Source organism: Anabrus simplex, chromosome 12, assembly GCF_040414725.1.
Source record: "Anabrus simplex isolate iqAnaSimp1 chromosome 12, ASM4041472v1, whole genome shotgun sequence".
Lineage (NCBI taxonomy): Eukaryota > Metazoa > Arthropoda > Insecta > Orthoptera > Tettigoniidae > Anabrus > Anabrus simplex.
The window spans coordinates 2,326,931-2,450,231 of NC_090276.1; the positions used below are offsets into that span (position 1 = coordinate 2,326,931).

At 41.3% G+C, this 123,301-nt stretch overlaps 1 long non-coding RNA gene across 2 annotated transcripts; it reads left to right on the forward strand.

The window, feature by feature from the left end:
- The first annotated feature begins 564 nt into the window (after nucleotides 1-564).
- Nucleotides 565-108,966, forward strand: LOC136884311 (uncharacterized). 2 transcript variants are annotated; one of them, XR_010861348.2, is made up of 3 exons: nucleotides 565-742; nucleotides 91,478-91,562; nucleotides 108,308-108,966. It is a non-coding gene; the product is annotated as an uncharacterized lncRNA (long non-coding RNA). The 2 variants fall into 2 exon arrangements; XR_010861345.2 differs by lacking the exon at nucleotides 565-742 and adding an exon at nucleotides 69,063-69,093.
- The last annotated feature ends 14,335 nt before the right edge of the window (nucleotides 108,967-123,301 follow it).

Here is a 123,301-nt window from a genome sequence, read left to right on the forward strand (position 1 = left end):
CCATCTATCTTATTTCCTTTGACACCAAAGAGACTATGCTAGTAACAGATTTCATCCTACTAAGGTCACTGGACGGGGTGGTTATGGGTAATATTCCTCTTTTCATGTCTCCTGATTGGCTAGATCTTGTACATTGACCGTTAATTTCTTGTCTTCTAACAGTCGTCACTTTGTGGCTTTGTGTGGTGAAACGAGTAAACTTTGTGTCATTCTAGCCGAGTGTTTAGCAGCCCTAGCTCGTCCTGTGTTTGATGGGTTCAGTGAACCCCTTTACTGAATGAATACGGTATTGGAGTTTTATTTTTTAAGGTCAAAACTCTAGTAGAATTTAGATCCCTTCCCCCACCTATGAATATGTCGGATGGAAAACACACCTGTTCACAAGCAAGAGGTGAGTTGAGGCAGGGGGAAGTAAGCGGCCGAAGCCCATTTTTCCGCTAAATTTAAAACTACCGCTACTGTAGCGAAGAGCCGATTCCCTCCGATCCTTCGCGACACACCTGGCCCGTGAGCAGAGCAACCGAAAGTAAAGTGGTAAGTTATTTTTATCTGTAGAGTGGATAGAACATTATTGGAATAAGTTGTAGTGTAGTGTAAGTGACTTTCATTTATAAAAGCAAATGGACATTGTTATTTAAGACTGACTTCCACTGAAGGATCGGTACAAAATAAAACAGTTAGGCCGGCCAAAACCCCATTGTCGCTAATGCAGAAGAAGATTAATATACGGGTACATCCAAAGGTAATGTACGGTACACTAAATGAGAGGAAAGCATGGATTGGGAGTTGCAGCATAAGGAAAATGCTGTAGCTTACTGATTTTTTTCTAAGGGAAAGACAGCAGTTTGACCAAAACCGGAATGTGTCCTAGCGTATGGGCCCTGTTGAATCACGCAGTGCTAGTATGATTCGCCTTTCTGCTCTTCTACATGGCTTTCATTTTTTCTCCGTATGCTCTCTTCTTTTCTTCTAGCTCCTTGGTCTCTTTGGAACTCCATTCTCTGGCTGTACTACCCATCTGTTTACGTTTATTACGGAACAGATTTCTGTATAATATTTCTGATATATCTATCTGGGCTTTCTCCAGGTTCTTTTTCACTTCTTGGATCCATGTTAGACTACAATTTTCTGCTGTATGTAATGATCTTATGTGGAAGTTTCGTTGTTGGGTGTCTGTGAACATGTCCATAAAATTTCAGTCTTCGTTTTCTAATATCTGCTGCCAGGTTGGGCAGTTTGTCTGTTGCTGCACGGGATTTCAGTCTTCAGTTTTGTCTGTACCAAGAATGTTCCTCGTGGTCTTTTTGTTAGAATGTTCTCTAGATCCCCTTTTCTACTGAGTACCAGCGTTTCACTCGTGTACCGTATGTATAAAACTTCAGGTTTGATCACAGTATTGTAATGCCTGATATTTGTGTTTGTGGGCACACATTTTGTTGTTGTAAAAGCCCATGTTCTTTAGTACTCTCTCTTTAGTTTGTGTAGGCGATCTGTACAGTACCGTACTTCCTTTTCCAACCCTGTTGGTTCTATAGTTTCAAAGTGTGGAATCCGTTTTATCTGTCCGTATTTTGTGTTTAGTTTCTGAATGTTGAATCTAGTACGAATCAAATTAGTTTTCTCGAATTATATTTGTAGCCCAACTTTTTCAGCACATTCCGTGAGAACTTCTTCTATCTGTTTGATTGCTGTGATTTCACAGTCCGCTAGTATTGCTAGGTCGTCTGCGAAGGACAAGCAAAAATATTAAAAATATAAAAGGATCTCATTGAACCCCTAGTCTCAAAAGCCACAGGCCGGGACTGTTTTTTTATTACGATACTTCTTGTAATTATTTTTTAACACAGTGTCGCCAACCGGTACGAATTATTTGACATTTCGTAGCGAAATTTATTTTTAAAGTAAAGAAAATATTTAGTGGAACAGAATAAAAAAGGGCACTTACAATATTTTCTATATCTCACTTCTAACGCCATTGTTTTCTGTGATTTTCTCCTCTGAATTGGACAGATGTTAGTTTTTGCTGGTTATATTTTCAACCCTGGGTGAACTTCCGTGCGTTGCTTTCAGTGTATCACTATGCAAATAAATAAAATTAACGAAGCTGGCGGCAGAAATTAGCAACTGCACTAAAGCAGTTGCTGAAATTTGAAAGACACTTCTAACGATATTCCCTTTAAAGATCGCCCTCTGTCATATCTTTACCGCACTCCAATGGCGATTGTGAGCGCGTGTTTATTAAAATCAATCTCATTGAAACACCGAAATAAGCTCATTACGTGGACAATTAATGCGTCTGATCTAGCGAGTCTGTGTTTATAGAATGATGGAGCCACGTGTGAGAAATTCGTTCCAAAATAAAAACCACACAACTAAGTTTTCTGTACAGTTCGAGCACAAAAGAACAAGAGAAAGTGGCAACGTCTCTTTGAAGTTTGGAACTCAAAGCTTCACTTCTGATGAATTGACAAATCGGTGAGTTTTTATTTTTTGTTATTTTGTAAATTAGTACCGGTAATTATTATGAATTATATCTGATTTTAGAATAAAAGATGTAGACAGAAATATCTGTAAATAGAGTGAAAGTTACCATATTAAAAGAGTGATAGTAATACGAAATGTAACGTACGGTCTTCAGGACGAAAATAGCTCGTGTACGGTTTTCGTATCTTCTGGGGTTTACAACATTTGCTCCATCTACATCTAATATATCGATAATTTATTTACGTCCATTTTTTAAATTTTTGTTTTAACTTACTTGGTGGTACGACTTCTCACGAACTACCGCCACTACCGCCTTTTCAGCACTCCCTGGGGCAGCGCGCCTAACTTCAGTGTTCTTACAATTACTCTTAGGGTATTTTACAGACAAGGCCGCAAATATTATTCTCATTTAAGGTCACCAGATCGATGACGAGAAAAAAACAATATTATTTTCAATAACTCAAGGGAACATGACCAAAAAGAATACTGATAGTGATGGTGGCGACAGGATCGTGTCTCATCTGCGGCCAGTCCCATTTGCGGTCACAGTAAAATTTGTTCCATTTGCCATCACTCCAATCACAGAAGAAAACAAAAATAATGTGAAGAAAGACTAGTCAGTGTCCCATTTGCAATCGCTGTAAAATTATCAGCAACCTGTCAGGGCTTTTCCAACGTCCATGCAGCAGAGGCGGGGGAGTTCTGCAGAGAGTGTGATAAGGATAGGCTCAGGGGTTCTCCCAACATATACAGTACCCTCTCTCATGAGGTAATATTAGTCTATAGTTTTCAACATGCTTATTCCAGCTGTAGGCGTTCATCGTTCATGTAGATTTTATCTTTCTTTGAGACAAATAGAGGTAAGATTTGTACTTTAAATGATGTAGTCACTGCCAAGTTGAAGAAGAGCTACAGTTGCTGCAAGAAAGGTCCCGCTGTCGAAGACACAGATTGGTACAGCAGAAATCTTTATTGTGAATGTGAATATAACATTCAATGTTTTTAATTCGCTCTGCTTTTGTCCTGCATTTTAAAGCACATTTGACCGCCTTTATACCAACAACCATCTGGTAATCCTAAATAAAACGCACACATGGGTCCTATTTAGTCTCTGTTTGTCTGTCGCCATATTAGAGCATCAGGCTCAAACGGTAAACGTTAAGTAATCTAATGCGTTCAAACATCAGAATCCTAGCACGCATTTGTCGCTGTCTCTTTGTAGCAGTGCTTCAAGAGGGAATTTCTTCACAGCAACTTGAAAGTTTGTAAGTCACTATAGTCTCACTGATATAAAGTGATCGCAGATGGGACGACACTGGCGACATCAGTATAGCACTAACCCTTACTAGGCACCTATCAAGAATAGAATGGAAATAAATTCTAGCTAAATCACCAGGCCTGCTCTCATCCTATTAATATTTGTAATTTGAAGAAATAATGTTATGATGTACATCTTTGTCACACAATATTCAAAAAGCAAGAATACAAAGTATTTGAAATTCGATTGAGTCAACAAAAAGTTTCTGACTGAATCCAGTGATAGGCTGTGCTTTCATTTAGGTACGTAAACATTCTTATCTGTTATTCGCGCCGAACCTACATGTCGTCAGGTTGCGCGGCTCCTCGGGATCTGAACCACGGAACCTAGCGCGCTGTCACGGAGGCTCACACACCTTCAGAAATTGACAACAAAGTGACATTTCATTGGCACTGGAATATTAATGTAGACTCGACTCCTTTTCTCTCAGGAAATTTGAACATTTAAAGACAGCCGGTACTGGTAGTAGACCCATCCTCTGTTAACAGTAATCAAAGGTCCGGCGTGCTGGCCTTTGGTCACAGGGATCCCGGTTCTATTCCCGGTAGGGTCGGCAATTTTAACCATCATTGGTTAATTTCGGTGGCACGGGGGCTTCATCACGACGCGCAGGTCGCCTACCTGCACCTGGCGAGCCGAACTTGTCCTCGGACATTACCGTACGCCATTTCACTTACTAATCAGAGGAAAGACGTTCGAAAATGCAGGTACCGGCAAAAGCAAAGCAACGGCGTGCCGCCTTGTCGGTGGAAGCAGATTGGGCCTCGACCCACACGTGGCCACCGCTCTACGCCTCGCTAGTGATGGGCATAACTCTCGTTTGAGACGTCACTATCTCGATGTCTCGAGGCACGCTTCAATTGGACCTCAGCCAGGACGAATATGGTAGAAACAGAAATGATTAGTAAACATTGAACACGAGCTGTAAGCGTGGCTCAGTTGGTTAAATAACATTGATGGGTATTATCCTGCGCTACGTTTTGTGGTGGTTCGAATCTTCTCTTCAAATATTTTTGTTTGTTTTTGTTTTGCAATCGGAGTTTCGGTTACCAAACACACGCCTTTTCGTGCAGAAACAACCAAATCGCTAACAGAAGTAATTGTAACATTACTGAATACCAGTATATAAAATAACCAATAGATAATAAAATCTTTTCCACTTCAACACATGCAATATGAACCAATCATAATGTAAACAAACCTGATTAACTCGTGGCTATGCCATCTACTCAGTTAGCTTTGTGTCTGTATTGCATTGAAAATAATAATAATAATAATAATAATAATAAATGTTATTTGTTTTGTACTTCTTCTTTATCCGTTTACCCTCCAGGGTCGGTTTCTCCCTCGGACTCAGCGAGGGATCCCACCTCTACCGCCTCAAAGGCAGTGTCCTGGAGCTTCAGACTCTGGGTCGGGGGATACAACTAGGGAGGAAGATAAGTACCTCGCCCAGGCGGCCTCACCTGCTAAACTGAGCAGGGGCCTTGCGGGGGATGGGAAGATTGGAGGGGTGAGACAAGGAAGAGGGAAGGAAGCGGCCGTGGCCTTAAGTTAGGTACCATCCCGGCATTTGTCTGGAGGAGAAGTGGGAAACCACGGAAAACCACTTCCAGGATGGCTGACGTGGGGATCAAACCCACCTCTACTCAGTTGACCTCCCGAGGCTGAGTGGACGCCGTTCCAGCCCTCGTACCACTTTTCAAATTTCGTGGTAGAGCCAGGAATCGAACCCGGGCCTCCGGGGGTGGCAGCTAATCACACTAACCACTACACCACAGAAGCGGACTATTTGTTTTATACGTCCGTCCTAAATGTTAGTTCTTGGCAGACGCCGGGGTGTGGGAATTACGTCCCGCAGGAGTTCTTTAACGCGCTGGAAGCCAACGACCTTTAAAACAGTACACTGACAGAACATATTGAACACACTGTGATAAAAGTGTACGTGTTTCGACAGAGGGTTATTGCATTACTCTGTGTTTCGTGTTGTACGTTTTGGTTATTGAATATTGCAGGATTTTTCTCTGTTGTGAAGGTATTTTCACAGAAATAAGGTTGTTTGCGGTTATAAAACCGAATAAATCATATTTTAATTATCGTTTCTACTCTATAACGAGCCACCGGAGACCACGGGTCCGTACCAATATGCACAGGTTTCCCTGAACAATTTCCGAAAGTTTGTCTATGGAGTTCTTGAATGACCCTTTTCATGGAAACGATCTAGAGTAAGTCGGGGAGAGATGGCGCACATTTTGTCATGATCGTGCAACAAGTCTTCGCCAACATTTCGATTAGCTTATTTTTATGCTAGTCATCATTCCTTATATCTCTTCTCACTGCCTTTTGAAGGAAATTGTCTGAATGTAAGTAGATTACAGAAAGATATCGTTTATTTGAAAGTGTGTCACCTGCGCCATCTCTCCCGTAGTGTCCGGGTGAGATGATGTTACGTACTTGATATGCTAAGGAGGGAAGAAATTAAGAAGTAAACTATGATTACAGGTTTAATAGATTTATTTACCTTATTTACATTCACTTGTCTATTATTTCTTGGTCATTAATAAATCAATTAATTATTTAAACTTCAAGATTTATCCCTCAGTCCTTTTAGGATATGTTTTTGCTTAATCTCTCTCGTCCACAATCATTACACAAGTTCTTATACACTGAACACAATTCATGCAGCCACTTGTTGCAGACAGTGCACTTAACCCAATCATCCTTCTTTTTTTGTCAAATAATACTTCTCCCAGCACTCCACACACTTGTTGCAATAATCGGATATTGCATTATTTTGCCCACCTTGAATCATTTTGGCTGCTTCATTGGAATGAGGTTTTTCTCCTTTCTTGCTCTGTCCCGTTGTGGCAGTGGTTGCAATTTATTCTTTTTGTTCACTGAAATTTCTCTTTTGTTGGAGATGTTACGCTTTAAAGTTTCATTAAAGGTAGTGATGGGCTAGCGACGGAATCGAGTAGAATCGAGTAATGTGCTCTTAGAATCGGTATTACTCGACTCCAGACTCGAGTCCAAGCATACTGGTGTCGCTATCTGTGGACATGCCTTAGAACTAAAATCTACTGTACTGGAGTGCACGGCATTCAGGGTCACCCACAGAATATTTTTGTGGTGTGGAGTGCAATATGTTTGCTGCTGATGATTGATGTTGTTCAGTCATCGGTCGTCAATAATTCGATTGTTATGATTATTATTATCATCATCATAGGCACTAAAGGTTGTGACTTACTAACAAACTGTCAGCTGTTTAGCTAGAACAGAATGACGTTCTGTCCGCTGATTTGCTGCGTGAACGTACGTCACATTCTGGACGCCTCATCTTAATACCCGACATTATATCTGCCGAAAGTAAGATGTACATATAAACTGCTGTGATTCACCTGTTCCCCCGGACGATTGTAGGCTTTGGCACGGTTAGCAATAGGCTATGGTTACAATAAATCTGTCATACTACCGATTATATTAGCACATCTACGCCCGTGTATATGCATAATGGCTACATGAGATATAATTTACCAGTAGCGAAGCAATACAATGTGTGCAGAAATACCGTCTATAGTCTACAAATAGCACATGTTACCGGGCGAGTTGGCCGTGCGCGTAGAGGGGCGCGGCTGTGAGCTTGCATCCGGGAGATAGTAGGTTCGAATCCCACTATCGGCAGCCCTGAAGATGGTTTTCCGTGGTTTCCCATTTTCACACCAGGCAAATGCTGGGGCTGTACCTTAATTAAGGCCACGGCCGCTTCCTTCCAACTCCTAAGCCTTTCCTATCCCATCGTCGCCATAAGACCTATCTGTGTCGGTGCAACGTAAACCCCTAGCAAAAAAAAAAATAGCACATGTTTAAAATACACTAATTACAACATACATACCGTGACAGGGATTTGAAATAATAATAATAATAATAATAATAATGTTATAACTTTTACGTCCAAGTACGTACATTTGTATCGTTTTCGGGGATGCCGAGGTACCGCATTTAGTCCCCCGGGAGATTTTTTACGTCCCAATAATTCTACCGACACTAGGTTGACGTATTTGAGCACCTTCAAATACTACCGGAATAAACCAGTATCGAACCGGCCAAGTTGGGCTATGAAGGCCAGATAAGCTATATTATCAATATTAGAATAGATGGCATATTCAGTGAAGTGTGTGCGAGACGCCGTAAACGGATATTTTCATATCTTATTATGCGTATTAAGTGGCATTATTATCGTTCTCAAGTAATTATCAAATTTAGGTTATTCCTTTTCCGCATTCATTCAGTTTTTTCATATCGTACCGCGCTGCCGCAATCCCATAAACCCTCAGCGACCGCTTGTACGCATGCTTCATCCATCTACGAGCCGGCGAGTGAGCGAACGTGTGACGTCATGCTATCATCTAAGGCTCTACTATCATCGAGCCTTCGCAAGCGAAGCGAGTCCGAGCCTGGACTCGAAAGAATCGAGTACCGCGATTCCAGGCATCACTCGCGCACATCACTAATTAAAGGCATGTACTACAAACTTCGATTAGGCTGTAGCTGCTTCCTCTTCTCCATAATTAGTATAATTGGACACAGAATTTTTAAAAAATGCATATAGGCTATATAATATATTTTATATTTTTTAACAAACTGATCGGAGGATGGAAACACATTTTATATCTAAATGGAAATTCAAAGAATAGCGCGCCATCTCTCCCGGAAATGTGTCGCGCCAACTCTCCCGACATTTGGGGAGATATGGACTCCTGCCCCAAGAACTGCGTTGGCCCAACATGCCGTATATCACACCAGCATAGTCGTTGACTAACCTAGTCACCCGCCTGTGCCAGTGCAAAATTAATTTAACTTGAACAACCCAGTCAGTGGGCTTTTATATCATGCCGTAGCAAAACTTTGAAGGCTGAGAAGATGTACTTGCCAGAAATATCCAGGATTTCAGGCGAAATTACTCGCACCACGTGACATCCAACAGATAGCTTTTCTTCTCACGAACACACTGTACACACGAAAAGCAGTGGACGAGCGATCTAGCGGGCGATTGCCGCACTGGCCTACCCTGCGCCATCTCACCCGGAATCACTACATTTGTTACCATGCTTATATAAAAGTATTGATAGTCCAGAAGATACTTAACCCGAGAACGAGTCCCTTTTCAGATACAGGCACACATATACCAGTATATTTATGCCATTACCGGTATATTTTTCTTTATGTTCAAATTATTACACTATTCGATGCGTCGTAAAATAAATAGTTTCAATTACCTTTAAAATACGTCACATTCTTCAATACTGTCTGTTTCACATACCCATTCCCCGAACTATAGGAAGGTTCACTGCGAGTGTATTATAAAGAAGTGGGCGTATCGTCATTCAGGCGAAGTATAGCCGGGGGGTAACACACCGCATGCGCATGATGTCCCGATTCAAACTTCGACATAAAAGTACGACTCATGGACTGCATCATTTGCTCGAAATGCATCGAGAGCTCTCGACACGTTTCCCAGCACTGCCTCGAGACAAAGAGCTCATGTGCCTGGCGTCAGATTACAACATCGAGATAGCATTATGAGGCACGTACTGCATCGAGAACTTTGCATCACGCGACCCATCACTAGCATTAACCATTCTCCTGCACTAAGGCGACATTTCCAAGTGTAGGCCCTCACCTTCTCTGTGCATCTCCTTATCTCCTGGCCCGAGAGACGGCCTTACCGCCTTCCCTTTCAGGGGAGGAATGAAAATAGTATACGGTACCTAATACACCATCAGGGTCGGAAAAGAAAAGAGTTGACCAAGGGATAGTGGAGCAGTACTCGACTCGTAGGGGTACCCACGTCCCGCAGAGGGTTCGAAAAGAAGGAATTCGTCAATAATAACTCCCTTCTTCTGCATTAAACTTCTCAGTGTTTTAATATATATGACAAATAGCTAATGATATGAGCTGTACAAGAACGCTAGCTGTTGGTAACTACGGTGATTTTGGTAGCAGTACTGTGATTGCCAAACGTTCCCACCTTATTTTATTACTAGCTGATGTACCCGTGCTTCGCTACGGTATTCTCAGAAAGACTGTCCTTGTGATTTTCCCAACTGAAGTCTATATAGGTCATTACGCTGCCGATCTAACACTCCAAAGTTCCAGAGCTGGAATGACCAGGAAGCAGAGAGCCGAGAACACTCCTCTGCCATTATTCTGTTAAACGTGCACACTGCTCATTCCAATCACTGCGTCAGAGTAAGGATAAAATAGCTGGAATACTATGATGAAACAGTGTGTTACATGCCTCTAGTATCAGAAAATGTATCAACCAGAGGAACGGCATGCTAAGTCGCCAGCTACTTCCCGCCAATATTCGCGCAGGCTGTTTGTTATACTCGGTAGGTAGCAGTAATCTCATCTATCGGAGATGAGTGGCAGCAGAAGACACAAAGCACATAGCAACAAACATGGTCAATGTAATATTGATGATCAATTTTATGGACTTTCTATATTTCACGCATTCACATTTAGTTTTCTTCCGACTCTAATATTAGGCCATCATAAAAATGACTGATAGCGTAGACTGTAGTTCCTGCGGACACGACCGATACCGAAATACCATTCTTTTATAATTCTGAGCAATGTACAGATAAAACTGTTATTTTTTATATATAAAGGAGATAGCCTACCTTGCTCAACAAGATTTTTCCACCCCAGTCAGTAATGTCTTTGTAGGGCGTATTTTCGCTGTCATAAGCAATTGATGGACTGATGGACGATGCTGTTCGCCAAAAATGAACTGTGTACAAGCGAAAATTTAAAATGTACTCATTTAATTTTATGGATCTGTTGAGAACGAAAAATGATTTCGCGAAGCAGTTTCATCTAGTTCGAAGTATAATTTCAAAAAAAGTACCTCAAATCTCAGACATTAACTCTTTTTCAGTTTCACATTATTTAATGGATTGCATTACAATTATTCATAATCTGTTTTGAGTTTATTGAGGAGTATAAAGACGAAATAATGATTAACGGAAGTAGGCCTAGTAATATTTTGATTTCTCTCACCATAGCCTACTCGTGTCTGCTCAACACTTAACGTCCCCATCCGACGGACGAATCACCAACAACAGCGTCATATGCCCTCGCTCCACATGAACACTGTGGAAAGGTTTGGAATTGAATCCACGCTTTTGATGTGAAATCTACTGATTAGAAATTGTATACCAACACCTCTCCTGGCGAACACTTTCTGCTCCAGTGGGACTTGACGCTCCCTTGCCTTCTCCATGTTGGCGTACATTTGCTCTCAGAGTCTACCTCACTCTGCGGCTCTCGACAAGCCTGTTGACGGGAAGGAAGCGGCTGTGCAGCCCCAACATTTCCCTGCTGTGAAAAAAAAAAAAAAAAAAAAAAAATGAAACTGCGAAAAACCATCTTCTATGCTGCCGACGGTCAGCACCCTAACCGCACGGCCAACTCGCTCGGTACAACAAAGTGCCATACATTGACTTCAAATTCATTTTCATGAATGTTTGTGAATGCAACATGTGCTACTTTCTTAGCAAGCCCTTCTGACCCTTTCTTGGAATTAATTCATTCTTAAAATAGAATTATTACAAGGCATTTGAAACGAATCCAGCCCCCAAATGTTCCATTTTACTGCTACAAGAAACACATGTCAACTAACAACGGGAGGACTTCATTCAAACGTTGGGAAATTGATCAGCGTCAAAAATAGACACGCGGTCTGCTGTTCTCTGTCTAACAGTGGCACTGATTTATTCTACCACAAATAAGATGCATGAAAAACTTGTGCAAATAACATTGTAAATGAAACTTTCTCAAAACGATTCACAGCACAAATGCTCTCTTGTACTTTCACTGATTTTTTGTTGGGAAAAAGAAATGGCGTAGCTATGGGTTATGATGCCGGGAGTGTCCGAGGACAAGTTCGGCTCGCTAGATGCAGTTCTTTTGATTTGACGCCCGTATGCGACCTGCGCGTCGTGATGAGGATGAAATTATTTAGTTTATTATTCATCCATGGAGCCGGACATATTTTTGTTGTGGAACGTAAACATTTTTACCCTTTCGTCATCTCTTAAAACTGCAGCAGTGTTTATAAAAATACTTCACTAGAAAAAGCTAAGATTTGTGAAGCTACGAGATGTAAGATGGTTAATTAGTTTAAGATAAATAAAAAATAAATTAGGCACTGACAAGCCTAGAAGCCGAGACGCCCGATATTAATGCGGAAACTGGCAACATAGGCCTATAACTTATACAGGCTGTCAAATGTAAACGACCATTTTTCATGTTAAGTAAGGGCAATGGCGCAAAGGCTTGGACACGTATATTTTTATCGTAAATCAACTTCCCAAAGCTTGAACGAAGACGGCGATTCTATAGCCGTGGCCTCCTTTTGTAAACAGAACTAGGAATATTACACTCTAAAACCTTAAATGTATTTACATAGGCATTTACCCACCAAGCCCGCCTGGTGACCATGATCGTTAAGGCGCTGAAGTCTAAACGGTCTGACACCGAGGTTAGCCGTTTTGAGTCCCGTTGGTCGAAAAGGGGAGGTGGTGGTATACAATTTCTAATCAATAGTTTGCGTGCCAAGAGCCTGGATTAAATTCCAAACCTCTTCGCAGTGCTCATATGGAGTGAGGGCATATGACGCTGTTGATGGTGATTCGTCCGTCGGATGGAGACGCTAAGCCTTGAGCAGACAGGAGTAGGCTATGTGCCGGCACCGGGTCTCACCCTCTCCCTACTATCATATATTACGTCATTCATTTCATCTCATTCATTCCTCTGATGAGGTTGACGTCAGGAAGGGCATCCGGTCATAAAAACCCGCCATGACAGATTCATCTCTCCGCATACCCGAGCCCCTAGGGAAACTGGATACGGGTTGGACAAAACAATTTACCCACCAAACGTGAAGATATTTAATTAGTTTGACGTCTAGTTGTGTATTTATTGATTCAAGTAATAACATTATTTACATGAATGGACTAATAATAAAAATGATGTACAGTAGTGGAATCTTCTCGGTCGTGGACCTGGAATATCCTCGAAGTTCATCTTCGTACACAAGCTACCATAAACATGGCTAAGATGGCGGCCGTCAGCTGGAAGCAGAAGCATTCTGTCTCACTGCACAGAGAAACCAGATCCTTCACTCATCTTACTTGTGGCGACATCTCTTCCGTTATGTTCTCTTCCTAATCTGTTAGTACGTTTTAGGAATACTGAACCTTACCTACTTAAATGGACCTGAAACCTGCATGTCTCCTCCCGAACTACTCACTTCAGGTTAGAAACCTCTTTATCAAACATTTCCCGTTTTTTCTCAAAACCGAACCAGACACAAGAAAACAAATGACATTTTCGAATTCAGCAACAGCTATAAAACACGGGCACCTTCAAATACGAGCCCGGCTGTTTTTCACGACGTAATCTTCGTTAAACTTATACTTGGCCTTAACGAGAGAAACAAGTGCAGCACAGAATCCAATGAAATCAAGATGTGTTAAGGATAACAGTGAAATGTTTATTTAACAGTAACGTCAAGTTCTTTGTAGCCATGTCTTTGTAGCCCGTCCGGTCTTTCAGTCTCCATGTGTCACTATCGGCGGTGACCTCACCTATAGGAGCGATAAGATTAGCACGTACGTTATCATTAGGCAACGGATTATTATGAAAATATTTTTATAATTGTTCTATATTTATATAAACTGTTATTTTTTTCATTATTCCAGAAATTAAATTCAAGCAGAAGTGTACTAAACTTCCTGTAAACTTTATCCCAAGCATGAGGCATGCAACTTGTATGGTACATGGTTTACACAGAGTATTTGAGCACGCACGTACCGTATCTTGTAAACCGAAGTGGACAGCTATATTTTGGATAGCAAAAGAACTGTTTATGAAAGCCCAAACAAAAACTTTGTTTACCGAGTGAGTTGGCCGTGCGGTTAGGGGTGCGCAGCTCTGGGCTTGCATTCGGGACATAGTGGGTTCGAACCCCACTGTTGGTAGCTCTGAAGATGGTTTGCCGCGGTTTCCCATTTTCACGCCAGGCAAATGCTGGGGCTCTTCTATAATTAAAGCCACGTTTCCTTCCCACTCCTAGCCCTTTCCTCTCCCATCGTCGCCTATCTGTGTCGGTGCGACGTAAAGCAGCTTGTACAAATAAAAAAAGAACTTTGTTCAAATTCAAAAATCTTTTATAATTTACTTGTTATAAAGTAGTTTGATTCTCACTTTATTTTTAAATTTGGTTTGGGCTACCAACCTAGGCGTTAGAAAGAGTGATGGAGAGTGACAGATCAGTTAAATAATGATGGCGCTTCATCAAGTGAAATTCTTCAGAACTTACATTAAAGAATGAAGTACAACCAGAAATTGTAAAAAGTGTGTTTCAAGTTTTCTGATTTCCTACTATGTGAAAAGTAGCCAAGGTTTGAAAGGGCACGAAGACATTCGTGAAATTGAAAATTGTGTCAGTGTCACTTCTTTGATGAAATACGAAGTACTGTTTTACTGCGTCGTAAAAAAGCGCTCTTCTCCCTGTAGGCCTATCGTGCGTTGTTCCAAGACAACCGACATCGCTTTGTGATGAAACTTGGAGGAAGTCTTCGTTATTCACTCCAACAGCGATATCTTAAGAGAATTGAAGAGTGATCCTTTATAATATATACACTTAAAATCTTGTAATATTGAAACATTTCTTCATAATGTTTATACATAGTTTTCGGTATTTGACTACATACGAACATTTTCAAGATTTTAATCCACTCCCTAGTTATCATGTTCGTAAATCTTGCCATTGTCTCATTCGCTTATTGGGTTATGATCAAAGAGATAAGAACTCCATTAGACAAGACGAAAGAGAAGAACGTATCAGGTAAATGAAGGGAACCAAACCAAACCAACCCAAGGAGCATCAGCCCCGAAGGAAAGATCCTACCAAGTGACCGCTGCTCAGCCCGAAGGCCTGCAGATTACGAGGTGTCGTGTAATGGTCACGACTAATCCTCTCGGCCATTATTCTTGGCCTTCTAGAGCGGGGCCGGTAACTCACCGTCAGATAGCTCCTGGAACCAGTCCTCAGATCTAGGTAAAAATCCCTCACCTGGCCTGGAATCGATGCCGGAGTCCCGGGTAAGTGCAGATGTTGTGAGATGGACAATAGGCAATGGTATGATATTAAACGGGGTTAAAAGTGAGGTTGTGAGTTTCACAAATAGGAAAAGTCCTCTCAGTTTTAATTACTGCGTTGATGGGGTGAAAGTTCCTTTTGGGGATCATTGTAAGTATCTAGGTGTTAATATAAGGAAAGATCTTCATTGGGGTAATCACATAAATGGGATTGTAAGTAAAGGGTACAGATCTCTGTACATGCTCATGAGGGTGTTTAGGGGTTGTAGTAAGGATGTAAAGGAGAGGACATACAAGTCTTGGGTAAGACCCCAACTAGAGGTTCCAGTCTATGGGACCCTCACCAGGATTGCTTGATTCATGAACTGGAAAAAAATCCAAAGAAAAGCAGCTCGATTTGTTCTGGGTGATTTCCGACAAAATAGTAGCGTTACAAAAATGTTGCAAAGTTTGGGCTGGGAAGACTTGGGAGAAAGGAGACGAGCTGCCCGACTAAGTGGTATGTTCCGAGCTGTCAGCGGAGAGATGGCGTGGAATGACATCAGTAGACGAATAAGTTTGAGTAGCGTCTTTAAAAATAGGAAAGATCACAATATGAAGTTAAAGTTGGAATTCAAGAGGACAAATTGGGGCAGATATTCATTTATAGTAAGGGGAGTTAGGGACTGGAATAACTTACCAAGGGAGATGTTCAATAAATTTCCAATTTCTTTGAAGTCATTTAAGAAACGCCTAGGAAAACAACAGAAAGGGAATCTGCCACCTAGGCGAGTGCCCCAAATGCAGAACAGCATTGATTGATTGCTGGCAGTCTACCCCTATACCGTGGGGTCGACAAAAAATAACATACTTTCTCTGTCTGGCTGGGAAGAGACGAAAAGGTCAGTCTAACAAGTAAGAGGATCCTGATTGTCATTTTAAAGAAAATCCTATAACAAATTATTATTTTAGTGGTTGCTCGTTGGTGCGCTTGGCAGACAGGAGCGTTACGAAGAACAGATTACGTAGTTACTGTAGTGAAATTAAATTATATTGGAGAGTGTTGCTGGAATGAAAGATGGCGGGGAAAACTGGAATTCGCGCAGAAAATCCTGTCCCCACTCCCCTTGTCCAGCATGGAGTGACCGGGATTTGAACCACTGACCCCAGCGGTGAGAGGACGGAGCGCTGCCGTCTGAACCACGGAGGCTCTTCTCGTATTGCAGTGTCTTGTTCTACCGCTTTTCCCACATCTGTGGGGTCGCACATGACGATGTGGCCCTGTTTTACGGCTGGATGCCCTTCTTGAGCCAACCCTATATGGAGGGATGTAACAAATACTTTAATATGATAATACCGGACAGCTTGCTGTTTTCAGCGAGAAAGCCGATAGTGCTGCTACCTACATGGCTTGGTGTGACCAACATTTCAAAACATGCTGCCATCTGTATGATTCTTGGCGCACTGTCGTGTTGCTTATAATGTAGGTGTTTGTCACTAAATAATCTTACATTGCAGTTATATTCCATGAAAAGTGTTATGCGCTGAACAAATTACCCAGCAAGATAATGGGCATGGGAAATGATAAGGACAGCAAGTATTAAAAAGAAGTAATGACCTTTCATCTGTGTTGAGGTTACATTCTACGCCCCTTATATTAAGAAATTTAATCAAATAGACTGCTGAAATGTTTTTTGCTAGTTGCTGTACGTCGCACTGAAACAGATAGGTCTTATGGCGACGATGGGACAGGAAAGGGCTAGGAGTGGGGAGGAAGCGGCCATGGCCTAAATTAAGGTACAGCCCCAGCATTTGCCTGGTGTAAAAATGAGAAACCACGGGAAACCATTTTCAGGGCTACCGACAGTGGGGTTCGAACCTATTATCTCCCGAATATTGGATACTGGCCGCACTTAAGCGACTGCAGCCATCGAGCTCTGTTACTGAAATGTTAGTGGGACGTAGAACCAATAATAATAACAAATATGCAACTCTAGTATGCTCAAGCTTGAGGGTCCATATTGTTAAAAAGTGCCATAAATTTCACAATCGAAAACTTGTGGGCCTGTAGCGTAATGGTTATCGCGGTAGTCTTGAAATTGAAAATTGAAGGCCATGAGTTTCGAATCCAGTCACCTTTTCTTTTACTGTAAGAACATAATAATAATTAATAATAATCTTAATAATAATAATAATAATAAAAATAATAATAATTTTCTTTACGTCCCACTAAGTATCTTTACGGTGTTTGGACACGCCGAGGTGCCGGAATATAATCCTTCAGGAATTCTTTTACATGCCAGTAAATCTACTGACACGAGGCTGACGTATTTGAGCACCTTCAAATACCACCGGACTGAGCCAGGATCGAACCTGCCAAATTGGACCAGAAGGCCATCGCATCAACCGTCTGAGCCACTCAGCCCGGCGTAAGAAAATTATTTCAGTGTATTTAATACGTGTATATGGTAATTCTTCATGCATAAATTTGTGAAAGAGACTTTTGGAAATTATGAACACTTAATCCCTGTCAGGAACATCGTAGTTCACTCACGTAACCCCAATATGTGTTATATATATTATGTATTTCTGTCTTCAGAGGTAAAACAGAAAATTCAAAGAACAGCAAAAGCGAGATGGCAGCGTGAGGTTGAGTTGCTCTGTAGATCGGCCGTACCAAAGAAGAAGAAGAAGAAGAAGAATACGAAGAAGAAGAAGAAGAAGAAGAAGAATACGAAGAAGAAGAAGAAGAAGAAGAAGAAGTCAACATAATGGACCAAACTACTGTTTCTTAATTACAGCTTCTTCTCTTTCCCAAAATCTTAATAAATCATGGATGTTGTTAGGTTATTTGGCTCTTTGGCTGAATGGTTAGCTCTTCGTGCCATCCCCCCCCCCCCCCTTTTAATTCTTCGGAGTTTTGGACCTCTTCCATTTTCCTTCTGATTAGTGTTAATAGAGGATGGCTGGCCAGTTGTACTTCCTTTTAAATTATCACCACCACGGAATGGTTAGCGTACTGGCCTTCGGTTCAGAGGGCCCTGGTACGATTCCCGGCTGAGTCGGAGATTTTAATCGCGTCTGTTAATTCCTGTAGATCAAGGGTTTGTGTTTGTATCCATACGCATCTTCAAGTATATACAACACATCCTACGAAAAACAACCACTAAAACACGCAATAGTGAGTACGGTATATATCTCTTCACATACGATTGCTTTTATGAAAGGCATTCGGCCGGAAAACTAGGCTAAGACCATACAAAATCCTGGGCTAGGTAATTGAGAACAGGCTAGAAAAAAGAGGAAAGTGTAGTTATTAAACATTTTCCCCAGAGGCTGGGTGGATCCTCAATCAGATTCTGCTTTATAATTTTTAAGACATAGCGAAAGGCACGGCTGACATAATGCTCATTTGGAGGTTTATGAAGGAGGAATTTCATAATTTAAAATTTCATTCTTAATTCTTATGATTATTCAATTATTTTAACAAAAATATTTCCAATGAGTGCAGTGCATTCCTCTCAGCTGTAGCACAGACAAGTATGCAGTTCACACCCACACGCTAGATGTCACCACCGTCGCTGTTCGCACTCCACTCAATGCTGTTGAGATAGAGCTGTCCGGTATTGGTGTACTAAAGTATTTGGATGTAATAACTATTGCGTGTTTCTGTGGTGACTGGTAGTACAGTGTCTTGGGACAAACACAAACACCCAGTCCCCGAGCCAGAACTAATCAGATGCGATTAAAACCTGGCCGGGAATCGAATCGGGAACCCTCTGAACCGAAGGTCTCAACGCTGACCATTCAGCCAATGAGTTGGACTCTTCTCGTACTGTAGTACTGAGTGATAATTATTTGAATGATTGTGGACGAGCGCATGAAAACATTTGATCTCAAATCAGCTGATGCGGCACAGCTTTTTTTCTCGGACATGAAACGAATGTGGAGCCAATGACCGAGATGATAATCATTATCATCTTACAATAATGTTTATATTAATGAGTATTTTAAACATTCTTCACCGAAATGGTAAACGAACGATGATGTTATGTAAGGTTCGACTTGATGGTTACTATGATGTTTACTCGTACAGGTACAGCCATGTTGCTGGACGTACACCACAGCTGATAGCCATGTTTTAAACAGCTGAACAGTCATTTCATACAGAAGTTTTGGTCAACTATAGATTCTTTCCAACACGGTCCTTGTAGGCCTACCAGTACAGGTCTCTTTGCTCATGCGCCTTTCCGACACAGTCAACATTGTGTTCGTCCGTGTACTGTGCTACAGCCAGCTCTTCTCATCGATCTGCCTATGTGCCTATGCTTGTTTCTTCCTCGCGATATCTTAAGTCACCTTAGGTTATTGAGGTTATGATGGAAAGTGACGACTTTTTACAATCCTCATCCACGGAAGATGAAGAAGGGCTGCTGTTTTTCGAAAGAAGAAAATAGGTACCGGTAATTAATATCTTATCTTTCTTCAGTTATGTATGCATTATGTTACGTTAGGCCTATATAAAGGTAGAAAATCTATCAGGCGAAACACAATATAACTGAAATACGATGTATTTTTCAGAAGAAAGTATCCCTCAATGTGATGAAAAGGAGTTTTTCGAGCATTTCCGCATTAGCCGCGGAGTTGCTCAGGATACTGCAAACTGGTTTCAAATAGTGAGCAATAGACTAGGGGTAACTTCAAGACAAGATTCGGACAGGTCTGGAACATAAAAAAGTTTTCTCATTATCTTATTTTATTTCATACTTTGTGCTTAAATACAGAGATAAAGTATAGGTTAAAGCGCTATATATAAAAACTTGCTTAAATATCTCAGCATCTATAAATTTCGCGCAAATACAGTCTAAATTACAAAACTATAAACTGTATAATTATAGACATATTGCGTTAGTTAACAGTAAACAAAATATTCTGTTATTACGGGGGGGCTAATATCAAGGAAACTTTATATACTTCTTTCTCCTCTCCTTCATAGTTCAGCTTTCTTTGGACTGTGTTGGTCTACTTCCATTGAGGAAGAATGTATTCATCTATGCCACTTCATAAAATGAACGAGAATCCATTCCAACACAACTCAGTCGTGTAACAATCCCGTACCGTCAGCGCATGCGAGAGCGATACATCCATGTACTGGCAACGAACTGCGTGTTGGAAAGAACCTTATGGAAATAATAAATCGGTAGTGCCAATCTAAGTTACCGCCACCATGGACATCACGATGTAGAGCGCTCTGAAGACGTGTCCCGTGACGGCGATGATGGCTGCTATGTGGGTGAGGCAGCCCGCGGTGTGTGTGTTGTAGAGGGTGGGGGCCGACATGCAGTTGGGATCCTGAAAGGAAACAATACAACACGGTCAAGTGGGGTCCTGTTGTTCACTCTGTTGAGGGTCTCGTAAGGTCAAGAGGCGACTAATAGGGGCCCCAGGAACTCTCAACTTGGGAGCATAGGTGAGTCCTCGCATTGCTTCCACTTAGGGCCTACTTGTGTCACGCTTCTCATGTTCATCTATCCTGTCCGACTTTTCTTGGTCAACTCTTGTTAATTTCCGACCCCGACGCTGTTAGGTTTCTGAGGGATAGGGAGTCTTTCATTTTCACGCCCTTCGTGCCCCTTGTCTTTCTTTGTCCGATACCTTCATTTTTCGAAGTGTCCTTTCCATTTTTTCCACGCTGATTAATGTTGCCCAGTTGTACTTCCTCTTAAAACAATAATCACTACCACCAGCTCGTAAGGTGAAGCCTTGGCGACCATCACCAGCCTCCTCGGTTTCGGAACGTCCCTTATCCTGCAACCCAGACAGTATTAATTTAATTTTCACGCCTTTAGTAGCCCTACTCTTTCTTTCGCTGATATCTTCGTAATTCCCTTTTGTGGTTACAATTAAGAAGGGATTGTTGTCCCGTTTTACTTCTTTAGTATCATCACACTGCACATTAAGGCCAGGCTCCCTTATTCTCGGCAAAATATTATAACAATAAAAACATATGATTTTTCGAGTCTTAGCAGAAGACTAGAAGATGTGAGCTTACATTCACGAGATTGTGGGTTCGAATCTCACTGTCGACAGCCCTGAAGGAGGTTTCTCCGTGGTTCCATATGCTGAGAGCTGTACTGTAATTAAATCTATCGCACCCGAGGATGTTCGCTTTTGTTCAGGATACCTCTCGGGAATAACCTTATCTGTACTTGTTAAATTCTTTGCAGCCTCTCGGACGTCCTCGCTGAATAGACTGCTTTTTGGTCAACAGTACGTGGGTATTCAAATTTTACTATTACTTATAAAAAAATTTAAACCGCTGCTATTTCAAAATGAGCAGACGCGAGCAAGGTTTGAAAGAAACATAAATTTGACGATGTGTCTTTCACAGCCGGTAACTGGGCTTTTGCCGTGTCACAAAACAAGGAGAAATTCATCACGTTTGCTTCGCGTCTTCAGAAGAAAATCTCGACTGTTCACGAGCAAGACTAATGAAGACTTGAATTTAAGATTGCTTTCGTAGCACTTTATTTTATTCTTTTATGTACTGAATTTTGTCTACCACATTCGTCCCTGATTCGTCTTATGACCTTGCTGTATCGTTGCCTACGAGATATACCAGGCCGAGACATAGGACCTCTTTATTTTATCGCTGAAAAGATGGCCCGAACGTGTTCACGGTTTGACCGCTAGATGTCAGGTTTCTATTCTGTTCTAGGCAAGGTCTGTCTAGGGAGGTCAAGGGTCAAGTCACGAATGCTTCTTATGGAGCCGCCATATTGGGTCTTTAAGCGAGCGTAACCAAAGGCAAGTGTATTCGAATTTAGAGGATTTCGGTACCGTACATTGAAATAAAAACAAAATACCAACTATTTTTCATAATGAATTTAATTGGACATACTGTCCATGTATATATAACTGTATAACACTTAAATTAAATGATATGAATACATTCACAGCTATTTGAATAGGAAGATAATTAACAGAGCCTGATTTTTTTTTTTGAACCAAGAATCAACAGAAAAGCTCGTCCCCTAGTCTCTTACTTCATTACAACTTTGTCTTACTGTGTTTTTTATTAATATCATCTGTCGAATACGTAATCTTATTGACAGAAACATAGAAATCTGCAGAGTACCTGTATCATATTATGATTACCGGTACATGAAATACTGAACTTGAAGTACTGTACTTAAAGTACTAAAAGACAGTTGTAATAAATTCCCTTCAGTGTTTTATTTATTAAGAAAGTAATTACCGCTACTGCGTTTCTAAAAGGTTACCCCAATAAGTTGACAAACGCTGAATGCCTCTTGAGTTGAGTGCATTAAATTATGTATGGTAACTGTTGTTATCCGTTCATGTGGTATTTCTTTGGGTTCTAAGGCAAAAATACTCTGCAAATATGCAACAAGAGTGGTGTTCTTAGCTACTCTTAACTAGTTTATTGATAACCCATCTAGCTATATAGTACAAAGTGGTGGTGGTACAACTAGGAAGTACAACTAGGCAAACATCCTCTATAAACACTAATCAGAAGAAAACAAATAGAAGGGGTCCAACACTTCGAAAAATGAAGGTATCGGCAAAAGAAAGATGAAGGCCACAAAGTGCGTGGAAATGAAAAACTTCCTTGGCCTCGAATGCGCTAATGCCGTCGCGGTCGGAAAAGAACAAGTGTTGACCAGGGGAGGTCGGATGGGCTAGAATAGGTGAGAGCCTGACACAAGTAAGTGAAAGCAATGTAAAGCCTCAGCTAAGGGCCTCGTAGTCATAACCCAAATTGATTTCCCCCTGTGGGTGGGGGCAATAGAATAACACCCACGGTATCCCCTGCCTGTCATAAGACGCGACTGAAAGGGGCGTCAGGAGCTCCTAACTAGGGAGTGTGGGTTGGCGACCACGGGGCTCTTAGCTGAGTCCTAACATTCGTGAAAATAATCATAGTTAAGAAAATTAAAGCCATTGGTAGACACGATTCCATAAGAAAAAGAAATGCAGTCACTATTAAGTTGAGTTAACCTAGGTTAGGCTATTTTAGGGATTACATTGGGATATTATGTTAGGCTACGGTACAATAAATTACAGTAGCTGGTTAGTGCGAGTGTTGTGATCTTTAAGTATTTGTCCACCCATATAATGTACTCCAGAGAGCATTTAAGATGAATGAAATATAGCTGTAAATAATAACTACAGTACTGTATAAGACTGCTATTAACAATTGTTGTTGTAATGATGGCAAGCTGGGCACAAATTGTTGGTTTGAAGTGATAGGCCAGCGAAATTAACCAATTACGGTTAAAATTCCTGACTTTGCCGGGAATCAAACCCGGAACCCCTGTGACCAAAGGCCAGCATGCTAACCATCTAGCCGTGGAGCTGGACACATGAAAAGGAAATTTTCATAAACATCAATAGGCCTACCACTATTACACATTTCCTGCTAATTTTCTTGCTTGTTTTGAAAGACAATTATCTTTCTTTGGGAGCCTTCCTATTATATATCAAAGACTTGGGTGGATTAGGGACGTTGAAAGTTGTTGGGATGGAATTCCACTTGAGTAGTTTCCGTCCATCTGCCCTCTTTAGTTCAAATTACGATTATTCAAAATTATGCTAGAAGAAAAATACATAACAACACCTATAAATATAAAACATCGCTCATATAAACATATTGTTAGTCAGGAATAATACGAATGTATAACTTCACTAACCGCGCACAAGACGGAATTATCTGTAGTTTGCCATTTGTCACGCCTACAGTTTTGTACCCGCTGAGCTCTCCTTTGCTTATCTCTCGGGAAGCGAAACACTCTAATTCCGTCAGTTGTCTTATTTTGACAATTTGGTGCGGTACAGTATCCCATTTTCCTTCAAAATACAAGTAATAATTCACATCATTACATCGGGCACGTCCACATAACAACGATATTTAAGACCCAATATGGCCGCCACCGCAAAGGATTGTGGTAGCGTGACCAGACCTCCCTAGACAGACCTTGGTTCTAGGCGGACTTCAACATTGTGATGTGCCGAGTAAGATGCTGTGTTGATCAAAGAGGTGTTGATCTTATGCAATTTATTGTGAATATTGAGAACCTTCAAATACCACCGGACTGAGCCAGGATCGACCTTCCAGGTTGGGGTGAGAAGACGATGCACTGTTGTGGACTAGTGTTGGCTACTGAATGTACACTCTGGTCCAAAAAAATATCCCCACCTGCATGTTTGAAGGAAAAACATATTTTAAGAGAGTATTGAGAAAGAATTTGAATGTTTTATTTCAGAATAGCAATATACAGGGTTTCTACAATATATGTGATATGCTTTAGTACTTTGTGTGACCACCTTTAGACTTTTTGAGGGCTTGTACTCTTTGTGGCATTGACTGAACAAGTTTTTCGCAAGTAGCAGGCTCAATTTCATGATACCACACTTTAACAATTTTTTCAATTAATTCTTTTCTGGTAGTGTAACAATGTTTCCTGAGTTTTGCAGATATAATAGCCCATAAATTCTCAATGGGGTTCATATCGGGTGAATTTGGGGCCCACCATAATCGCTGAATGCCGAGATCTGAGACACATTGCTGGACAACCCTGGATCGGTGACAACTGGCATTGTCGTCTTGGAAAATGAACGGTCCTAGGTTTGCACCACTAAAATGGTCCCTAGCAGTATTCAAAACTTCCTTCTTAATGATGTCACAGTATGCCGTTCCATTGACTGAAGCCGTGCAAACTTTAATTCTTCACACCCCTTTGGAAGTTATTGCTCCCCACAGCATAACACATTCACTAAATTTCTTAATTTCCACAACACATTCCTTCTTTAACTTCTCTCCGGGCTCCATCCACAGTTTTACACCACCATCATTACCGAACACATTAAATTTTTTTCGTCTGAAAAAATCACTCAACACCATTCCTCAGTTGTCCAATTTTCATACATCTCAACAAAAAAATTTCTGTCCTGGATATGCTTTTTTGTCAGAAGTGGCTTCTTTGCAGGCTTTTTTATGTTCATATCTGAGGGACGTCTTAACACTGTTTGGTGTGAAACGGAATGACCTAGATCATGTTGCAACTTGCACGAAAGCTGCCTGGAGCTCAATATTCGTCCTTGTTTCGCCATTTCTTTCAGTGCCCGGCATTCTTCTTGCGACCACATTAATGCCTCAAACTTGTCATCCCTGTCGCCTTTTGTTTCTTTAAAACATTACCCACTGTTTTATGGTCAATGAATAACCTCCTAGCAATTTCCCTGTTGGATATTCCTTGGGAACTGAATGCAAGAATCATGCCATGCTTCCTTGGAGATAGGTCTTTCTTCCTCCCCATAACCAAAAAAATCAAATAGCAATCTTAAAATCTCTCAAAATCCCGTAAGCTATGGGAAAACAATTCTATCTATTGAGAAACAGAACAATAGCTCTCTAAAAACTTACCAAATTGGTTTCTCTTTTTACAATTCAGCTTACTGAAGAACAACTGATAAAAAGTCAGACGGAAGTACAACTGGAGGTATATGGCGGGAATTTTTGTGAACTTCAGGCATGTGCGTGCAATCTTGTGACCAAATATTGTAATGTCTCCTAGGCGCCGTATTTGAATATGTCTGGGAAGCTGGTACCGAGAATATGGCCAATATCATGATAAATCTTATCATGTTGTTCTATCATTCACATTACTCCAATTAACCTATCAAAACTGAGCTTTTAATAACAAATACCACTTGAAGAGTGTCTTAACTTCATAGGAAATAAACTGATAGCACGAAAACGCTGGTACCAATGCAAGTCTGTTAGAAAATGAGGTTGAAATTGAAATATTGGGCCAGTATACGTAGTGGGGATATTTTTTTGGACCAGAGTGTATGATTCGAAGCAGTGTATCGATTCATTCAAGTGTCCGAGTGAATCGATTCACAGGAACGGCGAGCTCACGGCACACGATTCAGCTTACTCCCAGCGGACAGTGCTGAGTGGCGCACTCACTGGACATTGCCGGGGAGCCGAGCTTCCGCTGCAGCGAGACAGTGAATCAGTGAATCATGGCACATCGAAAGAATCGCGAACGAGCGCGGCTCAGTGAGACACATGATACACACGGCTCCTTATCGGCTCACTGGACACGCGGAGAGCCGAGCTTCCGCTGCAGCGACATATACAGTGAGCCATGGCACATCGAAAGAATCGTGAACGAGTGCGGCTCAGTGAGACACAAGATACACACGGCTCCTTATCGGCTCACTGCAGCGAGGCATACAGTGAGCCATGCTACACTGAAAGAATCGTATGCTATAATGGACTCTCGAGCTCAGCTCATTTGAAAATAATACCCATTTGCATTCACTGTCCTCTTCTTACAGGGAGGTTTAAATAATAGATGGATTTATTTGCAGTGTTAAAAAGGTAGTCACAACATAATTCTGAAGTAGCTAGTAAGTAGGTAGGCTATTAGGTTATACTATTTATTAGTTTAATGAATCTTAGTATTATAACTTAGTTGACATTTGACAGTTAAACTCGACTCTAGCCTGCCCTATGACTATGAGTCATGCTCATGACCACTCAAAAGTACCTGTTTTATATTGGGAAGAACGGCTCAGTATTCTCTCAGTTAATATGTCACAGCGTTGCACAAGACTTCAATCATATGTGGACAGACGCAATAACAGTATGTTGAATCAGAAAACCAGCGGGCTACTGTACATCTCGGGTAGCCTATACAAAATATGACTATTAAAAAAAATCCTCAGCTGATAGAAAAATACTTTTTTTAAAAAAATGACTGAGCGAGTTGTCATGCGGTTAATATCGCGTGGCTATGCGCTTGCATTCGGGGGATGGTGGGTTTGAATCCCACCGTCGGCAGCCGTTAAGATGGTTTTTCCGTAGTTTCCCCATTTTCACACCAGGAAATGCTGGGACTGTACCTTAATTCAGGTCATGGCTGCTACCTTCCTAATCCTAACCTTTCCCACCCTGCGTCGCCGGAAACCTTCGATGTATTAGAGTGACTAGCATTTTTTTTCTAAGAAAGTAGTTCATAGTACGAAGACCAGATGGCAGCTGCGAGCACTGAATGCTGTTGCTGCTGTCTTACAAGCACATACTACACAGATGCAGTAGGAGCGGTGACCAGTGAGCCGTGAATCGGATCACTGTATCGATTCAGTAACGTGAACGGAATCAAATGAATCGATTCAGTAAAATGAATCGAATGTCCCATCACTATTGTGGACCTCTGTGAACTTCCCATACTGCTAAAACGCAAGAAAATGTGACGTCCCATAGTTTTCCTTCGAAGTGCGGTTTATCGGATTCGGATAACGATGTGCATGTCACATCTTCAGAAAATAACTGTTATTCGTCGGCCACAAAGGGAAAAGGAGTACAAGTTTTGTTTCTGGGTCAAAGAAAGGGTAGTTGCTCTCTCAGTTAAATCTAAATATATATTGACGAGAAAAATAAATATCAGGTTAAAAAAACAATCTTTAAATTGAGAAGTAAGACGGGAAATGAAATCAGAAAACAGTTTTAATGCATTTGTACTTTCCAAAAAAAAAAAAAAAAAAAAAAGTAAGCCAAATTGGAAAGAATGGGAAAAATGGTCATTTAGCAGCCTGTCTCTCTGGCAAGAATTTGGTAAAAGTGGCTGAGGAGTATACACAAGGACTATCATCAGCCACCAGTGATAGTCATCTAACGCATCCAAAAGCGATTCTGGACAATAACCCCAAGGAAATTTCTGATCAGACTTCAAGAATTTCAGAACGAAACACCTGAACCGCAAAGTGCTGAAATTATGATAGCTTCCTGCAATTCAGGTAATCTAACCTTAGGTACTGTACCAGGAAATGATTGTGGGGCTAGAGCATGGGAAGGATCTCAGGTAGTGTTCGGTTGATTTTGGAGCAGGTACAGAGACGGATAGTATCGCAGGACGAATAAGAGATAATAAATACTTTTGATAAAGTTTATTAACAATATCCACAGAAATATCACCCTGCAATTGGAATTGCAAACTCAAATTTCTCAAATTTCTGTTACGTCTATTTGCTTGAGGATGTCCAAAATAATTATTACTCTTTCATAGATCATGTACAACCTACAGTTCATCTTATTTACATGCAAACACAAAAATATCACTTAGCACCTTGAATATTATCCAGTTCATCATTTATGGTGCTGACCTACAGTCTTTCTAATTTTTAGAGCATAAAATGAACACACGCTGTCATGAAAAATTAGATAAATAAAATATTTGATCACTTGCTGTATGAATCTACAGTTCGTTTGAATTGAAAAATGAAATTAATAGAGCATTGGTAAATCCTAAAGTTCACCTAGGTAAAATGAATTCAATTAATTAATGACTTTGAAAATAACTTTATAGTTTAAAAGCAAAGTATGAACTTCTTTTAAATGGTGATAAGTTACGAGTTGATATTCACATGAAGCACTTGTTAGAGAACTGTAATGAACTAAGGGCTGTGTAAAAAAGTCAGTCAGTTGTGATTACTCACTCAGAATACGTGAAGATCTGCTTACAAGTGTTGGAGTTGTGCTGTACGGCGACTTGGTGTCTAGAACATTCCGCAGAGTGCGGCCAAGGCTCGAACTCAGCACCGGCAGCATTCAGTGAAGATACCACTTCAGTCTCCCTCGTCGACGTCCCTCGATGGGTACTATAACTGAAGAAACCACGTAAATCCATCGTTGGAAGCGACGTTCGATGTAGCAGAATCTCGTAGCACTTTGCCAAGATTTCCGTTGTTCTTGGAGGTAATGTCGGAACACGGAAAGTTTAATTGGCACTATTGAGCTCACAAATATCACGGATATTAATACTACACACCGACATAAGTTGTAATGCACGGTTCTATTCTTATATTAATTTTACGGTGTTGAATTAGCATTCACAGTCCATGCTTCGGAAAACACAGTTTTTATATACCCAGTTCATGGAATTGAGATTTAATACAGTTCATAATTGTCACTAATTATGTCTGAGATTCGACTGTAAGGTAATGAACACAGTCCATAAGCACTTGAAAATGTGATTTATAACAGTCTCTACCACAGTCTCTGAAATAATATTATTCACAGATTAAGGCGATTTTATGGCTGGATTTACACCACACTAGTCTGTACTACCTAATATAAGATGTACAATATTAATGGTCACTGGGTTTCTCACAGTGGTGATCGAAAGATCGAGAAAGTGCACAAGAAAAATAGTCAGTTCTAGCCCTGTTATGGGACGAATGTCTAGGGAAATAATGTCTTATACAATTCACGGTTATACTATCGTAAGAAAAATATGTCTTAGATTGATTGAAATGGTCTCAAATTAGGGTTTCAGTTCACCACACGCAATGACTTAGATTATTATCACAGTTCAGAATTAAGTGAAATTGGTAAAGTTCGCGATGTCGAATACTGATCAGTAAAATATTGGACACTTCAATTCTTACTTCCAACTATAGCTTCACTCGGTTAATAAATTTACAAGTATCATATTACGACAATTCAGTCGGATACATGTCTAGAATATTTCCGTCGTCGCGGCGCGGCAGAAATTTTACGTACGACGTTGTTGTATTATTTTAACAGCGTTCGAGTGCGGCCACGACTACGTCCTCGCGAATCGCGACGGTCATACTGTCCTTACGGCACACTTACTTCACACTCTGTACACACTGTACACACTCTGCACACTCTGTACTCTCTGCACACTGCACTGGTTATGGCCTTGGCCCAGTGACCTATTTATACGGGTCTTGCGAGCAGCACTCGGAATCAGGTGATGAAGGGGCGAGAATTCCTTCCAAACTTTAAATTATTATATTTCGGGAAGCACTGAACGGATTGACTTCAAATTTGCAGGGTTTTTCTTCCAGAATATTAGCTACAATTCAGCGTTAGTCTCGTGTTGATCGGTCCAGGCGTTGAAAAGTTCATAAAAATAATCGAGAAAATTCCGAAGGGGAGGTAAGCTACAGGCAGCGGTGACGTCACTTGACCTCGCTCGACTTGCGTTCCCCTTCATGCAGCGCAGTAGGAACGAGAACCTTCTCTCACACAGCTGTGCATGCATCGGAACTTAATTGTATGCTCAAAAATAAAATTTATAACACGTATGTGCCAGGACCTATGCCTTCCTGGTACAGTACCGGTACTCATTTTGGCCTAGTGTGAGAAATATAGTAGGGCGTACGTTGTAGAAATTAAGTGATACAATAAATTGCTCTTGGTCTATTTTTTATCTCATATCTGTTTAGAGGCTTCTGAAATTACTAGTTTTAATGAATTGTTCTAGTTTTTCATATGTTTTTTCGTGTGGTAATCAGCGGGCGAGACAACTCAGTAAAGAAAACTCTACCGAGCGAGTTGGCCGTGCGGTTAGGAGCGCGCGTCTCTGAGCTTGCATCCGGGAGATAGTGGGTTCGAATCCCACTGTCGGCAGCCCTGAAGATGGTTTTCCGTGGTTTGATGTTTTCACACCACGCACATGCTGGGGTTGTACCTTAATTAACGGCACGTCCGCATCCTCCCAACTCCTAGACCTTTCCTATCCCATCGTCGCCATAAGACCTATCTGTGTCGGTGCGACGTAAAGTCACTAGAAAAAAAAGAAAAAAAGAAAATTCTAGTGGCGGTAGTCGGACGTATCTCAAGGCCGCGTTCATTGGGCTGTATTTCCCGGCCTTTAATATCTCGTAGGCAACGGCTGTGTGGAATAAGAAACAACTTTGCACTTCGTACTCGGAAGGCTAGCGCACAGTGAACAATCTATTGACGGGCAAGAGTACTACTTACTATAGACCACGGCTGATTAGACCGACGCAAGACCGACTCCAATCCTCAGACGGTAATATAGAAAAAACATGGCGGCCGAAGAAGCCGGACTGCTGGTATTGGCTAACACGAATATATCGCGTACATATTATACAAACGGCGGTAATTTAACATGAAACATGTAACATCATAGGGAAAATAACTTTTTCACGTATGAAAATGCTTCGCCAACAAGTACACACCACACATAATCAACTAGAATCACATATATTTTACTAGAAAAAGAGAGCAACCAGCTGATTATTTAGAAATTTCAATTAATCAAATAACGTTTTCTCTTAGATTTCACTTCACTGGATAGATGAAAACATATGATAAAACTTTTCAAATGATATTTATAACATTTTGAATGTTTAAAAATAAATTAAAGTGCGAAATTCCTCAAGTTATTCCGTCTGCTGAAAACTATGAAACATCATTTTATGCCTTCTTTTTAAAGTTTTAACGTTTCTGATATTCAGCGCCCAATGAAAGGGAAGTACACCCGAAATAATAATGTTATTGGTTTTACGTCCCGCTACCTACTATTTTACGGTTTTCGGTGACGTCGAAGAGCCGGAATTTAGTCCCGCAGGAGTTCTTTTATGTGCCAGTAAATCTACCGACACGAAGCTGACGTATTTGAACACCTTCAAATACCACCGAACTGAGCCAGGACCGAACCTGCCAACTTGGGGTCAGAAGGCCAGCGCCTTAACCGTCTGAGCCACTCAGCCCAAGTACACCCGAAATGGTTATGTTAACCCAACGAACGGCCCTGATAATGCGAACATAATATTGACATATGGCATAGCAACACTTCACACAATGATGGTAACCTTAGTAATGAAACGTTCAGACACTAAAGACATAATAGGTTTTCACCCATTAAAGAATATGAGTGCAAGAACTCTATTGACTCTAAACGCTGATGTCTGACCTACATGGACAAGCTTCGATTTGGCGTAGTCTGCTTGATAACAGATAACCACAGCATAAATCGGAAGGTGTTGGTAGTGTAAAACCCTGCATTACTTTGATACTTTATTATTTTTCTCTAGATCTACAGTAATAATACCCATTTGATCCTTTAAATGAGAAAAATAACATGTTCAGCCCATGCCAAGATTCACTCTTTCAAACTCTACATACTGTACAGAAAAAAGAAAAGAAAAATAAAACACGCAGAGAACAAAAATGAGCAAACAAAACAATATTAATAAAAAAAAATCAAACGTACTCCATGGACATGCCATGAAATTCCTCAGATACTCCGGAAACGTAACCCCCAAAGTGAGGGTCACCACGGTAGTCATCCTCGGCCCTTTCATGCCACGTCCAACGTCCTTGCTGAATATTCATGTTGTTTTCCCAGAATGTGTAGTTTAAATAAACATAATTAAAATACATAATAAAGTTGAAATAAAATCAGCAGTATTAAGAACGTCAAAGACCTTCATGCCTCTCTTAACTAGACACGCAAACCCTTGCACATTCCATTCCTCCTACCTTATTTTACTTGACCCACTCCAGGTTGCTGAGTCCAGACTTACGTTACATTCTGCCATTGCGTATTCATGCTCACGTATGCTCACGTTGCAATTTTATCCTTGTCAGCCATGCTTAATCAATTTAAATACCAAGCCATACTCCACCTGAAATTTGTCATCACGTCCACCAAACCAAAGTTTACAAACAAACACCAATTCTCAATTCCCCTCCCTCTCAGCACTTAAATTCTGCCATTACATATACCACCCTTTCTCCATCTCCACATTTCAGCAATAAATTACCGTCTCTACTGCAATTTAATACCAATACATCATCACTTAACACTCACATAATATAGCAATAAACGTCCACCATCCATTTGTCATCACGTCCACCAAACCAAAGTTTACAAACAAACACCAATTCTCTATTCACATCCCTCTCAACACTTAAACAAACACCACTTCTCAGTTCCCGTCCCTCTCAACACTTAAAATCTGCCATTGAAAAGTACCACCACTTCTCCATCTCCAAATTTCATATCACATTGAATACCAAACCACCTTCATTTACAACTTACTCATGAGTGCACCACCACTTCTCCATATCTTTCCAACACCACATTTCAACATATACCACCTCTACTTCCAACACCACATTTCAGCCCTAGCACACACTCGTCTACCATCAAATAAATCTCCATCTACAAATACCACACACTCATACATCATCACAACCTTCAAAATATCACTTCATCTTCACCTACAAATACCAAACACTCATTCCTCAACACTACATTCTTACATCTAACAATCTTTATTTTCACTACTCCCTATACTATTGTTCTTTTTTACTTCTAGTGACTACACCCTTCTCATTTCTACCTGAATCCCACATGTCTGTCAGTTTTCTATACTTTCCTGTTTCTCTGCCACCTCTTTTGGCCGCCGCTTCATCACCGTCTTCACTCTGTTGTGTTCTTTTGCTTCCACCTTCAGCTCCCATCATCTCCGTTAATCTTCTGCCCTTGCCTCTTTCCCAACTCCTATTGAGACATCCTCCGGTTGCCTCTGACGTCACCTTTTTACCCGTCACTTCCCTTACTTCACTGCTTTCACTCCTCTGCCTTTCTTCTTCACTGCTTATGGTCACCCTTTCACTTGTCGCCTCTTCCTGAACTTCTTCACTGTTAATGGTTACATTTTCACTTAGCGCCTCTCTCTGACCCTCTTCACACATTACACTGTTACTGTTATCTCTCCTCACTTCCCCACCTCTCGTTGCACTGCTCATTTTTTCTTCGTCTTTTTTAATCTTATACCACCTCTATTTCCAACACCACCTTTCATCTCTAGCACACACTCATCTACCATACTCAATTTACCATACACTCATACTCATCCTATTACCCATCATAATTACCTACCGAAAACTCCATCTTCCACCAAACCAAAATTTACAAATAGCCAAATTACATTACTACATCTTCATACTTTTCCAACACCACATTTCAACATCTACAAATACCACCCACTCATATACCATCACATTAAATACAACTTACTCATGAGTGCACCACCACTTCTCCATATCTTTCCAACACCACATTTCAACATATACCACCTCTACTTCCAACACCACATTTCAGCCCTAGCACACACTCGTCTACCATCAAATAAATCTCCATCTACAAATACCACACACTCATACATCATCACAACCTTCAAAATATCACTTCATCTTCACCTACAAATACCAAACACTCATTCCTCAACACTACATTCTTACATCTAACAATCTTTATTTTCACTACTCCCTATACTATTGTTCTTTTTTACTTCTAGTGACTACACCCTTCTCATTTCTACCTGAATCCCACATGTCTGTCAGTTTTCTATACTTTCCTGTTTCTCTGCCACCTCTTTTGGCCGCCGCTTCATCACCGTCTTCACTCTGTTGTGTTCTTTTGCTTCCACCTTCAGCTCCCATCATCTCCGTTAATCTTCTGCCCTTGCCTCTTTCCCAACTCCTATTGAGACATCCTCCGGTTGCCTCTGACGTCACCTTTTTACCCGTCACTTCCCTTACTTCACTGCTTTCACTCCTCTGCCTTTCTTCTTCACTGCTTATGGTCACCCTTTCACTTGTCGCCTCTTCCTGAACTTCTTCACTGTTAATGGTTACATTTTCACTTAGCGCCTCTCTCTGACCCTCTTCACACATTACACTGTTACTGTTATCTCTCCTCACTTCCCCACCTCTCGTTGCACTGCTCATTTTTTCTTCGTCTTTTTTAATCTTATACCACCTCTATTTCCAACACCACCTTTCATCTCTAGCACACACTCATCTACCATACTCAATTTACCATACACTCATACTCATCCTATTACCCATCATAATTACCTACCGAAAACTCCATCTTCCACCAAACCAAAATTTACAAATAGCCAAATTACATTACTACATCTTCATACTTTTCCAACACCACATTTCAACATCTACAAATACCACCCACTCATATACCATCACATTAAATACAACTTACTCATGAGTGCACCACCACTTCTCCATATCTTTCCAACACCACATTTCAACATATACCACCTCTACTTCCAACACCACATTTCAGCCCTAGCACACACTCGTCTACCATCAAATAAATCTCCATCTACAAATACCACACACTCATACATCATCACAACCTTCAAAATATCACTTCATCTTCACCTACAAATACCAAACACTCATTCCTCAACACTACATTCTTACATCTAACAATCTTTATTTTCACCACTCCCTATACTATTGTTCTTTTTACTTCTAGTAACTACACCCTTCTCATTTCTACCTGAATCCCACATGTCTGTCAGTTTTCTATACTTTCCTGTTTCTCTGCCACCTCTTTTGGCCTCCACTTCATCACCATCTTCACTCTGTTGTGTTCTTTTGCCTCCACCTTCAGCTCCCATCATCTCCGTTAATCTTCTGCCCTTGCCTCTTTCCCAACTCCTATTGAGACATCCTCCGGTTGCCTCTGACGTCACTTTTTTACCCGTCACTTCCCTTACTTCACTGCTTTCACTTCCCTGCCTTTCTTCTTCACTGCTTATGGTCACCCTTTCACTTGTCGCCTCTTCCTGGACTTCTTCACTGTTAATGGTTACATTTTCACTTGGCGTCTCTCTCTGACCCTCTTCATACATTACACTGTTACTGTTATCTCTCCTCACTTCCCCACCTCTCGTTGCACTGCTCATTTTTTCTTCGTCTTTTTTAATCTTCATTTCTAAGTCCAGCAGTCTATTCACAGACCAGTTCCTCTTCCAATTTCTGCCTGATACCACTAGCTCTTGTCCTTTAATAGTAGCTCTCAGTCCTTGATTTATCGCACGTATCTTGTGTTTTTTGAGTATTTTCTCATTCCTAATAGCCTCCCATCCCACGTCTCTCTTGATCCATATTTTTTCTCTCTGCATGTTACTCGCATTGCCTATCACAGCATCAGCCATCAACGTAGAAAACAGTTCTACTTTGATAGGCCTGTTGCCCCTAGTTCTTCCCACTCTCTGTACGTCATCTATGTCCACTTCGCTAAAGTTAAGTTTCAATTTCCCCTGTATTAAGTCGACTACTTTGTAAATTGTACGTACTTTGTCTTCTCTCACCTCCTCAGGCACCCCATAAATAAATAAGCACTTCTTCCTGCGATTCAATGTATTGGCATTCACTTCCGCTTTCAATTTCAACGTCTCTTCTTCCAGTCGTCCTATTCTTTCTCTTAATATTGCCACTTCCTCGTCGTTCTTTCTCACTTGTGATGTTATATCGTCCGTCATTTCTCGCAGCCATAACTTCATTTTTCCAAACTCCCTGGTTTGTTCTTGGATCATATTCTTAATTTGCTCAAAGGGGCACACTTCTACCACCGTCTCTTTTACCCATTTTTGAATTTTCTATGTCTTCCCATCCCTCATTTCCACTAGATGTCGGGCCTGGGTTCGGCTCTACACCTCCAATCAGTAGCAACATTATAACCACCGCCGCTGTTAACACTACTTCTCCTTTGATTACCAAATCCACTTTACACCCACCTGATTTTACTTCCTCTTTCTTGATTCTCCTCTGCCATCCTCCAATAGCCGCCCTGTATTGATCTATTCCAATCATTGTTGTCAAACTCCTCACAAGCTTCCTGCACTCAGCACTCACTCCTTACTCCCACTCCCGAGCTCTCTACTCATGCGTCCGCTCTCCTTCGTGGCTTAAGCTGAACTGAAAACCCTGCATTACAAACCCAGTTAATCCCTCCAAGTCACTATTTCTTCTGTGTAACAGTGTACAGATTGTTCCACCTGTCACACTTATAAGTTTTGTTATACTCCAAGACCCAGCCAAACATTTCCACAGGCAAGCACAGATTATTGTAAAATACACTTGCATCATAAATCACTCGACACTTTGAAGCACATAGACACTGACGGAATATCACAGTATCAGTTATATTCTATCTAAAATAATATTTTTTGAGGAACACGAATAGATTCACCGTTTGGAATTACAGAAAATACTTCCCTAACCATAGGCTTATTCTCAAAATGATGTATGCACGCTACAGTTTTGTCATCGATTTCAAAATAATCACGATGTATATTCCTAATCTGTGTCTCTCTTAATGTTTTATTCCGTAGAAAACTTAAGAGTAGTTGTATGAGAGGCATTGCCATAGTCAGACTTAAACCTTGTACCCAACACGATCAAAACAAACACATTCACACATTACTGCGTATAACAGATCCCAAGTGTCCACTGGCTCATATAAATACACTCGCACACTTACTCGTATATTCTACAAAGAAACTAACATTATCGTCTAATTTCATGAAATGACACCGACTACATACGATAACAACAAACGAAAACAAACCCACGTTTCCAACATATCCGGCTACTGGATTCGGCATCTTTGAACGATCGAGAGTAGCATTAATGTCTGAGCACGACCGACTGGCTCCCTCGCTGCGCTCCTAGCTAGAGCGGCGCATCAAGTCGGCCGTGGTCTGAGGATTGGAGTCGGTCTTGACCGACGATGAAGGTTAGTTTACACTACGAAACCATTATTGTTGTTCAGCAGCTATCTTGGAAATATTCGCGAAAAGGTATTCTCCCAAATAAATCACAAATAATAGTAACTAAGCCCAACAACATACAAGAAAAGTCCGCCCGTGTGTCTTGTACGGTGCGGATCGTTCTTTGGTTGCAGTCTGGTGTTTGCCTGCGGTGATAAGTAGTGTGTGAACGTTTGGCAAGTGTATGTCTGTTTAAGCTTTGGCGATGGATACTGATAGTGGAGGAGATGAGGCACCGGATCCCTCATCTAATGCCAATGTTGGTAGTGAAGAAACTGTGCCGATGCAAACCAATTTGATTAATCTCACTTCACATATGAATTCATTACAGCAGTCTTTACAAACTCAACAGTCTAATGACGCTCAGCCACCTCCTCCACCTTCTGAAGAGTAGGAGGTTTATCATCAAGCTCATTTTGGTCCATTTATTGTCTTTGTTGAATCAACTAAGTCGAAAAATATTGGTGGGCTACATCCCATGGCGCTTGGGCGTTTGTTTTACGATAATGATATTTTTGTGAAAGGTATAACGCCCAAAGGACGAAATAGATTATTGGTGGAATTTAGTTCCGCCATCCAAGCTAATTCCTTTCTACGTCATTCAATACTTGCAACTCACTCTTTGAAAGCATATATTCCCAGTTCCAATATATTTCGTGTTGGACTTATACGCGGTGTGGAATAGAATATTTCTGATTCTGACATTCTTAAATACCTCAAATCTGATGTTCGGGTCAAATCGGTCAAGCGGCTTAACCGTAAGGTTGTGGAGCCCAGTGGAGTGACGTTCGTTCCTACTGGAACAGTTAAGATTGTTTTTCGCTCTCAGACTCTTCCTCAATACGTCTCTTTGTTTCAAGTGCATTTAGAGGTTGACCCTTTCATATTCTCTCCGATTATATGTTCAAAATGTCAGCGATATGGACACACGATCAAAAACTGTCAGGCTAAGTCACCCCGATGTGGGCATTGTGCGTTACATCACCTTACGTCTGAGTGTCAGGAAAATATTCGCCGATGTGTTCACTGTCAGCAGGAACATTATACTGGCTCATCAAACTGCCCTACTCATCAACAGCAAACTGCTCTTAAAAAGCTTATGTGTACAGAAAATCTATCCTTTTCCGAGGCGTCTGCTAGAAAACCCTCGACCCAATTTGACATGTCCAATAATATCCATCATTTTCCACCTCTTCCTTCTACTAGTTCCTCTTCACCTGTGGAAACCGCCAGGAAACGTAAATTTATTCAGGTGGTTATGAAAGAGCCCCGTCCCATTCCAAAACTTGGTTTTGATAAGTCTGGGTATCTTAATCTCATCAGACCCACTCCAGTGTCTTCACATACCTCGGTCTTTCCATCCACTTAATCGTCATCCTCCCCGTCCCCAATTCCGTCTACGTCCCGTAATTCTCAGTGTTTGCCTTCAGCTTCTTCTCAATCATCTAGTTCCCCTGTGCTACGCCAAAAGGCGCATCTCCAAAGTGGTATTCATCAACTATTTCTACAACTTATTCAATTATTAGGGGACCAGCCACATGTTGCACATACACTTTATAAGCTTCGTGACTGTGTGCACACTATGTTCTCTTTAGATGCTACGTATCCTGCAGTGGAATGCTAGGAGTTTTCCTTCTAAACGGTATGAGTTACAATTTTTGATAAACGAAATTTCGCCTTTCATTATAGCCTTACATGAGACTTGGTTTTCCCCATCCACTGAGTTTTATTTAAATGGCTTTAATGTTGAGCGTTGTGATGGTATTGGTTATGGTGGTGTTGCTTTATTTATTCACCATAGTTTATCCTATCAACGTCTTCATATCTCGTATTGTCTACCCCATACGTTTGTTATCGGTATCTCATATAATCGCCTTTCCATTATTAACCTTTACTGCCCTCCAAATCTTTCTATTTCTCATATTCAATGGTGTCGATTCTTGCAGCAATTTTCTTCTCATAACGAGCTTCTCCTCTTAGGGGACTTCAATCTTCATCATTCTATGTGGGGAAGCAGTAGTGATACTTCCCTGGGTTCTTATTTCCTCACTGCTTCCCAATCGCACGACTTTGTCATCTTAAACGATGGTTCTCCCACGCGCCTCACTCCCCCCGGCTCTCCTCCCAGTGCTGTGGATTTATCATTATGTCGTCCTGCAATGGCTTCGGTTGTAACTTGGTATCGTCTTTCTGATACACATTCTAGCGACCATTTCCCTATTATTCTTACGTATGGTCTTGGTAGGTTTCCTAGTTCTTCTTCCACTCCTACATGTATCAGTAATGTTCGCTCCCTCCGTCACTTTGATAGAGTATCTTTTATTTCTTATGTTACCCATCGTATTGAGCTTATTTCGGATACTATTTTGTCCTTTTCTACTCTCTTTCAATTTATACAAGATTATCTCGATCTTTACCATCCCTATAAACCTATTTCTTCTCACTCTTCTCGTCCCTATTCCTTTTTACGATGGTGGGACTCAGAGTGCCATAATCTGGTTCTTAAACGACGTCGCTTATTCCGGATATATAGGAAAACACTAGCCCCCCATCATTATTTCCGTCTTAAACAACATATCGCTTACGCTAGACGAGTTTTTCTTTCTAAACGCCGTGCTGCCTGGCGATCTTTTATTTCCTCCCTAAACGCTCGTACTTCGTCTTCTCATTTATGGAGTGCAATTCGCTCACTTACCCGAGCTTCTCAATACATTCCACCCTCTGTCACCCCTCTACATATTCTATCCATCCTTCTTAACTCACTCCTGATTATGTTGTGCCTGACTTTACTATCCCCCTGTCTCCATGCTCTTCCCGTTTTTCTGTATTACTCCAACCTATACACCTTTCTGAACTTGAAGCCACCTTGTGTAACGCAAAGAGTTCGTCTCCAGGCCCTGATTATATATCATATGATATGCTCCGGATCCTCCCTCTATGTGCTAAACAAGCTTTATTAGCTCTTTATAATAATATTCTTCTCACTACTTCTGTTCTTACCTCTTGGAATGAATTTTTTTTTGGTGCATATCCCCAAACCTGGTCAACTTCACACTGACGCTAACAGCTTTCGAGGGATTGTCCTTGGTTCGTGTATCCGCAAGACGTTTTTAAAAATTCTCCTTCAACGAATCCTGTGGTCTCTTGAATATTATAATTTGGTTCCCAAATATCAGTTCGCCTACTTTAAAGGTCGTTGTGCTCAAGATGCTATTAACATTTTAATTATAGATATCTTATTAGCGCAAATTCGTAAGGATTGTATTATTGCTATTTTTTTGGACATACGAGGAGCTTTTGACTCCATACCACTTCATCTTCTCTGGACTAATCTCGCACAGAAAGGTTTTCCTGTTCATTTTCTCCACATCTTGCGTAATTTGTTTACGTATCGGAAACTTTCACTTAAATCCACTTATTCTTCTCTTCCTTGTCGTCTGTCATCTGTCGGTGTTCCTCAGGGGGACATTTTAAGTGGTCTGCTTTTCGCCCTGTACATGAGTACTCTTGAACAATTGGTTACACAAAAAGCTCGCATTCTCTTTTATGCTGATGATATAGTTCTTTATTATTCTCATAGTAATGTCGATGTGTGTCGTCATCATATATATCAGCTAATGGAGCAAGTCATTACATGGCTTACTTTTCATGGTCTTCAACTTTCCACCTCCAAATGCTGTGCAATGTTTTTTACCTCTAAGCGTAGGTTTAACTCTGAGCCACTTGTTTTCGATTCTCATGTCATTCCTTTTTGTTCCTCCCATAAATACCTTGGTGTCATGCTAGACCGCTCGTTATCTTGGAAACATCATATTACTCAGTTACGTAATTCTTCTGATACGCATATTAAAATTCTTCAAGCGGTTACTAGACGATCATGGGGTGCTGACCCTGGCACAGCTCAGTTGTTATATTCCGCTACTATTCGCTCTAGACTCGACTACTGTGCACATGTTATAGATACTGCGCCGGATTCTTTTCTTAGCCACTTAAATACTTTACAATTTAAAGCCCTGAGAACTTGTGTTGGAGCATTGTTGTCTACCCCTACTAATGCTCTCCTTGTCGAGACCGGCGAGCTCCCTCTTCCAATTCGCCGTAAAATGATAACATCTAAATATTTACTTAAAAGATTTGCCCTGGCTCAACACCCATTGCTTCCTAAATTGCAGTTATTAGATGAATACTCTCTTCTTTCACAGGCTCGCCGTCGTAAGATGCCTGCTTTGTTGTATGCATATCAATTTCTTCACTCCTACACAAATACTATCTTACGCACTGCTTCTTCTCCCTTTTATTCAGTAAATTTTGACTGTTTATTTTTTGTCCCTTCTATCATTATCTCCCCTACATCTTCTTTTTCCTCTTCTATTCCTGGTTCTTCGTTGACTGGCCCTCCTTTTAAAAAACTACGTGTTGCTCTAAGTGATTCTGGTGTCAGCATATATACAGACGGCTCAAAAAAACTCTTTTGGTGTTGGAGCAGCGTTCTATATTGTCAATACCAATGTTGCTGAACTCTATCGTTTACCCAGTGACTTTTCTATCTACACTGCGGAAATTTTTGCTATTCGTCAAGCTCTCATGTACATTAAGCATCATTCTATACCTAAAGCAGCTATTTATACGGATTCTCTCAGTGCCGTTCAATCGATCATGTCCTCTCATCTTTCTTTTAACTGGTATTTGTATCATGTTAAAAGTCTAATTTATTCCTTGCATCAGTCTGGGGTGGTTCTCACTTTTGTCTGGAATCCTAGTCATATAGGTATCTATGGGAATGAACAGGCGGATTTATTTGCTAAGCGAGCTGCTCGTGATGGAAAATCCCTACTTAAACTTGCAGTTCCTCTACCCGATTTTTACCCTGTTATTAAACATTCTGCTTACCGTCAGTAGCAAGAAGATTGGACTCGATCAGCTTCTTATAAAGGTCGCTATTATTACAATATTCAGCCTTGTATTCCTCCCTATCCTTGGTATTTGAAGGGTAACTATTCTCGCCGCCACATTACCGACATTATTCGTCTTCGCTTTAATCATGCCCTTACTCCTCTGTATAAACATCGTTTTAACCTCTCCCCCCACTCCTCCTGTCTATGTGGTACTCCGTATGCTGATGTAAATCATTTATTATTCCAATGCCCTGTGTATGATTCTTTTCGTCCGGCTTTTATTTCTCGTCTTATCAGTCTTCAGAAAGCTCTCCCCACCAATGTCTCCTGTTTGCTTACCGATATGTCTCCTGCTATAATACATGCTATCAATCAATATTTGGATGACTCTCATATTCATTTGTAAATTACTGTCTTTTTATTGTTTGCTCGGTTACATACTCCTGCTTCCACTGTTTTTTACTTCTATGCACTTCCTTTGTTATGTTACGCGCTATTTAAGATGTGTACATAGACATGATGCTCAACTTTGTTCTTGTGACCTTTGTAGTGAGACTCAATGCGTGTGATCTTCGTAGTGTGAATAATTGCGTGTGATTTCGCATATTAAGTGTAATATCACGATAATAAGTGTAGTGGCTGGGTGAAATAATAGAGCCCATAACCTCTCCAACAACAACAACAACTACTACTACTACACTACGAAACTCAGTTTCGCAACTAATTGTATGAAAAAGTTCATGAAAGTAATTGCATGGGTGGTTGCTCACGTGGAGAGACTAGCGCATTACTGTAGTTTCATGATGCATTTTACTACAGTATTATCTAATTATTACGGATGCTCACATCCTTGCAGCAACAACGGTCGTTGTAGAGATGTTGCTAGTGACTTTAAAGGCTGAGAAAAGGAACAGACGAATATGGAATAGGGAATGGATTAATAGAAGATCACCTTAATGAAAAACATGATAGTAGAAAATTGAATCTAAAAAGAAAATATCTATATCTTAATGTGATATTTTGTAAACGTTAACAAATCATGCGTAAAAAATTTAAATAACTTCTTTTGGAAACTATTTTTCGACAGGAGATATTTTATTTTTAAAATAACATCGTTAACATCCCATAAATACGACTGGACTGCGTGCAAGTCGAGATATTTCACTGTTGCATCACATCCCCGCTTCGTTTTGCAAATCAAGTAACGGATCAAAACATTTATAACCTCAAAATTACCAGTTTAGTTTCACGAAAAGTTGGAAGTAACTGAAAGTCGCCAGTGTCATAATTTAGTGTCACAACTGCAACTCACGCATGACCATTCAAATAAAAGCCAGTTAAGGAACTTGTTCATGAAACCTAGTGTCATCGTGTAAATTAGCCTTTACATTCAAACCGTCATTATTAGAGAGGTCTTCCAGATTTCCTTCTGAAGACACGGAGGAACGTTCTCTGCAAAACGTAAAGAATTTCTCCTTGTTTTGTGACACGACAAAAACCCAAAAGCTTGTCTGTAATAAGCTTCAAAACCTCCAAAAAAGTTACCCCTTTATCACGTTTTCGGCACCTACACTGCTTTATCGTCCCATAAAACCACTACAGAATTCACGAAACCTATAAGGGTTATAAGGGTCGTATTCAGGAATAAGACTTTGAGGCAAAGTCGACTTTGTACCCACCAAAGTCACCATTTTCCCGTTCATAGTTGAGACGTTGCAGAAAGTAGACTTTACTTTAAAGTCACTAATGACCCGTACTTTGACTTCACGAAGTCGACTGTAGAGAATAATACAATGGCGGACATTCCAAACATAATCCAGTTTGTGTAAGATCTTGAAAATGTCCAGGAGGTTATCCAAGCTGCACATACTCTCGTCGAATTATACTAGATGCGTAAAAGGTGGTAACTACTAAAGAGGAAGTACAACCAGGCAACTATCCTCTCCACAGAGAAAACATGGGAGGGATCCAACACTTCGAAAAATGAAGGTATTGGTCAAAGAAAGACACGGGCCACGAAGGCGTGAAAATGAAAGACTCCCTAGGCATCGAGTGCTCTAATACCGTCTGAGCCGGAATAGAAGAAGAGTTGACCAAGGGAGGTCGGATAGGGTAGATGGAAATGAGGAGCCTGCTCAAGTACTATAAGTGGAAGCAATGCCAGGACTCAGCACAGTGCCCCGTGGTCCCCACCCACGCTCCCAATTTTAGAGCACCTGGGGCCCCCTTTAGTCGCCTCTTACGACAGGCAAGGGATAACGTGGGTGTTATTCTACCGCCCCCACCCACGGGGAGACGAGCTGCGTAAAACCATATTGAGTTCTACAGGAATAGTGAATTCAAAATTAGGCACAGATTCGATAAACAAATTGTATTAGGTATTTTCGCGATGTTCCAAGATGTACTAATGACAGTAAGTCAAAGAGGACTACCTATTCCTCCAATGATACAACTGCTAATTGTTTTAAGATGATATGCCACGTGTAAGCGGCTTATTAATTTATTGTAAAGCTTGTGCACGTGACTGATTGAGGTTATGTTAAAGTAATAAGCGCAATGTTTTAGTTATAAGCCTAATTCTTTTGTTCTAGGCATTTTTCAGGTGGTTTCTGCTGACTTACGAATTGTAAGACAGTCATCAGAATAATTTGAATAGTATCTGTACCGATAGCCAGAAAAAGAGCTCAGTTTTTCAAGTGTTCACAATCTGAATTTTTTCTTTTCTTCGAGGCTGAGCAAAAACAGAAAAAACACGAATAATTACAATACGTTAGGCCTGCTGAGAAATAACTAAAAATGCTTGACGGAAGCCGCTCTTCCCTATTTTCTATAATTATTGCGTACATTATCATTGCCAACGTCAAATTCAGTCCATAAAGTCTCGATTTTGCAAAGTCTAGTTTAGCCAAAGTCGATTTTGGAGAAAGTAGCATCCACCTATGAAACAGACTTAGAGCAAAGTTAGATTTTAATATCAAAGTAAACTTTGTAAAGTACCGTATCCTCTCAAAGTCGTGTTCTTGAATACCAGCGTAAGTAAAGCTTGTCCCAGTGTAGGCCCCACCGGCAACTCACCATGAGTCCCTCGCGGTTGCGCACGCAGCAGCTTTCAGGTATGCGACAGGATCTCTGCTCGTCGTATTGCGCTTCATCTTCAACCTCCGGCTGAGCCACTGATCTGTGTTTCTTAGAATGGACACGGCCAACTTCCTCCTCCTCTTTATAGAGGTCTTTTGTGGTGGAAATCTGCAACAGTTCCTCCGTGCACCAGTCGGCGAAACTTCGTATGCCGCAACATCCCAGCTGCAACAACACTGTCCTATTTTCAGTCCGTCGAACACACAAGTGCTAGTAAAAAGCAAACACATTATTAAACAAGGAACAGACTACTGAACGAAGAATGACATGTTTCTTTTTTAAAAGAACATCGCCAGATTCTACTAAGTCACATTCAATATTTAGGTTTATTTCCGTCGAAACATCTATGAATTTGAAATTTGGAATTTATCTTAACGAAGTCCTGCCTAGAGGATGCACTGCACAGCGTTGCTCCTTCATTGGCTCCCAGTCCACTGCCTCTCCCTTGGCCATGTCAATGACATGTTCCACACCCTAGTGTTCCCTTAGCATTGTCATTGTAGTCGCTATCGTTATCATCACCACCACCATATTTCTCGTACTGTATTACATTTTTTAAATATGCAATGGTTCTTAATCAGTATTTAATGGTCTGCCTATTATATCGGTAATTTTATTTTTTAATTAGAGATTCTTTGTAAGATGTTATTTTCAATGATAAATGATAATCTGTAGGAAGATCGTCTCGAGTGGCGAGAGCGGTGCGAAAGTTCAGAGAACTTAGTACCGTACATATAAGAACATCGCAACTCACGTTCCAGACCTCTAAGTCAGAGGTTACCTCCTGTTCCATGTTTAATAATGTGGGTTGTGTGTTACATTTAACTGAGTCGACATTGGAAACTATCCCGTCCTTTGTAACAAATATTTTCTCAATCAAAATGAATGTAATTAGCCCATTTGAGGCATTTTAGTCCACAAAGACCTACCGTACCTACTTTAACATTTACAAAATAATATACATTTGTGAAATAACCCGGCCGTCCTCAACATGGACCAGTCACAATCCTCGATTTCAGGAAAATTTGTTTAGTTGGAGGTTGAATTTCAGTGTATTTTTCAGAAGATTGAATAGCTTACAAGATATCTGAAGATAGCATTTCAAAGAACTGCAAAACATTTTCCACATGAAAATTGACTTGAGAGTCTTTATTTGGTCTACAAAGTGAAGTGGAGCAATTAATTATTAGCGAGGAATTGAGCCGGTTAGTTCCCTAAAACTCAACATATCTATGTTAAAGAGAATTGAGAAGAAAAAAATGAAGAAACTGGTATCAATGTTAATATCGGGATTAAACCGATGAGAATATGTACTGTAAGAAAGGGAATTGTTATGACTGAAATAACACCAATGACACTAATGTAGGATTTCACTAGAGTTAAATAAAAATGAAAGTTTTTTGGAGATGGACATTGGAACAAACATCAACGAAGACTATGTGCTTCTGAATAGATTCTGAGAGAAGTTTCAAAAGTAATACAACTAAATATTCCTATTTTCAGCGTAAGTTCAACTTCAATTATTACTTCAACATTAAGAGTAATAATATTGTCTTCTTGGAGGACACTTTCAAATAGCATCACTGCCAGTCACTGGCTCGTCTTTCTCCTCTTGGAAGTTCAGTTGTCTAGAATTTGCCATTTCCCTGTAGAAGCTAAGAACTGGATTAAATTCCTGTTCACTTCCATAATGCTTTTTCTGTTGATTTACAGTAGAAATGTCTCTATAATCCCCTGTTTGTAGAATGATTTCCCTTCTTCGGATTTAGTTTTCAATGCAATAAAATACTCTGTCAAGGGGCCGATGACCTTAGATGTTAGGCCCCTTTAAATAACAAGCATCATCATCATCATCATTACTTTGTCTGGGATATAAAAGAATGTCGTGGTACCGGGAAACTACAAATAGTGTTTTCATGTGATATGGAGCGTCACGTAACTGATCTCGTTTGCAGTCGGCCTCACTACTTCCTGGCTCGGCAGTTATTGTGCTGTCTTCAGACTCTAATCTCTTGTTCACCATCCATTTTAGTTATACAAGCTACGAGTGTGTGCACAGTAGCGGGGGCAGTCTCTCTGGAGAAAACATTACATTTGTATTCCATTTTAGCTGGCTGAACAGCTAATGATTTACTTTATTTTCCTTAATTATTAGCGGAAATACGCAAAAATGTTCTTCACGCGGCTAGGCAAGTAGTCGCGACTTTGTCTGTGCTGTGAGGAGGGGCAGCCCAAAGTCATGAACACTGAGGTATGATCCTATGATGATTCTATCCTCTTTGGGTATGATTCACCCGCTTGCCGCTGAGCTACGCATTATGAAGAGCAAACCTTTCTTACAACAATAAGTTTCCTTCTATTACCAGCTTACTTTGGACATGTCAAGTTATGGAACAGAAAATGTTGGGGACATACTCGGTTTTGGAACAGAACTGAAAATTTAAGGTTCACTATCTAACGAATAAGAAGTGTTATTAAACTAAACATTATCACGTAATAAATAGAGAGCCTCAAAGATTATGAAACAAAATATCTATTTTTTAAATTTTTGCGAACATGTTGAGTTTTGGAATTAAGCGACTCAATCGTGAGAAGAAGCTGCGAAGTGCGAGGCTCACCGATATGTGGAACGTGTCCCACACCTTCTGATCCGAGGGGACGAGCCTGATTGCTCGGCTTAGCGACTCGGACAAGTGGACTTCGGCCTCGCTCTCGATGGTGTCTTGGTAGTTGAACTGGAGGAACGTATTGGTCAGCAGGATGGCCGAGATGAGAGCGCTCAGGCCCAGGTTCTGGAACAATCAAATCGCACGGCAGATCACGTCAAAAGTGAAAAGTGTTGTTGATGGTTTTTTCTGACACAAAAATACTCTTATGCACTATGAATTCCTACCTGAGGGTCAGTCGATGAACCCTTGGCATTATCTCGTAGCTTCAGAAAAAAATTCAGTTAAACAACTCCTGATGTCTCCACCACGACAAGACATCGGAACTAGCCCAGGCAGACACATGGAAGGACGACGAACTGCCTTCCACGAGTGCTACCTCCTACAGCATTAACGGGCTTCTTATTACCAATGCATTGGGCCGTGTTATATAAAAACATTAATAAACAAATGAACCAGGCCCATCGCGTGCTTCAAATTAAAAGGACAAAATACATTGAGAAACACATGTAGGGCACATAAGTTAAATGTTCACGCATGTTCAGGAATTGTTGAAAAATAACCAGACTTCTGTGTTTACATTAAATTGACATACTTGAATTAGGAGCGGAGCATCTTGGGCGGTGGTTCGGCTGGTACGCTAGATTTCCCTCGCAATTATGGCCTCCACAGTGAAACTCTATTGGGGTTTTTGGTTCCAGTCTGTAGCTAGCTTCAGATAGTTCATGTCATTCTTATTAGATCGCGCTGGAGATCATTTACAGCGTGTACACAGGTTCTGTAAATGACATGCAAGTAGGCATGAAATGAGAGATTTTAATAATGCGAGTCCAAGACCGACTCCAATCCTCAGACCTTAATGCTACTCTCGATCGTTCAAAGATGGCGAATCGAGTAGCCGGAATTGTTGGAAATATGGGTTTGTTTTGGTTTGTTGTTATCGTATGTAGTCGGTGTAATTTTATGAAAGTACCAGGCAAATGCTGGGGCTGTACCTTAATTAAGGCCACGGCCGCTTCCTTCCAACTCCTAGGCCTTGCCTATCCCATCGTCGCCATAAGACCTATCTGTGTCGGTACGTCGTAAAGCCCCTAGCAAAAAAAAATTATATATATATGAAAGTTGACGATAAATGTTAGTTTCTTTGTAGAATATAAGTGTGCGAGTGTATTTATATGAGTCAGTGGATACATAGGATCTGTAATTGTACGCAGTAATGTGAGAATGTGTTTGTTTTGATCGTGTTTTTACCCATTAAAGAACGTGAGTGCAAAAGGTGGACCAGTTTTTAGTCTTATACAACTATTCTTAAGTTTCCTACGGAATAGAACATTAGAAGAGAAATTGATTAGGAATATACATCGTGATTATTTTGAAGTTCATGGTAAAACCGTAGCATTAATGTCAAATGTTGTTAGTAAGGGTAGTTTTTGTGAGTACAGTATTACATTTTACAAGGGCTGTTTACCGCGGTCGTAGCGCGCTGGCAACAGAGGAAAGGTGATGTTCATTTGTTTTGCGAAACTTCAATTTAGTAGTAAGGCCGTGCGGAGTATAGGTGTCTATTTCATCTTGACATTGATAAAATAATTCTCTCTTCATTGTTTTCGCACTGAAATTACAATTAGACTTATAATAGAATTACGCGATAACGCTACTTTTGGTGTATAATTATTGATATTTTGAGTTAGTGAGTGGCATTTCATGACGTTCGACTTATGATGTTTTTTTTAGGTGACTCGGAATGAACATGAATAATCTTCCCCTCAAACTCTCATGTCCGCCGGTTACGGTCTGATGTAATTGATCCATCCATACCTTACATCACTGCTGTGGTTACACTTCCGTCACACACAGTTAAACGCTCCAGAGGCAATACTTAACCAGATACTAACTAGTAGCACGACGTAGCTCCTCTTGTAGGCGCCGCAGATGCCGCTGACGCCAGCACAAATCAGGTGCAGGCCGTTTAGCACGAGCACGACGACGCTGACCACACTCGCGTTGTTCCCGATAGCGGCCAACATGGCGGTGTAGTGCATCATCAGCCATAGCGACAGCAGTAGCAGCACCACGCCCCCTATCTGCACCACAAAACATTGCCCTAGATTATCGTCATATTTGTGACCTATCTTAAACATAACCATATCTTAATGTGGAACTTATGCGTGACTATGAATTCAGTCGTTATATAATAATTAATGCTGTTACCGGTCACAATTTGTATTAATGTGTATTCCAGAGTTTATACTCTATCGTAAGGTGGTGAAATATTGTTGCTGTATGTGATACACAATTTGAGTATTAGAAGGGAAGTAACTTAAATTTCTTAACTTTTAAACAGAACGAAAAGAAAGTTTGTAAAATCTGTATTTTGTGACAGATCTCTATCTCTATCTAAGAAGGACATGTATACATTTTATTAGTTAAGTCTCAAAACTCACGGGCTAAAATTAGTAACAAATAGTATCACATCTCACGACTACAAACCGGTAGCTAAAGTAAACATTCTCATGAGTCTTAAATTCACGACTCCGGACAGCAGGTGGTTGCGATGACCGGAGGAGGGATGAGGTGCGCGGTGACTCGCGCTTCCCTTTTTAGTCGCCTCTTACGGCAGGCAGGGGATACCGTGGATGTTATTCTGCCACCCCAATGCACAGAGGAAAAATGAGGATCTTTCTTTCAAACTCCACCTAAGTCACATCGCAGTCTAAGTCTAGTTATAATAAGATTTGAGACATTTCATTTTTTTCCCAAAGTTCACCTAATTCCAAAACCAAATTAAGTCAAATCAGTATTCTAGAATTCAATTCGTGGTTTAATATTGATTCCTGCGCAATATGGAATGATATTTGAATTTGAGTTTTGGAGGAAGAAGCAAGTTTAAAAATGATAGAATCCTTCAAAAAGTTACCGTAAATCTCAACAGTGAAACACCTTGAAAGGAGTGTTTCTGCTGCCTCAGTAGAGTGTTGTGGTCTAAAAGTAAAAGGGGACGGAAAGAAACAGAACAAGTGATAAACGTAGATGGGTAAGGATTAAGAAGCAAATAGCCAGGAACAGTAAAGAAGCTCGGCGTCCTCCAAGACTGAATTACCATCATGATAATGGTTTAAATACTGATGGCATCAAATACTTTTTCAATAAAATATACAGCAATAAATCGAAGAATGAACACGGCAATTTGTTATTGAGGTTCATCAGATTGAAGAAGAAAAAGCAACAACGATCCAGGGTGCGGAATCCGAGGGATCGAGCAGTCGTAGAGTAGATACATTATTCAGAAAGGAAATGGATTGGAAGTTCCCGTCTGTCTTTCTGTCAGTAACAAGCATCACACTGGACAGACTGAAGGGTTTGAGGAAATTCCTGCAGATGGGTCAAGGTGTCCTACGTGAAAGAAAGAGAGGTTGCTATCACACGAAGCAATGTAAACCACATTAAAACGATTAAAACTATTGAGTCACATTATTCAAGAGGGAGGGAGAACTGCACATCTTATTTACCTTCTAATTTAAATGTGGGGGGAAATGTATCGTACGAGGAAAATTTCATACACGAAATATTATCGCATATTCGCCAGTAAGTTTAATATTGGATTTGGTTCTCTCTAATCTGATGTAAGTTAATTTTGTGTAACGAAGAAGACGGAAATTAAAGAAAAACCAATGACGGAAATGAAAAGCAGCTCATAGGCTGCAGAGTTTGCGTGGAAAGAAGTTTTACTAAATACTTAAACCGGATGACCCGTCAACTCAGTTCTGGACATGCAGCAGAATAAACCCTTACCTACATTTAATGTGGGTGAAGTGTACTATGCCCGCCAGATATGGCTGTACCGGGCGAGCTGGGCGTGCGGTTAGGAGCGCGCAGCTGTGAGCTCGGATCCGGGAGATAGTGGGTTCCAACCCCACTGTCGGCAACCCTGAAGATGGTTTTCCGTGGTTTCCCATTTTCACACCAGGCAAATGCTGGGGGCTGTACCTTAATTAAGGTCACGGCCGCTTCCTTCCCATTCCTAGGCCATTCCTATCCCATCGTCGCCATAAGACCTATCTGTGTCGGTGCGACGTAAAGCAAAATAGCAAAAAAAAAAAAAAAAAAGATATGGCCGAATAACCTGGCAATTATGATTCAGGATGGGACGCTCGAGAAGAACAACATTCATTTTTACACTTGGACTGAACAGGATCTCCCAAAAGAATCGAATGAAGCGGTATCTTGCTTGGCTAACTTCTTGAAGTTATGATAAGAGAAAAGTCAGCCCGGACAATACACTACTTTGGGATTATTTGCTGATTCGTGTACCGGACAAAATAAAAATAAGGCAATATTGTCATTCTAATTACGGTACCTTACATTCAAGGAAGCCCTTTGTTTGGTGTGATTGAGTTTGTATTTCTCATAAGAGGACATTTCGTACTTACCTGCGGATTGAGTCTTCGGGCACAAGATAGGAACTACGAAAATATGGTAAGTCCAGCAGATTATTACAAGATTCTGAACAAACTGGGACAGCTGAAGAAATACAGAGAGGATTGGGTCTGCAAGGATTTCAAGATAATTTTCAAGAATGTGTTTAAATCATTACTTCCAATAAAATTTCACAGGTTCGTGTTTTGCAGTTCTGTAAGTAATATAAATCCATCAGCCATATGAATACCTATTCAAGGCTGAACTCATACTCGGCCGTATTGACAAGGAACTTAAAACGAGTACCAACCTTCAGAATTGCTTTTTCTATCCCCAGTGTCAACTGTATTAGTTATGAGAAGAGGCAAAACGTAAGAAGATTATTGAAATGTATTGTCCTTAGCGACAGTGAGCGAACTTTCTATGACGAAGCACTCACAACTGTCCGTTCAGAGAGTCAAGAGGAACCGATAGCCTATTTGACGGAGATGAAGAGGAACCATTCCTTCAAGAAGGTTATATTTTCACTAGATTTGAGAATGATGATCATAATCGATACTATACTGCTAATAATAAGAGTTGGTGTGTGACATTTCTTACAGGGAGGTCCGTTTACTGCCTGCCGAGGCGGGATAAAGGGAGTGGCTGTGTGGTTGCCATGGAAATGAGGGTGGGGCGACTGCGGTTGCCATGGAGATAAAACTTCAGGGCAGCTCGTCTTGCTGTCTTGCTGGGAGTTGCCAAACCTGTCACTGTCACTGATAAGAACCTGATTGTATAAGAGTGATCGCAAATGGGACGACACCGCCTGGCCAGGTAGTCTATAGTCCTCTCCGTGTAAGGACGTACCCTAAGGGTGCAACCTTACCCTTTCTCCCCTGTAATATTAAGATATTGATTTATGGTTACTTTTCTTGCTGTTGGGTCTTTTTCAGTGTCGGTAACCATACAGTTTAGGGACCCTACTTGCCGATACGACGTCTTACATTTACCGTTAATCTGGCACGTTGGCAACGTTCAATCACTGCTCTAGCGTGAAGTGCGTGTTGCCACCGCATCGCCGTTAAAGTCACTAGTGATACATTTGCGAGAATATTTAAAGCATATTTTCTTTTTCTGTGGGATTGTAAATCTATTTGGCTAATACCAGGTAAGTAGGATTGTGGCATGTTCGGATAATGCATTTAATAACATAGTTTGTGTGAAATGATGAAAGTGCTCAAATACGTCAGTCTCATGTCTAGATCTACCGGTACATGAAATAACTCTTGCGGGACGAAATTATTTGCGGGACATTATTATTTTCAAATCCGCAGTGAACTTGAAAGCTGACCTAAATTCCGTTCACGGAGCTTGGCACATTAGTATTCCTATATGTTTCCTGATAAGCTTGAAGATATAACCAGCCTGCAGGCTGAAAATATGCCCAATAATCTCTCTCCTTACTGGTTACCGGTATTGAAGAGAGAAGGAAATATTCGCGCAAAAGAAAGGGAAGTCATTGGATGTCTGGAACTTTCGAAAATCACACTGCAAAGACTTATTAAATAAATTGCATCGTTTAACACGCCCCTCTTTTTAAGAATATGGTTATAGTACGCCTACTGTATATCAAAATAAAGACAGATAATTTAAGTGAGAAAGTGTGTTTATTTCCTTAATTCCTCATTGAGGAGATATTCATAATTATCTTGATTTATTTCATCTTATCTTTTATCATTTACTAGGGTAGGGAAACATTCATTATCGGTGTTTACATTGAGGTTAGTTTGTTATGGTTATGTCTGATGATTTTAATATGTAACCAGGCAGGTTGGCAGCAGTGATCAGCCATTACAAAAAAGAGAAAAGAAGAGCATTGGGCGGCGATATTTACTTTCTGGGGTATTTCCTTACGTGGCAATTACTATACAACAGATCACAGCGGTCAGAATGAAGGAGGGAACAAGTGAGCCGGAAGCGAGGGGTAAGAGCATGTAGAAAGGAATGCTGGAATGTGGCAACATCGTGAAATGGCACGTGCAGTGCTCCTCCCTCCAACCTTACCTGTCAGACGCCAACTTTAGTTAAGTCTAATATAGTAGACTTGTTCCACGTTTGCTCAGCAGGGCATTAAGTAAAAGTGTAAAACAGCTAACGAACTGATAATAACAAGGTGGGAAACAATAAAATAAAGCTTTTATACAGTAGTAAACAACAATTAGTATCAATGTGTAAGAACACAGAATGATTATTTTCCCTGTCGGAATGTATCGTAGCGTGCGTGATGTCCATTGTATTGCATCTCTCCGCACTTCCTTTTATTGAATGTGTAATAACTTAAGGGGTTTTTGGAGATAAATGCATCCTTCGGGTGCCATTTAGGCCCTAACCCAAAATCAGACATTCCTATAACTGTTTCCTATTCTTATGTATCCGCATACCTACTGTATAAGCTAAAATAAAGTACAGTTCAAATATAATAAAAGCAGAATACGTTTTTCATTCTTCCTGTAAAACTATTAAAAATAACTTTGCAAGAAAGCTCCACAAATAATGGTTGGTGAGTGAAAGAGACCGAAGTATATTTAGTATTATTATTATTAACATATGTTGCTGTTGTTTTCCCTTTCACATACATTTACAATAATGACGCGTGGCCTCCGGAGAGGCCTACAGGTGATTTGCACGTGTGTGGGGATGAGGCTCTACCTAAGATGAAGTCTAAGACGGCTCAAAAACCCACTCCCCGAACCATAGGAATTAACTAATGAAAGTTAAAATCTCTTATCCAACCGGAAATCGAACCTTGGACCCATTGGACCAAAGGCCAGCATACCAACCATTTATGCATACAGCCGGACGACATAAAATTAAAGTAGGTATATTGCCCGCTGCTAGTTAAAGTAAACTGTTAGTTAGTAGTACTGAGGCTTGGTTCCATTATGCCACTGCCTTGGTGATGTTCAGGGCGTACTGTAGTTCTGATGACGTCACGCTTTGGGTGGGACTTGAAAGCGATACGCATACGCTTCGCTTGAATAACACACTCGTTTAAATTACCTAAGAAACGGCTAACACCTTATAAAACCAAAAACTATTAATAAATGTTTCTTAATTCTGACATACAATGCATATTCTTCCCCGTAACATTCTATTTCTCCGTTCGTTTCCGTGAGTACAGGCTAACACTTTGAGACATATTCTTGCGATTTCTATCCATTTTCCAGTCAACTGGAACATTCACATGATACACACTGATGGAAAACATGCAACCAATTACCAATAAAATATACTACAAATGTAAAATATTTCTGTATCCCCAATTCAGCACCTACAAGACAGTTTACGAGTAAACTAATCTCCAACAATAACAAAACATTTACTGTCACTGTCATGAAATTCTGTTATTGTTAAAAAATTAGATTTTTAAACAACAAATAATACCTATAAACTTATTTTCATATTCAGTTCTCATGGATAGAATACCCCTGTTCCAGTGCCAATGATATGAAGTTTGATAGGAAAAATCTCAGCAGTCTTATTTCACAATGCATTTCTAAAATGCATAAATTGGGCTTGAATTTTCAAATACACCGAATTTAAATAAACCTTAAGTCTAATTACATAAAAATATACCTAACGTTACCCATATTTTTGACATAATAAGTTTTAATTCACCATCTGGGCGCGATAATCTTATTTCCCTCAGGATTGAGTCTTGAGGAAAGTGGTTGATACACACAACTGTGTGGTGAACTACCTCACGTGCTGTACTCCCCTTCCCGCGCTTGCTACAGTACGGCCTGTACATCACGAACATTATGCCGCCAGAAGGTGGCATTTACTTGAATAAGAAATTTTATTTAGAGATTTTAAAAAAACAAGACTGTCACGTTCCAAAAACACAATAAGACTACGTTCCACAAATGTTTTGTACACACCGCCCGTCGCTACTACCGATTGAATGATTTAGTGAGGTCTTCGAACCGGTGCGCGGGATCTGCTTCGCGCAGTTTCCGATGTGTCTGGAAAGATGGCCAAACTTTATTATTTAAAGGAAGTTAAAGTCGTAACAAGGTTTCTGTAGGTGAACCTGCGGAACGATCATTACCGAAATTGCTTTATCAAAAAACATTTCGAGAAGGAGGAGTCGGACGGCCCCGCGCGGTCCTCTCCTCCGGCGAGGCTCCCTCGAGGAGCGAGACTCCTGCCGAGCCCCCTGTTGCCAGCTCAGGCGAATCCCGTACGTGCTCTGTAAGAGCGGCGGCTCCGTCCGTCGCCGACAGCGGGAGTGTCATGGCCCGCCTGGCCGCGTCTCCTTCGATGCAGACGTTCGGCATTGGGTACCTACCTCTCTCGCTCAGTGGGGCGGGGATAACAGGAGGGGACCCGTCGCGGCTTCGGCCCGACGGGCAGGTTTTAAATGAACGGGTCAATGAAGAACGCAGCAAATTGCGCGTCGACATGTGAACTGCAGGATACATGAACATTTCGAACGCACATTACCGGACCACGGCCCAGTATAGTGCAGCAGTGTCACTCCAGTACCGTATCAGAAGTTGTCAGTGTATCATCCTCTCCTCGCCGTATCATCACACGCCTAAACAGACATCAGCTTTCCCCTTCCTCTCACATGATCCGCCTAGATTCATCCTGGCCAGCCAATCATGAGTACATCCTCATGTCCCTCATGGCTCGAATCTCTTCTTGGCCCCAAGACAATAACACCATAAACGGACTCGGGTGTTTCACATGAGTCATCGGAAGTTTCAGACTACATCAACAAGTTCACCTCATCAAACTCTACCATGAGACACAAAGCTAGCAAATAACACACCAATATAAATGCAAGTTTTTCTAGTTTAGAAAATACTGTATGCACTACTAATAATCGTATGGCCTCATCTACCGTGTGCAGACATTTCAATTTGACGCCATCTGGCTGTCTGCTCGTCAATTTCGACGTTCTGTTTTACTGTAGGCCCACTAGATGGCAGACCGAGTAAACCGAAACTCTCTGAATGAGTTTTGTCGGGTAAACACCAAATGTATCACCAGAGATCTTTTACATGCCGACATCGTACGACATGGAGTGTCGAATGGACTTTTTCCGCCCTTCAAAAATCCGACTACATCTGCCGGGTTTGAACCCTCTATCTTGGGATCCGGAGACCGACACTCAACCACTGATCCACAGAGGCAGCTACGTATTCACTACTATCAGTGTGGGATAGGCTCTTTCATGATTAAAATGAAGTAAACACACTGTTCCTTTTCAATGCAGTTCTAGTCTTGTTTTTACAGATATTGAACTTAATTTTTCTTTAAATTCCTGGAAGTTCTTGAAAGAAACAGTACTGACATGAGCTTTATAGGTCTCTAAAGTTTGAGCACGAGCCTTGGCAGATGGGCAGATGTGGTATCAGATAAGTACTCTGGGCAGTTTGGAAACTGAGAAGGAACAGCTCCTAAAACGTTTAGAGCAAATTAGAATGTATTCACCTAGATATTAATACACTCGTCTATTAATTCATGGCACCACTTACTTCACAGGACCATGTCATGTCTTAGATATATCTGGTTGATTTTAATATAAAATGAATAGCACACAAGGAGACGGAGAAAATCATTGATGAATGTAATTTACAATAATTATACAGAACCTAACATAATTGCAATAAACACAATAACATTGCTGTCTAGCCTGAACTAAAAATATTAACCCACACTAAGAGGTGTATTCCTACATGCGATATAATAAACTAGCAAGATATCCGTGCTTCGCTACGGTATTATACTGAAATTTATAATTGAATGCTTATTGTTTTACATATATCCGCCGAAATTTGCGATCTGACTCGTTTTCTAATAGATTACGGCAAGTTTCCTCCCATTTTTCAATCTTTCTTTCCAGCAATCGATTTCGTACTTCCCGGGCTAGGTCCAGGCATTCCACCCGGTCAGTTGGGTCCCTAAATCTTTGCCATCCTTTCCTATAAGCATTTTTAATATGGATCAAATTCTTCAGGAGATCCGGCGTGGTGTCGTCTTGGGTGCCTTGGCGGTACTGAATCCGCGGCCATACTGCATTCTTAGTCATTACCCGTCCAGGACCCGTTTCCAGCGCGGTCCGCACATTTGACGAAGGTCCAGAACATTATTATTATTATTATTATTATTATTATTATTATTATTATTATTATTATTATTATTATTATTATTATTATTATTATTAGATGTTCTGGACCCCACAGCAAGATGCAAGATCGCTACTTGGCGGTAAATTACATCTGCTGCCATTGTCATTGTTGACAATGTGACCAGCACCATTGTCGCGCGTAGGCAAGTGTGCGGGATTTCTGGCGATACGAATGACATACTTCCGTGCATTATTGACCTTATTATAGAGGTGAACAATTTGACGGTCAATCTCATTCCTACCGTTTATTTCAAATGTGTTTACATTTTTATTTATATGCCAGGAAAATCTTTGTAAGAACGTTCTCTGAAGGAAAAGATGGCTGTTGAAAACGAACACAGGAAATATTAAAAATGATCGGTTTATGATCAGAATAAGTACATCGAAAATATACAGCCTGTTTCCAGTCATTCGCTAGGGTCAGGAATGGAATGAATAAATCCCCATCCAGCGGCGACAATAGGAATCGTGCCGGCTGCCGAAGCACTCCTCTGGGGCAATGATCGATGAATGACAAATGAAATGAAATATTGGACAGTGTTGCTGGAATGAATGATGGCAGGGAAAACTGGACCATCCGGAGAAAAACCTGTCCCGCCTTCGTTTTGTCCAGCACGAATATCACATGGAGTGACCGGGATTTGAACCACGGAACCCAGCTGTGAGAGGCCGGCGCGCTGCCGCCTGAGCAACGGAAGATCCTTATAAGTACATTATGAACAGTAAAATAAATTGGTCTCACCTCTTTTTACACCCCACCGCCGTTAAGTTTATTTATCCCCCCCCCCCAAAAAAAAACAATAAAAGAAGGCGTGTTTCTTTATGTTTAAAGGAGATTCCAAACACCAATCTTCACGTCTATTACCTTCAGTTTTGAGATATAAGTATCCCCATAAAAATAATTCACTTTTTTTCACTTCCTTTCACCCCCCTCCCCCAAGTGAATTTTCCAGCGAAAAATACTTGTTTCTTTAATAGTAAAGGATCTTCTAAATACCAATTATCACGACTCTAACTTCTTCAGTTTTTGATTTATGTGTCCTCATGAAAGGAATTCAACTCTTTCACTCCCGCCCCCCAAGATGGTTCCCCCCCACAAAACGCGTATTTCTTTGTTTTTAAAGGAGATCAAAATACCAGGTGGTGGTGATTGGTGGTGATTATTGTTTTAAGAGGAAGTACAACTAGGCAACCATCCTCTATATAACACTAATCAGAGGGGAAAATGGAAGGGATCCGAGTGGTGGTGATTATTGTTTTAAGAGGAAGTACAACTATTGTAGGCAACCATCCTCTATATAACACTAATCAGAGGGAAAAATTGAAGGGATCCGACACTTCGAAAAATGAAGATATCGTCCAGAGGAAGACAAGGGCCACGAAGGGCGTGAAAATGAAAGACTCCCTAGCCCTCGCAAACCTAATAGCGCCGGGGTCGGAAAAGAACAAGAGTTGACCAAGGGAGGTCGGAAAGGATAGATGAAAGTGAGGAGCCTGGCACAAGTAAGTGGAAGCAATGCCAGAACTCAGCTGAGGGCCCCGTGGTCGCCAACCCACGCTCCAAAGTTCAGAGCCCCTGAGGCCCCTTTTAGTCGCCTCTTACGACAGGCAGGGGATACCGTGGGTGTTATTCTACCGCCCCCACCCACAGGGGGATATCAAAATACCAAGTTTCACGTCTGTAACAACTTCAGTTTTTATTAGATGTATGTATTCTCATACAATTAAGTCAATTAATTTTTCAATTCTTTCACACACACACACACACCCCTCATTGGATATTCCGAGAATATGTGTTTCTTTACTTTTAAAGCAGATTCCAAATATCAAATTTCACGTCTGTAACATCTTCATTTTTGAGATATCAGTAGCCCAATTAAAAGAATTCAACACAATTTTCAGTCACTTTTACCCCCTTCCACCCAAGTGGTATTTCTGAAAACTAAAAATACGCGTTTCTTTATTTTTAATAGAGCTAAAAATACCATTTTTCACTTGTGTAACATGTTAAGTTTTTGAGATATACTGTAGAAATTCTCATTTTAAAATTTCACCCCTTTTTAGTTCCCCTTAAGTGGAGTTTCCAAAAACAAATCACCTATGTTTCTTTATATTTACAGGAGATTCCCAATACCCACTTTTTACGTCTGTAACATTTTACATTTCGCAGATATTCTGTAGATATAGCCTTTCAAAGAATTCACCTCAATTTGTCACGCCTGTTTAACCGCCATTAATTGGATTTTCCAAAAGCAAAAAAATACGTGTTTCTCTATTTTTAAAGGAGATCCAATATACAAATTTTCAGTTCTGTAATATCTTCAGTTTCTGAGATATATGTATCCTCATTAAAGGCATTCAACCCATTATTCAACCCTTTTACACCCCTCCTATTGAGATTTTCCGAAAACGAAAAATACGTGTTTCTTTATTTTTAAAGGAGATTCCAAATACCAATTTTTACATCTATGAATATGAATTTTAAAATTTTTGAGATGTAGATACACTCATTTCAAAAATTCGCCCCTTTTCATCCCCCCCCCCCCTTAAATTGGATTTTCCAAAAACAAAAAATACGTGTTTTCTTTATTTTTAAAGGAGATCCCAAACACCAATTTTCAGGTCTGTAATATCTTCAGGTTCTGAAATATAAGTAGCCACATTAGAGGCATTCAACCCCTTTTCCACCCTTTTACACCCTTCCTATTGGGATTTTCCGAAAACAAAAATTATGTGTTTCTTTATTTTTAAAGGAGATTCTAAATAGTAATTTTTACATCTATAAACTTTAAAAGTTTTGAGGTATAGATACACTCATTTTAAAAGTTCACCCCCATTTCACCCCCCCCCCACATTATTTGGATTTTCCAAAAACAAAAAATACGTGTTTCTTTACTTTTAAAGGAGATCCCAAACACCAATTTTCAGGTCTGCAATATCTTCAGTTTCTGAGATATAAGTATTCTCTTTAAAGGCATTCAACCCCTTTTTCACCCTTTTCACCCCTCCTATTGGGATTTTCTGAAAACAAAAAAATACGTGTTTCCTTATTTTTAAAGAAGATTCTAAATACACATTTTCACATCTGTAAACTTTTAAGGTTTTGAGATATAGACACACTCATTTTAAAATTTCACTCCCCTTTTCACCCCCTTAGCTACGGAATATCCAAAAATCCTCTCTTAGCGAGCACCTACATCTTAATATGAATATATCCCCAAAATTTCATTTCTTAATGTCCAGTAGTTTTGGCTCGGCGATGATGAATCAGTCAGTCAGTCAGTCAGTCAGTCAGTCAGTCAGTCAGGACAAGTTATTTTATATAGATACAGTAGATATAACTGCCTCACTTGCAGTTAAGGATCCAGCACAGAAGGAATACTTGAAAGCCAATACCGTACATGCCTTCATAATTTAGGCCCTATAATTTTTCCCAGAATATCACTATACCCTCAATAGTAGTCCTATAAAGTAAGGTGAATACTCAGCACATCCCAAACTAAATGTAATAACTGGTAAATTCAATACAGCAAATGCTTAAATCAGTAAGATATAAATCACCCCGAAAACATCTACTATTTCATTTATAAATAGCAAAGATGTAAGAGACCTATCCACAAACCTTTCACAAGCATTGGATGAGGTAAAGGTGCAGTCAATAATTTCCCATTTCTCTCATCATACATGCTGATCGTCCATTCAACCTCATGAGTTTTGAAATGGAGCTCGCACACCTACAACACAGTGTGATGTTTGGGACATCACTGAATGTTTTTAATTATTGAACTACATATTTAATTGATAAGATGTATATATTTAATCACTGATAGGTCATTTTAAATTAATATGTATATATATAGGGCTTTTATCATCCATTTCAATCATCATTTCATTTCTTTGTATCGCGGCTATAACGTATTCTGAACGAACAAATTATTGGGTAAAGTATTTCAACATCACGCATATTTATAACTTGCAGTAAATTTTCCAATAGCCGTTGTGAGGTGACCAGAGTCAGCAGGCTAATTTCAGCCCAGTTCCAGGAAAAGTACGTCATCGAGGTTACGAGAGATATTACCCTCTCCACCTCATGAAAAGACAGTTGATACATTATTAACACCCACTTTTCAAACTCAGCTTCGAGACGCTTTATTTCAACGGGAAAGTTCAGCCTATGTGAATGAACGTAATGAAGCAACGTGATGGATGCACAGCTATACAAGGGAGAAGGGATGAGACCTCGAATCTTACTGGACCATGTGATATGGCTGATGGAAGGAGACTTTTGAACCAATATATACCACCGACATGGGCTGGAGAGGACATTAAGATTCACATTCTCACATTCAGATTCTCATTCAGACTCACATTCAGATTCGTATTCGGAGATTCGGACATTCTGATTCTGATTCTCACGCTTGGAAGATACTCTTACTACGATTCTACGTCTACACATCGGAGAAGATTTTAACTTAGTTTACTTCGCATCTGAGTATATTCTACTCAAAAGTTACTCTCATTGGGACTTGTTATCTCAATGACGAGAGGTAGTCAACGGGAGACCGGTTCTGACTGGTATAGGGGAGGAGAGCTTTTATTATGAATTTAGCTACGCTACTGTTCCGTAATTCGGAAGAATACGAATGTATTCTCTCCATGAACATAACCCATGGTGGTTTTGCACTTAAAATTAGGACTCATTACGACTTTATGTAAGGAGTACAATAGGAAGTGTTAAAGACAGGAAATGTGGATGTAGGACTGGAATCCACAACAGATGAGGCAGCTTGTACGAGAAATCCACCCATCTTCAGCTTCAAGACAACAGAGTCTACATTTGGTGAGCTTATGGCATAAGTTACTGCAAGTCTTCGCGCAACAGTTCATTTTCTTAAAGTTAATTTCATTCACTTTTTCTTTTGCTTCCGTAAGTTCAGATTTCGTTAATACGCCGTTACGTCACGTTTTCATCTTAATAAATAGCTGTTTTAATTTGTATTTTATGAAATGATTATTAATGATCCTTAAATTCCAAGTTAGTGTACTTAATGATTTGTGTTCCGTTCACCCCACCCCTGGGAGTTTTTTGAGTCTCATTACGTATTTTTATTTATTATTATTATTATTATTATTATTATTATTATTATTATTATTATTATTATTATTATTATTATTAATTATCTACTTTTGTTTTCAAGCCATAAGCTTGAAGACTGGCGCCCTTGGGATACTGTTTCTGGAGAAACCATGACATATCATTTATTTATTTTAATATTAAAGTGACCCGCCACGTTATAAATTTGTCATACATCTGTGGGCAAAGTGGGTACGTCACAACAGGGCTCCATTTCAAGGACAATTCCAGAACTTAAGTCATTGAATAATTGAAATCAGATATAATATACTAATAACTAAGGCTTACCTTTGCATTTTTGGAAGGAACGAAATCATCTCGGCGAATAGCTGTTAACCACTTAGCTCTCTCCGAGTCGTCAGTTGGAAACGAGAAAACACTCACTTTAGGGCCAGTGCGATAATTGCCCTTACAATTTGGAACACTGCATTACTGAGGCATCGTTATTCATAATTTGAAAAACAGTGATCGCAATTCACAACACCACACCATTAAAAATAATCTCAGTTCTAACCTCACGTGGTGGCCATGCCGGCACTGTAAACAATTAATATTAACAATTTATAAGTACTAACACCTTTTACTGAATTTACACTAATATGAATATTAATCGAGTGTGAACACACACGACTCGATTAAGGTTAATATAATCGATGAAAAACACACATACAACAAGCTAGCTGAGTTACTGGCATCGGCCCATCAGCTACTCTCATCCGGCCAGGCAGACAAAGACGTTGGAAATAGAGTACGTTTCAATACGGAACCTAAAAATGAAATTTTTGACACTAAATAAACTGACTGCTACTGACCTTATCTCCATGCTGTACAGCTTGGGAGAAGACTTCCTGTATTACACCACGCCTTGTGCCTTCATTTCTCGTTGTTTATTCACTATTTTATATATTAGACTATATGTACCGGTATATGTGACAACCATTTCAGTATGTACTCTTTGGAACTATCTACATGTAATAAACTAAAATAAAATAAAATTAATGCCACGTACTACTTTCCTTCGAGTCCGACTCGTTGACTGAACGGTCAGTGTACTGGCCTTCGGTTCAGAGGGTCCCGGGTTCGATTCCCGGCCGGTAACCTTAATTGGTTAATTCCAATGGCACGGGGGCTGGGTGTATGTGTTGTCTTCATCATCTTTTCATCCTCATCACGACGAGCAGGTCGCGTACGGACGTCAAATAGATAGACCTGCCCCTGGCGAGCCGAACCCGTCCTGGGATATCCCGGCACTAAAAGCCATACGCCATTTCATTTTTACTTCGAGCTTGCACGCAGTCGAGTGAGTGCGACGGTTGCTTCTCCAATCAACTACGTTTACGTCCACGTACAAAGGCAGCGTTCTCCGCCTGTTTGTTTACATCAGGATTAAACTCTCGTGAACAAACATATAGTACACCTATCTCCCCGGTCCCCGCTGATATCTGATATACAACAGCAAGCCGCACGAGAGTCTGGCCCGGAATTTCGGTCTCCGAAGCCTTGTTCTCAGAAATGCGTGCGACGTTTTTTCTCATTGTTTTCGAGGTTTGTAAATGGAACAATGTGTCAGATGCTTACATTATAATGTGCTTTAGATTTCGATCGTTCGCATTTGAGGTTTGGGCTTCGCTGATAGCCTTGGTAGTCCTCAGTATACGTCACTGGTACAGAATGTATTGCGGGGTAGGGTAAGCCTTCGCCTGTAGTTATTGGACTGATCATTTAGTGATCACTCCAAGTTGGCTGAACTTAGAGACCTATCACTGTCTCATGATTCACCGGCAGATAATTCCGGAGAGGATAAAACAGAAAAGAAGCAAATCGGATTTGCCAAAGCTGATTTTAGTAAACTAGTTTAATATATAGATAAGAAATAACAATATTTACAGTACCAGCTGAGATAATACCAACTTACCAGCACCAAACAGTTGACCGCCACGTAGTAATGTTTGAAGGAGCAACAACTCTTAATGCGTTCCACTCTTGTCCTCTGGCCAGTTTCCACGTTAGTCTTGTCCTTGTTGTCTTTTGACGACGAAAAACCAGCCAGCCGTACCTCTGTTGCCTTTTCCAACGATCGCGATGGCTTCGGAGTAGGACGTTTGGGGCTGTCACGTGCTTTCTTTCGAGAGTCTATGGATGTAGCTAGCCTCTCTTCGGAGACAGGGTGAAGACTATTCGCCAGGACAAAGGCCTTCTGGATCTGGGAATTGGTCAGATAGGTTTCGCCTGAATCTGCAGAGAAGAGAAGAGGGAGCGATCAACGTTGGCTTCCATACCTGATCTAATGTCTTTCACTGTTTGTCTGGTGGGCATTTTTGCGGTCTAGGGGCGAGTGGACTACTTGTCTAAGCGCAAAGGTGGTGGTGGTGATTATTGTTTTAAGAGGAAGTACAACTAGGCAACCATTCTCTATATAACACAAATCAGAGAGAGAATATGGAAGGGATCCGACACTTCGAAGAATGAAGGTACCAACCAAAGATAGACAAGTGCCACGAGCGGCGAGAAAATGAAGGACTCCCTAGGCCTCGGAAACCTAATAGCGTCGGGTCTTACCACCACCATCTGCTAAACAGTTTTCTGTCATTAGCCAGGCCGTGCGCAGAAGCTGTACTATAACCGTGCTTCCAGGATCGGACAATTAGCAACCGCTCGATGTGAGCACTGCACGTGGAACAGCCGCGTATACACTTGAGCATTCGCCCCGAATGAGCATGCGTTTACTCAGATGAGTACAGGGCGAACCGACTGGATCCGCATGCCTCAGCCCGATCCGAATGTTGTCGGTACCTCAAAGTGAGCGTAGCCCGGACAGTATGAGCCGACTGCTTCCTGCAGCCAGAAATCGCAGTGTCACAGCTAGGCGTTCCTCAGCAGATATGGTGTGTCCTCTCTCTCAATCGTAGCCCTGATACTATGCAATATCCATTCAAAATCCTCGGATGACATTCTCGTAAATTTTTTAAAATTGTCATCTGTTTCATGTCCGATCATTTTCAACAGTTGAGCATTGCATCTCTCTTCATACAGTTTTCTTTGGCACCACCGCTTTCTTCTTTTTGTTTTCAAGAAATGCAAGAAATACATATAACAATAACTGGCGACGATCAATTTTCGATTTGATTCACCATTGTAGCCTTAGGTCAAGCAAAACACTATACTACACCTAAACACAGACGGTATTCTCGGTCCGCACGAGGTCCGAACACAGTGGAAACTTGCTCAACAGATTGGCATGCGGGTCGTGCTTGTGCGCTCCCGCATCGGCAACGCATGCTCATTCGGGGCGAATGTTCAAGTGTATACACGGCTTAAGAAAAGACAACCGTGCTCCGGCATGACTCGGAAGTGACGCGGGGATATCAACGAGTATAGAATAACATAGTGTCGGCAATATGGTGCCTGGTTTGAAGCCAGCGGACACGCGCGACCGCCATATTGTTTGTATCAAAACACCGGAGGCTAAATAAATACAGGGTATTTTATAGCAACGGCCCCATTTCCGTCAGATAACAGATAGGAAGATGTGATTGTTTCTAAATGTGAAGAGACTCTGGGAGAGTTGCCCACAATACGCACGTTATTTTCTTAGGCGTCAATATTGTTTCTTGTTGCTGGCTTGCCTGTTGTTTGTACATTCGTTCAAGATCCAGTACACATTGCCTCAGCGCGTGTTTTTAGTGAAAAGTTATTGGATTACCAAGTGCATTGTAGCCACGCAAATTTGAACTGCTGGCAGCCATGACACGCAAAACAAACGGCAGGTGTAATGGCATAGTGGCTGTACTTATATAAACGTACACAATAAAATAAATTCGTTATTCTTTATGTTCCATGCAATAAAACCGCCCTTAATTGTGATAAAAACCTTTTTAAAATACACGAAATAAAAGTACCGTTGAAGTTATGTGATGACATTGTTAACCAATGTAATTAATTCGTTTGTGATTATGTGGCAATGGACTGTGTTGGTTGAAAGGTGGCTCCAGTTTCCTGTTAAACAATAATATTTAATGAAATAATGTTAAATGGTCAAAGTGATTTCGTATCTAATTAATAATTAAACTAGAAGTGCAGTTATAAGGTGTATTGTAGTGATCCAATATTAAATCCTACTCTCTCCGTTGTAGTCCCAGAAAAGAGGAGTGGTGTTGAGTATTGTTTTCAGAGAAAGTACGAGTAGGCAACCATCCTCTATACAGCACTAGTCAGAAAAAAATAATGAAAGGGATCGGACACTTCGAAAGATGAAGGAATCGGCCAAGGATAGACAACGGGCCAGGCAGAGTGTGAAATTGAAAGCACCCCTATGCCTCAAATGCTCTAATACCATGGGGGCCGGATCACAACCATACTTCACCAAGGGAGGTCGGATAGGATAGATGAAGGCGAGGAGTTTGGCACAAGTAAATGGAAGCGATGCCAGGACTCACTTAAGGACCCCGTGGTCGCCAACCCACGCTCCCAAGTTGAGAGCCCCTGGGGACCCTTTTAGTCACCTTGTACGACAGGCAGGGGATACCGTGGGTGTTATTCTACCGCCGCCACCCACAGGAGGACTCAGATAAGGACCCCGTGGTCGCTAATCTACGCTCTCAAGTTTTAAGAGGCCTTGGGCCCCTTTTAGTAGCCTCTTACTACAGGCAGGGTATACCGTCTGTGTTATCCTATCGCTACCACCCACAGGGGGAGTTCAAAAGAAACCTTGAGGAAAAATAATATGTCATGACCTATTGGATATGACATTGGGTTTAGGCCTATACTATAATAAGATAATAATCCCCAAATACTGTAATTATAGATAGATAGATAGATAGATAGATAGATGGATAGATAGATAATGCTTTTATTAGTGGCGAAGTTAGGGCTCAAGGCCCTCTCTTACACATAACCACTAGACGAGTATACATAACTTATAATTTCAAATACAAATAAAACAAATAATACTAATAGCAATAATAATAATAATAATAATAATAATGAAAGAATCCTTAATTTTAAAATACACAAAATAACGTACAGTTAAATTATGTAACTGCAGTAATCCATTCATTCATCTCATTCATTCCTTCATTCGCTCAACAATTATCCAGCAAGTCAGCGGGATCTACCCAGCAAATGCTCGCGGCAAGCCACTTTAAACTTGCGATGAGAAGGATTTTCTCTAATGTTCGCAGATAGCGAATTCCATGACCTAGACGCAGAGATTATGAAGGAGCCGTTGTACACAGCAGTGCGGTTTACAGGTATGGCAAGATAGGAGCCAGATCTTGTATTGTGTTCATGATAGGACGAGAGGGAAAAAAAAAAAAAAAAATTGAAGACAGATAGTCGTGAGTATTAGTGCAAAGTACTTTGTGCAGAAGTAATAGCATGTGAAGTTCACGGCGCTGGTGCACTCGAAGCCACGACAGCTCCTTATAATAAGGTGATATATGAGCATCATATCGCAGATTAAAGATATATCTTATGCAGCTGTTCAGACTGCGGTCCAGTTTCTTGTTACTGTCGCAGGTTATTCCAGTCAACACAGTCTCACAGTAGTCAAATATAGGTAGTATAGGAGAGCGAATTATTTGTACTTTAAGTCGAACAGAGAATACATTAGCGAACCGTTTCAGGAAATATAAGCATTTATGTACTTTATTACATGTGCTTATCACCTGTTGAGTTAAGTTTAGAGTCTGGTATCGATAATAATAACTTGAGTCTTATTTGGATTCATTAATAAACTGTTTTTATTTGCATAGTCACTAAGATGTTGGTCAGAATTTATTTTAGTAATTGCAGGATCAATATCACTCGGCTTTGAATGATAGTAAATCTGTACATCATCCGCGTACACTTGCAATTTGCAGAATTTAAGAGCTTTTGGTATATCATTAATTTGGATGATAAATAGCAGTGGTCCGAGAACCGACCCCTGAGGGACACCGAGGGTCTTCCTTTGCCATCCTGAACTCAAATTTCCAACTGTTACACATTGCCGGCGATTTCCAAGGTAAGATGAAAAGAAACGAAGTGATACACTATTACAATTTAGCTCTCGAAGTTTCTGCAGTAGTAACTGAGGATTAACAGTGTCGAAGGCACTACTGAGATCTAATGATGTCAGTACAGTCACGCCCCGTTGGTCCACTGCACGTCTGATATCATCTGTCACTCGTAGTAAAGCTGTCGCAGTGCTGTGTCCTTTCCTGAAGCCGGCTTGAAAGGGATTAAGGAGGGAATACTTGGTAAGGTATTCAGTAACTTGTGTATGAACTAGACGTTCAAGCACTTTGGATAAGGTTGGTAGAATGGATACTGGACGATAATCTGAAGGAGAATCTAACTTGAAGCTCTTCGGGATGGGTCTAATTAGTGCATCTTTCCAAACATCTGGGAAAACTCCGTTTGTCAGGCAGTAGTTAAATATATGAGTTAGTATTGGCAGAACAGCTCCTAAGACATCCTTAATAAGCGATATAGGAATTTCATCATTACCTGTGGCATTAGATGTATATCACACGTTTAACTTCATTCGAGCTGACATTTCTAAAATAGAATTGCTCATACACAGACTGCTCTTGTAACAAGGGTAGTGAATTGTCTGGGAAGGAGGTAGAGGCTATTCTTGGCAGTGCGAAATGATCATTTAAAACCTCTAGCGATATGCTTGGTACATGTTGCTCTACGGCTTTACCTATTCCTAACGTGCGTAATTTATTGCATTTTTGTCTCGGGCTGTTATTGTTCATCAGTTCCTGAAAGTATTTATATTTAGCATTCCTAATTAACTGCTTGGTTCTGTTTCTCAGAATCTTGTATCGCTGGAAATCATCTGTGTCATACGTCTGTCTATATTGTCTGTACAGTTTATCACGACTGGCCATAGCAGATCTTATCTCGGCGTTAGCCACGCGGAAGAATGGCGGGTGATTCTTACCTGTTTCTTTGGTGCGTGCTTGTCAAATATTTCCAGTACCAGTGAATTAAATTTGTTTACTTTAGAGTTAATATTCTGAAAATTACGTATACTATCCCAAGGCAAGTTGTATGCATCGTAGCGTAGTTTATTCTGGTCCATATGCCGTAAGTCCCGTATTGAAATGTAGCGTGGTTTGTACGTAGGTATTCGTGTAGAATAACACACGTACAATAGGTCTTGTGAAGAGATGCCAGGAAATGAAATGTAACGTTAATGGCTTTCTGATGGAGACTGGTGGAGTAAAATACTGCGCATGACATGGGTATCTTCTTACAGAAAAACGCATAGCCTATTATTACAAATTAATACTGTTCATCATCTTTCCAACCAAACGGCTGCCAGATTTTCTACGGTTATTTAATCAAAAGTCCTATGATTACTAATTGTAACAGTGTTTTCAAAACGTCTGAACTGATACGTTTAAATAAGACTTTACTTTTGCATCAAAAATAACCACATCTATTCGTGCACTGCTAATGCTAAGCTAAAGTAACATGCGGCTAGGCCAGTATCGAAGTGTCAAGTTCTCTTGCCTGCAACTGTCATGGCGGCCGTAGTTCACTGAGCTTCAGCCCGAGGCGCTGTAACGAATATGTTTAGCAGTCTACTTTCATGTCGTTTGCTTCGATCTCCTACGAAATCATTACGTCGTTTGTTTCAAGGGGGCGGGGTACCGGTATTGGTATTGGTAATGATATTCGATTTATCAAAGAGGGACCAAGGTAAAGAAACTTCGTCCATACACGCAGATAAGAATTCACGAGTTGCTGGAACTGGATAAGGAAGAGTGAGTCCGTTACTGCACTTAGTTCTTGGGTTTTACTGTACGGCTGCTGGGAGTTCTGAACATCAAAAGGTTTACAGGTGACTCCCGGTTCCATCCGACTAATTCCCTGAACTAACCTATTCCATTTTTACCCTTCATCATCATGCCTGTATAAACGACAGTAAAAGATAAGAATTGCGCAACTGTGAGCTCGCATGCGGGAGATGTTGGTTCGAACCCCACTGTCGGCAGCCCTGAAGATGGTTTTCCGTGGTTTCCCATTTTCACACCAGGCAATTGAGATCATTTGATGTTTATATAACTTTCCCTTCTCCAAAAACATACCAGTAGGGCCTATTCATTTGTGAGAAACACTTTCAACAGTTTCATTTCATTCTATTACCAATTAACCCATAAGATCATTAAAATATTTAGTAACAGTTTCACCAAGCTCGATAGCTGCAGTCGCTTAAGTGCGGCCAGTATTCGGAAGATAGTGGGTTCGAGCCCCACTGTCGGCAGCTCTGAAGATGGTTTTCCGTGGTTTTCCATTTTCACACCAGGCAAATGCTAGGGCTGTACCTTAAATAAGGCCACGGCGGCTTCCTTCCAATTTCCTAACCCTTTCCTGTTCCATCGTCGCCATAAGACCTATCTGTGTCGGTGCGACGTAAAGCAGCTTGCAAATAAATAAATAAATAAATAAATAAATAAATAACAGTTTCGTGTGGCTAGCTTGGTGCAGCGCCCGAGAACAGATCCTCCGGTTAGGGTGGGCGTTGTCTGCCGTGTATAGGAAACTGCGTGGAGTGTGTTGTGAGTTGCAGGGATGTTAAGTGGTGGTGGTGGTGGTGATTATTGAGGTATCGGCCAAAGGAAGACAAGAGCCACGAACGGCGTGAAAATGAAAGACTCCCTAGGCCTCGATACCTAATAGCGTCAGGGTCGGAAAAGAACAAGAGTTGACCAAGAGAGGTCGGATAGGATAGATGAAAGTGAGGAGCCTGGCACAAGTAAGTGGAAGCAATGCCAGGACTCAGCTGAGGGGCCCGTGGTCGCAAACCCACGCTCCAAAGTTCAGAGCCCCTGAGGCCTCTTTTAGTCGCCCCTTTTAGGCAGGGGATACCGTGGTTGTTATTCTACCGCCCCCACCCACAGGGGGCATCTGATAAGAAAATCCACACAAAATTTCGTGTGATGTAAATCCCTTCAAAGCTTGTGACTAAGCAAAATAAAAGAACGGTTTGTAGAAATATATGTAAGTGAATTACTTGGACATGTCTTCATGTGTAAACAAGGGTGGTGGTAACTTACGGTTCTGCTCGGTGGTCCCCTGCCTGTCGAACGTGACGACTAAAAGAGTCGTTAGCTTGTGGCAGCCTCCTCTCTTTCAGCTTACCTACCCAACCTCCCTATCTTATCGCCCACTAACTACTTTTCGGTTCGCCGAGATGTCGGGATTTTGTCCCACAGAGGTACAGTATGCGACTGGTGGTGGTAGCCACTAATCAGAAGAATGTAGGTGTCGGCAAACAAAGGGAAGGACTCGCTAGACCTAGCAGACTCAGCTAGAGGACCCGTGGTCGCCACCTACAGAGTCTTCCAATGTTGGTTGTGGACTGATGGTACCTGATAACTCCTTTGCACCAGGACTCGTTATATCTTCCGAGTAAGGCATCGCTGCGAAATTAACGTTTTGATCGTTGCCAGGCTATGCTTCATTTGTGAGTAACGATGGTGACGACTTGCCTCTGTTGTGCACAACGATCTCCCTTCCACTAGCGTCTCAAACTGCCCTTGAGTGACCTACCGTTAATGCTAATAAATTGGGGATGCACTCTTTGTGCAGACAAGTAGATAGAGTACCTATATTTCACACAACTGCACAACTCCGTATTGCACTGTCCCACTGTGCTTCGCCGTATTATCGCAAACGGGTGGCCGCACAAATCCAGGACGAACGAACTGGACGTGTCCGGTAGGAAGCACATTTTGTTCCTCCATGTTTAGAAATTCAAAAGATTCAATGGTTTAAAAAAATAATTTTCACAAGGAACACATTTGTTGGTAGCCTACTGGATGGAGGCAGGTGGTTATTGCCGGGAGTGTTCGCGGTGATGGTGGTGGTGATTATTGTTTTAAGAGGAAGTACTACTAGGTAACCATCTTCATATAACACTAATCAGAAATAAAACATGGAAGGGTTCCGACAGTTCGAAAAATGAAGCTATCGGCTAAAGAAAGACAAGGGCCACGAAATAAATGACTTCTTAGGGCTCGGATGCTCTAATATCGCCGGGGTTGGAAAAGAAAAAGAGTTGACCAAGGGAGGTCGGATAGGGTATATGAAAGTGAGGAGCCTGACACAAGTCAGTGGAAACAATTCCAGGACTCAGTTGAGAGCCCCTGGGGACCCTGTTAGTAGCCTCTTACGACAGGCAGGGGATAACGTGGACTTTATTCTACCGCCCCCACGCATAGGAGATTTAATAGAGGATGGTTGTCCAGTTGTACTTCCTTTTAACACAATTATCACCACATCATTAGTATTGTAGGTATGGTCAAGAGCAATTATTTACTTTCAATAATAACTCATTTTTGTTATACCTTTCTTGTTAATGTATCAAAAAAGAACGAAGGATCACTTTTATTGCAGAATCCCAGAAAATAATAAATCTAATCTCACTGTTGACCCTAAGAAGCTACTTTTCTTGGTTCCTAAAGATCACGCCAGTCATCGTTAAGTCTTACAGGTGTCTTGAATGGCAGCCATCTTACGTCCAACAGGGTCCTACACTACTCCCCTTCCAGTAACTAAGTTACTAAAAGATTTCAAGATACTTGGAAGGAAAATGGATAATACGTCCTGACCGAGTAACGCTTTTTTTTTTCTTGATCCAGAGGAAGTTCCTTGATGTCGGTTGTGTCTGATCGTCACTTGAGATTCTTGATGATTGAGATATGATTGGGAGATCTTCGTGACTGGACGATAACACATGAGTCCAACCACACCTTTCAAGAAGAAGAAGAAGAATTGGGAGATCTTCCACTGGAACATCAGGCATATTTCATGCAGGTGGTGGTGGTGGTGGTGATTATTGTTTTAAGAGGCAACCATTCTCTATATAACACTAATCAGAGAGAAAAAAATGGAAGGGGTCCGACACTTCGCAAAATGAAGGTATTGGCCAAAGGAACATAAGAGCCACGAAGGGCGTGAAAATGAAAGACTCCCTAGCCCTCGCAAACCTAATAGCGTCGGGGTCGGAAAAGAACAAGAGGTGACCAAGGAAGGTCGGATAGGATAGATGAAAGTGAGGAGTCTGGCGCAAGTAAGTGGAAGCAATGCCAGGACTCAGCTGAGGGCCCCGTGGCCGCCAACCCACGCTCCAAAGTTCAGAACCCCTGGAGCTCCTTTTAGTCACCTTTTTCGACAGGCATGGGATACCGTGGGTGTTATTCTACCGCCCCCACCCACTGGGGGATTTCATGCAGGTTTCAGTCTATCGATGCAGATTTTTATCTATCTGCTCTTGATTGCAAGGGTAAACTATTTCCATCGATAGACTGAAACCTGCATGCACTCTGCCTGGTGTTCCAGTGGAAGGTCTCCCAGCCATATCTCATATCTCAATCATCATTAAGAACGTCAAGTGATGATCAGACACAATCGACATCAAAGAACTTCCTCTGGATCAAGAAAAAAGGGTTACTCATTCAGGACGTGTTAACCGTTTTCCTTCCAATTATCTTGAAATCTTTTCGTAACATAGTTACTGGAAGGGTCCTGCAGAGTTTATTAGAGCATGCTTCTCTAGCTGTACTTTCTCTTAAAACAATGATCACCACCACAATTTGCACTTTCTCTTAAAATAATAATTACCATATCATTAGTGTATCATTAGAGCATGGTTTTACTTCATCTGAAAACAAGCACCAATCTCCATGGCCAACTTCTTGCAGGGCATCTAAACCTCCCTCTGTCATCCAGGTTGATAAAACCCTGCAGGGATTCTCAGCGATGTGATAGGACAGTTTGTTGTTGTCACATGTGATGTCAAACATCCAGAAGCTGAAGCAACTGCCCTTAAGAGATCGTTAGAAAGGGACCAGAGAATGTGAGGAGAAATAACGAGGCTGTAAAGAAAGAAAGAAGTTGGGAGATTTGATGTTCCAGCATTGTGGTCTTAGGATTAGTCTCCCTAACAACTGAAGCTAACGAGATACTATTGTTGTTGACCACACAAAGAACCCACATTAAATAATGTCGATGCATGTTATGGTGTACGACATGATAGTAGTCTGAATGTTAAACGTTTGGTATAAAGTATTGAAATATTAAAACGAGCTGGTATCTGCACATTGTTTTCTGTAATCTTCCACACATTTAGCAGATGCTGGAATAATACGGGTGTGTTAGCTCAAGCATTCCGAAGATCTTATATGCAGCACGGAGTAAACAAAGTCGTGGTGAAGGGGAAGACAAATGACTGCATAATGCACTTATACCGATGCTGCAAAAAGACCACGAACATTTACAAAACTTTTGTGAGCATCTTATTGGAAGTGTTCTCTACAACCAGGTAGGCTGTGCTGTAACGACCACCTTTTCATAGAACTTTTGCAATAGTAGTAAATTCTCTCAGTGTTCAGTTCTTATATTCCAATATGTAGTATTATTATGATGTGTTTATCTGTCCCGGATGGTGTTCTGAACCTCCTCGCCGCTCATAAATTTGCTTGATATGTTTTGTATAATGGTCGTAGTTGTTGAAGACATTTTTGAGGCCATGTACAATATTTTTCTACCATCCATTAAAGGAGGTCCGTACCCAGGACGTTTTTGGAGGGAGGTGGGAGACAGACCGAAGACATTTTTGAGGCCATGTACAATATTTGTCTACCATCTATTAAAGGACTTTTTTAGAGGGAGGTGGGAGACAGACCCGAAATGCTTGTGGGGTATTAGCGCTGTAGTATCTTTCATGCAAATAGAGAATTGAAATAATATGGTGCAAATTAACAGATAAATATTACCTATAAAGTTAACTGAAGGCACCGGCCATAAGGCTCTGAAAAAAGTGATTATTTGGGACCTGGTTACTTATGCATGGCGGTGTATGTACAGGAGTGTGCTCCTCAAGTAAGTTTTGAGGAATCTCAACTCCCGTGGTCACTGGAAAGACGGTCAGGATAGAGAGCTGTGATGAAGAGCATGGGCACGGTCCTCCTTGTATAAGTCGACACATCATCTGACATAATAATTTTAATATTGTTTGCTATACGTCCCACTAACTACTTTTACCGTTTTCGGAGACTCCGAGGTGCTGGAATTTTGCCCCGCAGGAGTTCTTTTACGTGCCAGTAAAGCTATCGACACGAGGCTGACGTATTTGAGCACCTTCAAATACCACTGGACTGAGCCAGGATTGAACCTGCCAAGTTGGGGTCAGCTGAGCCACTCAGCCCGGCCATCAAAGAAGCGAGAGGACGACATGATTACCCGGTGGTGTAGAGCCGAGATGGTGTAAACCTGTAGTAATGTTGTTCTTGACTCGTGGCATACTTATTTCTCTTCCAAGTTCGGAATAGTTGTACGTCAAATCTTGAAAAAATCTGTTGACACACAGTGCATTATTATTGATATCTGAGTTAGAACAAGCCGGCCCGAGTGGCTCAGACGGTTAAGGCGCTGGCTTTCTACGCCCAAGCTGGCAGGTTCGACCCTGGTTCAGTCTGGTGGTATTTGAGTCAGCCCCGTGTCGGTTGATTTACCGCCACGAAGAATAATTCCCGCGGGACAAAATTCGGGCACCTCGGCGTCTCTGTAAACCATAAAAGTAGTTAGTGGGATGTCTTATTATTTAGGATAAGGACTAAGTTATACTGTTTAAGAGGTTGACAGGCACTGTTATGATAGTGTTAGGTTTTGTTTCACGATATAAACACTGCTGCGTAGGTTTACTGTGGCAAATTCTTTAAACACTCGTATTGTTTAACACTCCAAGGCAATTGTGTCAATCTGATCACACGAAGTCTCACCGGTGTAGAAAATGTATGTCCTTGAGAGCGAAGGCTTCTCAGTCATCTTAGAAAATGATGCCAGCAACTTGAAAAGATTCCATGTGTCTCCGCTACTTAATCTTAAATCTCAACCCCATGTTTGGACATTTAATAGAAATCAGTGATATTTTCTAGTCTTGAAGATCAGTTAAGGAAAAACAAAAAGTCGTATATGCTTCTCTTAATGAGTCCAACTCACCTTCTTTAGCTTTCTTAATCCTGTTTACAAGACAGCTTCTTCTCCTGCACACTTAATGAAATGATCATTGGGATGGGAAGGCTCGAGAGTCAGCGCATTCGGGAGACGGTGGGTTCGAATTCCAGCCTTGAAGATGATTTTCCATGGTCTCTTATTTTCACACCAGGCTGTACGTTAATGAAGACCACGGCCGCTTCCTTTCCCGAAAACCAGCAGCAGGAAGGCAACGTACCGGCCATCATTCTCTCCAATACAGTTGCTGGGATTTTGAGCAAAGTTGACGCATGGCTGAAACACGTTTAAAACGGACTCTGTTTGCGTTCCACCTGAGATAAGAAATACTATAATATAAATTTAAATGTCCAACCTACATGATTTAACGTGAAAAGAAACGAGGAAAATAGGCCCTAGTGCACATGACATTGTGGTCGACAGTAAGTGGAATGTTCCTAGCTGTCAGATGAGAGATGGCATTAGTAAGCGAATAAGGCTGAGTGGTACGGTATGAAAGATCACAATGTGACGATAAAGTTGGAAGAGGAGTTAGGAATTGGAACAATTTAGCCCGGGAGATTTTCGAGAAATTGCAAACATTTCAAATTATTTAAGAAAAGACTAGGTAATCTGCCTCCTGAGCAAATGCCCTATGTGCAGAACTTTGATGACTAATTGATTGATTGATTGATTGATTGATTGATTGATTGATTGATTGATTGATTGATCGATCTTTAGCAGTGCTCTCGGCGCTATCTTGACTACCCACTCTGTCAGTGAATTCCCCGGCTAAAATTCGATATAAAATCAGCACATGGATCTAAGTTTTCCACAAAATTGTTCTTTATAAAACACTAATTGGAGTGCTTGTAATGACTTCATCCGAATTTCCGATACTGAGAACATCCCTTCACTAAATTGATAACACCAAGTTTATAATTTCAGAACACTTGAAACTACGTTGTATTAAAATTTGGTTACGACCAGGGGGCAAAGTTTAATTGTACATGTTTTTAAAAAAGGAAGTTCATTCGTAGAAGGTAAAACACGAACAGCTTCCGTTGTTTCTGATCCTGTCAAAATATTCTATACCACTTGTAAACATACAAAGAAAGGAGATACAGTTTAAGTTGATTGGCTCACTCGTTCAGTATTTATAGAGGTGTAGCAACATACGCCTCGCAAACCTAATGACGACAGGGTCGGAAGAGAGCAGAGGTTGGCCAAGCGAGGTCGGACAGGAAAGATGAACGTGCGGAGTGGAATTAATACCAAACTCAGCTAGGGATCCGTAGTTCCCACCCCATGCTCCCAAGTAGCGACCCTTCTATAGTACGCGAACTTTTTCTTGAGCCCTAGTTCCCATTCAGCACTATGGAGTTCAGGGCTCAAGAAAAGGTTCGCGTACTATATTCGCCTCTTACAATGGGCAGGGGATACCGTGGATACATTGTAGAGCCCATCACCACCAATCACATGGCAATAGGTCAATGTTCAATTACTGTACCAATATCGTGCTTCATGTAGGCCTCTCACCTAATATACTGTAAGTTATATATCACGCATGTTTTCGAAAGGCTATTTGCACGTAAATAATTAAATCTTAACAAAAATACGAAAACCTTTCAAGCAACTCTTGCTTCTTTCCGGATATTTCCCCGCCCGTTTTCTTCAATTCCGCTTTCAAATCCGCAACAGTTACTGCACCTAGGCCTACGGATTATTTCCCATCTCTTTCAAAACATCAGCGGAATGGAATAATTTCACTTTCATACATTTAAGTAACACTTTCGATTATCACACATTTAGAAGTACTCCATATAAGCAAGACCGACTCGAATGTCTCATATACAGTAAAACAATCGAGAAGCGGAAAGCGCATACCGTCTATTAGTATTACGCTGCCTAGCAGACAAATTTTGCATGATGCACCCCTATACCGCAGAGGTCGGAAAAGAACAAGAGTTGAAAGCAGTGGCGTAAGGTGCGATGAAGACGTGGGCTACACTAGACTTAGGTTACCCCTTTTCAATAGTTGGTTTAGTGAACGTCAAGCCTTACGCGTTTTGAGCCAACGCAGTAGCCTGCTGTGTTTTCAAGGCTGTTTCACGAGTCTCTGCCTTGGCCTCTGCCACTGTCAATAACTGATCGGCGGAAATGGTAGCTTAGGGTTTAGCAAATTAAACTCCGGGTAGAAGCTTGCCTTTGGTCCGATGGTCGCGATTCAATTCTGGGAATCAACCTCCTGGTACTCTTAATTCCCCTGGCTTGGGAACTGGGTGTTTATGAGGCCCTCGTCACTCATTTCATCCTCATACCACAGACTATGCACCATTATAGTATTATTATTATCAAATTCACATGTAGCATTTTACAGTGTTACAATCTGTTGTACCTGTCGTTCACTGTCCGAACCATGATCACGCAGGTTCGTGTGTGATGTTAGTGCATCATATATCAATCTATGAGGGGAAACTGTGCTTAGTTAGCGGCTTCCTGGTAGTGTTTGTTACACTGTGGCATATATTAAGTGTGTGTTGATGTCTGCTGAATTTGTGATCTATTTATATTGGTTTTTAACATAAGTCTATGTGTCTTGATGCCGTAGGCGTTATTCATCTTGTTTTGTCTCCAATCCATAGATAACACCACTAAGAGAGACACTCGATATATTTATTTACTGTATTTGCATTTGCCCTAAGTGCCACCCATTTTGTTTTATTTGCCATCAGTGCCATGGAAACCATGACAAAGACGGGCACTCTGCATGCTCTCACCAGCGTTGCCTAGGAATTGGAGTATGCACTTGTTGGCGCCATTACAATGGATGTGAACATCTTCGGTCACAATGGGATAATTACCCATTAGGTTGGGCAGCTTATTGCCTATGTGGAAAGTAACGGGATACTACCGCATTATATTTCCCAGGAAACATATGGTATAGCTCGTTGTGTAAATGATTCAAGAATTAAAACTTCACCTCAATCGGATCTACGAGAGGGGATAACAATGGGACAAACGAAAGATAAATTGAAGGAAGATGAGAAAGGAAGGTCAAAGCAGGTTAGGAAGAATGGAGAGAAGATAAGGATTGGAACATGGAATGTTCTAACACTGCTACAAGGTGGCAAACTGAAAAATGCGAAACAGGAGATGAAGAAAAATCGACTGGACGCCTTAGGAATGTGTGAAGTAAGATGGAGAAGCTGTGGTGAGGTAGAAAGTGGAGACTACAGGCTGTTTTATTCAGGAAATGAAGCTGGTGGTAGTAATGGCGTGGCAATTATGATAGGAAATCGGCTGAAAAAAAAATATTAAAGGTGGACTATATAGATGATAGATTGATGATGATTAGATGAAAGGGTGACAAGAAGGATGTAGTTCTAATACAAGTTTACATGCCAACAAGCCAACACAAGGATGAGGAAGTAGAAGACTACTATGAAAAGATTGAAGAACTTATGGTAAAGGAGAAGAGAAGTGCCTGCATTGTTGTAATGGGGGATTGTAATGCAGTGGTTGGTGAAGGAAGAAAAGAAGAAGTAGTTGGAAAATTTGGACTGGGTACCAGGAACAACAGGGGTGAAATGTTGGTTAATTTCTGCAAAGAAAACTCACTTGTGATTGGGAACACCTTGTTCGAACATCACAAGAGACGGCGTTACACGTGGACATCCAGGTTGAATGGTGAAAGGTATCAAATTGATTATATCATGATACAGAACAGGTACGGAAACTGTCTAAAGAATGCAAAAACATATCCCGGAGCAGATATAGATTCAGACCACAACTTGGTGGTGGGAGATCTGCAAGTGCGGTTGAAAAAAGTGAGAAAGGGTAAACCAAGAGAATATTTTGACCTAGAAATTCTAAAGGAAAGTGGTAAAGATAAGGAGCTGGAAGACATATTTATGTCAAAATGGGATAGAGGTTCTATTGATAAAAGTGCAAATGAGACATGGAAGAGGATGAGAGAAAACCTCACAGATTCTGCAGAAGAAGTAGTTGGGAAAAGGACATCTGCAAGAATAAGGAAAGAATGGGTCACAAATACAATGCTGAGCAAGATGGAGGAAAGAAGGAAATGGAAGAATGTAGGATCTGAGGAAGGGAAACGAATGTACAGAAAACTGAACAACGAATTACAGATCAAGCAAGGAAGACATGGATGAAAGAGAGATGTGAGGAAGTAGAAAAACTAGAAAAGGAAGGGAAATATGAAATGATGTATAAGTTAGCTTCAGAACTGTTATTTGAAGGGAGAAAAAGCAGGACCAGTATGGAAGTAGAAAGAAATGGTGGCACATTGGTGTATAAACCTGAAGAAGTAAGGGAAAGGTGGAAAGAGTATGTTGAGTGCCTGTATGAGCATGATCAAAGAACAAATGATACAGAAATAGAAGATGAGACAAGAGTAATAGAAGATGAAAAAGGATACAGCATTCTGGAAGGCGAGGTAGGAAAAGCTCTGAAAGAAATGAAGAATCGCAAAGCAAGTGGAATTGGTGGATTACCGGTAGAGCTTTTTAAGAGTCTTGGAAATAAAGGAGTGAAAGAGCTAACATTTCTCTGTAATAATATCAAAGCGGCGAATGGCCAGATGATTTTCTTTCAGTAGTAATGGTACCGATTGAAAAGAAAAAGAAGTCAAAGGAATGTGAAGATTTTAGAACCACCAGTCTGATCACACATGCAGCCAAAGTATTACTGAGAGTACTGAACAGAAGACTTCATGGAAGGCTAGACAACTGTATCTCTGAGGAACAATATGGCTTTATGAGAGGTAAAGGAACAAGGGATGAAATTGGACTATTAAGAACATTAGGAGAGAGATACATTGAAAGAGGAAGAGAAATATATACTGTGTTCATTGACCTTGAAAAAGCTTTTGACAGAGTACAGTGGAAGAAGTTAATGGACATTCTAAGCAGGAACGGAGTCGACTGGAAGGAGAGAAGGCTGATCAAGAATCTGTATCTACAGCAGAAGATAAGAGGTCAGATAGGGAATGAGATGACAGAGGAAGCTACAATTAGAAGGGGAGTAAGACAAGGCTGCTGTCTCTCGCCCATACTTTTTAACATCTATTTGGAAGAGATTATCCAGAAATGCATGAATGGAAAAAGAGGAGTGAAAGTTGGTGGTAGGAAAATAGAATGTATGAGATTTGCTGATGACATGGTCATAATGGCAGAGAGTGAACGAACTATGATATCGATGCTAACAGATCTAAATGCTGTCTGTGAAGAATTTGGAATGAGAATTAATAAGAAAAAGACAAAATGTATGGTGATAAGCAGAAGAAAAGTGAAGACAACTATAAAGTTAGGGCAGGAAATAATAGAACAGATGGATGCTTTCAAACACTTGGGAAGTGTAATAACAGACGACATGAGGTGCAGTCGAGAGGTGAAAACACGTATTGCGATTGCGAAGGAAGCATTTAATAAGAAGAGCAGACTTTTTTGTGGAGGCATGGATAGAGACTTGAGGAAGCGATTCGTGAAGTGCTTTGTATGGAGCGTGGCACTGTATGGAGCTGAGAGTTGGACATTGAGGAAAGAAAACGAAAGAAGCATTTGAGATGTGGATTTGGAGGAAAATGGAAAATATACAATGGACAGAAAAGGTAAAGAATGAAGAAGTTTTGAGAAGAGTTGGGGAAGAGAGAAATATATTAAAAGTAATCAAGAGGAGAAAGCACAATTGGATTGGTCATTGGATAAGGAGAGATTGCTTGCTTATATATAGATGCTATAGAAGGAACGGTAAATGGAAAAAGACAAAGAGGACGGAGAAGATATCAGATGCTGGACAGTATCAGGATAGAATACAAGTATGAGGAAACAAAGAGGGTGGAAAGAGACAGGATTGCGTGGAGAGCTGCCATGTGAAGACCTGCCGTATGGCAGAACACTGATGATGATGATGATGATGCTGATGTAAGATTGCATTTCATTTTAGCAGATCAGCCTACAAGAAGAAAATTATATTACTCGTATAACGGCAGACATTCCAGTGTCTTCCTACAACAGTGTAGAAGTATAGAGGACTGAAATACCAGCACTCGGTTTAGTAAGTAAGAAGCATGAGGTGAGGAAGTTTATACAATAAGGAACGCATGATTGCTCTCTCCCTGGTTAGCAATGCCCCCTCACCCGGTCTCCGCTCCCATCGAACATACTGCAACAAGCCGCGCCAGGTGGGTCGAGGGGAGAGGGCTGCAAGATTAGTCTCCGATGCTTTGCACTCAAAAATACGAGCGATGTTTCTTCTCATTGCTTTCAAGGCGTGTAAATGTAACAACGTGTCAGATGCTTACTTTATAATGTGCTTTAGATTTCCATTGTTCACATTTGAGGTTTGGGCTTCACCGAAAGCCTTGGTAGACCTCAGTATACGTCTCTGATTGAAAGTGAAGATCCAAGTGGGTGCCAAGTTGAGAGGCAGGGGATATACCTAGAGTTAACATTACTACAGTGCTGTTATTTCTTTCTTTCAGGTAAAGCTCTCATTGGCTAAGGAATGGAAACTCCAGAGAGTATAAAACACTTGATAAAAGAATACAGAATGTGGATGAAGAGATCGCTTCATAATTTTGAAGTTATGCCAGCTCCAAATGTTTTTCTTTGGAACTGTCGAATACCAGGTAGGGAGGGTACACCATGGTCGGGTACCCGATACAGGCTGGAAATGAGATTTCCTGTTTCATATCCAAAAATCCCTCCAAGATGTCTGTTTTATCCAGCTATTTTCCATCCGAATGTCTATCCCTCAGGAAGAATATCTGTTGAAGGAGGCTGGAGTCCCAACATGAGTATACGAGAACTGTTGGTCTACATTCAGGAGATGCTCCATCATCCGATCAGTAGAGACGTCGTGAACCGCGAGGCCTACAGGCTCTACACTGACTGCCATGAGGAATACTCGCAACTTATAAGGAAGCAGGCGGAAGCACTCGCGAAGCAGCAAAACAAAATGGAAACATATGTGAAAGAGCAGGGTGTCAATTGTTGTCAGTTACGACAATTTGGAGTGCTGTACTAACTGACTGCAATAAAACAGAGGTGTGTTCTCAACAAACTGATTTCTCTTCTCATCTATATAAATAGCGCGGTTCGAGTTTCGTTGCCGGGAAAAAATCACCATCAGAATGTTGGTAGGAGAGGCTGTAGTATAACATTTCTAACCACTAAATTGGATGCCAGAAGCCTGGATTCAGTTTAGACCTTTTTACAGTGTTGGTACGGAGTGAAGGCACGTGGCGCTGTTGAAGGTGATTCTCCGTCGGATGGAGACGGTAATACCTGAGCAGACCGCTTAGTGTTATACGACAGGAGTAGGTTATGTGTCGTCTCCGGGTTTCACTATCTCTCTACCTTATCATCATCATCTCATCTCAGATCGCCTATCGGTGTCAAATAAAAAGGGCAGAACATGTCCTCGGACATTCCCAGAATTAAAATGGCATACGGTGAAGACAGAAATAGTCTATATAAATAAATTAAATTATTCCGTTGGGATATAAGTTCGCGCCCTTGAGATAGGCAGAAGATTGTTTATTGTTTGTCATTCGGAGTGCCATTGCTGTGATGCTCTCAAGAAGGTGAAGTGCAAAGTGGCGGAAAACGAACATTTCCGTCATATTTTTCTGTTCGACTTTGACGGAGGTGCAAAAGCAGCTCATACGGTCTAAGTATGGGAGAGTACGACACGAAAATGGTTTGACTTTGATCTTAAAGACATTCCTCATTCAGCAAGACCATGGGCATTTGATGAAGAAAAACATAACGACCCGCGTCAGTCAACCTCAGAATTCGGAAATGTAATCAACTGTAACCAGTCAATCGCTGTGCCTGTCCAGGGATGGGGGAGTGGCTACAGCGTGTAACCATTTGTGCTTGAACATTCTTGTCCACGATTGTTACGGGTGACGGCAAATGGTGCCTTTCTGTGATCATTAAAAAGAAAAGAAAGGTACGCCAACGTCGAAAAGTTGGTGCCGATCCATAAACAAGGTCATGTTAAAGAAAAGCATCTGGTGGGACAATAAGGGAATCGTGTTCTGGGAGTATACCTGTCACTGCTGGCTTTTATTCTGACGATGAGACGCCTTGCATCCGCAATCCATGTAAACAGACCAGTGTGACATCAAGTATTGGTATTGCACGATAATGCACGCCCGCATGTCGCTAACGTGACAAAAGCTTGGTTGGCAGGTTCTTCCACAACCCCATATTCTCCCGATCTTTTCCCCTCCGATTTTTACCTTTTCCTTTCTTTATCTATCCATCTATATTGTACCAGGAATGCTGGTCCAAGACAGAGTTCCCGATATTTAAAGTCGAAATACGCGCCGTGCGCTAACACCCAGCCGGCTACAAGCACGTCAGCTGCGAGCAACGTGGAGCATGTGACGTCACGTCCTGCGTATCTCTGTCAAGGCTAAATTACGTCAGCCGAGAGAACATTCTAAATGCTCTATAATTAATAACTTTTGTTTGGATCAGAGTACAATTAAATGAACAACGTTATCGTGTTAACCAATTTTTTACCATCATAGTCCTCAAGTTTGAAGGAAGTCCAACTAACCAAAAATATGGCTTCCGATTGAGATAGCTAAAAATAAAATTCAGGAAACTTAATCGTCAATAATTACCAGTGTTTCGCCCAGAGTGCGGCAGAGTCCAATTAAGATTAAGGGAGATATTTAACGTAATGTAATCGTCTCAGTTCTCCAGAATCCTGCATAAAAGGAAGGCATATTTGAATGTCAAGTCGGTCAACTATGTACCACAGTCGAGGCCGGACGGTCTATTGATGGTTCTACACAGCCGTTGTGTGAGTTGGGAGTTCGGTTCTCGTCAAGTGTTTAAAAATCTGCGTGATAAGAAACTTAAACCTACGAGGATTCGTTTCGGACTTAGAAATTTCAACACCATTCGCGTATGATAGAGAAATTCCGCTGTGAATTAAGACAGTTCAATTTACGTCCATTTGAAGTGACTATTTATGTGACCAGCTCAAGTGTAATGAGAAATTAATTTTTTTTCTCTCTCGTGATGTAGCGGATCAAACACCCTATATAGATAATTAACAACAATTGCACGCTGGACGCCAGGCTTCGAAATTAAATGTAATTTGAAACCGAATTTAGATATAAAAAGTACTAAACATAATTTAATGAGACTATTTCGGTCGTAAGGTTAAGAGATACTAACCATTAAATACCATGTGGAAAAACATAGGGAACCTACCAAAAAGTCAATTATTTAACGACGTAAAAAGAAAAAAGATTTATTTAAAAAAGGTGAAATTACGCAAAAAAGTTTTTACCAAAATTAAAAATTACTGACTGAGATCACAATTCATTACTACACGCGCGGACTTGCTAAAAGTACAGTTATTTTGAAAAATAATGCTAAAAGTACAGTTATTTTGAAAAATAATGCCAAAAGTACATTTATTTTGAAAAATACTGTCAAAAGTACAGTTATTTTGAAAAATAATGCTAAAAGTACAGTTATTTTGAAAAAAATGCTAAATGCACTGTTATTTTGAATAATAATGCTAAAAGTACAGTTATTTTGAAAAATACTGCTAAAGTAGGATAATTTTGAAAAATAATGCTAAAAGTAGTTATTTTGAAAAATACTGTTAAGAGTACAGTTATTTTGAAAAATAATGCTAAAAGTACAGTTATTTTGAAAAATAATGCCATAAGTACAGTTATTTTGGAAATAATGCTAAAAGTAGGATAATTATGAAAAATAATGCTAAAAGTAGTATAATTTTGAAAAATACTGCTAAAAGTACAATTATTTTGAAAAATAATGCCAAAAGTACAGTTATTTTGAAAAATACTGCTAAAAGTACACTTATTTTGAAAAATAATGCCAAAAGTACAGTTATTTTGAAAAATAATGCTAAAAGTACAGTTATTTTGAAAAATACTGCTAAAAGTACAGTTATTTTGAAAAATAATGCTAAAAGTACGGTTATTTTGAAAAATAATGCCTTAAGTACAGTTATTTTGAAAAATAATGCTAAAAGTAGGATAATTTTGAAAAAATGCTAAAAGTAACTTACAGTTATTTTGAAAAATACTGTTAAAAGTACAGTCATTTTGAAAATAATGCTAAAAGTACAGTTATTTTGAAAAATAATGCCATAAGCACAGTTATTTTGGAAAATAATGCTAAGAGTAGGATAATTTTGAAACATAATGCTAAAAGTACAGTTATTTTGAAAAATACTATTAAAAGTACAGTTAATTGAAAATTATGCTAAAAGTACAGTTATTTTGAAAAATAATGCTAAACGTACAGTTATTTTGAAAAATAATGCCATAAGTACAGTTATTTTGGAAAATAATGCTAAAAGTAGGATAATTATGAAAAATAATGCTAAACGTAGGAAAATTTTGAAAAATACTGCTAAAAGTACAATTATTTTGAAAAATAATGCCATAAGTACAGTTATTTTGAAAAATAATGCTAAAAGTACAGTTATTTTGAAAAATACTGCTAAAAGTACAGTTATTTTGAAAAATAATGCTAAAAGTACAGTTATTTTGAAAAATAATGCTAAAAGTACAGTTATTTTGAAAAATAATGCTAAAAGTAGGATAATTTTGAAAAATACTGCCAAAAGTACAGTTATTTTGAAACATAATGCCAAAAGTACAGTTATTTTGAAAAATAATGCCAAAGGTACAGTTATTTTGAAAAAATAATGCTAAAAGTAGGATAATTTTGAAAAATACTGCTAAAAGTACAGTTATTTTGATAAAAATGCTAAAAGTACAGTTATTTTGAAAAATAATGCTAAAAGTACTGTTATTTTGAAAAATAATGCTAAAAGTAGGATAATTTTGAAAAATAAAGCTAAAAGTACAGTTATTTTGAAAAATAATGCTTAAAGTACAGTTATTTTGAAAAATAATGCTAAAAGTAGGATAATTTTGAAAAATACTGCTAAAAGTACAGTCATTTTGAAAAATACTGCTAAAGTACAGTTATTTTGAAAAATACTGCTAAAAGTACAGTTATTTTTAAAAATAATGCTAAAAGTACAGTTATTTTGAAAAATAATGCTAAAAGTGCAGTTATTTTGAAAAATAATGCCAAAGGTACAGTTATTTTGAAAAATAATGCTAAAAGTAGGATAATTTTGAAAAATACTGCTAAAAGTACAGTTATTTTGATAAAAATGCTAAAAGTACAGTTATTTTGAAAAATAATGCTAAAAGTACAGTTATTTTGAATAATACTGCTAAAAGTACAGTTATTTTGAAAAATAATGCTAAAAGTACAGTTATTTTGAAGGAGTGAGATGCCTCTGTAATTGCTGACATCTGTTCTGTCCTATTTCTTGTGTAGTGGGTGTGTTAAGGCTAATTTCCAATCATCGGGACTCTTACAAGTGTTCCAGATTTCTTGCATTAACTAGCATAGGTTCTTGATCATTTGGGGGCTCACATGCTTCCAGATTTCACTCTTTAATTACTGTATTTTTAATGCTTTAGTTGTGTTAGATTCATCATTATTTTCTGTCAGTAACCAGCTTCTCTGAACCTCAACAAAAAAGATGTGAACTGAGGGCCTGTGGTCATCCACACCACGTTGATTACTAATATGTCATGCTACAAGCTCCACCGTGCACCCAAATATTGGCAAATAGGTCCTCTAGTTTTTCAAATACAATTTCACTGCCATACTTAGATAGTTCTGCAGATATGAAATCCTTTCCTGAAGCTTTATTGTTCTTGAACTCTTTTCTAAGTTGACATGGAGGTAACATGTAGTTCATCGTTTAATTCTCATCTGAAGCCTCTGTTAACTTTTCTATGCTGAGCCTTTTAGACAGTATTCACCATAGTGGAGTAAGGCTGGCAACGGGTGCTTTCCGTACTAGCCCCATTCCCAGCCTACTCGCTGAAGCAGGAGTTCCACCTTTACAGATAAGGAGGCAGCAGTTACTCCTCACGTACGCTGCCAAAATTCATGAAATGCCACTACATCCAAGCTATCAATGCATCTATCGTACCCAATACCACCAGCGGTACCAAGACCAGGCAAATGCCACACGGCCGGTTCGGTTTCGGTTTGATAGCTTGTGTCATGATTGGAATATTGATATCGGTGGTTGTCTTGAACGAACTCTTAGCGAGGTACCTCCGTGGTTGGTTCCGCGACCGGATATACGTCTAGATCTGCTCCGTGGACCCAAGGTGAACACGGATTCCTCCGTTTATCGGAGGTCTTTCCAGGACTTCATTCACCAATATCCAGCTGCGAGACTTATCTTCACGGATGGTTCTAAAATTGGAGATGATGTTGGTTGCTCTTTCGTCATTGATGATATGAGCATGAAGATCCCGCTCCCTAAAGTATGTAGAGTGTATACTGCAGAGCTTTACGCCATCTTGGAGGCTATGCAGTTTGCACTGCATGACGAAAGAAGCCACTTTCTTATGTGTACCGATTCGTTAAGTTCTCTGCAGTCTATTGAAACCTGTTTCCCGCAACACCCACTGGTGCAGCAGATATATGATCTTCTAGCCAGGTTATGGGATGCTGGCACCAGAATCACTTTCGCGTGGCTTCCAAGCCACGTTGGGATTGCAGGAAACGAACTTGCGGATGAAGCTGCAAAGGAAGCTGTACTTTTACCTCCAAGACCAGTCAATGTACCTGTTAAGGACATTTGTTCTCAGCTATGTCGAACCGTCTTGGCGTCCTGCGAATCGGAGTGGCTAGATATCTGAACTCCCAACAAGCTGAGAGCAATTAAGAAGACAACTACCGTGTGGCGGTCCTCTTTCCGACCTTCATGGAGAGGGGCCATAGTACTGTGCAGGCTGAGGATAGGTCATTTACGATCCACGCACTCTTATCTCCTAAAGAGGGAAGACCCCCCAGTGTGTTTTTGTGGTGTCGACTTCACCGTGGCCCACATCCTCACAGAGTGCGCCGATCTCTCCGGCCTAAGACGGAGCCTCGGCCTGCAGGAAACACTCGAACGCATACTAGCTGATGACGCGACTACTGCTGATCTTGTCATCCGCTTTATGTGCGACAGTGGACTTATCAAGGGTATATAAATTACAAGTGTAGTGTTACTCGGTTAACGTACGTACCCTTTTGATACGTTAGTAATCATTTCGGCCTAATTCTATAATTGTTTTTTTGTTTTATTTTGTACTGTGTTTCCAAATTCCTTTGTTGAATAAATAATTTTGTTTTATATTTTAAATTTCTTTTCCACTAATTTGTTCAGAGAGGATGATTACCTCGTTGTACTTCCTCTTAAAACATCTTAAAACAAAAATCACCACCATCAGTGACCAGGCTGATGTTGAAATTCAACAGATACAACTCATTTTGAAGTAATTACCACCCCACGGGTGAAAATTGGGAATTTGAATAAACTTCTTGATCAAGTCAGAATGTACTCACTGAAACAGTTGTCATTCTGGATGGAATTATACCTCTTTTTTAAGAGGTTATGGGATTACTGTAAATGTTCCAAAACGTAGCCTGTGGGCTATCTCACATATGATGCATTAACTAGCAAAACATGTTATTAAGCATGGACTGTGACTGAACAAAACTAATAATGGTTGATTTTCCACAGTCCCAGCAAACAAGCGCCACTCCTTGAAACACCCTTGGTTTCAAATCTGTGATGAATGCAACACCGTAGAAGACGAAAGGAGGCGGTAAGTCTTATACATGGATATTATCATGTTCATGTTTACAGTATTGTTGTAGCCAGATGGAAGTGCTAACTATTGTATTTGTTTTCGTTCATGTGACGTAGATCCACCATATCCATCATGCTTACTTCATCAAACAATTTTCACTGGTCTTAGACATCTTATGAATTCTACTGTGAATGAAGGGAATTTATTTTTTAATTTATGTATTGTGGTTCATGGTATGGGTTACTGTAGTCATGTCCTAGTTCGTGAACCATGGGCAATGGCTGAGTGGCCTAGTAAGTGGTCCTGAGAGTCGGGATAAGAGTTGCTATGGAATGAGAGTGGGCATCTCGGACATATTCCGAGTCGTGGCCCTCCTTGTGCTCAGGCGGCTAGGCCTATACAATCCACCAGTGGTCCATAACCCGTTAAAGGAAAAACCCTCATTTGGACTGTGAAAGTAGGGTACCATCCTGCTTCATGAATTTCCCGAGCTCAGAACATTTTAAACAAGCCTTGGACCAATGGAAGTAACGGAGTCCCACTCCCATTTGACTGGCGAGGGACTCCTTGGAAACAACTTGGCGAACGAAATGGAATTCCATGGGGAGCTATCAATATTAATGGGGTTATGGAGGAAAGAAAGTAGAACTGGCTGAGTCAGCAAAGGGGATACATCTGGATGTGCTAGGAGTAGGGCCTAAGTGATATTCGGGTAAGGGGAGATAACGAGGAAAAGATAGGAGATTATAAAGTGTACTTGACGGGTGCTAAAACAGGAAGGGCAGAGTGTGGGGTAGGGCTCCTTATCAGGAATACTATTGCACGCAACACAGTTTCTGTTAGGCATGTAACTGAGCGAATGATGTGGGTAGATTTGGCAGTTGGAGGAATTAGGACAAGAATTGTGTCCATGTATTCACCATGTGAGGGTACAGATGAGGATGAAATTGACAAGTTTCATGAAGCATTGAGTGACATCATAGTCAGGGTCAACAGCACAGATAGGATAGTGCTAATGGGTGATTTCAATGCGAGAGCTGGAAATAGAACTGAAAGATACAAAAGGGTGATTGGTAAATGTGGGGAAGATATGGAAGCTAACAGGAATGGGAAGCATTTGCTGGACTTCTGTGCTAGTATGGGTTTAGCAGTTACAAATACATTCTTCAACCATAACGCTATTCACCGCTACACCTGGGAGGGTAGGGGTACCAGATCCATAATAGACTATATCTTAACAGACTTCAAATTCAGGAAATCTGTTAGGAATGTATGGGTTTTCCAGGGATTTTTTGATGATATAGACCACTATCTGATCTGTAGTGAACTAAGTATCTCTAGGCCTAGGATAGAGAAAGTGAAATCTGTGTGCAAACAAATAAGAATAGAAAATCTCCAGGATGAGGAAATTGGACAGAAGTACATGGATATGATTAGTGAGAAGTTTCGAACAGTAGACAATAAGCAGGTTGAGGATATAGAAAGAGAATGTGTGGCATACAGGGATGCTGTAGTAGAAACAGCAAGAGAATGTCTAGGAATAACTGTGTGTAAAAATGGGCAAAAGCAAAGATATTGGTGGAATGATGAAGTGAGAGCAGCTTGTAAACGTAAAAAGAAGTCTTATCAGATGTGACTCCAAACAAGGGCTAAGACATAGATGAAAGAAACAGAGCAAAACAAATAGTTGCTGAATCCAAAAAGAAGTTGTGGGAAGATTTTGGTAATAACCTGGAAAGGCTAGGTCAAGCAGCAGGGAAACCTTCTTGGACAGTAATAAAGAATCTTATGAAGGGAAGGAAAAATGAAATAAACAGTGTTTTGGGTAATTCAGGTGAACTCATAATAGATCCCAGGGAATGACTGGACAGATGGAGGTAATATTTTGAAAATCTTCTCAACATAAAAGGAAATCTTCCTGGTGATTTCGTGATCAACCGAGCTCATGGGGAGGAGGAAAATGATGTTGGTGAAATTACAATTAAGGAAGTGGAAAAGATGGTAAATAAACTCCATTGTCATAAAGCAGCAGGAATAGATGAAATTGGACCTGAAATGGTGAAGTATAGTAGGAAGGCAGGGATGAAATGGCTTCATAGAATAATACTGGCATGGAGTGTTGGTAAGGTACCTTCAGATTGGACAAAAGCGGTAATTGCACCTGTCTATCAAGGGAACGGGAAGAATTGCAACAACTATCGAGGTATCTCATGGATTAGTATACCAGGCAAAGTATTCACTGGCATCTTGGAAGGGAGGGTACGATGAATGATTGAGAGGAAGTTGGATGAAAACCAGTGTGGTTTCAGACCACAGAGGGGCTGTCAGGATCAGATTTTCAGTATGCGTCAGGTAATTGAAAAATGCTATAAGAAATTGTGAATGACAATTTCACAATTGTGTTTATGTTTCATAGATCTAGAGAAAGCATATGACAGGGTACAAATTCAGTGTTATTAGGTGTGCGAGAGCCTTTCCTGTAAACAGGGCCATAGACAGACCGGTTTCGTGGGTCATTTTTCCAGGGCCCAGTCTCCTTTGGGGCCCAGGACAGAGGCCCAGGCCGTTGTAGACAAAAAATATCTAAATTAATGAAAAAGCGAAAAGTAAATTAAATAAGCCACCAAAAAGTCTGGTCGTACTTGCTGAATGCCTGCAATTTATTAACGGTTATCTTTATATTCTTGTATTTGTAAGTAATATAATAGAAAAGGGGTGAGCTACTAAATGCGGAGGAACCTGAAGAAAAGCTTATTTTCCATGAGCCTTCACACAGGAACCCTGATTCTCAACAACCTATGAGAGAAGAAATAATGGACATCATCGGTGGTCTCAAGAACAACAAGGCTTCAGGTGAAGATGGCATAATTGCCGAGATGTGGAAACATGCAGATGACCAGTCTTTGTAGAGCATCCATCAAATCATAAAGGACATATGGACAACAGAATCCCTACCCGAAGGATGGACATCTGCAGTGATTCTTCCCCTCCACAAGAAGGGAAGTAAGACAGACCTCAACAATTATAGAGGTATTTCCTTGTTACAAATTACCTACAAGATACTCTCTATAACCCTGCTCAATAGAGTCACCACACAGCTAGACTCACAGTTAGGTGAATACCATGCTGGTTTCCGTAAGACTAGCTCTTATCCAGAACAGATACACAATCTTAAGACAGTTCTCAATTACAAAAACCGAGGTGGACATCCCTGGGTGGTGGTCCTAGTAGATTTTCAGAAAGCTTATGACTCTGTGGACAGAAACACCCTTTTCTCTATCCTATGGGAACTTGGTCTGGATAGGAAAACCCTACAATTAGTTCTAGCCACTCTGAGGAACACAACGTCCAAGGTCAGATTCAGAGGTGAACTATCCGAAAGCTTTCCAATCAGAACCGGAGTAAGACAGAGTGATGGTCTCTCCTTCAATCTCTTCAACTGTGTCCTGGAAAAGATCATTAGGGAATGGAAAACGATGCTACCACCAGGAGCTGGACTGAAGCTTGGGTACAAGAGGGACAACCTCATTGTCCCGTGCCTAGCCTTTGCCGATGACCTCATTCTACTGGCAAACAATATAGAGGAGGCTACCTACAACTTACAGAGTCTTTATAGTGTAGCGGTTAAGACTGGTCTGAAGATCAGCATCTAGAAGAGTGAATTTAAGACCAATATCAAGGAGACCATATGAAAAGTACCTACAGTTAAGTACTTGGGAGAATGGATCTCTGTGGAATCAGAGCGAGAACCTAGCCATAGATGCCAGATGTACCAAGTTTGAAAGGGCTTATCACTCATGTCATAGTATCTATTCATCTAAGTGCCTTTCCAAGAACCTCAAACTCAGACACTACAACTTGGTCGTCAAACCATCTGTTCTGTATGCTTCTAAGTGCCTTGTAATGGCCAGGAAGGGGCCCACTCAGAAAGCTGGAGTTAAAAGAGAGGAAGATCCTGAGGAGGATATTAGGACCAATCAGAGAGGAAGGAGGCATTTTCAGAAACCGCCATAATGATAAACTGTATGAACACCAGGAGGACATCGTCACGTCTATAAGGAAAAGGCGCCTGATCTTTTATAGACACTTCGCCCCTCTGGATTCCAAAAGACTCGCCAACAGGATATTCACATTAACAGGAAGAGGCAAGGCTTCTAAGAACAAAGGGATCACGTCAGTTAAGTCGGATATGGAACAACTAGGTATCCCACTGGGACTAACTCATGACCAAATACCATTCCGTCAAGCCATCCGACACGGTGTTTTCCCAATGTCCCTTACAAGTAAGAAGATTACAGGAACTAAGCGGACAGAAGAGAGAAAGCTGGCTCATATTCAGCAAATGCAGGAGTATTGGAAGAAGAAGAAAGCAACAACTTTACCGAAGAGTAGATACGAGCCTTGTGGTCCTCGGTAGGCCTAAACGACAAAGAAGAAAGAAGAAGAAAAGGGGTGTTACATTGCTGTGAAGAACGCATGCTATTGTTGTCTACAGGGGACGAGCGTGTGGTTGTTGGGACTGCCTGCCTAACTTCCCCTCCTCCTTGCCGTTCCTTTATTGTTGTAACCTTGTTACTTGCTAATATTGTCATTCACATTACCACTATAGTTCATTTATCTGTTTGATTTTCAATCCTAATTTTCTAGTTGAGTGATCGTGTTTGTGTAGTAATTACTGGTACACCATAGTAAGTTTACTTCTTAAAGTTTTTTTTAAACTGTTTTGTTTTCTGTTTTGATTTGATTAGTGGTAATTGTGTAACATCAGTCACCATGAACAACTACTATAAACACCCACGGTATCCCCTGCCTGTTGTAAGAAGCGACTAAAAGGGGCCCCAAGGGCTCTGGGTTGTTGACCAAGAGCCCCTCAGCTGAGTCCTGGCATTGCTTCCACTTACTTGTGCCAGGCTCCTCACTTTCATCTATCGTATCCGACCTCCCTTGGTCAACTTTTCTGACCACGATGCTATTAGGTTTCCGAGGGCTAGGGAGTCCTTCGTTTTCATGCCCTTCATAGCCTTTGTCTTTCTTTGGCCGATTCCTCCGCTTTTCGAAGTGTCCGATCCCTTCCATTTTTCTCTCTGATTAGTGCTACATAGAGGATGGTTGCCTAGTCATACGTCTTCTCTTGGACTGCTCCATCGTCATCTACTGGCATATATTTCAACATTGGATCACCAAATTTTAATATCAACACTGACATTAAAAGAACACATGAAAAACTTTCTATGACTTTTCCAGTGGATTCTAAGGGCCAAACAACGTCTGCCTCCATTTTTAAAAGGAAACTGGCAAATGAGGCATGTGTTCAAACAGGCTGGTTAGTATGGAGTAAGGCAAAGGCGGCTTTGTTCTGTCTGCCGTGTAAGATTTTCAGTTCAGGTTTGACTAAGCTCTCAGCTTTTGCCTCACCAGATGGATGATCTACTGCACGAAACTGGAGGAAACTACATGCTAGGGTTCCTGAACATGAAAAAAATGTATCTCACAAGTCATGTTATTTACAGTGGAAAACACCAAGGGTTTTTGTTGCTAATGGGTGGTAACATAATGTGTGATACACTGTTGGTTTTCATTGCCTAGAAGATAAATCTTTGAGCAACCTTTTGTATAAAACTATCAAACATAAAAAAGAAGTATGGAGCGGCAATATTTGACGCCATCTTGATGTAATGTTGTTTCTTGCTAAAAGAGGGTTAGCTTATCGAGATGATAGTGACAGAATTGAGGATTGTACAAACAGCAGTTTTCTTGGCATTCTTGAATTGTTAGCAAAATATGAACCTCTCCTTAGCGAACGTTTGCAAAATGTGGAGCATTCTCAAGAGACTGGGAACAAGCTTCAAGTACATTACCTGTCACCAGAAATTCTAAACGAATTTATTGATATTTGTGAGTCCATTGTTAAAAATCATATGCTAAAAGAACGTGAAGAGGCTAAATATTTTGTGCTGATATTTGACGCAATTCCAGATTCAGCTCCCAGATATTCACCGTTCCTGCAAAGAAGGTGACAAAACAAAATATGGCGATTAATTCGAACCGGCCAAACAGTACGAAATCCATGAGCGTCTGTTGGCTTTTTTGGACTGTTCAAAAAAAATGGAGAAGCCATCAATGATATGATAAAGACGACACTGTCTGATTTCAATACACCTCTTTCTGATTGTAGGGGGCAAGGATACAATAATGGGAGTAACATGAAAGGTGCATATAAGGGTGTGCAGGGGAGAATGCTGGAGGACGACAACCTCGCCATATACTCTGCAAAAAAAATTGACATGCTCTATTGGTGAAAAATATCTAATTCCCTCCATGGGAATTTAGAATTTTCCATATACTCTGCATGCGTGTGCCATTCATTCAACCTTTGTGGAGAACAGGCTGCAGTGAGTTGCTGTGAAGCAGATACGTTTTTTTGGAGTAGTGCAAAATCTGTACATCTTATTCAGTTCTAGTCCTCAAAAATGGCAAATTCTTCAGAGGGAAAAGTGGATGCTCCTGACGTTCAACCTCACAAACTCGCTGGTCTGCATGAGTCAAAAGTGCACATCTCCCTGGTCTGGTCAATGCTTTAGATAAGGTTTTGCTCCTTAATTTGCCAGCAGAGTGTTGAAGGGACGATGAAGGACTTAAAACGTACATGAAATTGTTTGACTGTGTAGTTTTAGCATCCATCTGGTTTTAAACCTTAAATATGGTCGATTTAGTAAACAGAATAATTGAACCTCATGGAGCAACCATGATGTAGACAGTGGAAACGTAAAACACCTGGTGAGTGAACTTCAACCTCTGTGGAATGAAGGCTGAGGAAAATGATAGAGTGGCTGGAAACATTGCCTGTCCAGATCAGTTAAGAGAACAATCAAGCCAACATATGACTACTGTAGTCAGGTTTATAGACTTTTTTTTTGTCAGCCCAATACTGTTTCATCCTTTCTGAATGTAATTTTCTTTCTGCTTTTGGAATCACTCTTCCTATTCTCTGCTCGATTTTCGTCTGTAGTCTAGTTTGTTATCTTTCAATATCTTGAATGTATTTGTTTTCTATTGTACTATGTAACTCTCTCATGTCTTCTTTAAGTTCTGTGATCCATCTAATATTACTATTATTCTTACTCTTCCATAATTTTTCTATTCTACTGATTCTATTTTCTGGTGGCCGTATTATTTGCCCTAAGAATGATATTTGTTTCAATTTCATTGTGCTAGTCTCATATTGTATTTATTTATTAACTGTTTCATTGGAAGCTAGTCTCCAAACTCCATTTACTTGATAATTTTTATTTAAACAGGTTCTCACTATTCTTCTTTCTAACTTGAGTACTCCATCTATTGCAACTGTGTTTGTTGTTTTGAATAATGTTTCACTTGCATTTGTAATTTGTGGCTGGGTGACTGTTTTGTAGTGTTTCAATTTGGTTGCTCTTAAGAGACACTTTTTATTACATGTATTCTTGGTAACATGCTGTGCTATAACCAGTTTGTCTATTCTATTTTGCCATGCTGGTTTCTCGTTCAGGTTAAATGTGATTATTTCACCTAAATATTTAAATTTTTCTATAAAATTTATTTCTTGGTCTCCCAGCTTAATTTTGTTTGCAAGCAGAAGTTGAGTTAGCATAATTTCTGTTTGTTTTTTTCAAATGAAATTTTCAAACCAATATTTTGAGCTAGTTCCTGGAAAGATTTTATTTGTTGATTTGTTTTCAGAATAACATTGGCCAGAGGAGCTAGATCATCAGCAAATCCTAGACAGTTTGAGCAACCTTTTGTATAAAACTATCAAACATAAAAAAGAAGTATGGAGCGGCAATATCTGACGCTATCTTGATGTAATGTTGTTTCTTGCTAAATTTTTATATTTTTCAAGTTGTTCTTGTACCGATCCCTCATAACTTACTCTAGTGCACAGTTAAAAAGAAGAGGTGACAGTCCATCACCCTGTCTTAAACCAGTTGTTACCAAGAATGGTTCAGAAAGTTCTCCTCTGAACTTAATTTTAGAAATTGTATTAGTTAGAATAAGTTCAATCAATTTGATTAGCTTAGGGTGAAGTCCGAAATGTCTTCAATTTTTTAATAATGATGGTCTGTGGATGGAGTTGTAAGCTTTCTTGAAATCTATAAATGTTATTGGAAAGAGCTTGTTTCATTTTCTGTAATATGCCATGACTAGCTTCAAAGTTATTATTTGTTCAGAGCAACTTCTCCAAGGTCTGAAGCCTCCCTGGTATTCACCTAACTCTTCATCAAGTTGTTCGTCGATCTGATTACATAGTATCTTAGAGAAAATCTTATACGTGCTGTGAAGGATGGAAATACCTCTATGGTTGTCTGGATTACTTCTTTCAACTTTCTTATGAACTGGATTAATTATAACTGTTGTCCATTGTTCTGGGAATTTTTCTGATATCCAATCATATGGAGGGATGTCTGAATCGCACTGCCAGCGTTATTTCCACATCTCTGCAAAAACCTGGTCTTCTCTACATGCTTTGTAATTCTTCATTTCCTTAAGCACTGTTTCAACTTCTTTTGCTGTAGGTGTGTTTATATTTTCTGATTTCGTTTTTATTGGGGTATGTGTATCAATTAATAAGAGCTTTTCAGGTTCATTACTGTTAAGTGCTTCCGCCATGATTTATGTGTTTTCCTTATTGTTATGTGCTATTTTTCCATCTTTATTTTTCAACAATAATGTGCATGAGTTACATTTTTGCAATTGTTTATACCAAAGGCTTTGTAATAATCTCTAGAAGTTGTTTTGTATTAATTTTCCTCAATAGGGTTTATTAAATCTTTTTGATATTTTCTCTTTATTCTTCTAATAGTTTGGATGAATTCTTTTCTGATATTCTTGAGGTTAATGGCATTTTCTTCTGTTTTGTGGATCTGAAATTTCAACCAAGCTTGATGTCTTTATTCATGCGTTCTACCACTATCAGAGGTCCACCTGCATGTCTTTTCCTTCGATTTAATGGATTTAGATCTTCTGCATTCTGTTTAAGAATTGGTATTAGGTCATCTAAATTGTCTGTTAGTCTTGTAGTTCCTGTTCTTTGCCGATACTGGGCATTCTGGATTAAGTGATGAGGGTCGTATGTCCTTTTCTCTCCAACGCTATTTTGTCTTTTTCTTCATAATGGAGTGAATTTAATCTTGATTTTAATTAAGTAATGATCTAAACCAGTGTCCGTTCCTCTTAGAACTCTGACATTGTGGATTTCCTTGTGAAAGAATTTGTTCATACATATGTGGTCTAGCTGTTATTCCCCTTTTGTCCACTCAGAATGTTTCCAAGTTTTAAGTTTGTGTGGTTTTCTTTTAAAATATGTAGATTTGGAGATTAGTCCATGGGTTCTGCAAATTTCTATGAGTCTTTAGCCATTTCTGTTAGTATATTCATAAGGATCCCACTTTCCTATTACATCCTGATACTTCTTTTCCTTACCCAGTTGAGCGTTTAAGTCCCCTATAAGGATCTTGATGTTATTCATATTTATTTTATTCATTGTCTGATCAAGGAGATCCCAGAAATAATCGACTCCTTGCAGAGTTTTTGCTGGGATCCATCCATCCCCACCTTCCACAATCCAATTTCTTTTAATTGGTAGGGGCATGAGCATTTATGATGGTGTAAAGTTTGTTTGTGGTTTGTAAATTTAGAAAATGCAATTCTCGATTTTAACATTTTTTAAAATTTAACGTGATTCAGTCAATCAGTCACTACTGATCTGCATTTAGGGCATTCGCCCAGGTGGCAGATTCCCTATCTGTTGTTTTCCTAGCCTTTTCTTAAATGATTGCAAAGAAATTGGAAATTTATTGAACAACTCCTTTTGGTAAATTATTGCAGTCCCTACCAATTCTTCCTATAAACGAATATTTACCCCAATTTTTTCTCTTGAATTCCAACTTTATCTTCATATTGTGATCTTTCCTGCTTTTAAAGACACCACTCAAACTTATTCATCTACTGATGTCATGATGATGATGCTTGTTGTTTAAAGGGGCCTAACATCTAAGGTCATTGGCCCCTTTACTGATGTTATTCCTCGCCATCTCTCCACTGACAGCTCGGAACATACCACTTATGATAAAGATGTTGATTCCCATAGGCAACCTGAAATATTCATTCCGATGAGTAAATTTATATACCAATATAGTTGGTCCGTTATTGGACATTATAAATTTTCCAGCTAACTAATTCCTGGTTGCCAGCGTTTTGCCCCAGTATGCTAAGTTGAGCTAATCAGTTGGTAAATAGCACACCCACCAAGATGCATACCGTGGAGTTTTTTTTACGGGGGGGGGGGGGCCGAAGCCCACTCCCCCCACATGACCATCGACTCAATCTACATGGCCTCCGACATGCTATTAGTTCTAAGAAGAAAAGATAGCAGGGAGGAGGGGAAGTGTGATACTATAGGAGTATCTGCCTGTCCCCATGCTCAGCATGCTACCAGGCCAGATGTGGTGGTGGGTATCAATAGTGGTGTAATCGGGTAGTAAGGGTCAGGGCAAAACCACATAGGCAGAAATAGAAAGGTGCCTACATGTAAAACCTGACATTTTGTAGATAGCACATGCAAGGATGTGGTTCTGGAGAGGTCCAGGTAATTGTGTGAGTTGGGAATAGGTATCATGCACAGTCATAAGCCTATTCCTCACCATTCCAGTTATTCAGGGGATCAGTCCTTCTGGGCACTGCTGTGACTAGCGCGGGCCATGACGGATGCCGAGCCATGCGGCAATAGCAACTAGTGCCTGCCGCACCGCCCGACCCCCTTGAGGTCCCTCGTACCCAGTGTCCAATCCTGGAGATTGAGGCCAAGCCCACCGAGGCGGGGACCTGCTGGATGGTTGTGGGACATGGCGCCGGGCTTCCTTCCTCTCTGCCCGCGCCATGGCCCGGTATACAGGGCAACTGCGATGGGAGGCCGGGTGGCCCCCCGCACCTCCCTAAGTGTAGCGCAGGCCGTGTAATGGTGATCACCACCACAACGGTTGCACCTTACTTGGAGCCCACAGCTGACCTGACGGTGGCCCCACCTCAAACAGCGGAAACACTGCAAGAGCTGTTGAGCAGGACGTTCTGTTCTCACCTGACTGCCGCTACCTGCTGAGGTCCTCTCCTGATTGGTTCCTCGGTCGACTGCTGTCCTGGGTTGCAGCTGGGCCGTCCTCTCCTGATGGGCCGGCGTCGCCTTCTGCTTCCTGGTCGTCTTCTTTTTCCCGGGGGTTTCTTCTCGGCAGGAGAAGAGGCCTCGTCCTGGTGTCCCTCCTCCCGGCCTGGTGACCCCGGGGTAGCTGGTGGCTCCGCTGCGTCGCCGTCTTCTTCCTTCTTCTGGCTGGCGGCGGCGGCGTCGGTCGGTGCTAGCACTCGACTGCGTTCCCTGTCCTGTGGGGCGCACATCGAGGTCTGCAGCTCGACAGACATGCAGGCAGGCTGTGCCTGGGCAGCAGCATCAGAACACCCAGGGGTGTCCTTCTCCACTGCTGTGCTGCTTTCCACCATCACGAGCACTTTCCTGGTTTGTAACCGGGTAACAGGCCCTTCCTGGTAGGCCTGCGTCTGCTTCCACTTCATCTTGGTTGGGGGTCGACGATCCTGGTTGGCGGTCTTGTTGGTCTGCGTATACTTCGTACAGTACAGCTTTCCAACTGGGGTCGCACTGTCGCGGCGCTCCCGAGCACCGCCGTCGTCCTCGTTCCTCGATTCCGTCTGTGTGGCTGTCTCCTGGCTGCCGATGCCGGTAGTGCAGTTCCTCTTGCCTGGTATTCGGGTGACCTGAAAGTAAGCAGAGAAGCTCCTCTCGTAGCGGCTGATCTGGCCTGGGTCCGTGGGACGTTTAATTATCGCCCAGTTCTCGATGTTCTCGACGGCGTCGGGGGAGAGCTCCTTCCATGTGGCCCCCTCGAGCCTCGTGAGGAGCTCGATGATGAGGTAGGCCTCCCTGTAGGTGTCCTCCCCAGGTCGGTACTGTACCAGCAGCGCAGGGGCGGCGTGGTTCAGTGGGACAGTCCTGTGGTCGACCCAGAGAACAATCTCCCCTACTGCATCCTTGAAGTTCTCTGGTAGGTCGTCTCGAAGTTCCATCGTGCCTGTCGCTTCCTGAAATAAAAATCTGAAAGAGAATAGCACTAAAAAGTGCTTCCTGACAATGCTCGTACTGCGTACTTAAAAGTACAGGCAGTAGACAATGCTCTTTCGAAGATGTACTAACAAGTACAGCTGCCTGGCTAGTACTGCGAAAGTACAGAGCACCTGGCGAGGAGCGAGTGAGAGGAACACGTCCTTCCACTACGGCTGTCGAACTCGTCCTCGTATACCGTGGAGGCTTTTTTTCCTTTTTTTTTTCCCTATGTTTTCATTCCCCGCCTGAAAGGCGAGGCGGGCCTCCTTGAGGGTTACGCCCTCACTCAGGCCGGGTGAAGCGGGAAAATCGGGAGAAGCGAAGGAGGAGGAAGATGGGAAAGCGAAGTGTAGAAGTAGAAAAGGAGAGCTACGCGAGGGTATTATTATTGGGACGTGATTAAGGGGTGAAGAGTTCCAGGTTATAGATGAAGGGTAGTGGAAATATTCCAGAGGGAGGTGGTGAGAAGTCGGAATAGTTCAAGTGTTGGGAAGGGTTGGGGGAAGAAGCTATTTGGAGGTGGGGGCGGACACACGGGTTGTGGGTGTGGAACAGGAGGAGGGGTTGGCCGGGGGCGACGAGAGGTGGTGCGGGATGGCGAGCGTGCCGGTGGAGGTGGTGAACGAGAAGGCTCTACTCTGTAGCGATGCTGATGAAGGATGGCTCCGGTGGCAATGAGTTGCTGGACGTCGGCGGCAGTCGGGAGGAAGAGACGAACCATGTATGTTGGACCTGAACTGGTCTGGATGCGACACGCACTACAGGCTGGGATTCCGGCGGCGTGAAGTTCCTGGATGATGTCCTCGCTGGAGATGGAAGGGTCAAGTCCGCGGATCACACAGCTGGGAAGACTATGAGGAGGTGGTGATTGCTGCGATGGTGCTGCTGCGACGTTGTCTGAGGGCGATGGCGGCGGCGTGACGGCGGATGTCAAGGGGTTGTTGGGAAGGGGAGAAGAATGAGCCGTTGTAGCGAGTGGGAGGGAGGAGGTCACAATAGGCGATGGATCTCAAGTTGTAACGAGAGTAACGGGGATGTGCGGGGAGGACAAAAGTGTCGAGGTAGAGGTCGTGGTTGTGATAGTCGTGGTAGGGGAGAGAGGAGATAAAGTCGATGTGGGTTGGTGCGATGGTGTGATCAGTGGCATATGGACTACTGGGACAGTGGTAGGGTAGGCAGAGAGCTGGTTAATAATATATGTAAGAGTGGGGTCCACGGGGTAGAAACGGTCATGAATGGACACGCCGTAGTCAAGGAGTCGTTGCTGATCCACTGTCGTTAGCAGGTACAGAAGAATCACTGACGATGGTGTGGAGCTTGCGCCGTCTAACAGGCGATAGGCGTCGTGGAGGAGGTAGCCGGTGGAGCGGATGGCGATACAGATGGCATCTTCGGAGATGGTAGGAGCAATGTCGGATATGATACATGTGCACGTGGCGACTGCCAACGAGGCGTCAGCCTTGGTTTTTGAGGGTCGGCTGGGTAGCAAGCTATAGATGGGGCCACCCGGCCGAAAAAAAAAAGAAAGAAAAAAACGAAAGGATACGTCGAGTCGTCCGTGTGTGTTTGACGGTGCGTTGTGGTGTCCCCTTGCGAGAAGCGATGTCCCCGTGGAGGCCACTGCGTAGGCTACTTGGAGCTACCGGCAGTGCCAATGCACAATGAGCGACTTTGTCTCATTTCTAAAAATTAATGCCTGCCTGGCCATCAGATTATAAAGATGTTAATTTCCATAGGGAACCTGAAATATTCATTCCAATGAGTAAATTTATATACCAATATAGTTGGTCCGTTATTGGACATTATAAATTTTCCAGCTAACTCATTCCTGGTTGCCAGCATTTCATCCCAGTGTGCTAAGTCGGGTTCATCCAATAACGGATCAACTATATTGGTATTATAAATTTACTCATTCAGAACAAATATTTCAGGTTCCCTATAGAAATCAACATCTTTATCATCTGATGGCCAGGTAGGCATCAATTTTCGAAAATGAGACAAAGTCCCTCATAGTGCATTGGCACTGCCGGTGGCTCCAGGTAGCCCATGCAGTGGCCTCCACGGGGACCATCGCTTCTCGCAAGGATCATCTCTCCATTAAGGACTATGAAACTCAACAGCAGCTCCAAATATTTTTGCTCGGCTGGGTGGCCCTCATCTCTATCTAGCTACCTAGCCGACGTAATAAAACATATCGGCCTGACACCGAGTAGGAAGTTGGCCTCCCTACCAATGATGCCTACCTGTCTCATCCCCGATGTTGATCTGGACCTCTCTGAAGACAACATTTTCATCGACCTCCGCACATCCGGCGTTCCAGCTGACAACATCTACAGACTGGAGGATGGTGCAACTTCTACAACATCATCGCAGATTCTAGTATATCTGGGCAACAAGGATGACCTGCGACGACTGCAAGCCTCCGGCACGACTATTAACCATAGAACCTACGCAGTGGTGCCAACTCCTTCGTACATCCTAGCTCAGATATCCGCGAACCCCTCTATTGTTCCCTTTGCCAACATGTCTCAACCCCGGACATCGCATCCGCAATCATTGCCTTCCTTCTCTACAACTACAACCACCACGACCACTACAACGTCCGCCTATACACCCCTTCCCAACCTCCAGTTACTACTGTCACAACCTGTCACCCTTCGCCCATAATGTCATCTTCCCTCCCAATTTCCTCGACTACTTCACCCCAACAACTCCCTACCACCCCACTGACTTCGCCCGCCACCGCTCGAGCGCTGCCACCTACACAGGACAACATCACAACTGCCGCCACCACACCTTCTTCGCCATGTCAAGTTGTGTTCTCCGTGGGATAGCACCGGACAACTCTGAACGGGACATCATACAGGCACTCCAAGCAGAAGGCGTTCAAGCTCGACGCGCATTCTGGATTAACAACGTCAACGGCCCCATATACATGGTGCGACTCCATCTTCCCACTCCAGATGACGTCCACCACCTTATTAGCACCGGGGCCCGAATCCATGGACATCGATACCCAGTGGAGCCTTCTCGCTCCCCACCCTCAACAGTTCGCCAACCCCACAACAACACACATGGTTGCCCCGGCCTGGCCCTCCTCCTGTTCCACCTCCTCAACCCCTTTGTCCACCCCCTCCCCAATCTAGTCACTTCCTCCTATCCCTTCCAACATTAGATATAATTCGCCTTCTCACCACATCTCTTAATAATATCACCGCTACTCTCCACCTGCTCTTCATGCATCTTCCCCCTGGCGTTCCCTTCTAATATTTTCCCATCGCATACACACATCTCCCTTCATTTCTCACTTCGTCTACCCACCTTCCTTCTCCATCACGTCTCCTCGACCCGCTCTCATCTCTTGACTTTTGTTTTATTAATATTCATTTTAATACAAAATTCTTTAGCTTTTTCATTCAGCTTTAGCAACATTTTGGATAAAGTTGCTGGACTACCCGCAACTATAGCTTGATCATTGGGGAATTTGATGGTCTGCATTGGTCTCCATCCTATTTTCACCCCAAGCTTGGTTTTTGTTAAAGATTCATTGATGATTTTTCTCAGCAAAGACATTAAACAGGAATGGTGAGAGAAGACAGCCTTTCACTATCTTTACAGGGACTGTTAGTGTGTTGCCAAACCTGATAACTGCATTTTGAAGTTTATATAAATTATATAACAGCTGTATCGTGAGATGTGGGCAATCTATCTCAACAAGAAATGGAAACAGCTTGTTCCATGGCACTTTATCAAATGCTTTCACGTAATCAATGAAGCATACATAGAAATTCCTTCTGCAGCCCAACAGTTATACGATATAAAAGCTTGGCTACCTTAATCTAAAAGGTACGTGCTATTTATAAAATCATACATTAGCACAGATGACATTGCTGCCGGATTTCTGTTCAAATCACTCTGTTTGTCAGGCTATGATAAAGGCGGCCGGCCCATAAGGTCACAGGGACACGTGCCCTCCCAATAACCATAAATATTTCAATTTTTACTTCTCAATTCATCGTATATGGGAAATAGGCTTTTAGCTTGAAAGGTAAGTGATTAGTACTTCTAAACTGCACGACCGTAGATCAGTGCGTGGCTATGTTTCTTGGAGTAGAGAGGGTTGTATTTCCCAATGTGCTAGTGTTGATAACCATACCAATGACTACTGTGGAAAAAGAAAGGTGTTCCTCTACATTAAATAAAGACTTTCCTGAAAAGTTCCCCCCCTCCTGTGGGTGGGAGCGGTAGAACAACACCCACTGTATCCCCGGCATGTCATAAGAGGTGACTAAAAGGGGCCCCAGGGGCATTGAACTTGGGAGTATGGGTTGGCGACCACGGGGCCCTTAGCTGAATCCTGGCATTCCTTTCACTTACTTGTGCCAGGCTCCTTACTTTCATCTATTCTATCTGACCGATGGTATTAGGGAGTATTGCATTTTCACGCCCTTTATCTTCCTTTGGCTGATATCATCATTTGTTGGATCCCTCCCAATTTTTCTCCCTGATTAGTGTTATATAGAGGATGGTTGCCTAGTTGTACTTCCACCACCACCAGCTTACCGTTGTTCAGATTTGAAAAGTTAATGTACGCTACTGATGTATTTCTATCTAACAGGTTTCACAACACCGACTTCGGCAGTGGACTGAGAATCTTGTGGAGTTCTGCCAGGAACTGAAGATCCATGAGTATCTTTTGGAGGGGAAGTTTGATGGCACAAGCTCCAGAAACCAAACAACCAGATGTTAAATACGTCAAAGCTAGATTTAAATTGTCCGAACGGATAAGAATATTACCATGTCTGTATTGTTGTTAAGTGGTAAACAAAATATCGAAGCAGTTTTCAGATTCCAGATCTTAAATTCCTTGACCATGTTTTGCTCATTATGAAACCATTGCTCTTACCATATTTTACTTTACATTTCAAATGGAGATGTGCTGATAAAATTACTTTGGTGAAGCTTTGATTTTTGTAAACTGTTTTTGCTTCAGTCTCCAGTTTGTCTGTCAGTACTCATTCTTTTGTTCCAGATTCCTAGAGAATCATGTATATTGTATACTCTGTTATTTTTAATATATGTGTGCTTTTATTTTAAGTGTAAGGTATAAGTAATAAAAAATTGTGATTAATTATTTTCGTTAAACTTCCGTATTTCATAAGGATTTAGGTAGGAGGTGAGTTTGTTGGTCGACAGCCAGAGTAAGTGTCATACTGTTTGTAAATATAAGGAACCTATGAAATACCATGAGATTATGAGATGTTACTATAATTCCCAGTCACTGGGTGTCTCCTTTTGTATTACAAACCCTGACAGTCTTTGTAAAATAGGCTCCTTAAGTAGGTCAATAAATCAACTAAACCCAGAACTTTACATTTTATATTTATGATACAGATCATAAGGAAGTGTCTTGTCACTGCAAAAGTGTTTACTTTCTAATTCTGTTGAAGTAGTAAAATATACTGTTGATATATTTCAGAACTAACACTAGTATAGCTTAAAACTTATAAAAACACAAGATCTAATGTCAGAACTTATTACCTTCAGTGTTCACATGAGTAGTAACATTGCAGCAACATTGTGATGGTGGACCCTCTGTAGGTGGGGGCGGTAGAATAACACCCACAGTATTCCCTGCCTGTCATAAGAGGTGACTGAAAGGGGCCCCAGGGGTTCTTAACTTGGGAGCATGGATTGGCGACCAAAGGGCCCTCAGCTGAGTCCTGGCATTGCTTCCACTTATGCCAGGTTCCTCACTTTAATCTATCCTATCCGATCTCCCTTGGTCAACTCTTGTTCTTTTCCGACCCCGACGCTATTAGGTTTCCGAGGACTAGGGAAACTTTCATTTTCATGCCCTTCGTGGCCCTTGTCTTTCTTTGGCTAATATCTTCATTTTTTGAAGTGTTAGATCCCTTCCGTTTTTTTCCTCTGATCAATGTTATATAGAGGATGGTTGCCTAGTTGTACAGTACTTCCTCTTAGAACAATAATCACCACCACCACCACCACCACCACCAACAACAACAACAACTGTTAGCAGCTTGGAGAAAGCTGGAATGTCCAAGGAATCATCGAGCGGGAAGGACGGATTACCGCTGGCGAGATGAGCTCTCTTCGATACTGTCCCATACGGCTACTCCATTTTTCAGGACTGGTCTTACGATGATAGGCAACCCAAAGCTGTGTGGAGGTTTTCTTGGAATTAGATTATGTTGCTGTTAATTCATTCAAAGAGTTATCTATATTTCTCTACCTTGTCCTACTGCAGAGGTAGAAGGTCCTTTTAGTCAGCTGATCTTGGTGAAAATAAAGATGCGTAACAGACTCCATACAACTTCTTCACGCTTCACGATAAAAAAGTGTTGGACAAACCTGCTATACATAATTATGAATTCTCTGAAAATGTATTGCATAAGCTACATATCAGTGGTGTATGCTGGGAAAAGGACATGGGCTACCACTATATTTAGATTACCTTTTCCATGGTTGGTTTGGTGAACGTCAAGCCTTAAGCGTTTACAGCTGCAGCCAATAGCCAACGGAGTAGCCTGCTGTGTTGTCAAGGCTGCTTCACAAGCTACTGCCCCGGCCTCCGCCACTGTCAATACTCAACACCTGATCAGTGGAGATGGTAGCCTAAGGTTTAGCAAATTAATGTCCTTAGCAAATTAAAGTTTGGCTTTGTAGCTAAATGGATAGAATGCTTTCATTTGGTCCAGTGGCCCCGGTTCAACTCTCAAAATCAACTGATAATTCCCCTCGCTTGGGGACTGGGTGTTTATGATTTCTTTATCATTCATTTCATCCTCATTAGGTCACCACCAAGCCTATACAGATGCCATGCACTATTATTATTATTATTAGCAAGTGCCCGTGGCTTCACCCGTCTTTATTAATTCAACCGCATTTGATTTTCTAAACCATTTAATTAAATGCAAAAGAAAAACTATATTTACTAGCATACATGGTTTTCACTTTTAATATTGGTTCTTTTTACCCCACAGTTTTCTTTCCCAAACAGTAAGTCAAATGGGTATCACGTTTGGTTCTGTTCCAACCTACAAAAGAGAACACTAAACCTGAAAGATTGCATTTCATTTTAGCATCTACCTATTAAAAGAAAACTATATTACTCCTATAACAGTAGCCCTACAGTGTCTTCCTACAAGGATGTAGAAACACCAGCACTCTGTTATCTATACGTCAGTAGTATGAGGTGAGGAGGTCAATACGATGAGTAACGCATGGTTGATAGCAGTGGCGATCTGACGGAGCGAAGCCTAGCACACCTATCCCCACGGTCCCGCACCTATCGGATATACAGCAGCAAGCCGCGTGAGGTGAGTCGAGGGGAGAGGGACTGCAATATCAGCCTCCGATGCCTTGCTCTCAGAAATACGTGCAACGTTTTATCTCACTGCTTTCAAGTTTTGTAAATGGAACAATGTGTCACATGTTTACATGCTTACATTATAATGTGCTTTAGATTTCTCTCTTTCTCATTTGAGGTGGTGTTTTTTTACTAGTGGCTTTACGTCACACCAACTCAGATAGGTCTTATGGTGACGATATTTGAGTTTTGGGTTTCACCAATAGCCTTGGTAGCCCTCAGTATACGCCACTGCTGCAATTTCATATTCCAATTGCAACAACACAATGAATCTCTACCGCAGCAACTACACCAGAAGAGGAACCTGAGTCTTCTCATTTTAATTAGGTATATTGTATTCATCCATTTAATGCTTCAGTATTACCCCATGTAGACCTAGTTCACAAAATTTCATATAGTGACATTTTTACCCAGTTAGAGACTTCATGACAGTAGGCAACAATGAATCCAGCAGTTGCCCAAGTTCAGTAAAGGGTACCCAACCTACAATTAAACTGAGCAAACAGGTGTATTCAATTTGCGGTAATATTGGCTTTCTTATATAAATAAATAAATAAATAAGAAAAAACACAAATATTAACAGTATTTTACTGTTAAGAGTGTTAATGTGGAGAAAAATTTATATTCCATTCGACTGATGAAATTTATAGGCTAATCTAACAGAAAAGTTAGGGCATATAAGCTAGAATAAAAACGTTATTAAATGCAGGATGTCATTTCATCGTCTGCAATTCTCAAAGTCAGAATCGTCTCTCTGCATTAGGAATGAATGTCTATAGAGAAAGACGTAAGGAGTACTATAGTGACGTCACCAAGGAATTCTGCAAAGAGAATCACAGGGTCGAGTTCACCTACATGTAGTTAGAGTGAGTGGAACTGGAATTTACTAAATGCATTGTGCTACTGCATGGTTATTAGTTGCACGCCTCAGTGTGGAATCCATGATACTCCACTGGTACTTGGGTATTAAAATAAGGAAACAACTACATTGGGGTAATCACATTAACGAAGTTGTTAGTAAAGGTTACAGATCTCTTCATATGACCCCCCTGTGGGTGGGGGCCGTAGAATAACACCCACAGTATCTCCTGCCTGGAAAATTCTAAATTCCCATGGAGGGAATTAGATATTTTTCACCAATAGAGCATGTCAACGCCTGAAAACCCTTACATCTGATATGTTTGTTGACATCCCCTGCCTGTTGTAAAAGGCGACTAAACGTGTCCCCAGGGGCTCTGAACTTTGTAACGTGGGTTGACAACCGCAGGGCCCTTAGCTGAGTCCTGGCATTGCTTCCACTTGCTTGTGCCAAGCTCCTTACTTTCACCTATCCTATCCGACCTGCCTTGGTCAACTCTTGTTCTTTTCCGACCCCGACACTATTAGGTTAGCGAGGGCTAGGGAGTCTTTCATTTTCACGCCCTTCGCGGCCCTTGCCTTTCTTTGGCCGATACCTTCATTTTTCGAAGTGTTGGATCCCTTCCCTTTTTTCTCTCTCTGATTAGTTTTATATAGAGGATGGTTGCCTAGTTGTACTTCCTCTTAAAACAATAATCACCACCTTCCTCTTAAAATAAATCACCACCACATCGAACCATTTTTCAAATTTCGTGGCAGAGCCCGGAATCGAACCCGGACCTCCGCCGCGGCGGGGTGGCAGCTAATCACACTAATCACTACACCACAGAGGCGGATTTCAAAGCTTCTAATTTGTGTATTATTACCCTAAAAGTAATCTTATCCTAGAATTACCCTATGCAGTACAAAATTAGTCTATATTAGGGTGACACTGGGCACAATCAATGTGTTAGTAGGTTTCTCATCTTATGCTCTGTTGCTATGGCAATCAGGTTTCCTCCTGTGGGTGGGGGAGGTAGAATAACACCCATGGTATCCCTTGCCTGTCGTAAGAGGCGACTAAAAGGGGCCCCCGAGGCTCTCAACTTCAGAGCGTGGGTTGACGACAACGGCGCACTCAGCTGAGTCCTGGCATTGCTTCCACTTACTTGTGTCAGGCTCATCACTTCCATCTATCCTATCCAACCTTCCTTGGTGAGTCCTTGTTCTTTTCGGACCCCGGCGCTATTAGGGCACTCGTGGCCTAGGGAGTCTTTCATTTTCATGCCCTTCGTGGTTCTTGTCTTTATTTGGCCGACACCTTCATTTTTTCGAAGTGTCGGATCCCTTCCATTTTTTTCTCTCTGATTAGTGTTATGTAGAGGATGGTTGCTTAGTTGTACTTTCTCTTAAAACAATAATCACCACCACCTATGGCAATCAGGAACCACAGCCGACTTGATGCGTAGTTCTAGTTAGCAAAGTGTGTAGTGTGTATCTAGTTGGCCGTGCAGGAACAGAGTAATTTCCGAATGCCGCCATTAGAGGTCAGGAGAGGCGCAGGGGTCCCCTTGTTGCCCAGCAGAGGCGCTGATGGCTCTTAATACAGGATGTCCTTTTTAGGAGGCTTTGTGCTGGAGCAAGAAGGGCATACGTGCAGTAAAACACACGGTAATTGAAAAGTGGGCTTATTAAGAAGAGGGTTCTGCAATATGCCGTGACGACATAAACGATCTCTCCGAGAAGTGCAGTTGCCTTGGTAGCTGAGTGTCCTAACAACGTACATTGGAGGCAGAATAGGAAGAATTTCGTCCTGTGGCTTCGACTATGTCGAACTTGCCGGAAAGCGATAGGTACACGTCTGTACCATGAAATCAATACGCTCCCTTCAATACTGCTTCGCGAAATGTTTACCGGTACCTTATAATATCACGAAACAAAGATTTATTTATTTATTTATTTATTTACTCTTCTTCTTCTTTCGTTTTGGAACCTCTTAAGCCTTGATCCTCGACTTATAAGCACCCCTGTTGCTGATTTTCATTCCTTGTTTTCCCATTTCTTCCAGGTCCATCTTCACCTCCTGATACCAGCACACCGTAGTTTTCCAGATCAAAAAAGAAAAAGAAAGTCTGATTGGTCTGTCTTGCCGGGTTCAGTCTGTAGAAGTGTCTGAAGAACATGGCTCTCCTCTTACCATAGAAATACATATTTTTACAAGTACGTTTTTCTTTACTCTGTAGAACCTATATAAATTTAGCTCAATGAAACAATATGATCATTGCAAAATTATATATGCTTCCTATATAATGTTGATAGAAATAATGTCTAATATTGTTCAATTTTTCTTTCCTTCATCATTCTAATTAAAATGTCACTAATTAGCAAGCTGTGAGACGTATTTTTCATGCCCGCCGGCGTTTAAAAACGTAACTTACTGCAGGAACAGATCGTCAAGGAGAGGTTATCCTCTTAGGCTGTTTGGCTATCAAAAGTAGTACTGATGTTGCCTTTTCAAAAGTAACCAATGACTTCAATTCAAATCGAAATAGAAGACTTCATTTTGTGTAAAAATACGATGTGATCACGTTATGTAAAAGAAAAGATTTGGTCTTTGTCCATGTTGTATGCTTAATGTTTACTTTTACGGATAAAAACAGGCCAAGTAACAAATATATTTGAATTAGGTCTACTTTTGTTTTAATAATTCTGTGTGAATACTTCACAGACGTTCGGTTATCAAATTAAAGTGATTAACTAGAATATTCAAGAAAAGATAGAGAATTTTAGTAGTAATTTTTTGATCGCAAATTGCTGTCAAAAGGGAGGAGCCATGGACCCCCCGACGATCACTGGCCCCTCAATCAAAATGCTGAAATTACGCCCATGCCCCTTGCGGATGGTGAGGCTCCGTGGCTCAGGCGGCAGCGCGCCGGCCTCTCACCGCTGGGTTCCGTGCTTCAAATCCCGGTCACTCCATGTGAGATTTGTGCTGATCAAAGCGGAGGCGGGACAGGTTTTTCTCCGGGTACTCCGGTTTGCCGTGTCATATTTCATTCCAGCAACACTCTCCACTATCATTTCATTTCATCTGTCATTCGTTAATCATTGCCCCAGTGGAGTGCGACAGGCTTCGGCAGCCGGCACAATTCCTATCCTCGCCGCTAGATGGGGCTTCATTCATTCCATTCCTGACCGGGTCGAATGACTGGAAACAGGCTCTGGATTTTCATTCCTCTTGCGGATGGTACCTGAGATCTTTTCCATCTTGAGATATAATTCTTGGTTTCCTTACTGTATGATCCATCCTCTGTTCTTTGGGGTCGCAGTAGCTTCGTCAGAATCTCTCTGCCCCAGGGGCTCTGAACTTTGGAGCGTGGGTTGGCGACCACGGGGCCCTCAGCTGAGTCCTGGCATTGCTTCCACTTACTTGTGCCGGGCTCCTCACTTTCATCTATCCTATCCGACCTCCCTTGGTCATCTCTTGTTCTTTTCCGACCCCGACGCTATTAGGTTTGCGAGGGCTAGGGAGTCTTTCATTTTCACGCCCTTCGTGGCCCTTATCTTACTTTGGTCGATATCTTCATTCTTCGAAGTGTCGATTCCCTTCCATTTTTTCCCTCTGATTAGTGTTATATAGAGGATGGTTGCCTAGTTGTACTTCCTCTTAAAACAATAATCACCACCACCACCAGAATCTCTCTCTCCACTAGTTCCAACTTCTTGACCAATCCTGTTTTTATCAGGTTCAAATATTCTGCTTCGATTTCGGCTCAAGCGAATAGACACTTATCTGAAATTATCCCTCTCATGAAAGCCGATCAAGACCTAAATCTAGAAAACAGGCTCATGCTGTACAAGACATCTCTTCGACCAATATTAGAGTATGCCAGTCCGGTCTGGGGAATGGCAGCCAAAACTCACCTGGATAGGGTGCAACGCACCCAAAACCGTGCGCTGCACTTATCTCTCGTGCACAGTGGTTTCAACGGAATCGGGACATCCATCAATCCCTAAGGATTTATGAGATTGCAACCAGAATAAAGAAGACATCCCGGAAATTCTATTCTGGACTAATCAACAGGCCTAATCCCCTCATCTCGTCGCTGGGCAACTATGATACCCTTGGTCTCCGCTATAAGCGTCCCAAGGTCATCCTAGATTAGTCATCCCTAAAAAGGGCGCAGATCACATTCTGACCAGTTCCAATTCCGTTCCAACAGGTCCCCTCACCCAGCATCAATGCAGCTTCAGACAATCTTGTTATGAGATAGCACCCACTATCCCTATTCCGCTCGGAGGGCTAAACATCCTCAACGGAACCGGTTCATCCGGATTCCGTCTGAGACTTGGGGCGGATCACTGTCAGGTAATGTATGAGTTCTGCACTGCTCACGATATTCTTCTTGTCGTAAGTATTCATAGTTATTTTATATGCCAAGTTCATCTTGTTGATTCTCGATAACAGTGCCTCTTTCTGTCCACTCCCCCAGATATTTCAATTTCTCCACTTTCTGAATCCTTTCTCTCTCAACTGTCATCCATCTGGGTGTTGTTTTGATGTTGGTCACGGATTGTGTCTTCTGGAAGGAGATCCGTAGGCCTGCCTTACTTGTTTCTTCCTGGAGTTGGGAAATTTGGTTCCGTGCCTCTTCTGTTGACTCTGACAGAACCACTATGTCATCCGCAAAGGCTAAACAGTCATCTCCAATTCCTTTGAACTTGCATCCCATTCGTATACCGCCTATTCCTTGCATTTTGAGGCGCCAATCTCTAATTACTTTGTCAAGAACACAATTTATTTATTTATTTATTTATTTATTCTGAATATACACTGACTTAGCAAATGTCATGGGATAGTCACCTAATAGCGTGTGGAGCCTCCTCTGGCCCTGCGAACTGCAGTGAGACGCCGTGGAAGTGAGTCGACAAGTCTCTGGTAGTCCTCTGGACGCAGCTGACACGAAATAGTTTGCAGAGCGGCCGCCAATGCTGGTCTGTTCGTGGGTGCAGGGTCCATGGTACGGAGCCTGCGTTCCAGGACATCTTCGATATGCTCGATAAGGTTCATATCGGGGCTCCTGGGTGGCCATGGCAGTCGTTGGACCTCCGCTGCATGTTCCTGGAACCATTCCCGGGCGACGTGGGAGCGATGTGGCGGCGCGTTATCATCTTGAAACACCGCAGAACACAGTCCAATATACACAGTCGCGAAGCTCGGCACATGTTTTTTTTTCATCCATGTGACTGCAGCGCTCCACGTGGCCAGCAAGCTGCCGGTCTTCTGGGATGTGTAAGTTGTATACGTTGTATGCGTTTTGCGAGGTAAGCGTGAGGTAATTACATTATAAATGATCGGTTTTCTGTTAAATTGACATTGTATTTACGAAAAGAGGTGTGTGTGGCGCAATAAATTACTCAATTACAAGAAGACACCAGAGCTATCATTCTTTAGGTTTTCTAAAGATCCTGTACAGTAAAGCCTGAATTACTGTTTACATTTTCGGATAATAGAACAATATTATGAAGTTTCAGAAATTTAACTTCAGATAAGTAGGCATTTCGTTTATCAGTGATTCAGGAATGTAACTCATAGTGAAATCCATCCAATTATAATTATATGAATTTAAATAACGTTTTAACGCAACCGTAACCTCTAACACGTAGCGGTGTTTTAATTTTCAATGTGTATAAAATTGCTTGTCGCCTCTGTGTAGTGGTTAGTTCGATTAGCTGCCACCCCACGGAGGCCCGGGTTCGATTCGCGGCTCTACCACGAAATTTGAAAAAGTGGTACGAGGGCTGGAACGGGGTCCACTCAGCCTCGGGAGGTTAACTGAGTAGAAGGGAGTTCGATTCCCACCTCAGCCATCTTCGAAGTCGTTTTCCATGGTTTCCCACTTCTCCAGGCAAATGCCGGGATTGTACCTAACTTAAAGCCACGGTCGCTTTCTTTCCTCTCCCTTGTCTATCCCTTCCAATCTTTCCTTCCCCCACAAGGCCCCTCTTCAGCATAGCACGTGAGGCCGCCTGGGCGAGCTACTGGCCCTCCTCCCCACTTATATCCCCAACCCAAAGTCCCACGCTCCAGGACACCGCCCTTGAGGTGGTAGAGGTGGGATCCCTCGCTCAGTTTGAAGGAAAAACCAACCCTGGAGGGTAAACGGATTAAGAAAGGAAGAAAGGCAAGAAAATTGCTTGTAAATAGTAGGAGGGCTGATTTATTGGAGAAAAATGTGAACTATTTGTTCAATAACATAACGTTATGTTCGAATCATTTTGGAGACAGCCAGTTTATGTCAGCGGAGAAGAAGAAATTAGTATGGAATCTCCGCAGATTTCTTCGAACCGAAAGTTATTGATAAGAGATGATTAGCCCGTCTCAAAGGAGCACAACACACAGTCATATGTTGCACCGACATAGATAGGTCTTTTGGCAACGGTGGGGTAGGAAAGGGCTTGGAGCGAGAAGGAAGCGACCATGGTCTTAATTAAGGTACAGGCTGTTTTGACAATGGGAAACCACGAAAAACCATCTTCATGGCTCGCGACAGTGGAGTTCGAACCCTTTACCTCCGAAATGTTAGCTGATAGCTACGTGACCTAAACCGCGCGGGCACTTGCTCGCTTGTCAGAGGAGCAGAGAGAACATGGGCTGTTTTCAGGAATTTCCTGTACGCTCACTAACTTGGATGTGGTATACTATTCATTCCCTAATGTAAATACCTGATTTTCCACATTAATGCTGTGAAGGTACTAAGTCGTTAGTGTTGAAATTATTTGTGAAACTAAGATTAGATTGCATTGTGATATTTTTCAATGAAAGTTTTCAGTGTCATTGTTACGGAGTTTTCCGTGATAGTTAGAGGTGAAAGAAGGTGCGGGGGGTGAACAGGTCTCAGGCTGCGAAATTAAAGTGAATTTAAAATTTAACAAGGTTATATTTTCTTAGCAAAAAAACAAGAGATAACAATAATGGCAGGTACAGAGTAGCAAAACCACTAATCGAGAATGTACAATTACAGGATTTGGGGCTCCGAGAGCCAGACACACAATTCTTGAGCAATTAGCCCAACTTTACGATATACAGAATTCAACAAAGGGGCAGAAGACCCCAATCAAGCCCAGGAGCACTAGCTCCCAATTACATCATAAAGCCTCCTCGAGGCGCGCAGAAACAAACTTCAAAAGAGCGATCTGCTCTCAAAGGTTAAGCCTATCAAAGGCCACACCAAACTCCACCTTCAAGTTGTCCTCTAAGGACATAAACACAGGGCTAAAGATACCCAACCTACTGAGGCCTATTAAGTGAGAAAATTTAATTACCTGGCCTCTAAAGTACCAATTTGAGAGGAGGCGAACTTGCGCTCCTAATACACTTTGTTTAAAACCTACTTGGCACTAGGCCGTTAATGCAAGGGCTAATTCCATACTAAAGAGGTGACTTTTAGAAGGAAACAATTTACATTACATTAAGGAAGAAACGGTTGTGAAAATAAGTTCACCTCAATGCAATATGAGAGGGAGCTCGAGAGGGTTAAGCACTCTCTATCCCAATATGAAGCTTAAAAGATAGAATAAATACAAAGATTCTTTACATTTTAGGGAAAGTTACATGGTGGAAAAGCTTCGGACCCGCCCCGAGAGTTAAACTGCTGAGCTAGCAAGAAAATAAGTTATTAATCGGCCATTACCTTCTTGTTGAACTGCTGCCCGAAGGAAGAGGCGCTTCCCGCCCCCTGCTATGTACTTTACACACTGAAAGATGTTACTGAAGTGGCGCAGAGACCCTAAAATCAGCAGTTTATATACTCTCGCAGAAAGTTCGAGGCGTTTCAGGAAGGAAAACACCCGCCCACAATCATTTTATTGGTGGATAAAGAAAACCCCTACACAAGATGAAGAAGAAACACATTATTGGTGGAAAATTAATTAAAGAAATTCGGGATTGGCTAAATTCAAAACAAGGGGAAAGAAAGGGTTAATATTGCCAACTTAAACAATGACTGAAAGAAATTTAGCAAAGAACAAACTTTTGAAATTAAATTTTCTCCAAAAAAACAGCTCTTTCACTTCGCACTAGGGTGCACCGTTGTAGTTCTTCAGTAGTGTCCTCTAGAAGCGAATGTTCACACTTCTTACTACAAGCAAAACATAAATACGTCGAAAACAACACAGTTCAGAAACTTCAAAATTTCCAAGTAGTGACATCTACAGGATAACTTGAAAATTAACACATAAGACAAAGTTCAGACTTCTTCCAGTAGGGGGGTTTCAACTGGCGCAAGGTTTGAATTAGCGGCGTGGAGGTGTACCGCCCGGTACAGTCATAAAACAAAAAAGCTCAAAATTAAGCCATTTAGGTTCCTGAGATCTTTGAATATTATTTGAATTGTTTTGTAGTTCATTACTATTTACGTGATTTATGTGAAATTATCAAATTCAGTTCAATAATAGGATTTCGAAAATGGCTAAGACCTTAACTACAGTGGTGTGATCAGTTGTTCCTTCGAAAATAAACTATTCTTGTTTTCCTTCTGTATTATTACCACGCTGTAGCAATAAGTAGTCTAGTGTATCAACGTATTTTATGAAAATGTACGATTAATATAGTTGTCGAGGTGGTTACAGTTTATAATTTATGTGGGAAAGTGCAATCAGCTGTTGAGTAGAGAATTGTTCCGGACAGTTAGAGCTTGCTGGCCGCTACGAGCGCTGGTGTCGTTCCGCCTGTCAACAGGATGCTATTTCATCACTAAGGAGCTTCGCGACTGTGTATATTAGACTGTGCCGCAGAACCGTCTGGGCGCCGGAAGGCCAAAAATGGGTGGAGATGGTCTCCGAGCAGCTCAACATACCGCGTACCATTCAAAGTCTCTTCCAGAACAACTAGAAGGCCCATTCCATACCAGGAAAATGCACCCCAGACCATAACAGAGACACCAGCGCCCTGGACCACACCTTCGAGGCAGGCGGGATCCATCGCTTCATGTGGTCTGCGCCATACACGGTGCCTCCCATCGGCATGGTGCAGTTGAAATCGTGGTTCGTCCGACCATATCACTTTACGCCATTGTTCCAGTGTCCATCCCTGGTGACTGGCGACAAATGCGCGTCGTTGTGCCCGATGACGTTGGGGTAACAGTGGCACCCGTGTGCGACGCCGGTTCCCATACCCCATAGAACCCATGTTCGTACGGATTGTCCACTGGGAGACGTGTCTAGCACGGCCTGTGTTGAATTGAGCCGTGATTTGTTGCACGGTTGCCCGTCTGTCACTATTGACAATCCGTCTCAGATGTCGCCGGTCACGGTCATCGACGGTGGCTGGACGGCCGGTCGTTCGTCTTTTGTGGACGGTGACACCCGCATTCAACCATTCACGACACACCCTGGACACCGTTGATCGTGTAGCCGAATTCCCGCACCACTTCCGAAATCGCCGGGCACCGACCACCATACCCCGTTCGAACGGTGTCAGCTCACGACGACGTTCCATGTTACACCTGTCACATGCACAGCCACTGCTCACAAGGTCTCCTATACAACTGCCGCTGGCACAGGAGGCGTGTGGTGCGCAGACAACACACCTGCGCATCAGTGCTCCGCTATCCCATGACATTTGCTCAGTCAGTGTACTTCTTTCTGCTTTCCCCATAATTGGATGCCGCCCAGATTGACAAAGCTACAAAGCTTACAATAAAAATAAGATTTTAAATAATATTTTAAAAACAAATGCATTTACAAGATCATTTATTTATTTATTTATTTATTTATTTATTTATTTATTTATTTATTTATTTATTTATTTGTGGCGAAGTTAGGGCTCTTGGCCCTCTCTTACACTTAACCACATTGTGCGGCTTGATTCTGAATACAAACTTATTATTCAAACTTAACACACTGTATATAATATAAAAATAATATAATTTAATATAGACTAAAACTAAAAGATCTACATCCTAAGTCTAAAATGAGCAAAATGAATTCAATATTAACTACTCTAGGTGGAATTCATATAATATAACAGTAAGTTATGTACACTTTTGGGAACTATTTACTCAAGACATTCACACATAACTACTTGATATAGCCTACGTATTCAAGAGAAAATCTTTAGACTGTCTTTTGAAAGTAATTATTGAGGAACAATTTCTCATTTCAGGGGGTAAAGCATTCCATATTCTAGCGCCCGACACAAGGAAAGAATTACTGAAGGCAGATGTATGATGTGGAGGTATTGTAATTGTTGACCCTGATCGCGTGTCACGGTCATGAAAGGAAGATAGAAAACGGAAATTACTGGAGAGATATTCAGGTATATTTTCAGTCAAGAGTCGATAGATAAGGGTTGATACATGGTGATGTCCAACTCCTTGTCTGAGAATTGTCTGCGTACTGGCTTTTGTCTCAGAGGTTCCCGGGTTCGATTCCCAGCAGGCTCTGGCTCCTGACGCTCGTTGCCAAAATTCGTGAAATGCCGCTACATACAAGCTATTAATGCCCCTTAAACAGGAGCACAACGAATGTGATACGAGCCCGCCTGCCAAAATAAAAATTCGGGCTCCCTCAAATACAATGTAAAACCTATGAATAACTAGTATAAATTTAATTACAACAGGCAGAAGTAATGCAAGTTCTCCTCTGTGGTATAGTGGTTAGTGTGATTAGCTGTCACCCCTGGAGACCCGCGTTCGATTCCCGGCTCTGCCATGAAATTTGAAAATTGGTACAAGGGCTCGAACGGGGTCCACTCGGCCTCGGTAGGTCAACTGAGTACAGGGGGGTTCGATTCTCGAAGTGGTTTTCTGTGGTTTCCCACTTCTCCTCCAGGCAAATGCCGGGATGGTACCTAACTTAACCCACGGCCGCTTCCTTCCCTTTTCCCTGCATATCCATTCCAATCTTCCCACCCCCCTCCCACAAGGCCCCTGTTCAGCATAGCAGGTGTGGCAGCTTGGGCAAGGTACTGGTCCTCGTCGCCAGCTGTACCCCGATCAAAGTCTCACGCTCCAGGACACTGCCCTTGACGCGGTCGAGGTGAGATCCCTCGCTGAGTCTGGGGGGAAAACAACCCTGGAGGGTGAACGGATTAATAAAGAAAGAAAATAAGTAATGCAATATATCGTCAAGTTACATGAAGAAAGAAATTCTCGTTATTGTAAGATTGTTAAAAAATAAATTTTAATAAGTTTTATGTTCGACGATGCCAAAATACACTGACTGACAGAGCAAATGCAACACCAAGAAGGAGTGGTCAGAACTTTATGCCAATTGCAGGATAGACTGACGTCACTGAGGTATGCTCATGATGTGAAATGCGCCGCTGTGCTGCGCACGTAGCGAACGATAAATGGGACACGGCGTTGGCGAATGGCCCAC